General features: G+C 40.9%; 8 protein-coding genes across 21 annotated transcripts in view; 1 reads left to right on the top strand and 7 right to left on the bottom strand.

Moving 5' to 3' along the window:
- Positions 1-4,939: 4,939 nt before the first annotated feature.
- On the bottom strand, positions 4,940-12,821 carry LOC109203773 (uncharacterized). 2 transcript variants are annotated; one of them, XR_003222038.1, is made up of 2 exons: positions 5,137-12,821; positions 4,940-5,039 (listed from the first exon to the last, which is right to left on the bottom strand). XR_003222038.1 is itself a non-coding variant. In XM_025911111.1 (2 exons), exon 2 carries the CDS (start codon positions 11,589-11,591, stop codon positions 5,556-5,558), a length of 6,036 nt encoding a protein of 2,011 aa, XP_025766896.1. In that variant the 5' UTR covers positions 11,592-12,466; positions 12,564-12,821; the 3' UTR covers positions 4,940-5,555. The 2 variants fall into 2 exon arrangements, 1 of the variants encoding a protein (XP_025766896.1); XM_025911111.1 differs by having other exon boundaries at positions 4,940-12,466; positions 12,564-12,821.
- Positions 12,822-17,235: 4,414 nt separating this feature from the next.
- zgc:153990 (nuclear apoptosis-inducing factor 1) lies at positions 17,236-20,439 on the bottom strand. Of its 4 annotated transcripts, none has more exons than XM_005454578.4 (5): positions 20,295-20,439; positions 19,244-19,461; positions 18,560-18,988; positions 18,359-18,412; positions 17,236-18,284 (listed from the first exon to the last, which is right to left on the bottom strand). In XM_005454578.4, exons 2-5 carry the CDS (start codon positions 19,368-19,370, stop codon positions 17,842-17,844), a joined length of 1,053 nt encoding a protein of 350 aa, XP_005454635.1. In that variant the 5' UTR covers positions 19,371-19,461; positions 20,295-20,439; the 3' UTR covers positions 17,236-17,841. The 4 variants fall into 4 exon arrangements, with proteins under 4 accessions (XP_005454635.1, XP_003449874.1, XP_005454634.1 ...); XM_003449826.5 differs by lacking the exon at positions 20,295-20,439 and adding an exon at positions 20,104-20,232; XM_005454577.4 differs by lacking the exon at positions 20,295-20,439 and adding an exon at positions 20,052-20,211.
- A 5,259-nt stretch (positions 20,440-25,698) lies between these two features.
- On the bottom strand, positions 25,699-35,302 carry capns1a (calpain, small subunit 1 a). The gene is made up of 11 exons (XM_003449799.5): positions 35,147-35,302; positions 34,417-34,473; positions 34,286-34,322; positions 34,096-34,188; positions 31,008-31,065; positions 30,794-30,858; positions 29,657-29,725; positions 29,127-29,205; positions 28,012-28,128; positions 27,856-27,914; positions 25,699-27,744 (listed from the first exon to the last, which is right to left on the bottom strand). Exons 2-11 carry the CDS (start codon positions 34,461-34,463, stop codon positions 27,718-27,720), a joined length of 651 nt encoding a protein of 216 aa, XP_003449847.1. The 5' UTR covers positions 34,464-34,473; positions 35,147-35,302; the 3' UTR covers positions 25,699-27,717.
- An 11,496-nt stretch (positions 35,303-46,798) lies between these two features.
- Positions 46,799-74,074, bottom strand: nova1 (NOVA alternative splicing regulator 1). Of its 2 annotated transcripts, none has more exons than XM_003449825.5 (4): positions 73,282-74,074; positions 66,261-66,404; positions 55,040-55,206; positions 46,799-54,667 (listed from the first exon to the last, which is right to left on the bottom strand). In XM_003449825.5, the coding sequence occupies exons 1-4, from the start codon at positions 73,460-73,462 to the stop codon at positions 53,648-53,650; spliced, it is 1,512 nt and encodes a 503-aa protein (XP_003449873.1). In that variant the 5' UTR covers positions 73,463-74,074; the 3' UTR covers positions 46,799-53,647. The 2 variants fall into 2 exon arrangements, with proteins under 2 accessions (XP_003449873.1, XP_005454633.1); XM_005454576.4 differs by lacking the exon at positions 73,282-74,074 and adding an exon at positions 68,826-69,312.
- Positions 74,075-81,764: 7,690 nt separating this feature from the next.
- kptn (kaptin (actin binding protein)) lies at positions 81,765-92,344 on the bottom strand. Of its 2 annotated transcripts, none has more exons than XM_005454575.4 (12): positions 91,848-92,344; positions 89,518-89,600; positions 89,346-89,430; positions 89,216-89,270; positions 87,752-87,830; positions 86,719-86,792; positions 84,946-85,052; positions 83,755-83,838; positions 83,594-83,657; positions 83,365-83,500; positions 82,518-82,667; positions 81,765-82,175 (listed from the first exon to the last, which is right to left on the bottom strand). In XM_005454575.4, exons 1-12 carry the CDS (start codon positions 92,047-92,049, stop codon positions 82,011-82,013), a joined length of 1,284 nt encoding a protein of 427 aa, XP_005454632.1. In that variant the 5' UTR covers positions 92,050-92,344; the 3' UTR covers positions 81,765-82,010. The 2 variants fall into 2 exon arrangements, with proteins under 2 accessions (XP_005454632.1, XP_003449872.1); XM_003449824.5 differs by having other exon boundaries at positions 82,518-82,691; positions 91,848-92,342.
- A 9,793-nt stretch (positions 92,345-102,137) lies between these two features.
- crx (cone-rod homeobox) lies at positions 102,138-105,528 on the top strand. Its single transcript, XM_003449797.4, has 3 exons — positions 102,138-102,629; positions 103,408-103,559; positions 103,761-105,528. The coding sequence occupies exons 1-3, from the start codon at positions 102,533-102,535 to the stop codon at positions 104,397-104,399; spliced, it is 888 nt and encodes a 295-aa protein (XP_003449845.1). The 5' UTR covers positions 102,138-102,532; the 3' UTR covers positions 104,400-105,528.
- Positions 105,529-107,771: 2,243 nt separating this feature from the next.
- On the bottom strand, positions 107,772-111,359 carry h3f3c (H3 histone, family 3C). Its single transcript, XM_003449796.5, has 4 exons — positions 111,204-111,359; positions 109,938-110,081; positions 109,583-109,736; positions 107,772-109,135 (listed from the first exon to the last, which is right to left on the bottom strand). The coding sequence occupies exons 2-4, from the start codon at positions 110,063-110,065 to the stop codon at positions 109,007-109,009; spliced, it is 411 nt and encodes a 136-aa protein (XP_003449844.1). The 5' UTR covers positions 110,066-110,081; positions 111,204-111,359; the 3' UTR covers positions 107,772-109,006.
- Positions 111,360-113,490: 2,131 nt separating this feature from the next.
- The window catches only part of arhgap32b (Rho GTPase activating protein 32b), a 124,086-nt gene continuing 94,281 nt past the window's right edge, over positions 113,491-143,295 (bottom strand). For 4 of the 8 annotated variants that reach the window (XM_019363962.2, XM_019363963.2, XM_019363961.2 and 1 more), the window contains 15 exons: positions 140,249-140,330; positions 137,822-137,872; positions 134,432-134,506; positions 124,424-124,573; positions 122,187-122,289; positions 121,633-121,777; positions 121,061-121,143; positions 120,641-120,748; positions 120,114-120,259; positions 119,829-120,030; positions 119,531-119,676; positions 119,335-119,409; positions 118,413-119,243; positions 117,508-118,166; positions 113,491-117,146 (listed from right to left, as the gene is read on the bottom strand). In XM_019363962.2, coding sequence (XP_019219507.1) covers positions 114,978-117,146; positions 117,508-118,166; positions 118,413-119,243; positions 119,335-119,409; positions 119,531-119,676; positions 119,829-120,030; positions 120,114-120,259; positions 120,641-120,748; positions 121,061-121,143; positions 121,633-121,777; positions 122,187-122,289; positions 124,424-124,573; positions 134,432-134,506; positions 137,822-137,872; positions 140,249-140,330 — 5,025 coding nt within the window. In that variant the 3' untranslated portion in view covers positions 113,491-114,977. Of the gene's footprint in view, positions 117,147-117,507; positions 118,167-118,412; positions 119,244-119,334; positions 119,410-119,530; positions 119,677-119,828; positions 120,031-120,113; positions 120,260-120,640; positions 120,749-121,060; positions 121,144-121,632; positions 121,778-122,186; positions 122,290-124,423; positions 124,574-129,823; positions 130,034-134,431; positions 134,507-137,821; positions 137,873-140,248; positions 140,331-143,295 lie in introns of those variants that run through there. The other 4 variants (XM_019363966.2, XM_019363965.2, XM_019363964.2 and 1 more) reach the window with 3 other exon arrangements.

Genomic DNA, 143,295 nt, shown 5'->3' on the forward strand with positions numbered 1-143,295 from the left:
TTTATTGATGATCGTTGAAGCGTGTTTGGAGTTAGTTTCAAATCAGAACGTTTTTTTTCACTGAAAGGATTTTTTTCTTCTGTATTTAGAGTTTTGTTGCAGTTTTAATCAAACGCACTCCAAAGCATTCAAGACCTCCCGCATGAATCATGACCGTGGGCTCTTCGCCATTTTCCTAGCTGTATATCATTGTTTAGAAAGTGTTTTATACATACACTAAAGATCAGAAGGGAGCAAAGAATAGTATTCAACCTTCTAATTGCTGTGGCGCGTGTGAGGTGACAAAGAGTGGGCAGGTTCCGGATAAGCGCGCATTGTGTGTGTAGCGGTCATTCAGACTTCTGTTGTGTCACAAGAAAGAAGGCGTGTGTGTGTGTGTGTGTGTGTGTGTGTGTGTGTGTGTGTGTGTGTGTGTGTGTGTGTGTGCACGCATAACCAGGGAGTCGTTGAGACTCTCTGTTGCCTTTGTCTGAACCTCATGCGAACAGCTGTATGATAATCAGCGGCACATGATCCGCCTTGGGGGGTTCCAAACCCGGCACGGATGGCTATTGTCTCCTCAAAGCGTCTTCTCCCACTGCGCGGGCGCGCACAAACCACTAACCCCTTATTGATTTAAGAAAAAACTCCGGTCTGTTGCCGAGGCCCGCACCTGTCGCAGGAGAGTAAACACACCTAAACTGTCAGCTTTAGACCAGCACTGATCCTGCCATTGCCACCGACCTTTATTGTTATCCATTTTAGTAGCGTTAGTAGTGTTAATGCTATCGAAGCTGTAGAGAAGCTCAAAATAAAAATGTGGCAGCTTGACTGTTTATTAATATAAATACTTGTTTGGAGGTGATTTAACCACTTCTTCACCCCACTGCTTCAGTTCCAAAATCACTGCAGTGGATTGATGCCAAGAGTTACTGCTGAGCAAATTAATAATAATAAAATAAATCTGACGCAAGATTCCACCATGGTAACCCAAAGACATTTCAGCTACGTTCATTATTTTTTCATTTTACAGACATGTCAGTTGGTATATGTGTGCTGTGACGGGGGGCTGGACGACGGGTGGATACCTATTGATATTAAAATGAGAAAGGGGAACGCGTGCCTGAAGTGGCCCCCTGAATATCCTGGCACGCTTCTCTGCAGATAAAAACGAGCACAATACGGAGAGGAAACATCTACCTTGTGTTTTGTCGGATTTTTGAGTAGCTTGTCAGTTCTTCAAACTTTTAAATAACAAAGCCCAGAACAGCGATTCTAAAAGCGCAACAAAGATCCTCCTTTAAAATATCGACGGCCTTGGATAAAAGGACGATTTAGAGATAGTTTGATTGGGTAGTTGTAAACTCGTAACCGTATGCCTTTAGGTCAAATAAATCCTGCTTGGACAGCTAATTTGGGAGTTGTTGTGTCTTCTTTAACTTTCTTGTCTGTTTAAATTGTTATCTGTTGCATCCATCCATTAACTTAAACTATCTCAGTTGTATGGGGAAAAAAATCTCGTATCAGGTGGGGAGTTCACATGAGGAGGAGGTTTGTAGGTTTATCGTTTTTGTAATCTGTGGTGTTTTAACAGTTGGCATTATGTGCTCTGCCGACTTGGCCCTGATTGCAAGATATCGCCTCATTACAAACTTTTCAGCTGTTTGTTTTGTTTTGTTTCTAACATAAAAAATAAACACTTTTATGGTGAGAATATCAACGTCTTTATGATAATCATGATATTTAAACATTTTGTATCTGGTAAATATTTCACATGTGATAATATCTTAACTCAGAGGTGACAAACTCAGTCAATTTATACAAGAAATATAATGCATCATGTTTACAGTGCAACTCACAACAAACTGTCTAACAAGCCCAAATTTGAAAGTTTAAATGTTGGTTTGGGACATATTTCTACCAGTTTTATGCAGGATGATTTACAGGCTTTAACATCACAACTCAATAGTTGCTTGAGAAAAACATCATGTAGGTACATGATGTCTGCTCGTCTGCACATTTCCTGTTTCCTGTCTGCACATAAAAATGCCTTTTCAGCCCCATCACTTTGAGATCAGACTCAGTGTAATGCAATCACCTGTATGTCATATATATTTTACTGATCGATGAAAAGTACAAATCCATATATATCCTTGGTTCTGTACACTTTTGCTACCTAAATCTATGGGCAGTTTAGAATCATCGGGACCAAACACTCATGTTTGAGGACTGTGGGTAGAGACTAGATTTGACCTGCGGGTGTTGATTTTGACTCGTGCTGTTAATAATTTTGTAATTGTTCTTTTTGTATAAAGTTTTATTTTAGGTTGAATTCATTTGTCCAAAAAGGCGAGACAGTAAAGTTTGAAATCAGTTTAACTTCTTGATACTTTCAAAAACATCCCCATTGATATAACAATTATTTTGATACTGGGATTTTTATTTTTTTTTACCATGATGATCACAAAGTGAGAATACAACACGGCAGAGAAAGTGATCAAATATCTGTGCCTCACTCCTCCAAAAAGTTGCTATGATATTCCTTCTGGTTGGAAAAAAAAATAGCCATCCTTCTGCTGATGTGTGTTAGAAGTTAGAGCCCATAAATAATGCAAAACATCAGAGCTGCAGTTGTTTGTTTTTGTGCACGTATCAGATGCTCTGTGTGGTTTTATGTCATGAAGCAAAGCATGTGTGGAACACCTGTTCCTGTACATCAGATCATATGTCCATCCTACAACCTTCGTGTCACACAGACATGATCATTACCTTACCTGTTGTTCCTCTGGGTGAGACAGCCATGTTGTTTAATGTGTGCACTCTGAGCATATACAGTATCTGCATCCTCCTGCAGATGCTGCAGGAGGATGCCTGTGTCTTTGTGTGGGGAGCAGATGGACAGTGCACCCTCACTGCTGTTGTCATCTGTATTACTTGCGAGGGTGTGACATGAACGTGCCACAGGGCATGGGAACCAAAGAAGAGTTATGTCAGCCCCCACCCCGGCCGCCGCGGACCTCCCATTAGTTTGAGTGGTCGGCATCTGCTTCGTCTATGGCCCCGCAGCAGCTTGGAGATCCTTCTCCCTAAGGACTCTTGAAGGGAGGGAGCTGCTGCAAATCTGACTCGCGCAGGCTCTCAGGGGAGAAGTCAGCCGGTTGTGGCCACTTCTGGAGTCCCGTCCTGTTGTCTGACTGCACAACAATGGGAGGTACGGGATGGATGTGTACTGGGTTGTGATGTTCTGTTTGTGTGTGCGCCCATATGCAGGCAGCCTCTAATTTTATGCATGCCATGTGACTTATTGGTTTATCTCATTAAGATGCTGGATGCACTGCTGGGTACCAGAAGAGCCTTGCCACCTCCCCACTGAATACATTTATGAGTTGTAGTCAAAGAGGTGTGAGATAGCTGGAAGTGTATTATGAGGCAAGTCACTGGCTAAAACTAACAAATATACTGTATCTTCTCATCTTTACAGCCTCCAGCCACAGGTCATGAAATGAGCGTTTCAAAGTTTTTTAGGAAATGTTCTTCTTATTTGCAGGACATCTGTATCTGCTTACTTCCTCCAGGCTGTGTAGCTTGTAATCCTTCTTTGTTTGTCATCATTCCTCTAGATGCGCATTCAGAAGGTTACTCCTTTCATACCTGCCTCAACATTCAGTTATTTCCTTAATGTGCTGATCTACATTTCTTAATATCATTCCAAGCAAGTCATATTAAACAACAATTTATATTTATTTATTTATTTTTACAAAATACTTCATAATCATTTAGATGTTTAAAATAAAAAGGGCTGGCATAAGTTAAACTAATTCATACAGTTTGGTAATGAAAAACACTAGTTTGAATAGGTATTTGCAGTGCAAGCTCAGTTTAATTATTGGATTCACAGTAGTTTAGTTCTGCTTCTGCAGCAATCATGGTGACCATCCTGACTGAGGAGGACCCTGAGCAGGTGGGTCTATGCAGGTCAGACTTTGGGAAGTGCAGCTCATGTCTCCTTGAAACTAAAAGAGGTCGTTCATCAGCTCATGCAGCTTTAAAGCATAACCCTGCTTGAAAATTGCAAAACAAAAGAAAATAGGATATTCTGTCCTAGCTGTCCTAGTGTGTGGTGAGTTGATTGAGCCACTTCTGCACCCAGAAAAAAAATTCTCTCCTGATTTCTCCATGAGTATACTATGGTTTTTGGTTTTGGTTTATTTTCAGTTTTTTTGGTTTTCCTGAGTAGCACAGTGACTTGAGCTGAATGCCCTCCTGTCAAAGTTGGTTACTCATCCAGTTCATGTGGTCTGCTGTGGACCTTCATGTAATTACAAATAACAAAACAATCTACAAACAGCTGGAAGACAAATGGAAGACTCAATGAGTGCTTTTAAAAAATATATGTATGTCCAAAACTGAGAAAGATTCACTGAGAAAAGATTAAGACAAAGCATAAAGTATATTTAAATTATTACATTATAAAAAAATATACAATAAAAGACTTTGTGATTATCCATCAGCTGTAAATATTGTCTGTAAAAAGAAAAATACTTTATGTGGAGACTTTATCAAATATAGAACTAAAGAAGCACAAAATAGATGTAAAAGTACAAGAATAAGTTACCGTCTGTTATGAAGTTTATTAAATAGAAATATTGCAGTAAATTGTTGGTTAGGGTTTAATATGCTGATGATAAGTACCTTTGGCAATATCAGGAACAAAGTATGTTTATGCACGTTTTCATGTGTTAGAGCCTTCAGTTCAGGCTATGAGGTGAGGAGAAAAGGAGGGAGGAGACAGAGCAGCGGCAGATAAAGGAATAGACATAATCAGAAAGAGATTATGAACATAGTTTAACATTTGGTTAAACGTTGTACATTCATTCCACTCATTTATTTCTCAGAGATGCTAATCTGAAAGTGCAGTCCGTGTAGCTCTCTTCACGACAACACAGACACAGGTCGGTTCTTTGAAACGGGCGTTTATTACTTGAGCTTTCTCTCCTCAGCTTCACCATCACCAGTACGCCGATACGCCATTACGCCTTTACGCCTTCACGCCGTGAGAACTGGTCACGAGTAAACAGTACAAACCAATTAGCAACTTTACAACAGTACACATATTAAGTCAAAACACAAATAAAACATTTCTCAAATGACAAATACCTCGTTGGCTGCTTGTCCTGAAAAGAGGTCCTTAAGTCTTTGTGTTACCTTTCCTTTTAGTAAACCTTTAGCTTAAAATCGCTTCATGAGAGACATCTGCTCCCTCGCAGTCCATGAAAAGTCTCGTGCACTCTCGTTAAGGGGTAGTCTCACGAGACACTAGCTTTTACACCTTACACATGTACATTTCAAATAAAGACATTTTAACACAAACTATATATATATATTCATGAAACTATGTAACTTATTATAAATCAGTCATCTACATCATGAAATCTACACAGAGCGTTTTAACAGCATTTACACTCCCACCAAAATCACTCATTGACTTAAAAGGAGAGATTTTCCTCAATGAAAATTATAAGGAAGTGATGTGTGAGTGAACATTTAAGTGTAGGTCATTTAGCTTTACGTGTGTTTTAGGTGGCCTCAAGTAATGTAACTACTTTGTGAACAGGCCTCTCAAGGTAAACTGATTTAGTGATTGGTTTTCCCTTATCAAAGGTAGTGTCACTGAGCAGAAGCTTTAGCTTTCGCACCTTGCCATCTGTGCTGGGCAGGGCTTCCACAACCCTTGCAAGCTTCCACCGGTTTCTTGGTGCACTGTCATCCTTTAATATTACAATGTCATCTGCTTGCAAGTTTCGTGACGTCTTCTGCCATTTCTGCCGTTGTTGGAGGTTTAGCAGGTATTCTCGTTTCCATCGTTGCCAAAATTCATTGGCCAAAAACTGCACTCTTCTCCACCTTTTGTGCAGATAGAGGTCTTCTTTGCAGAATTGTCCAGGAGGTGGCAGAATTACAGATGACTTCATGGTTAGAATGTGGTTAGGAGTGAGGGGTTCAGGACCAGTAGGATCGTGAAGATGCTCGACACTTAGTGGCCTGCTGTTGATTATGGCCATTGTTTCATACAGAAACGTTCTTAGAGTTGTGGTGTCAAGTCTGCTGGCAGACTTGTCAAGCATAGTTATCAGGATGCTTCGGATTGTTCGAATCTGGCGCTCCCAAACTCCTCCCATATGACTAGCTGACGGGACATTCAGCACAAATTCACAACCAAGCGCCCTTGTACGGTCTTGATCCATTCCTTCAAGCAACTCAGAAAGCTCCTTTCTAGCACCAACAAAGTTTGTCCCTCTATCACATCTTAGCTGGCGCACGGGTCCTCGAATAGCTATGAATGATCGAAGTGCATTTATGAATGCGTCTGTTGTCAAATCGTCAAGGGTTTCTATGTGAACTGCTCTAGAACATAGGCAGGTGAATAACAATCCGTATCGTTTCAACTCTCTCCTTCCTTCCTTCACAATAAAGGGGCCAAAACAATCAAGCCCACAATAAGTAAAGGGGGGAGATGTCTCAATTCTCTCTTCTGGTAGATTTGCCATTTGTTGAACCTCAGTTGTTCTTCTGTATCGTCTACATTTTACACACTTGTAAATGTGTGAGGAGACCACACTTCCACATCCTAGGACCCATATTCCGTTTGCGCGCAACTCATTCATGGTCATGCCCCTTCCTTGATGGTGTATGCGCTCATGATGATGTTTGACCAGCAGAGCTGACGCGTGAGATTTTTTTGGAAGTATCGCAGGATGCTTTACATCATGGTGTAAGGCTGACTGAGACAGCCGTCCTCCCACCCTGAGAACATTGGTTTCGTCCAGGAAAGCATTCAGCTGGCGTAGCCTGTTGTGCCTGCTCAAAGTGTGTTCCTTCTTGCCTCTTATTTTCTTTATGTCTTCAGCAAACGCGTCTTCTTGTACGAGTTTGATGATGAAGATCTCTGCTTCTCTTCGTTCTTCAAGATTAGTCGACTCATTAGTTCTCGACTGAAATCCCTTAAACTCTCTGACAAATCTCTTGAGCCTGGCAATTGCTCTCACCACTCTGGACCAGTCAGAAAATTTAGTTAAACGGTTTACCATTGGATTCTGTTCTCTTGCTTTAACTGCATGAACATGTACTCTCCGAAGTTCAGGATCAGTAGCCTCAACTTCTCCCACCATTCCCACTTCATGTGGGAGATTTTGCTGCCAAAGGAAGTTGGGTCCTTTCAGCCAGTTAGATTCTTTAATTTGAACTGCAGTCAATCCTCTTGAGGCTCCATCAGCTGGGTTGTCTTCAGAGTTGACATATCGCCATTGTTCAGGTTTTGTGCTAGATCTTATTCGCTGGATGCGGTTGGCCACGAATGTTTGGAACCTTTTAGCATCATTGTTCACATAGCCAAGGACCACCTTTGAGTCAGTCCAGTAATACTCTTGCACATTTTCAATCTCCAGCTCGCCTCTGATGATATCACCAATGCGGACTGAGGTCACAGCTGATGATAACTCAAGCCTTGGGATGGTTGTTAGTTTGGTAGGGGCTACTCTTGCTTTCCCCAAGACAAGTGAACAACTTATTTGTCCTGTTTCACTCACCGCTCTAAGGTATGAGCATGCACCATACCCTTTGAAGCTTGCATCAGAAAAGTTGTGAAGCTCATATAGTGAGACTTCACCAAAGTTTGATGGAAGGTAGCTTCTTGGAATCCTTAGAGCTGCCAAATGAGGCAGATCTTTGAGCCATGACTCCCATTGTGGCTGGATGTGCTCGGGGAGAGGTTCGTCCCAGCTTACCTTGTCTCTACACAGCGTTTGAAGAATCTGTTTGCCGACAAGTAGGAATGGAGCCACGAAACCTAGTGGATCATAGACTGAGGCAACAGTTGAGAGAACCCCTCTCCTTGTCAGTGGGTTTTCTTTTACCACCACCCTGAACTGAAATTCATCCGCCTCAACACACCACTGAACTCCAAGTGCTCGCTCGATATGAAGTTCTCCTAGAGCCATGTTTAGATCTTTGGTCTGAGCACATTCTTGTGGTGGAATTGTTGCAATCACACCCTCATCGTTGGATACAAACTTATGTAGCCGTAGATTTCCTGTTTTGCACAGAGCTCTTGATTCCTTTACCAGGCGTATGGCTTCAGCAGTCGACCTTACACTTGTCAGGCCATCATCCACATAGAAGCTTCTTTGGATGAACTTGATGGCTTCTTTGCTGAACTTGCCTTGGCCTTGTGAAGCTAGGTATTTCAGTCCAAAGTTGGAGCAACCGGGGGATGAAGCTGCCCCAAAGAGGTGTACCTTCATCCTGTACACCGAGGGTTCAGAATCCAAATCACCTCCATCCCACCAGAGGAACCTGAGATAATCTTGATGTTCCCTTGCAACGTGGAACTGGTGAAACATTTTTTCGATGTCACACATTATGGCTATCGGACCCTTTCTAAATTGACACAACACACCAACTAATGTGTTAGTCAGGTCTGGACCTGTCAAGAGATGGTCATTTAGAGAGGTTTCTTGGTAGCGTGCCGAACAATCGAAAACCACACGGATCTTCCCGGGCTTGTGGGGATGGTAGACACCGTGGTGTGGTATGTACCATGCTGGCTGGTTGTCTAATTCAGACTGTGGCACCTTCTCAGCATCTCTTCTACTTATGATTTCATTCATGAAGTTGACATAGTCCATGTAATATTGTTCATTTCTCCTCAGTCGACGCTCTAATGAGCTGAGCCTGTGAACTGCACACTGTTTATTGTCTGGAAGATTAGGTTTGTCTGTCTTGAAAGGAAGCGGAAGTTCATAGTGGCCATCTTCCTTCTGTCTTATTCCAGCTTTTACTTTAGACAGAAAGAGGAGGTCCTCCTGAGAAACTGGATTATCATCTGCTGAGTGATCTGTGAAATCTGATTCAAGAGTCTTAATTATGTCAAGTGGGTTGATCTCTTTGACTTGAGTCCTGCACGCAAAGTGCACTTCCTTCTTTAGCTGAACTGATGGATGCACAGTCGGTGTCACTTGTCGTACTATGATTCTATGACTGAATCCTATTGGATCGCTGTCATCGCTTGTTGAATGTGAGCAACCAACAATGCTCCAGCCCAGATCAGTCCGCTGTGCATATGGATGATTTTCGTCACCAGACAGGATCTCTCTTGGGAGGAGGGCCCGTTGACAGTTGTAGCCTATAAGAAGGCCTACTTCGCAATCCAACTGTGGTGGAATCGTTTCTGACAGTTGCTCTAGATGTGGCCATTTTAGAGCTGTTTCAGAGGTTGGAATGTGCAGCCTGTTTACTGGGATAAACTCTCTTGTGAAAACAGGTGGTAGTGGGATCCTTTTCTCTGAGTTGTATCCTCTCACTTGTAGACCTGTCAGTTTCTGACATGGAATAACTGTCGACTTGGCAGACATTGTGGACAGTCGCAGACTGACATTCTCTTTGTTTGTGTTCAGGCCTTGAGCTACTTCATCTAGTATGAAGGTGGTATCGCTCTGTGTGTCTAAGAGTGCATAAACTAGCAGTTCTTGATCTGGCTGCTTAATAGATGACACCCAGACTGGCAAGATAGAAGATGTTTGTGTGCTTAGACCCTCTTGGATAACTCTGTTGGAAGTGGCTGTTGCAGTCCTTTCTGTGGTGTCTGCCTTGTCCTTTGAAATTTCACCTCCATTTAGGTGGACTGGCCTTTGACGTTCCTTGAACTTATCGTCATGCAAACATGTCGGGTGTCTCTTTTGGCATTTCTCACACGTGCTTTTGTTATCACATTTTCTTGAGTGATGACCGGTCTTCAAACATCCAAAGCAAAGCTTCTCTGTGTGTACAAACTTAACACGATCCTGAACTGTCTTTTCTGTGAAACTTCGGCATTTGTCTAGGATGTGTCCTGTCCTTTTGCAGAAAACACATGATGTAATACTGCTCTGTGTTGTACTTGTGGTCAGAGTCTTTGCTTGAAGTATTTGGCTTCGTGGATGCCTTGGTTTCTCACTTTCAACACTCTTAAGTGCTTGTATTGAAGAAATTGGATCGCAAGCAAGATCTGCTTCCTTTGATAGGAAGTCAACAAACACCTTGAATGGTGGGTACTCAGCTTTCACTTGTCTGACTTCCATCACTTTGCGATTCCAGCTGGAAACCAACCAATCTGGCAATTTCAGCAGAATCCTCTGACTCTCAACGCAGTCATTCAAGACCTCCAGCATCTTGACATGAGACATGGCAGCCTCGCAGCTCTTGAGAAAGTCTGCAAATTCTCTTAGCTCGCAAGCATCCTTAGAACCTATCTTTGGCCATGCATGCAGCTTGTCTCTGAGTGACTTCCCAATTAGGAATGGGTCTCCAAAACGTTTCTCTAAAAGCTTCCAGGCTGACTCATATGCTGCTTCTGTGCCCAGTAGAAGAAATCCTTCCACGGCCTTCTTTGCTGTGCCACCTAAGTACTTTCTTAGGTAATACAGTTTTTCATTCTTTGGGATGTTCTTCCTTTCTATTAATGTTTCAAAGGACAATTGCCAGTCTTTGAACTTCAAGGGATCTCCTGTAAACACCGCAGGCTCTGGTGTTGGGAGCCGATTTGCACTCATAGCTTCTACTAGCACATTGACCAGATCTAAGCTATTCTGTTCTTGAGGCCTCAACACTGAGGCTGGAGGAGACTGAGGTAGCTGTTGTGGACAAGGAGCTTGACTTGTGACTGCTAGGGATTGAGGAATGAATGGGGGGCTTGATGCATTGAGAGAATGGGTTGTGACTGGAAGTGCTGTGGAGTCAGTGACTCTAAGCTCTGGCAGTACTTCACTACCATACAACAAATCAGTTGCTTCTATGTTTTCTTCAGCTTCATCATAGACCCTCACTCGAGCTCTAGCAGCATTCAGCTTCTTTACTTCTTCTAGGCGTGCAAGTTTTCTACGTTTATCTTGGATTGCTTGCTGTCTGGCTAAGTTCTCAGCCTCTAACATTTGAAGTTCTGTTTCTTCCCTTTCTTGCTCCTCCAACACTGCCAAGACTTCCTGAGTTGCAGCAGCTTCAGCTACAGCCTCTATTCTTTTGACAGAGTGGCTGCTAGAGTGGGTAGAACTACATCCTGATTGACGAGACAGTGGTCTAGAAACAGAACCTGTTGAGCCTAGAACAGATCCAACATCAGGCCAAGACTCTTCATCTTTATCTGCTTCATGGCCTTTAAGCTGTCTCTGTGCTCTTTGAATAATAAATTCTGAGAATGACATGCATGTATCAACCCTGCGCCGCAGGTCTGGTTCAGGGGTTTGCACTTGACGCAGCTCCTCATAAACTACCTTTACATCAGAACAGGTGCTTTTGATGTTCTCAATAAGATCAGTTAACTCATCCTTAGAAGAATCACCACTTAATAACTCTTTGCCTATTCGTGCATGACACCTCCACTTCTCATAGATGATTTTGTATTTGCGTTGAATTTGCTTCAGTCTCTCATCTTGGTATGCTCTCCCCCTTTCTGTTAGGGTACGCGCCCTCTCACTTCTTCGAAGCCCCTCTAGTTCTGCTGCAGATTCAGTGCCAGTAGCTTCAGCTTGAGCGGATTGCTCGGCATCCTTATGGCAGGTCTCTCTGCTTATGTCAGACATGTTGAGATTATAGCAGTGTGATTGTGCAGCTATTAAACTTCAACTAGATTTCTTCTGGACTATGTGTAAGTGAAAGTTACAATAGACTTAATTTGAATAGCCAGTAAGGTTCATAAATGTATGTATGAGTCTTCCAACACGCTGTTGACTTCAATACTGAACTTAAGTTTCAAACAGACAAGAACAAAATTACCTTATCACAAATATATGAGTAAACCCTCAGTAACAGTGTAAATATACTTAGAAATACCTTAAATCCTTATTTACATTACTAAAGGTTTTCAATTTTTCACATTAGTATAGTACCCCTTTAAAATTCACAGAAGGTGCCCTTTAAAACTCAGCAAATTTTGTAAAACTCAAAATTACTCATAACCTGTGAGCTTGTTAAATATTTACTTGTTTGTTCTTTAAACCTTGTGATGTACAACAACTATAAATGCAAACACATTGGATTAATCTCTACATTAAGCAAGCAAGAATAACAGATGAGTCCCTTAGTTGCAATTTCCACATTTAACCACTTCTCACACCACCTTAACTTCACTTTTGTGGTAGAGCTTCTCCTGATTTTAGACGTGAAAATTAGCGCTTTAACTCAGTCTAACCACCGTTGCTTGTTAACGCTGTGCCGATATGCGTTATGCACTCTGCTTATCTGACGTGATGCACCGGATCCGCGTCGTTTCGTCATCCGCGGCGATCCTGTCCTCTCCTACCCGTGTTGAGCAGGCGAGTTCTCACTGTAGCTCTCTTCACGACAACACAGACACAGGTCGGTTCTTTGAAACGGGCGTTTATTACTTGAGCTTTCTCTCCTCAGCTTCACCATCACCAGTACGCCGATACGCCATTACGCCTTTACGCCGTGAGAACTGGTCACGAGTAAACAGTACAAACCAATTAGCAACTTTACAACAGTACACATATTAAGTCAAAACACAAATAAAACATTTCTCAAATGACAAATACCTCGTTGGCTGCTTGTCCTGAAAAGAGGTCCTTAAGTCTTTGTGTTACCTTTCCTTTTAGTAAACCTTTAGCTTAAAATCGCTTCATGAGAGACATCTGCTCCCTCGCAGTCCATGAAAAGTCTCGTGCACTCTCGTTAAGGGGTAGTCTCACGAGACACTAGCTTTTACACCTTACACATGTACATTTCAAATAAAGACATTTTAACACAAACTATATATATATATTCATGAAACTATGTAACTTATTATAAATCAGTCATCTACATCATGAAATCTACACAGAGCGTTTTAACAGCATTTACAGTCCGAGTGTGCACTGGTTCATCTTGCCTGTTTCATGAAAGTGCACGTGGCAGGAGCTGACCTTCACGGTCCATCACCAAGGTTTTCTTTGCTAACGTGCTAAAGCAGTTACTAAGAATTTCCTCACACTGCACTCTAGATCAAACATGTTGCCCAATATGGTTAGCAAGAGAAAACTTTTCTACTTAATAATGCTAGCTCTGTTTTCACAAACGAGCAACTGTTAATCTCAGAGCAGGGAAATTAGAGCCAGCAGCAGCTTGTCCAGCACACTGATCTCCCATCAGTCTCCCGTCAAGGACCTGAAGTTTATCCACAATGAGCATGCACAAACCCGAAACAAAGCTGCTGCTTTCTCAGCCTGACAAGCTTGAGCCTTTTCTAATAGGGCACATGAAATTGAGAATTGAGTGGAATTAAAGGCGAGCCTGTTTCCTCTGATAATGCCTAATTTCCAAAGGATCAAAGTAATATAAAGAATAGATGGGAAGAATTATGACAGAATGGTTTCACTTTGGTCTAACTGATATCAGCTTGTCCTCACAAAATGACCACTGATTGAGGCTTACGGCCATACTACCCTGATCACACCCAATCACATCTAATCTCAGAAGCCAAGCAGGGTCAGCCCTGGTTAGTACTTGGATGGGAGTACCAGGTGCTATTGGAGATGGGTGTGGCTCAAGAGGTACAGCAGGTACCTCAGCTAAAGGTGAGTAATGAATGTCTTTCATTGGGAGTGACTACAACGGACAGGATAGACATATCAGAGGAACAGCTCGGGATGAGAGGTTTGGAGGCTAAGAAGCAAGTTTAGGTGGTTTCTACATGTACAGAGAAGTTAAAGTTCATATACTGGACAAAGGATGTTGAATATGGAGCTGCCAAGCAGGAAGAAAAGAGAAAGAACACAGAGTGGGTTTATGGATGTAATAAAAGAGGATATGCAGATGGTTGGTGTGACAGAGGAGAATGCTAGGGACCTGGGTGAAACTGCAACCTCTGCAACTGCAATGGTAAAACCAAACCCTCCACCCATAAAACGGAGTTACTACTAGGTGATTTAATTTGGAATAATTTGATACTGAAGTAATATCACACAGGAGTAGACTCTCTTCTCTTATATTCTATAATTTCTCCCTGATCATTTATTTTATCCTCCTACTTTTTATTAATTACATCTTATTCATATTCATCTTTCTAACACTTTCACAATTCCACAGAGTACAACTGCAATGTACCGCAGCTGCTAGCATTTACTGACACTTGTTCCCTCCTCTGCAGGTTGTGTGTCCATGGTAGTGTTCATAATGCTGGTAAATTAAGTCCTGGGGACACGCAGGTTAAGCAGGTTATTACGAGGGTGAATGTCTTCAAAGTTCTTCTAGAAATAAATCTGCCCACTCTGTGAGAAAAATGAAAAGAGTTTGATCAAAAAAAGGAAGCACATAAAAAACAGCCAAGCTGCCCAAGTTCCTTTTAGTGTGTGCAACCTGTTATTTTCTTTGTATAACTTCACAGACCCAGTTTATGACTATAAACCTTTTATATGGTTTTAAAGGAAAATTAAGAAATTGCTTTAATATATGTAAGGAAGAAATCTGTGTCCCACATCAAGTCCCAAATCCTTCCCAAAACAACAGCCGCAATGAAGTAAATACAAGTGAACTCTTTGGCTTAGCAGCAGATGCATAATTATGCTTTTGTTAGGGCACAAAAGAAATCATGATAATTATCTAATCCCGTCCAAGCTGAGCAGCAGCTCTGGCTTCCTCCAGTCCTACCTTTCCACACTCAGCCCTGCAGCAGCCTCAGTGGCAGATGGGAGATGAAAGGGGGAGCTGGATGAACGAGGGAATGAAAACAGGTGTTGGTGAAAACTGAAGAAAAGGAAAGGCCAAGGGGTCAACTGGGGCATTAGAAAGGGGGAGGAAACTTACATATAGACTTGCAGAGGGACAGATCGATGGATAGATTTTCTTTTCTTTTTACCCTTTTCAATGTGCCTCTTGAAATCTGTCGTCTTGCCAAATGGCGAGCAGCTCTGCAGAAATGTGAACATTTTCACTATACCTAGAAAAAGAGTGTGTTTGACTAACTACTTTAACTAAAGACTGTTACATTGTTTCAGCAGCTATACTGTTCAAAGCAAGAAGTTCTGATATTCTAAAATATAAAGTCTAATATATTATTTGATCTAACCTTGTTTCTTTTAATCTACTTTTTTTTTTATTATCTGGGTCACAGCGTTTTTTGCCTTTGACATTCATTCTTCTGACCACAATGCACCATGTCGTGTGGAATAGTACAGAGAAATCCAGCCTATGAAGGTATTTAACAACTGAATGGAATCGTGTGTAGATTTAGTGTACCCTCCAATAAGTCATACTTTATTCTCAAAGGAGAAGAGGGGGGCTGGAATCTGGCAGAATACAGTTTTATAGGCACTCAAAGTGAATAAGGTCTTTTCAGAAAGGCTTAAGTCTCCGTTTTAAGGGCTCCGTTTGGAACTGAAGGTGAAAGACCCGCTCATCAAGTGAATACAGCTGCCTATTCAGGACCCCAGCCCCCCAGCCAGACACAATAATGCTGCCCCCTACCACTCAGCAATGGAGGAAACGGCATCAGATTGTTGAACTCCTGCTGGATCCTGCCCTCCTCCCCTCCCTGCTGCGGCACGCCGGCCCAGCCCTGGCAGCTGTTTAACCAACTGAGGCAGAAGGGCTGCAGGAGAACAATGCAGTTTGACTTAACCATTCCTCTTTCTGTGTGTGTGTGTGTGTGTGTGTGTGTGTGTGTGTGTGTGTGTGTGTCAGTATCTGTCACTGCATTTAATTAGGAGAAGCTCTCTATAAATGAGGTTACCAACACCCCAACATCTGACAATGCTAGGCTGCATATTTATGACAAAAGACAGAAACTTCAGTACGCTCATTAAATCTGTCAGCGGAGAGATGGAAATTCCTGTTTTAGTCTACAGTAAACAACAGAGCAGAGGACAGTTCATTTCTGTAAATCCCAAAAGAGAGTTTGGAGCAGAGCCACAACAATGCAGTACATGTGTACTGACTTATAAACACAAGATCATTTTACCAGCAGTAATACTGCATCCTCTTCACCACTAACACTTTTAGACATTTATGCCCTTAACTGTTTTGTTTTTTTAAAGTAAGGTCTTCTCCGAGATCTGTGTGAGTGTGTAATGTTTTCACTGTGCGTTCTGAAATGTAGCTGTTAGCGAAAGGTTCAAGTAAATGCATGATTTTTGCTACTTACATGCGTCCTGAATCTAGACTGATGGGAAACGTAAGCGATGACGGTGCAGATTACAGATACAATTCAAAGTTGATTTGGGTTTTTCTGTCAGGGCACCCATTCTTTCAGATTCAGAATAAGTTTTACTGGCCAAGTATGTGTACACACAACGACAACATGCATAGCATATTTCTACTTCTATGTGGAATGGTGCAAATATTTCTGAATAAATTATGGATTAAATAAAGGATGATAACTTGTTACTATTGTAACTGTTATATCATGATCACTTTTAGCCATTTTTATTGGTTTTTTTTGCTTTTAATGCACTTCTTTATGTTTTTTTTTATCCCTCACTAGTTTATTCCACTATTGTTTCACCTTTATGTCTGCTTCAGTGTTTTATTGCTGTTTGTTGTCTTGTTTAAAGATTTCAAGAGGTGCCATGTAAAGTTAAAATTCTTTTTATTGTTGTTGTTGGAATGAGCCGCAAACTAACTAAATATTCTGATAGCTTCACACAGTTGTTTCCATATAAGATGCATTTGCACATTGCTGTAGAGAATACTTATATAATAAAGCAAACTGTCAGCATCTCAGCACAGACCATCCTGGACAATCAGTGCAGCAGAGCCCCCTGCTGCCACATCTGTACTCCTGCAACACTCGCTGGGTGTTTCTGTTGACACCGCTGGTCTGCACTGTCAAGATTTAGTGAGAGCTATTTAAAGATAACACAATCTTGGGTGATAAAATATTACACATAACTGATACATCTTTAAATGTATTTCTAAGATATTTAAGCTACTATGTGCAACAGCACTACTGTAATCTCCTGAGGGAAGAACATTCAGTAGAAATGACCCATATTCACTAGATGTGCCTCTGACTTCAACTTCTTCCTCAAAGTCAAACACAATATGAAGTTTCCAGTTTGACAGACTGCAAGAGATCAACCAAGCATCTCAGATGTGCAAGTGATCAGAATAGGCCTTTCAGGGTGTAATTTAAATATGGTAGCAGCACTGGAAGCACTAAGTTCCTGCCCAAAAGGACACTTGAAAATTGTAGTGTTTGCATGTTATAGATCACAGCTCAGAGGCTGGCTTATGTTCTGTTTAAATACACCAGTTTATTATATTTTTAAAAGAACTTAGTGAAATTTTCATATTCAAGTGTTCATGTTCGCAATGTAAAAAAACCAAAATCAATCACAAATAATATACTTACTTGTATTTTAAAAGTATCTAACACACACCACAGTTAGCGCTCAGACATAAAGACCATATAATGGTCAAGTGCAGACATCCACTCACCATTACAGTACACGTGATAATCTCCAGACATAAAGTAAGGGAAACGTACAACATAAGGACACACAAAACTGAGAACTTTTCAGAGGCTTTAAACAAGTTGTTTTCTCAGTAAAAAATGTGGTGGAGTCTCACTGTCAGTAGCAAAACGAAAAACTCTCCATGTTCTTTCTTTATGGCTAATATTGGTTGTTTTTGCAAACCACTTTCATATAACCACACAAACAGTAATTCCAACGATACAATGAGTCTACCAATTGTTTTAAAATATAACCACAGAAAATCTGCTGATTAAAAAAATATGAACCACAGGTGAAGTCCAAAAGAACCGAGAAGTTCCTGCACCTGAAGGTCACATATGAAGTCAGTGAGATAACAGATCCTCATCTTCACGTGTCACTGCTGTTATAACGCCGGCCGTCCATTCAGTTTGTCATGCATGAGTGCGATGGCTCCACCTGTGAAGTCTCTGAGCACCTGCACCGTCTCCCGCTGGAGCTGCAGCGACTCACGCACAAACTCCTGCTGAGTCTCTGCCAGCTGCTGCACTGACTCCGACAGAAGCTCCAGGGAGCGCGACACAGTCTCCAGCAGGATGTTGGTGGCGTGCTGCTCCTGAAGGCTCAGCGACGCATTGTGCAGCATGCTGTCTCTCGTGCTCTGCGAGGGCTGACCGGGCACCGGAAATGCAGCCGCAGATGCCGGTGGTCCAGTAGACATCTGAGGTTGCGCTTGTTTCTGGGTGCTGTTGTTAACTTGGTGATCGTCTTTTGACTTTGCTGTCTGAGTTGAAGGAAGCATATCGTCTCTTTGTTCATCGTCTGAGTCTCCAAATGCATTTTCAGTATCTGAGAAAAACAAGACTCATCAGCGTTTTTTAAGTACTAATATAAGTCAGAAAAGCAATTTCTTGACAGCTCACCTTCTGCTGGAGGCACCTCATATTGCACATCAAAAGAGGGCTGTGACGAGTCCCCTGCAACATTAACAGTTCATATAAAACTAAGTGCAGGAATGTGAAAAAAGACGCTGCATGCAATAACTTATAGGACGTGTGTGTGTGTGTGCACAGTGCACTCATATTTAGACTGAAATGAGGTCAATATGTGACCCCCTTTGCTACCTGACTGTCCTATGTTGTAGGAAGAAGGTGGAGGCATAGGTGTCATGTCCAACCCGCCATTGGGAGAGCTCTGCATTCCAATCATATCGTCCTCTTCCAACTCTTCTTCCTCCTCCGGCACATCGTCGTCTTCCCCCAGCGGGCCGAAGTCACCGGAGCTCTGCTCCTCATCGTCCATCTCCAGTATCTGGAGGACTATTTTCTCTGTCTGGTTAAGATCCCGGGAAAGGCGTGAGTTGAGGCCTCTGTTGGGCACTGTCCCCGACCGCATAGCAGCCACTTTCCGTTTTGTGTCACACTTTAGGTCAGACCACTTCTTGATGACTTCTATGACCTCACGTTGGCACTCTCCGATCTCATTGACCCGTGCAGTAATCTCTGCCCATGTGCGCTTTTTCATGTCTGTTGGCACACCACGATTGAATTTGCCTTTGGGAATGAAAAAAAAGAAATACTGTCACTGTTAGTGATTGCACAAGATTAAAGTTATTATAATTCAGAAATTCGCACTCAGTTCTTGCATAATTTGCACATTTAAATGTTTCAATTCCTCTGCTGGTAAAGGTTTTCATGACCAGCCACTTCACACTCATTTATTCATTCTCCAGACACAATCTCTACAGAAAGAGCTGAATTTTAAAAAAAATCCTAAAAGCTGTAAGCGACTGATAAGCTAATACATACCCACAACAACCATACGGTGCTTCCTAACTTCATCCAGCAATATGTGGACTTCACTGAAAGAGAAACGAGCCTTTCTTTTCTTGAAGCGTGTCACACTGTCTTGATTGTAGTACATGGGTGAAGACATTCTTCACACACTGTGTCGGTAGGTATCAAGCTGCTCTGAGGTCTCTGCTGTGCTTCAGCTCCTCCAGGTGTCTGACAGGAGGCTCAACAGTCTGATTAACAACAAAGTGTGGACGGTAAATCGTGTCTTGTCTCTCTGATGTGAGTTTAATGTTAGATTAAGGGCTATACAAAAACAAGCGACATGATGAAAGGTCAGGTCAGCAGTATTTATAATCTGTTATTCTCCTGCAGGTTTAAAAGAGCCACGGACACCTCTGGAGCTCGAGTTAGTCGATAACTTAAACTGATAATAAATGAATATAATTAAAGTTTAAGTTGTAACATACACAGCTTTCAAGGTTAAGCAGGGAAATAGCTCAGGCACAGCTTTACACTATCAGCTCTGGAAGAGTGAATGAACAATGGAGGATGCTGTGGTCACTTCACACATGCGATAGCATAGTTAGCTTGTTACATTTAGAAGCCACTCGGAGCTACTTGCTAAGGATACCTTTACATATCGCTTGCTATTCTATCGAGTGATGGCTCTGTCATCTCCCATTACAGTACGGTGAACACTTAGCTAGCCTAAAGTAAAATTACAAAATATCCACGATGCTAGCTATATGCAGCAAGGCAACGTTAGCTAACGCTACGCTTAGTAATGGCTAACAAACACGTTATTAAAACACAACCTCACCTCAAGAGGTACATGCCGATAGCAGAAATATCTAATGAGATTATGAACATACCCCCGAGTTAAATAAATTGGGATTTAGTCCGGAAACGTGAAGATAAACTTCCTTATCGCCAAGATAGCAATTGTCAAGTTACCCGCTGTGACGCCATCACGTCACAATTTATGTCCGGTTAATATTAACTACATAGCTAAGTAAAGCTTGCTGACGAAAACAGAAGGATTACAGTGGCAATTCAATCTTACCTATTAGTGTTTGGTTCACATCTTACATATAGCGACGACAATCATTCATCTGGTGATTTAACTGTTGAGTTTTAAAATGTATTTTAGAGCCGTGAGACTTTTATTTTGAAGGCTCTAGCCGAATTTCGGTATCGTTTGCTAGCTTGACTGAAATATAAACACGGTGGAAAAAGGGATATGTGTCCCAAAGCAACGTGATCTCAGTAGAGGTGGCAAAAGTACACACATTCTGTACTTAAGTAGAAGTACAGATACTTGTGTTAAAAAATACTCCAGCAATACTTCTTTACTCAAGTGAAAGTGAAAAAGCACAATCTGTGAAATGTACTTAAATTCCGAAAGTAAAAAGTAGCTCCTTGAAAGACAATTATACCATCTATTTTTATGGACAAGTAACTGGACCTTCTGCTCTATTAATGTCATACAAATACAATATTAGAATAGAATAGAATAGAATAGCCCTTTATTATCATAATATATATGGACAATAAAATTGTGGGTGCTCCACACCAACTGTGTCGGAATAAAATATTAATTATTCAGACATACTAATTCTAATGAATGTGCTTAGCTTGAATGTATTATTTAGGACACAAGAGGGTGACTTTGCCTCCACACATAAAAAGAAAAATAAGTACAGTTAGTGGTTACAGTGGGAGCTGTCTTCCATTGCTACACCAACAGTATACTGTATGTTGTCTTTATACTAGATGGTATAAAGTTGGTATAACAATTGAATTCGGTGAATGGATCTCAGAATCATCAGCTTAAATGTAAATTAATCACGCTTCTGAAAATCGAAGTAGTTGAAAGTACAGATATTTGTGTTAAAATGTAGAGAGCAAAAGTAAAAAGTTGTCAGAAAAATAAATACTCAAGTAAAGTACACATACCTGCAAATTGTACTTAAGTACAGCAAGAAAGAATTTGCACTTTGTTACTTCCCACCTCTGTTTCTCAATCATATATTTGTGACTCCTTAAAGAAGGCGGCATTGTGCAAGTGTTTATTCTGAGCTTTGCAGAATCATTAATTCATTTTAATTTTAATAAGGTTTGCACAAAACTTCAAGGAAATATTTGACAAGTCTCAGTTTCACCAGTTTGTTTTTGCCATGACAACCTTGTGGATCTAGAGAAAGCATATGATAGGGTGCCAAGAAAGGAAATGTGGTACTACATAAGTCAGCAGTGGCAGGGTAGTAGTAACAGACATGTGTGAAGTCAGTGAGACAGTGTTGAGGTGTGCATTATGAGCTGGGATCAAGATGGGGTTTGGGATTTCATCAGGGATCTGCTCTGAGCCCCGCCTTGTTTACAATGGTGATTGACCTCTTTAACTAGTGAGGTCAGGTAGGAATCTCCATGGACTCTGATGCTTCCAGACAATATTGTTATGAGCACAGTAAGCAGGTGGAAGAGAATCTGAAGAGGCAGAGGTATGCCCTGGAAAGAAGAAGAGTGAAAGTCAGTAGAAGCAAGACAGAATACTTGTGGGAACGAGAGGTATACAGCTGGAAATGTGAACATGCAAGGAGTAGAGGTAGTGAAGGCAGATGAGTTTAAATACCTGGAGTCAACTATCCAAAGCAACAGACAGTGCACAACTGAGGTGAAAAATCGACTACAGGCAGGAGGGAGTTGGTGGAGATGATTGTGACAGGATCAGGTGCAAGAGTAAAAAGGAAGGTTTATAAGATGGTGCTGAGAAGGTGGAGAAGGAGGCTGAGCAGTAGGCGGCAGAGATGAATATGTAAAGGTTTTCACTGGGAGTGACTAGGACGAACAAGATTAGACACTGGCAGGGATAGCTCAGTAGGTAGAGTGTCTGCCCCATGATCGGAAGGTCGGGGGTTCGACCCCACTGAACGGCTACCCTGAGGTACCCCTGAGCAAGGTACCGTCCCTACACACTGCTCCCCGGGCGCTGCACTGGTGGCTGCCCACTGCTTCACTGGGTGAATGGGTTAAATGCAGAGGAGTAATTTCCCTTCGGGGACTAACACAACACACTTTACACTTTACACTTTACGAGTACTTTACATCAGAGGTACAGCTCAAGTTGCGTACTTTGGAGACAAAGTTAGACAGGCAAAGCTGAGATGGGTTAAACACGTGCAGAGGGAGAGTGGAGATAGTGAACAAAAGATGTTGAATATAGAGCTGCAATCCAGGAGGAAAAAGTAAGATCTCAGAGGTTTATAGATGAATGAATGCAGTAAAGTACAGCATGCAGAGGGTCGGTGTGACAGAAGAGGATGTTGGAGACAGGGTGAGATGGAGTCAGATTGTATGCTATAGCAACATCCAAAGGGAGCTACATAAAGAAGAAGATTTTTGCCATGCTAACATTTCAGCCTTGTGGCCTGTATCCAAACCAAACATTAGAATGTGGAAGAAAGGTGCTGTAAGTGACTGTCAATGTTAGTGCCAAACAGGCTGGTCTGAGTATTTTAGAAACTGCTGATCTACAGAGATTTTTCCACACAGCCATTTCTAGAATTTACAGTGTGGTTCAAGGTTATAGCAAGGGAACAGTAACTCAAATAATCACTTGATACAAGAATGGTATGCAAAGGAGCATCTCTGATCCCACAGCATATTGAACCTTGAACCAAATGAGCTACAGTAGCAGAAGACCACACCAGGTGGCACTCTTGTCAGCTAAGAACAGGAAACTCAGGCTACAATTCACACAGCCTCATTGGACAATATATGGCTGGAAAAACGTCAGATCTAATGAGTCTCAATTACGAGAGGGTCAGAATTTGGCATAAATGACTGCATGGATCCATCCTGCCTCGTGTTCCCTCAATGACCACGACGTGCTCATCTTCTGATCGCTGTCAGCAGGATACTGGTCCATGCTTTAACATGACAATGATTTCACTATTTTCTAATTGCCTCTGCAGACACCAGATCTCAAACCACTTTGGGATGTGGTGGAATGTGTGATGCTGTCAAATCAATATAAAGCAAAATCTCTCAGAAATGTTCCCAGCAGTATTGAAAATGAAGCCAAAAGGTGGTCCAAGCCAGTAATAGAGACTGAATATGAGTAAATAGCATAACTATACGCTTTAGAATACCTTCAACTGCTTCTGTCCTCTGTCACGTTACCAAGAAGTGCTAATGAAGTCATCCACGTTCATGGGTTACTCTGTATCCACTCTAATGCTGATACATATTTTAGCTTCATGGTTTCAAAAAATACAGTTCTAGAACAGGTTTGTCTTTTTTTTAGTTTGTTCAAATTCATCTTCGTTTTCTTTTATGCAGATGGATGGTGTGCAGCTTGTTAGTCTTTTGCCTTTGTGGCAGGCTTGAAATAAGTGAATGGTGTTAAAGGGCCGATTTACTTAAGGATCCTGCAATCACCCACCACACTTGTCTTTGAGGATGTCAGTGTTTTGTTTTATATTGCCAAAAACCATTGTTGGTCTCCCCATAATATCCTAAACCACTGATGTGACCCCTCCAAATAATCATGCTCTATCTGATTAAATAGTTTTGATTTTGCAGCTTAAGGAATGGCCTCTTTTAAAGAGCTCCTTTGACCACATATTGTGGATTCACACAAAACAGCTTTCAAATTCCCCTTGTGTGTTTTATTCAGTGGCACGTTAATTACTTAAATGTTAAAAAAAAAAAAAATCCATTTGGGATGGATCTGACTAAGCAGGCCTCTGGCTTCTCAAATCTGTTTTTTTGTGTGTGTGAGGAGGGGTGCCAAACAGAAGGCCCAGGAGCCAGAAATGGCCCAGCAAAGACTTCAATCCAGCCCAATAGAAGGCTTTGGAAAATAACTAGCACATCAATTTTTGGACTTTCAACTGTATTTGTAGAAGTTTTACAAGCTTTGGGGCTGATAAAGACCTCCCACATAGCCACAAATCTCTAAATTGGAATCTTGTCTATCAGCAATTAAGGGCTGGTTATCGGATAATTTCCTGTGCTTAAATACTGATAAAACAGAGTTGATGGTCATTGGACCGCCTAAATTTCAGCACTCGTCCCAAAATTTTACCCTGAGAATTGATGATAGGGTCATAACTTGTAGAGACAAAGTAAAAAATTTGGGCGTGTGGTTTGACACGGTGCTCTCTTTTGAGTCTCATATAAAAGAAATAACAAAAACCGCCTTTTATCACTTGAGGAACATAGCTAGAATTAGACAAGTTTTGTCAAACGATACTGCAGAGATTCTTGTTCATGCATTTGTGTCCTCACGCATTGATTACTGTAATGCTCTTTTCTCAGGGCTACCAAAGAAAAGTTTTAAAGGTCTACAGATGGTGCAAAACGCAGCTGCTCGTATTTTAACAAGAACTGGAAAATTCGAACATATTAGCCCTGTTTTATACTCTCTTCATTGGCTACCTTGTCCGGTTCGAGCTGATTTTAAAGTCCTGTTGCTCACTTACAAGGCTTTAAATGGATTAGCACCTTCGTATCTCTCTGACCTTTTACACCGGTATATTCCATCCCGTGCTCTCCGATCTCAGGACTCTGGTCTTTTAAAAGTTCCTAAAGCCAGGAAAAAGAAAATTGGAGAGCGTGCTTTTTCTTTTCGTGCCCCGGTTTTATGGAATAACCTCCCTCAAGATATTAGGCAGGCATGCTCTGTCGAGGTTTTTAAAGCTAAGCTGAAGACACACTTGTTTACCTTATCCTACATGTCTTAACTCTATGGCTTTTAGGTTTTAAATGTTTTCTTCTTTTTATTTTGTTCTTAATTTCTCTTTTTTCTCTGTTCTTAACTTGTACTGTGTCTCCTATCTGTAGTGCTATGTATTACTTTTAAACCTTTTTTTCAAACAGTTGTACAGCACTTTGCTTGAAGGTGCTTTATAAATAAAGTTATTATTATTATATTATTATTATTATTATCATTATTATTATTCATACAATACCAAAGTAGTATTAGATAAACAATGAAATGACAGAAAAGCTCCTGTTTTTTCACTATCTAATAGAAATTGATTAAAAAAGAAAAAATATTTTTATCAACCAATAAAAACTACAGGAAGGTCCGTGCAATGACTTACCAGAACGTTTTCTATAATTTTAGGCATTCATCATGCAGAAAGCTGAGACATTAAGATCAAAGTGAGTGAGTCTGACAGCCCTGCCTTAGAGTAAAGGCATTTTAAACACTTTTCCAAACAAGAAGTGTCTTTGTTCAAATACAAGCATGAAAACCAGAAGATGATGTGCCACATACAGTAGACAGAAGGATAGGTTTTTACAGAACTGTGTTTCTACTTTCAGAGTCTAAGATCATATTGAAGCTATTTACAAAACATCCATCACTGATTATCTTCTGCTTTAAACTGACCAAGCCGTCACTCTTTAATAACCCACACAGAGTATTTGTCAGCAGTACACCAATAATAAGACTGACATATTTAACATGATGTTTTTATTCCAAATGCAGTACAGGTCATTTATCAAGCAAATCCAATAACAGTTTAATGGCTGTGGCATAAAGAGCTACAGGATTAAAACCCCTTAATAATGGCATTTCACTTTGGGCTTCATGCATTAGTGGCATACAGCATCAGCTCACACACTATGCTGGCATCATCTAATGGAGGCATAAGTGATCAGAAAGCTGAGACACAGAAAGCTATGGCAGACTTTCACTTCAAACAGAAAACATGGCACATTAGCCTTTCGAGCAAAACTCACACCTTTCACACTTTAATGTACATTACTACTATAGATAGAAAATAAAGTCAGCTATGCTGGGTCGTTGCATTAACTTACCATTAAGAGCAGGACCCAGAGAGTACAGGATTTAGATATTTAGAAACCAATTAGCCATCTAGTGGCTGTAAAAGGCATTCTGATAGTGATAAGATGCAATAACAGTCTATGATGCAAAAGAATGGAGTGTAGAAATAATTAAACCATGCTGTGTTCCTACAGTGCTATAACTCATATAATTGCCTACAACATAACCAGCAAACAAAAATCTATGAGCCAGTACAGTCTCAGTGAGCACAAATCTACAGTCAGAGGAGCTGGGGCTGGTTTCACAAACGCCGAATATAACCCGAGGTTGAAAAGTTTAACATCAGCGGTCTCTTCCATGGCAGAGCCTCAGCAAGGATACGGTGCACATACCTGTTTTACAAAATTAAACCTTTTTCTCTGAGCTGCATGGGCGTGCACAGACTGACAGCCCGTTTATCCTGTTGCTCCTGCTTGTTTAGACACACTCATGACTTTTAGAGCTGCAAGGGATGTGGCCACATGTTACTTTGAATGGGCTTGCTCTCTCTTCAGCCATTATACCTGAAAACACCTCTTGGTTTAGCTGCATGAGTGACAGCCAAGACAAGAGCATGTCAATGGAAAGGTGTTTATTTGTTAATAATAATAATGTCTCTACATAATTTCTTCTAGAAGGAATATTCAGAGTGACACATCATTCAGTTAGGTGTGAGCTGCCTTTGGGTTTTTTTTGCTGCAGCTATGCTTTGTCCTCTGCTCAGGATGAAACTGGCTGGAACTACTGAGAATTTATGAAATTCTAAGGACATACATGTTTACTAATGAAATAGGCTACCTGCCCCAACAGGTGTAACGGAATTATCAGCAGCCACAAAGAGTTGTCAACACAGCAGTGCACACACACCCACACAATTCCTAGAAGGATCTAATCTAGTAGAACGGGTGGAAAGAGTTGTGCGGTGCCTAGTCTACCAACATTACAGTTGGCCTGTGCTCAGAGAACAGAACTCACATCTTCAATAAAGTGACACCTGAAGAAGGTTCGTGTGTCTTTTCTAACACTTGTGCAGCCCACAGGTGGGTTCCCAGCAAAGTTTGGAGTTAAACGGCAGAAAAAGAAGGAAAAAAAGCCACCTGACACTCAGCTTTTAGGATGAAAACAACCGACGAGCAAAAACATGTTTCTACCAATTCTCTAAGATATGGTGATTGTCAAATCATCCCCAGACAAAGAGCAATACTAGTTTCACATTAGATTTTCATTACAAATCCCAGGGCGTCAGAAGCAGGATCGTCTTGTGCCATTTAGAATTCCGGGGTGTGAGGAAGATCAAAAGCAAATGCCAAAAAATGGGAGAAATTCAACATACTATCACTTTTACACAATCATGTGGTTTTATAGCTGTCCAAAGCATTCAGTAGCATTTACCTTTGATTATCCTCAGCTATGGGCAGCATTCTGCATGCAGCTTTGCTAACAGTGTTTTCCAATCTTTCGTGTAAGTTTTAAGAGCTGTGAAGAATGCCACCACACGATTCCATTAACATGCAATCATGAAAATAAACCTGCACGCACAAGGGATTTGCTAACACAGGAAGTTATTGTGATGATGATTAAAATATCTCGAATTGTGTATATAAACAAAGTGGTTCCATGAAACGAGCCGGAGAAACATGATCTGGACTTAAGAGTACATGGTGAGCTGGAGCCACTGAAAAGACACAAAGAAGAGCAAAGAACAAAACAACCAGTCAAATACTTTAAAACGGTCTGAACTGAAGTCAAAACCCACTGATACAAACAACAACTTCGATTACTTTACCTCTTGAATATTAACTTTGATGGTCCCGTTGTTATCCTTATCCAAGGTTTTGAAGGCACCTGATTCAGAACAGGTATTAAACTTCAGAGTCAATCATTCCTATCACACTAAACTATAAGAATTAATTTAATGATTGGTCTTTAAAATGAAACTTACGGCACATTGCATCCAGCCTTACGAGACAGCCAATGTAGTTGTCAAAATCCATGTTTCCACTTTCATCGCTGTATCTGCGAATGATCATCTGGTACAGCTGGCCACTGAGAGGGAAGCCTAACGAATAGGGACGCACAACTGTGTGTTACAATTAACAGGTACATGCGCATTATGTCTAGATAAGGCTGTGCTGCCTATATCTCGACACAAGTGGCCTGATACTCATTACTCACAGTGCAACCCCAATTCCAAAAAAGTTGTTAAATGTAAATAAAACTGAATGTAATGACTTGCAGAGCTCTGAAACCCCTTTATTATTCACAACAGAACATAGAAGACATATCAAATGTTTAAACTCAAATGTACCATTTTCAGAAAAATATACCCGTGTGTGCATGGGTACAAATCAATACTGGATGTCCATGATTTAAATAAAAAACCAGCCATGATGGCAAAGGCTCAGGAACACCTCCAGAAATCACTGCCTGTGAATACAGTTTGCTGTCCCATCTACAAATGCAGCTTGGCTCCTCTCTGAGCCAAAGCTTTAAGATTCTTAAAGGAACTCCCCACATCCTCTGGACTAAAGAGCAGAGACCACCCGGATTATTATCAGCGATCGGTTCAAAAGTCTGCATCTCTGATGGTATGGGGAACATTCGTGCCTATGGAACTGGCAGCTTGCACATTTGGAGAGGCACCATCGGTGCTGAAGGTAAACACAGGTTTTATTTACTCCCATCCAGTCGTCTTCAACTTTAAGGCAGGCCTTGCAATTGAAACAATGTGAATCTACATACTGTAGACATTCCACTGACAATTTCAATCTTCTATTGTGAAAACGCTGTATTCTGTTTTTCATTACATTTTATACAGTGTCCTAAATTTTTCAGATCTGGGGTTGTAAATGACTAATTATTAAACAAAGCCTCAAAATGTTTCTGGCTTATTAAACTAAACACGAACCTTAACACCATATACATACAACAGTTATTGTATACATATGAATTGTTTTTCCAGTGCCTCTTCTTAGAGGCTTAAGTAAATCTTTTCCCTTCATTCTTGAAGTGCTGTGGGACCGTTTGAACAATGCAGCAGAACAGAAAAATCCTCACCAGCAGCTTTGAAAGCATTAGGCAGCTCATCTGCCCCAATGAGACCGGAGTGATCAGAATCGTAGGTCTTGTACACTCCCTAAACAGGAACAATAGAAGCATTTAAAACATTTGTGGCAACCCAGTTTCCTGGTAAGTTCACTGACAACCTAGAAAGGGTAAAAGAAAAAAATGAAAACAGCTGCTTTCACAACTCCCAAGCCATAAAGGTTTCAATTCAATCACCACCATATACAAGTTACAACTTGTATCTCCTTCAGCTAAAAGAAAAAAAAAAATCATACAGATCACATTTATGTGTTGTAAAAACCTGGTGGCTAACCAAATTAGGAAGAAGTTTGGCACACTGTGTATTCAAATCAGCCCGCCTGATGCTGTATAATCTTTAAGCCACTAATTCTTCTGTGACCCCCCCCCCCTCCCCTCCCCCTCCCTCCTCCGCTGTAAATGGTTAAGCCTGACCACAGTAATGCCTTAAACTGTGCAACAGCGAAACAGATGTGCAGGATAAATAAAATGAAACTACTTGCCTGCCATCTTTTTATATTGTCCCAGAGGTGTTTGAATTCATGAAAGCCAAGTTTTCCGGTGCTGTCAGACTGAAAAAGTGTTAAGGCCAAAAGACAACAGCTTCTCCAGTTAAGCAAACAGTTGCGAGTTTACTTGCACAGTATTTGCACAATGGGCTTTCACATGCCTTTTCAGTAGGGAATCTACCACATATTACAAAGATCTCATTTAGCTGTTCTTTTCATAAACATGCAAATAAGAATGTCAGCTGAAACTTTGTGGTCCTCTCAGTGTTCAACTTCCCAAACATTTTTACATCATTAATCCTCCCCATCCACTGCTACAATATTATGCTGGTTCAACAGAAAAAAAGTCTTTAAGTTTGAGTACGTCAGATGTTTTTTTAAATCCACAACTTAGCAATACATGAAGGGATAGCTAAAGCTTTTTGTTATTGTTCAATTAGGACAATGAACAGAATTACAGAATATATACCCCTGTCAAACAGCCAACTGTGGACAGCAGAGATGAGCAGTCATTCCTGTTATACTACAACACCCCAGTGAACTATAACATGCCTATAAGTGTGTCACCTATAGTGCTATGTGCGGTGCTATATTACCAGACCACTTTGAACTGTTAAAAATGAAATAAAATGAACAGTTTCGTTGCCTTTCAATAGGCCATTCAATCAGATTTTAACTAACACACTTCTGTATATGTAATATAACAGTACTCAAGTCGTTTTCAAAAGACATATTTAGACATCTTCAAAGCAACATCCATTTCTGCATTTTGTAAAGTTGCTGTTTTAAATTGTATAATTGCTTAGTGTTATTTTTTTACTTTTACCCAGATATGAACTGTGTGGTGGGAGGGGCCTAGAACAGAGAGGGGAAAAGAAAATATGTATGAAGGCTTCAAATTTTGGGGGTTTTCTCTGGATTTCAGTCCACTGCAGCTTTAAGGTTTTATTTGCTCCATAGTCTTAGTAAGCCATGAGTATGACATGGACCTGTTGAGCCAACATATCCCCACTTTAGTTGTCCGTTTCTATTTGTTCTGCATCATTTTTTAAAATTTTGCTGTGAGTGACAGTTCAATACTGTCACCCAGATTATATAAAACACACAGAGTACTAATGAAGGAAAAGATACATCCATGACTGCTACCATGCTCCTGCAAGACTCAATGCTGAAACCGTCTGTCTTCAGATCATGATCTAAAACACAACATCAAAATCTATTAGTAAAAAAAAAGAAAGAAAGAAAACAAAGAAAAGAAAAAAAGACCCTAACATGTACATGTATTCTGAAGAATTGAATCATAAGCATAATGAAAATAAATATGACAAATGCAGACATATCTTACGCTTTGCAATGATTCTGTTCAGGATGTTCATCAGCTCGTTTGGGCTCACTTCCATATCCTACATGATAAATATGGAATATCATTAAAAACATAAAGAAACCTGCAGAGACACAGCTGTATGGTTTAGCTAAATGATCAAAACAACATCCATATTACTGCTTGGTCTTACACCTGATGTATAGGTTGGATTTTTTATTTTTATTTTAATGAGATGAGTTTTTCAAAAATAGCATAACATGGCATACTCTTTTAACCATTGGGAAGGGCTCTGGTGCTACATTCAGCAACAGTATAAGAGATGTTCCAAAACAACCCATGACTGAGGGAGGAGCTTGTCAACTGTAAACAGTTAACAGGTTAACAGGCATTGTGGGTGGAGCTCAAGCAGCTCTTCCACAATGACAGACGGGTTTACTGTGAACACAGTCAGGCTTTTTTTGCCTTAGCTGGCCCAGCAAAACCCAAAACTCCAGATGGGCATTGAATTTAATTAAATTTAAAGTCTGTCTCCTCACATACAAAGTCTTGAATAATCACACCCCATCATATCTTAAAGAGGTTGTAGTACCATATTGTCCCAACGCAGCACTTCACTCTCAGACTACTTGTGGTTCCTAGAGTTTAAAAGTACAGGGTGGGCCATTTATATGGATACACCGTAATAACATGGGAATGGTTGGTGATATTAAAGTCCTGTTTGTGGCACATTAGTATATGTGAGGGGGCAAACTCCCCAAGATGGGTGGTGACCATGGTGGCCAATTAGAAGTCGGCCATCTTGGATACAACTTTTGTTTTTTCAATAGGAAGAGCCATGTGACACATCAAACTTATTGGTAATGTCACAAGAAAAACAATGGCGTGCTTGGTTTCAACGTAACTTTATTCTTTCATGAGTTATTTACAAGTTTCTCTTTGTTCACAGCTATTGACATGTCGAAGAAGTTAACATGTGAGGAGTGGATCGAAATCATCTTGATATCTGGTGAACGCAGTAACTGGGTCATTGCAGCAGATTTCAATGCAAGACACCCTACGAGACCACCCATCTCCCATGCTACAGTTAGCAAACTGCTTGCTAAGTTTCGTGAAACTGGTTCAGTGTTGGATTTGCCAAAATGTGGACGCAAGAAAACTAATGAAGAAACATCAGTGGCTGTCCTAGCTTCATTCAGCAAGAGCCCACAGCGTAGCACTCGCCGCATGTCACTGGAGAGTGCCATTAGTCGAACATCCCTTCAGCGGATATTAGCTACTCACAAATGGCACCCTTACAAACTCCAGCTACTGCAGCATCTCAACGAGGATGACCCAGATCGGCGCACAGAATTTGCAGAATGGGCAAAACAAAAATTGGAACAGGACCCTCAGTTCATGCAGAAGATTTTGTTCAGTGATGAGGCAAACTTTTATGTGAATGGTGAAGTTAACAAACAAAACCACCGCTATTGGTCTGACACTAACCCACATTGGATGGATCCCTCCAAGACTGTTGGAACAACAAAAGTGAAGGTTTGGTGTGGTATATGGGGTACAACGATAGTGGGTCCATTCTTCATCAATGGAAACCTCAAGGCCACTGGATATTTGAAATTGCTACATGATGATGTGTTTCCCTCTTTATGCACTGAAGCTGGCACGTTCCCTGAGTTTTTCCAGCAAGATGGTGCACCACCACATTATGGGTGCCAGGTCCGAGCATTCCTAGATGAACAGTTTCCTGGAAAGTGGATTGGTCGTCGTGGGCCAGTTGAATGGCCCCCAAGGTCTCCCGATCTGACCCCCTTAGACTTTTATCTTTGGGGTCATCTGAAGGCAATTGTCTATGGTGTGAAGATACGAGATGTGCAGCACCTGAAACTACGGATACTGGATGCCTGTGCTGGCATTTCTCCTGCGGTGTTGCTATCAGTGTGTGAAGAGTGGGAGAAGAGGGTTGCATTGACAATCCAACGCAATGGGCAGTATACTGAACACATATTACAAGTGGTCAGAAACTTGTAAATAACTCATGAAAGAATAAAGTTACGTTGAAACCAAGCACACCATTGTTTTTCTTGTGACATTACCAATAAGTTTGATGTGTCACATGGCCCTCTTCCTATTGAAAAAACAAAAGTTGTATCCAAGATGGCCGACTTCTAATTGGCCACCATGGTCACCATCCATCTTGGAGAGTTTGCCCCCTCACATATGCCACAAACAGGACTTTAATATCACTAACCATTCCCATGTTATTACGGTGTATCCATATAAATGGCCCACCCTGTAGAATGGGAGGGAGAGCCTTCAGCTTTAAGGCCTGCAGTGCCAGCTGCCCATTAGAGCGCTGCAACTTAAAAATGTTTAAATGTATCCAATTTAATTAGCCTGTTGGATAGTGACCTAAAGAGTTATCTTTATTATGTCAGTTGATCAAAGTGAAATTAATTTTTCTAACTGAACAAGTATTCTTGGTGTGTGTTCTTAGCAGCAGATTAGAGTCACATATAAAAACATTTATATATTTTTCTGCATCAGAGTAATATATTTACATTCCTGTGGCAATAAAAATGCAGTTTGGGCTTCATTCACAGGTTTCAGTAAGACACAGCTGAACAATAAAACATTTTCCCTCAGCAGAGAATGACCAGGTTATGTGTTTGGCATGAGTTACTACAGTGATTTATCCAGGTAACTAGAGCGCCACAGGGACGCAGAAAACTCTTTAAGCTCAACTCATTTTGCAAAGCCATAAATTTTGCTTCATAGTACACCCGTCAGAAGAGGAAAAGGTAATAATTCTGTCAATAAAAAATAAATAAATAAAACAGGTGTGAAAAAATGTGATATTCTAAGTTCAAACTGAGTTTTTTTTAAGCTGCAATTGACAGTTCTGCTAGAAACATTAACATTAATGTCAACAAAAAGTAAACAGAGAATCCCAGAAATTAGAAAAACCAAACCAAAACACCATAATACAATCTTTTGGCCATACCTCTTAGCACTAAATTACAATTAAATGTTTTCACATTAAAAATGAACCAGATTACTGCAAAAAAAAAAAGCAACAGATTTTAAGAGAATCATAACTAGGCATTGCACTTACATCTCCAGCAATCTGCTGGAAAACTCTGCGGAACTGCTTTTCTTCTTCACTCTCATTGTGTGCTGCATGCGTAACTGGCATGCGTGGTGGAGGCTGTGGGACATATGCGCGAGAAAATATTAGAAATTCTATCATCATCCACTATTAGAAATTAGAAGTAATGGGCAGTGATGAAACGATGTAAACTCACGGGTTGAGAAGGCACAAATTGGTTTGGGTCGATGTTGCTACAAAGGCAGGAGCAGAGATCAAAAGCAGATGTTAGACCAACAGACCAAATTTTTGCCTACCTGGTACTTGGTACTTTGTTCATAATCTCACCCGGCAGCATCAATGATGCCTCCAATAATCGCTTTGACAAAATTCATCTTCTGTCAACTGTGAATGCAAAATGCAAATATTTATTTGACTAAGTCCAATGGTTTTGTCTTGAATAAATATATAAACACACGGTACAGTGAATGACACCCTTCACAAACACTGTAATTTTTAACACTTCGTTTGTTTTCTTCATATACTCATTAATTAACGACACACCCAGAAGACCCTGTTAAAATGTTTCCTGATATGGAAGAAAATCCATGACGCACCCAGACTAAAACGGATGAGATTTGAAAAGTTATCCTTGTTCTTCGCAAATCTATAATGACACCTCTGAACACAAATGAAGGGTATAGTCAGTAAAACGTCCCCCTCTAAACAGCACTGCTAGATTGTGTGGTTAGGTAACGACGCAAACTGAATATAACCGCATGCTATGTAGCGTTATGCTTCAAAACTAGCACTGTGTCAGGTCAGCCCGTTATCCGCCCTGCAGCTGCTCAGTGGCGTTAAAATACCGTGTAAACCGTAACACCTCCAAACTCCGCAGCACGCACTTAAACTAACGATATACTGGACAGCAGCTGATTTACTCTTGCTATCCTAGCTCTGAGCTAATTCGGCTACACGAGTAAACACAGCCGTCATATTCAGTAAAACTTGACACTTAACTAAACCTGGACTGTTTTTCATTTGTTCTATTAAATCGCTACGTTTAATGTATATTTACCTGTAAGGCAGCAAGCTTTGTAAAGTTGACCGCAGGATATTTGGGCAGGCTTGCGTGACTTCCACTAACTCAGCTGGTAGGAGGTGCTCTTCAACACGCCCCAACTGACGATCACAGATCGGAGGAAGGAGGAGGGCTCGCGGTTTATTTCCGCCTTTGCTCCGAGCTGCGATCTTTACCAAATTCAGTATGATGAAATACAAATGATTTCTCTTTTTATACTACTTGGTGATACTAACAGCGTTTTATGAAGTATCTTCAAATCTTCTTCTTATCTTGTGTTTGTTATCAGTCACGTACAATGTCATAACTAAGCATGAAAATACCAATTCCCTTGTATTAGCTACTAAACGAATTGTATTTACATAGAAACACATTTTTCCATGAATTAGCTCTGTTTGTATACTGTTGTTGATGGACTTTAGATCTCAGTCAAAAATAATTCAAGACATTGAGCATCAACGCTAAGACAGATAAACTATGATACATTAAAGCCAGGATTTTTTTTGCTGCAAAGCCTTAACTGTAAAATCACATGATCAACATTGGCGCTTCTCATTTGTGAAGTGGGTGGGGCAGGAATCGAAAAAGGTTTACCTTGAAAAGGCGGAGGAAGTTTTTTTTTTTTTAATAAGGTCTAAAGATTTCCAACAGATTGTTGTAATTATTGTTGTGTGGTTCCCAAACTGCAGTTTGGAGGACTGGTATTGGCCAGTGACCTTCTAAACCCATGCACCTAGAGCTCCTGCACATGAAACTGGTACACTTACTTGGTTGTAATGGTTGTAGTAATGTTGTAATGTAGTAATCTACTTCCCATTCTGAGTCATGATATGGCACATATAGTACACCTAACAAAGGTGTGTACTGCGAAAACACAGTGATAGTAGCCATGCCATGTTCACCTACTTTACCAGTAAGGGAACTGGTGAGGCAGTGAGGGAAGGCAGCTTTTGAGGTCTGGGCCCTGGTAATTGTATTGGTTCTTTTAAAAATAAAACATTAAAACTTGGCACAAATAATTATCTGACAATCTCGATGGCATTTACTTTGAAAAGACTACAGGATTTCTACAAGGTTATGGCTAGACCTACAGTGCCCCTTACTGGATTGTGTTTGGGGGAATATGTTGACGCATTACTCAGAATTGATAAATGGTTGGTTTAGGTACCAGGACTGAATCAGATATACAGTAGGGTCAGGGCCATCGAGTAAGTTTTATTTATTTTAAGTGAAGGGATAATTCTGTATTTTGTTATTTTTGTTTTATTTCAAACCCAGCTATGGCACGGAAAGAGACTCTAAATCTAAAATCTATGACTGGAAAAGTGAGCGAGCTGGCTGATATGATGGACAGAACAAAGGTAGATCTACTGTGTGTGCAGGACACCGGGTGAAAGTGAAGCAAGACCAGGAGCATTGGAGCTGGATTCAAAATGTTCTACCATGGTGTAGACAGGAAGGAAAATGGAACTAATGAAGAAAGAGTATGGGAATAGTATTGTGGAGGTCGGGAGATTGTCAGATAGGATGGAAATGGTTGCGGTGAACACATAAGTATTGCATAAATCATGCAAACACATATTAGGCAACCTTAGTAAATGCAACATGCAGTTTTTTTATTGATCTGAAACATTTAATTGGAAAAGGCAAAGGGAATGATTAAATGGTGGAAGTTGAAGAAGGAAGAATGTTTCACTGAGTTCTAGGATGAGATGCCAAGGGTCGGGTAACTTGTTAATTGTGAGTGCACAGCACTTAAAAAGTACTTAAAAAATACTTAAAGCTTGATTTTTCTGAGTGAGCAATTGTAATAATCCTATAATTAGTTCAACTGATATAAACATTTTAAGTGAAATTAAAATACATAATTTGTGGTAACAAACTCATTTTAATTTAGTTTGAGAGAAATTAATTGCAATTTAATCAGCACATAATTTTTTCCATGCAATAACAGCTTAATTTATCAATATGAACAAAGTCTGATTAAAACTCATTTAAAACACTAATTTAACTACATTCCAACTTATATTTTCAAATCCAAAACAGTACTATAGCCAACACGTGATACTGGACAGTTCTGCAGAATGATAAACAAATATACTGACACTATTGTAGTTGAAGTTATTTAAGAATTATTATTTATTCTCAAACCTAAAATTATATTTGCTTGTTATGCAATTTAGAGCTTTAATAACCTTACAATAAAACACAGTAACAGTAAATAACAGTCTCGGATTTAATATTCATTTTGAAAGTTTAACCTTCCCATAACTTTGTAACACTAGTTACATTACTGAAAAAGCAACATGAAATGTATTTATTGTTCAGTCTCAAGTGCAGAAATCTGCTTTCAATTCAAAGTATGAAGCACTAAAACAAACAACAAATTTTCCTTGCATTCAATCACAGAACACAAAGCTTGTTGTGGAGGGTTTTGCTTCCTAATCCAAGCATTGCTCCCTGGATGAACCAGAGTGAATGAAATGAAAGCGTTTTGGGGTTTTTTTTAAAAGGACTCTTCCTAGTGTTCATACAGCACTTCGCTCTCAGACTGTGGGCTTACCTGTGGTTCCTAGGATATTTAAAAGTAGAATGGGAGACAGAGACAGACACCCTTTCTACAGTTCAGATTATGCTTAAGACTTTCCTTTTTGACAAAAATTACAGTTAGGGCTGGTCAGGTGACCCTGAATCCACCCTTATTATGCTGCAATAGACTTGGACTACTTACGATGCCCTCAGCATTTCTCCTTCTCTCACCCCTTTTCACTCACTATGTGTTTATAAACCACTCGGTATTTAATTATTAATCTCTGGTTCTCTTCCACAGCATGTCTTTTGTATGTCTTCCTCCCTGAGCCTGGTTCTGCTGGAAGTTTGTTCCTGTTAAAAGGGAGTTTTTCCTTCTCACTGTTGCCAAAGTGCTTGCTCATAGGTGGTTGTCTGATTATTGGAGTTTCTCTGTATTATTGTAGGGTCTTCACCTTACAATATTAAGTGCCTTGAGGCAACTCATATTGTGATTTTGGGCTATATAAAAAAAAATGCGGAGGAGTAGCAGCTTTAGTCTAAGTCCCTCCCGGATGGGTGAGCTCCTCACCCCATCTCTATGGGAAACGTCAGCCACCCTTAAGAGGAAGCTCATTTCCAGTGCTTATATCCGTGATCTCATTTTTCAAATCTTGTTTGAGTTTGAGAGATCGACCAAAGAAGAATGAGCTGAGATTGTCAGGACATATGTGACAGATTTGTTGAAAATAACGACCGACGACAGGCTGATATCCAGCAAAAGGGATACATAATTTTTAGGATAAGGGGGGATCATAATTTTGAACCTTGTTTTTGTTTTTTCTGAAAAATGTTTGTTTCTGTGTGCAAATTAAAATATGTACTTTAAAAATTTAAATTTTCATAGGTGGCTGATATTTCTGTTCATTGTAAATGAGCAGGTCAGAAAGGAGCAGACATGATGAGGGTGTGTTTTGGGACACTGGAAACATGTTTTCTTTAAAGACACTTTCAGAAAAGTTAGAATATTGAATTAGATGGGTGTCAGTATTAGATATTGTACTATTCAGATTCAGATCGATGTAACATAAATCAGATAATCTGAGTTTTATTGATAGCTATAATTTGACCAACATTTGAGTCTTGATGTGCCTGACCCAAAAGCTTTTTGCACCATGCTCACCTGCACCAGTCCCTCTCTCATTCAAAATAAGTGAGCACTCCTAGTGGCAATTATAGCAACTACACTGGATAAAATAAGAAATTACCTTCACAGCATTACTTTCAGCACAGTATCAGTAGCCATGTTTGCCCTCTCATTTGCCCTAATGTGCTCAAATATTTACAAATGCTAACCGGGTTGTTGTGACAGATATCACATATTGCTTTGACAACTTCAACTGCCATCCAAGAACTGTGCCTAGCAATACAGAAAAAGTGTAGCAATTATTTTAAAATTGAGATGAAATGCATACTGGCGGGCTACTTGAACCATGTTCAAGGACAAACACAAACTATTGTCTAATTATAGTAACAGGACTGTATAGCCTACATATAGTCATTTCTTCATGTTCACGAGTGAAATACTGCAAGATCATTAGTTTTACAAGATGTAGTCTGTCCCATTATATTATCATCTATTATCGTTTTATTATTATCTATAGTACTATCCATTATAATATTATATAATTATTAACTAAATGTAGTATTTCTTGGGTAAACTAATTGTTAGTCAAGTAATTGTGGATGTCAATGGCTATAGTGACTTATACCACCAGATAACAACAAGCTGATATTCTTTAGTACATGTATGGCAAGTCTAGGTAATGCTATTTGTCAGAACTGAAGGTATTAAGCCAATCAAAGGCTCCTGTTGTCATCTATTATTTCCTGTTATTCATGGCGTGCTATTTTTCTCCTCTGCCTTTTGTTTTGTGGCGAATCAACATGTGCATCTGTCCATTAACATGGACTGGCCTTCATGGTCATGTACAGTTAACTGTTGGGCTTAAAAACTACTCTGATTGTTATTGCTTAGGTTACATTATCCTATTCAGTATTCATAAGATTCACTCTGGTGCAGCTTTAAGCATTCACATTTGGTCATTTAATAGACAAAGAATGAATAAGCAATGTTTAATGATTAAGGTCTGCAGTGCACTTAATGGTGTATAGATGGATAGATAGAAGGATAGACAGATAGATATTCCTTGCCATAAATCCTTTCACTTTACTTTGTTATATGTATAAATAAATGATTTTATAGAAATTTATGACAGTTTCAAAGAGGAACTGGAGCACTGTTTAAAGCTCTTAACAATTCCTCTGAAGATTTGCCAATGGACTTCAGGCGTGTTTGAAAATGGCAGCACACCACATTGAATAATTAAACAGAGCTTAATGATAGTGGAGAGAAAATTGTGTCTTCGTTTATTTTAACAAAATCCTATTCTCTGATAATTGGATTGTATAAGCAGTGATTAGTCTTTACTCATAATAAATACCATTTTTTTGTTCTCTTCTGTATATGTATAACTTCTGCAAGCAAGTTAGAAGCTACTATTCCTCCACTGGCCTGGAGATGCTGACCATGAAGCAAAATACACCTGCTACTTATATAAATTACTTATGGAAAGGTTAAACATAAATCATTTGAATAACGGTACAAAGATCAAAGATCATCACTGGCTTTAATTAAGCGTTTCCTGTCACGGCTGTACACAGGCCAAGCTGGAGGACAACAGAACAGCATCCTCCTTAGGTTCAATTAGCTCCACATGGGATGCCAGTTTATGTTTATCTGCCACCTGAAAAGTAGCAACCCGTCACATTATGACTGTGGAGCCTTTTGGTGTGAGGACTAATATAACAGTGTGTGTATGTGTGTGCCTGTAAATGCAGAATAAAACCACTAAGTGGAGTCAAAGAGCACTTGACTGAGGTGAATGACAGCAAACACACAACTGTATTTTCTGCATTTACCACAGAAATATCCCAGGTACAAGCCATTTACCCAAATGTAGCTCAGTCATGAATCATCTAAATATGGACACTTTTTCATGGCTGAGATCACAGTTTTCTTTCACTATTGTTTATCTCTCTGTTTGCATTGCTACCTATCAACTAGGCTGGTAAAGCTTTGTACAAAGTATAGAGCTTAGGGGTAAAATTGCCTTTTTATATCTACAAGGTTTGTGAGGGATTTCTTGAAATGAAATAAGAAGTTAACAACCAGCTTTCCTGGTACAATGCTAACGGTTCTTTACTTCTTGACTTAATACTTCTTTGTAACTGTCACATTTTATATTTCCTTCATTATTAAATGAAAGAACTATGGACACAGAAAACATTTTCATGCATTTTAATGAATTTATCCTAGATAAGTGTTATAGCTCCATGACATGTTGACACTTGCACCTCCTGCGTCTTTACTTCAAGAAACCGAGTTTGTCTCTGAGCTGCTGTGTTTTTATCATGGCTGCATCTCCTCTTAATCCCTCATGCCCAGCGCTATCATGGTTGCCTTGACAGTGCAGACAGTTCACTCACGTTCTCTGCAGCTACTTTGTCTCAGCTCTACTATCCTCTATTCCCACAGCACAAAGAAACAGCAACGTGTCCATGAAAAAGTGTTTCAGAAGTGTTAACAACTGCTGCTACCAGCAGTAACGTACAATATCCCTCCTGTTTGTGTTCCTCACAAACTCATGGAGTACAAAAATGATTTGTTAGTATCGATGATGTCATCATTATTATTATTATTTTTCTTCCTGAAATCAACTCTGTATTTTTTTCTCTTGCTGGAATATCATCTGTAAAACCACAAGCTTGACTATGACACCTGCTGTTTACTATAGTTCAATAAAATAAATAGAGCGCGGTCACATATTGCATCAGTAACACCTGCCTGCATTCTGTGAATATACTTTTAATGCCGCAAACAACACATCCCATATGTCAGTAGTTCTCTATGGAGCGTATGCATGCAGTACAAAGTGTATACATTTCCAGAACTTTCTGAGTGCATGACCTGCAGTGCATATGTTCTTTAACTTTCTATTTAAGATGTGATAATATCTGATATTTAGTGCAGGAACAGTGTTATGTATCCTTCAGATCCCACTCCAGCTAAAATTACTCCATCCATGAAATAGAGGTATCCATGGTTACTTCAGGAGCCATGTTATAGGGTGCTGAGTGTATCTCTGCTCTCTGCACAGTTTCCACCTTTTTCTCTCATTCATCATTTGAAAGAAATCATTGTGCCACCTCAAGGTTTCCGACAGTTACAATTTGGTTTTGCAAATGGGATTTGCAGTGACTAATCTCAATAATATTGATGAAGATAAACTGACTATTAAATGTCTCTGAATTATGAATGCGAGGCATATTACATCTGCAGTTAACCTGCTTGACTCTAAGGGAGGGGAACGCATAGCTTGTGTAGTTCAGTGCTACAGAGGCTGCAGCCTGAAATATTGTATGGGAGCATCCCCAGTACGACATATTTGCAGTCTTCAGAACAACCTGTTACCTTGACAACGCAATTTTATCATTCAAGCCCATTGCTACCTTCTCTTACAGCAGGAATCAAATGTGCCTTAAACGTATAGTGCTGCAGGGTTTTACACCTCAATTCAAGGTAGAAATGAAAAATTAAATGGGTTAAGATGTGCAGAAAATTTGGAATTATGATTTCACTCCATCACTGCACCGGGTGCAATATCAGATTGCCATTTCTTAAATTTACAGGATTTGAAAGATGGTTTATTCTATAGGGCTTAACAGAAAGCAGGTAAGGCAGACAGTGGAAGATAAGGTTATAAGGACTTGAAATGATTTTGTTCTTCATGAAATACTACATGAAATATTTTAAGCTTTTGGGGTATGTGCTATACATGGCACTATGATAACTACAGGGGGATTGGACAGATGAGTTCATCAGTTCAAAGTAGCAACATGTAAGTTCCCAAAATACTAGTGACCTCATGATGTTTACCATTTCACCTGACTTATTCATGCAGTTATACGTCTAATTGTCAGGCCATATTCGCAAGTCAGTAATTCTGATAATTCTTATGTAAGCTCCACGAGAGCTTTTCACAAGGCGAGCCCATCTGCTGTCGTCTCTTTTTCACAGAATTCCACAAGCATTCAGGAAGATTTCCCAAAGGCATCTAAATCAAATTAGCAATAAACATTTACCATTTTTATCATATGAGAAAAGAGAAGAAATGCACATTTTTAGCAGGACTGGATCTATATGAATACTGGTTGATATGACAGATATATAATCTTATTGCAGTTTTAGAAAAATGAATTACTTACCAGTGCATTTTTTAACCTATCGCTGCACAAACTGGTGTGAGGTGAATGACTTTCAAGAGCTGATGAAATGGCATGCTTGAAGATTGCTTATTATTTATTTATGGCGTTTGAAATTCTTGAAAATAACTGAAAAAAGAAGAAGTGCCAAGCCTAAAACAAAAACTATCTATAGCAGATGGACAGTATCTGACAGTCATGTCCTTAAGCTGGTCTTTCAGTTTACTGAAGCCTCACCACAAGAGTGGAAGGGTGGCTACCAAGCAGACATTTTTAATAAAGATGAAAGAACTAGACAGTAAATCAGTGGCAACAGTTAAAATGGTGTGATGAATCAAAATCTGAACTTTCTGGTTCAAATTCTCAATATGTATGGAGGCGGTCAGGAGGAGAGAGGCGCAACAGTGAGTGGCTAAAGCTATTTGTAAAATACAGTGGAGGTTATCGTGGTTTGGGGCTGCATTTAAACCAGTGCTGTTGGGAAGCTTGTCAAAGTTGGTGTGATTAGGATCAACCATGCATCATCATCTGGAAAGCATTTGATTGGCAACAGTTTACGTTTTCAGTGTGATAATTCTAAACACACTGACAATATAGTAAAAGTATACGTAGGCAGATAAACACAGAATGGAACACAAATATGGCCTCCACAGAGCCTGGACCTCAATGCTTTTGAAGCACTTGTAATTGTATAAACTCTGTTAGCACCTTATATACTGTATTTACATGTACAGTATTTTTGCAACTATTTTCCATTTTCCTAATAAAATATAAAGAAACAAGGGCTATATCAGGACTTTTGCATAGTACCCTACATGATCGTTGGATCGTTTGACTAATAATAGATACTTTAGTTAAAAATAGTAAGGCATTATACACTGCTCAAGAAAATTAAAGGAACACTTGTTAATCAGAGTATAGCATCAAGTCAGTTCAACCTCTGGGGTTATGATCTGGCTAGTTAGGTAGCAGAGTTAATCAGTTTCAGCTGCTTTGGTGTTAATTAAATTAGCAACAGGTGCACAAGAGGGGAAACAATGAGACAAATCTAAAAATAATCATGGTTTTATAGGTGGAGGCCAATGACATTTTTTTTCCTTCCTCATCTTTTTTGACTGCTTTGTCACTAGTTTCATTAGGCCAGTCCACTATTAAGCCACCCTTGGTATAACTTTGTGCTTTTACTAGAATGAGGCAATACCTGGATTCTACAGAGGTTGCACAGGTAGTCCAACTCCTTCATTATGGCATATCATTGCCAGGTTTACTGTGCCCCTTGCATGGAAGAGATTCCAGGAAACAGCCAGTTACTGTCGGAGAGCTGGACAAGGCCGTAGAAGGTCCTTAACCTTTAGCAGGAATGGTATTTGCTCCTTTGTGCAAGGAGGACCTGACTTCCTCTTCCAAATGAAGTAGTTGATAACACTGGCCCCCAAAATCACCTGACCCAAATCCAATAGAACACCTCTGGGACATTATGTTTTTGTCCATCCAACACCACCAGATTGCACCTTTGAATGTCCATGAGCTCATTGATGCCTTTTCTCCAGGTCTAGGATGAGATCCCCCAGGAAACTATGTTGTCTCATTATGAGCATGCCCAGACGTTGTCAGGCATGCCTAAAAGCACTTGGGGGCCATACAAACTACTGATACCATTTTGAGTTGCTACAATAACATTTCAGTAAAATGGACTAGTCTGCCACATGATTTTTTTGTTCACTTGTTCGTGATTTTCTGAGTGTTTTGGAATTCAGTGCTCTGAAGGGTGATCATTTTTCCTTTTTTCATCTTTTCATTCCTAACAGATTACCCAGTCCATGTCGGTATATAGATACCCATTGAGATCAGATATATTTTTAAAGTGTTCCTTAAATTTTGTTGAGCAGTGTAGCAGTGACAATGATGTAATGTATTAGTTTTAGACTGTGTTTGTAAGCCTTAGCATTTTATTTTGGCATTCATGCTAGTTCATCAAGCCAAAGTCATTGTTAAATTTTAATAAGAGGTTGACATGCTGAGTAATCAGCCAACAGTAGCAAACATTTTTAGAAAGCTGTAGATGTTCATCAGATAAACAAACATACTAAACAGTGCTAGGTTACATGCTAATAAAATACTAGCACTGTACTCACCAAAACTGAAGGACAACCTTCTTGGAAAGGCTGCATCAACAGCAAGCTAGCATTTGCCACATGGTACCACTAAAAAAGGTAGCAACACCATAAAAAAAGGTGGAGAGCTCCAGTTCAGTGAAAGTATACAAGGTGAGACCCAGCTTGTTAAGTTGTTTAATTTGTTAATGTCCAATAAGAAATTATAAAGTGTAGAAGCTAAACTTTTTCCAGCTACAGCATGAAGTGAACAAGCTAAAAAACCATCTGAGAACCATTGTTCTACTTTGTAAACCAAACACCATTAGCTAGCTAGCCAGACAGTTAGTAGCTGCTAATGATTTTTTATTTATCAAATGATAATATAAAAACCACAGACATTATAAAACACTGGTGTAAATTCTGATTCTGAGAAATGAAGCCATTACAGAATCCATCGTTTTATCTGAAGGCCCCCAGATGGCAAAAACTGTGATTACAAAAAGATTACAGGTCCTAAAGAAGTCTATGGGAAAATGACTTTCTGACCTGATCTTAATAAACATGTTCCTGATGGGTTTATTGCCCCAGGATGCATTTTGTGTCATACTAAATAAAAGATTAAGTCTGTTTTGTAAATAATGGTCACGCTGCATTTTAATAAGTGGGGTTATCTGTGGCATGTTCACTGTCTAACGGTTTGTGATCAGCAAGTCATTTGCCAAGTCAGAGTCACGTCCATTCATCGATAGAGCCTGGTCAGAGCGTATTTACTGACTCACAAATACACAAAACAGTGGCAGTAGTTTAAAATGCTTACAGTTTTACTACAGTTTATGTTTAGTGCCACTATCTTGGATTGTTAACTTGCAGTTGCAGTGGCTGCTCCAATTTTCCAAGTGAAAAATCCAAGTTGAGGGGACATTCCATATTCAAATTACAACTTACTCAAGAAAGCACCATCAGGATTGGGGACTTTAACAGTGCACTTGTCCTCCCTCACCAATGATTACTGAGTACATTTTGATTAAAATTAGTATAACTAGTGCAGGATGCCCATCTTCACACTGTGTCACGCCTACATTCACTTACCAAGGTGTTTTCACTTCAGTTATTTTTGTATAGTGTATCATCCTGACAGGTCAGTCAGTATAGTTATTGGTCAGGTCATCGTAGCATAGATTCATCCATTTTTATCAACCCAATAGGTAAAAGAAAAATACCAGGGTAAAAACTGTGGACTGGCCTCCACCTATAAAATCCCCCGTTTTGTGTGAATAGACTGTGATCACAGAAAAGGCAAACATTTCAATGTTTCCCTTGAATGCTTAACTAAATGAAACAAAATGTTCATATTTGTATATGAGGTCTGATCAAAGTCATTCAATGCAAGGCAACAGAACACGCCAAGCAACATAATGATGTAAATATAGTATCGACTGTCTAAAACTCTTTCTTCAGTAAATAAACCCAGCTATTAGATATAGCCATGGTGTGAAATTGATGCTGCTTTCCCTCACATAACTAGTCCGATTCATCATGTGAGCACTGCGTCCATGTAAACATACTCGCTGTTCACGTTTAGTCCGTGCTCAGATTCGGCTCTTCAGAAATCGATCTATTCATAGAACGTGTTGGTTGCAATTATGTAAACACTCAACCTTTCACTCAAGTGAGACAGAGCAGAGGGACGGGGTGGAGAATAAAAGCAACGGAAGACAAGTGATGTTAAAATGAACATTTATAATGACTCTTTGTTGCCGTCGCAAAAATAATCTTTAAAAAACAATTCAATTATTAACACTGAAATGCTGACTTCACTGGTAGTCCACGAGTCATAAAACACAACTCACTGAATTTTCTTTTACAAACACAGTACTACAGTTACATTAAATAGTCATTACCGTTAAATCTATTAATGAATAATGTTCAAATTAACTAAATAATAAAATCAATGACACTTTTAAAATCCTCTCATTCCCTCACCATAGTAGCTGTTTTCTTTTTATTAACGGTGTATCATTTAGAAAATATACTGCTTCTGAGATGTTCCTTTAACAAAAGCAGAAAACAGACTGGCAGCATAACAATAATGGTACATGAGCTCAAACATTGTACAATTAGGGTGATGTTTTTCAAGGGGAGTGGAAATGGGACGGAACCATTCCAGTGATCTCACATTTAGAATGTAGGCTGGCTGCCTTTTGGCTCAGTATGGAATTATTTGGCACTCTTGCTGACAAACATTTGCCATAAAAAGCTTTCGCACTTTTTCTAAAATGGCACAAGAAGGCATTTTCCTTTCTGAATATATTCAGAGGACTTTAAATGCTGTCCTAGAAAGCCCTTTAAGTAGGTAACACTGTGGACTTTCACAGATTCTCCGCGCTCGTCACAGATGAAAGACAGAACCGTCGTCGCTAATATCAAAGAGAACCCAATCAACAAAACATCACTTTGCTTAGGTTGGAATATTTGATCTTATGCTGTCAGTCCATTTTTTTTCTTCTGAGATGTAAAGAACAGAGGTTAAACAACATTAAAACCGAACCCCAGAAAGAAAATTTACAATGGCATGAAAATGTTTGCAAGGTACGGCATGCTTTACACTTAAGCAAGCAGTCAACCCTGCAGAGTAGTCCAAATAACTGGAAAATGAAAGAACAGTCTGGCAGAGTTTGACAGTTAAAGTGGCGTAAAATATCCAACACATATATGAGTTCTCGAGGATGGAAAAGGTCAACAAAGTTCATGGGAGGTTCAGAGGGTCAAACACAATAATGGCCTCATGTGTGGTTGGCAAAGAATCCTGTATTTTCCTCAGACGAAAGGGCTCAGAAATACCTAAAAACCATTTAAAGGGTGGACACGGTAGCAGGTGCTCCGTGTAATGAAACAAATTGAGATATTGTGTTGGCTGAGAGTGTGAGACTCAGGTAGAAGAGGTTTAAAGAGAGGAGCGACCAGCCTTAGCCAGTTTGTAACATTTAAAACCAGTCCTAGCCTTCTTTGTGAAAGGGCTCCGTGGGGCTGGATGGATGTCCCGAATACATTTGGACTGAAAATCAAAAACAAACATCACAGCTTTTGGAATGATACCGCAGCTCGGATAGCACTCGGATGGGAAGCAGTCAATGCAACAACAGGGGATTTGCAACACAGAATGAGACAGAAACATCACTCGTGTAACTAGACCTTAACCGTTCGAACGTTTCCTCTGATTTTCATTATGTTGAGGTGGCAGAGGCAATCTTCGTGTTTGCTGGTGCCGATTAAGTCTCTCAGACCCGGCCTTTGTGTCGGCCGGACCTCGAGCTTGCATCCTTCAGTCCAGTGTTTCGATGCCAGTGTGCTGGATACGTTAAAACCGCTTTCAAAATTTGGAATTTCAAAGCAAAAGAGGGATAAAAAGGCATACAGATCCTTTGTGGTTTCACATTCTAGTGCAAAACAATGCACACAGTGATTGACACAGACCTCTGCTGAAGGGAATGTGAAGGAGAAGCCTTCGCGTGAGGAAACAGATGCTACTTTTCGATTTCGTCTGAGACTCCAGCCCTTTCCATCATTCATGAGACCCGACAGGATCAGGGAATAAATAAAGTCACATCATAGCAACAGCAAAGAATGGCAACCAAATCAAATCGACTAAACTGGTTTGCTTCATTTCACACCCAGTATGACCCACTGATCAGTAAAGTGCATTTATGCAACACCAAACAAACAAGATAATGTTGACAGCGAATCGGAAGTTGTGTTAAAACATATCTGATTCATGACTATGGCCATGTTAGGCCTACCTGACTGTAGCTGAAATCTGTTATTGACATAGATATTCTCTACATGTATTTGACATTCCTGCCCTGAATTTACATTAAAGACCATTTGACAGAACGTAAAATAAAAGAAACAGGAAATGGTTACATTCATAGATTAGATCTGGGCTTTCAAGCTGTGACATAAAGAGATTATGGGACGTGAGGTTCAACCTGTTTGTAAAAGAAATGAATGCCTGATATCCTATAAACACAAGGAGCCAATGCACTGAGTAACATTTTCACGTTTGCTTGTTTCACATTTGTAATACTCCTCACTGTACCTAAAAATCTAACGATGCGTTCAAAGACGACTGACGAGGAATTTTGATCTCAGATGTGTATTCGTGTGTGTGGTTTTTTTTGTTTTGTTTTTTCGGGCCAACATGACAATAATGAGCTCCCTCCCAACTCACAACATAAAATAAAAAAAACAACTTTCTTTTTTTTTTTTCTAAACATGAGGCGAGTAAAACTGAAGTGCTTTACATTTGACTGCATGCAGCGTTATGTCTTTGAACGTTTGCGAGACACCTCGCAAACTTTTGTACGTTTTTTTTTCCTCCATAATTTACTTTGATACCATGCAATAGAAGACGTGCAAAAAGATAACACCTAACTCCACAAACACATTTTTGATTGTTAATGGCTATGTTATGAATGCTTATAACATGTTATGCTTAGTCCATGCTGGCCTATAGAGACATTTGTGAGAAAACAGCAGTACTTAAGCCACAGGTCAAACAAACACACAAGGGATGCATGGAGTGTAAAACAACATGGATCCATAAAAATCACAATCTTTAACTCTTACTCTATGTACCTATGGGATAAAACAACGCACAAAAAGTTCTTTGTCCTTTGTTTTCTTAAGTCATGTATTTGATTATCTTTTCTTAACTTAAAAGACAGTGTTTGATTGGCACTTGATCAGCACTTCTAAACAAGTTATTGATATCTAACATTTGATCGCACATCTACAATTTCAGAAGCTGCAGAGGTCTAGTTTGGCACAGGTTGTACTATGGAGTCTATTATTACTTTTGCTATCTTACCAATACTGTATAGTATTCTATACACCTCGTTTTATGCTCCAGCCTTTAAGAGCATGTTTCTAATCAACAGACCAGACATCTTTTCAACTAAAATATTTTGTATAGTTTACTTATCAAATAGCAGCATTTTCATAACTTACAAAAAGTACATGTAAACCTATTCATTCAAAATCTTAGTAATTTCAAAGGTTCATACAACAGACATAAAACACAAAACAGGACAACATGCTACTATATTGCTTCCAATATTCTTTACATTTTCTTACTGTCAAACTAAATCATCAATGACAGAAATATGGACACCACCGGTCGATGATGAGTCATCGTAATGCACAAACAAATCGCGAAGCTAATCTTAATCAGGCTTAGTTGGCACTCTCATCATCCACACAAATATAACATAGTTTCACATTGTATCGACAACGCTGGACTGCATTTGGACTACAAACTAGAATAGCTACAATAAAGTACATATAGATCATATGACATGACATATTGTATTCCACAGAAATGAATTCTAGTCATTTTCAGATAAGAGGATATGCATAAAGGATGTCATTGTTTCGGCTTGAGGTCACAAACGAGTTCCCACCTTATTCTCGCTAACCTATGCGCTCTGTCCGTACTATGCTTTGTTTCGGAGGCTGTAACTTGAGCTCAGCCAGTGTATGAATATTTATTCGACCTTGACTCGCTTTCTTTTGGGAAAAAACAACGCTTCCTCTTCCCTTGAAAGGCCATGGTTCACTGTCTAAACCTGTCTACTTGTTCTTCTTAGAGAGGAAATCTGATACTTTGAGCTGACGCTGCTGGTTGGTCTTGGTGGGTGTCACAGTTTTTGGAGGCAGGTGTTTTCTATGCATGTTAGCCTTGTGAACTTCGCGGCCTGCAGAAATATTTTCATACCCTCATGACCTACAGTGCATAACTTGCCCACCAGCAGCACATCCAACACACCACCCATGAGAAGACAAGACAGGAGGAAGGAGAAAGAGGGGGAGAGCACAGTGTAGAAAGAAGCACGGACAGGGAGTAGGACACAGGAGGAATCTCAGAACAGTGAGAAACGACAGCATGCAGGGGAATAAAATGTTGAGAGAAAGAGGAAAGCTAATGAGGGGCAGAGAGAAATAGCGTTTGGCACGATGTATCGATCAGAGAGCCGTCGAAGGACAGCTCTCTGCAGTCAAGCAGTCCAGTTGCATTGATAGAACATATCCTTGTTTTGTGCTTGTATCTTATTACATGCTAAAATTTTGGGCAGTAAAAGGTTAGCCTATGCTGTGAATTCACTGGTGGCCAGATTGGATTAATGGATGACTGCGAAGCCCTCCAGACACATAGTGAAAGGAAAGATTTAAGAAGGCTCACAGCTGTTGCAGTTGTCACGCACAATGTTCAGACACAAAGAGTTATTTCGAACGCTTTCATAGCCATTTGACTTTCAAACATGATTTGTGAAAATGAAAAGGCTCTTCATTAAATTTTTCCAAAACATGGGTGTGGTTCTGGTTTTCTTGGACATAACTCAGCACCAACCCTCACAGCTGTGTATTCAGGAAGCTGATCATAGAGCTTGGGTTGATGGGGACAACAATTGAAAGATGCCTTTAGAGCTGGGTGGTGGGGGGTGTGGACATAACAGGACTGTGCAGGAAAATGCAATGGGAATAATTTGTCGTTGGGAAAAAATGTCTGCTAATTTAAGTGCAGTGCATTGGTAAACAGAAACGTCACAAGATGCTTGAGTATAAATGCTCTTGTGGCAATATCCCTTCTGTCAGTATTGGTAGTTTTTGTGTATGTGACATACATGTGCACATTAAAATATACTTATGTCCCAAGCAGGGATAGACACACCTTACATTGTGTTCTTAATGTCTCACAGTGCAGTCTTCAGAGACCCAGTGTACTCAGGATGAACACTATGGATAGCAGCACAGAAGGAAGCCAAGGTAATCTTCGAGTGCTTGGAAATACTCAAGACAATTAGCCTGCCTGCCTCAGACAAACAATTGCCCATAAAAGACAACAATGCCAAAACATTTTATGTTGTAATATGTGCTTCACTTGAGGTTAGTGAGCGTTAACATGTTTTGGGAACAATAAAAGGCTGCCTGGATGAACTGCAGAATCATCCTTTTTTCCCTTTTTTGTCTTAATGCAAATTGGCAAGGACGGCTCACAGAAAAAGTGAATCCAAGCCTCTTTTTTTTTTTTATTTCAAGTGTCGTTTTACTTCCCTTTCATTAGTGTATGTCTCTTGACTATTTGGTACCCTTAATGTAAAGGCAATAGTTTCTTTGTTCACAGACATTGGTTCATACAGCTTTACTTATCAAAATGCTTTTGTAGTGCTTTGTTCCTTTTGCGAACTGAACTGGTTAGACACACTGCTTGAAGGTAGTCTGAGCTTTCAGTTAAATCTTGGGAGTTATAAATGTCTAAGGTAGAACAAAAGATTTGCATTGAATGGATTTAATTATTAAGACTGGATTGCTTTCTTCATCTTTGATCCTGAAATCGATCATTTGTCATTACGTGAGAGGCTGCGTCAGTCCAATGGGCTACTAATGGCTGGACGAGACAGCAGCTCTTTTTAAAATAAGTCGCAAGGTTAGTCGCCACAGAGAGATTTTGATTCCATGGTAAAGGAGATATCAACCTAATTCTATAGCACCAAAAATGGGTTAAACGACATATTTCTGCATGTTTTGTGACTGAATATGCAACTATGTTTCAGTGTTTGTGCGTTTGTGGGAGCATCGTCTATGTGTGTTCGTGTAAAATATATTTATACATTCCTGTGTGTCTCCTCTATCCTCTCACATTGATTATTTAACCCCTGAACTATACTTGCAAACAGCAACAGTGAAGTTCAGACTGGGTTTGAGTTATACATTTCTTTCACTGCAACACAATATTTGATCCCTGTAAATAAAAAATAGCAATAGTCTAATAATGTTTTTACATTCAGATCAACCTGCAGTCACAGGTTTAAATAATCTATTTGTGTTTGAATGAGACCATGTCAATAAATAAAGGATGAAAATATAAAATACCCAGATTTAGAAACTTCAATTATGATATGAGCCAGAATTGAACATATGTCAACAAAGATGTTTTTTTGGTTTTTTTTAGAAATTATTCTCAGATTGCTTCCCCATAAACTGAGATGACCTCAGGTGCGTGTCATAAAACCACACCCCTGTTCACAATGCCTTCTGCATTGTATACAACAAGCAAGGTTTGTAAAACAGCTCTATTAGCTGGCTGGAACTTCATCTGATACACTCAACTCACCGGGAGCCGAGGTTTGCAATGAAATTAAAACCAACAAAACCAAACACAAGAAATAAAATAAAAGCTATGAGGTTTTGGAGGAGGGTGAAACCCTTTGGCCTCACCCTTGAATCTGCAGCTTGGCAGTGGACCAGTTCAGCTTACTCTGATCACCATCATCAAAAGGACTCGACACAAACTTTTAAAAAACATCAGGACGTCAGTCCTAAAAACACATTCACATATCACACACACTTATCTTGGTTGTCTCCCCCACCTCCTCCTTTGTGATTCTCTCATTTGATACTGAAATATTGAACAGATATTTGGACGTTTCTTTTCTTCCTTATCCATTATGACTCTCTCTCAATTCCCTTCTATCTGTCTTCATCCTTTCCTTCTTTCCTCTTCTTTTTCCTTTTAGCCCACTTTTTGTGGGTTGGTAGCGCGCACGCCCTGCTCGTAGGTGATCCGCTGGCTGATCAGATACTGTGCTGCTTGCGTAGCGGCTGGCGACCCTGTTATGGTAACTTTACGGTTCCGAGTACCAGGAATGAACTCTCCTTTTTTGGAGATCTGGATGCGGGCTCCTGTTAGCTCCTGGTACTCTACCAGCGTTTTCCCTCCTTTCCCTAAAATGGCACCCACCAGATTCTCGGGCACAGCAATCTCAACCACGTCCTTGGCACCATCTGCCAGCTTCTCTGTTGCCAATAGGGAGGAGGCCATCAGTGGGGATGAAGCATTTAGGTAACCGTTGGAAGCCCCAGTAGCAGCTGCTAGAGACCCCAAGGAAAACCCACCGAGACCTGTAGCAGGGTGGCCCGCACTGCTGGAGGCATCGCTAGCATAGGAGGCCAGAAGGTTAGCTGCAGCAGCAGCAGCCGGGTTAGCACTAGCTGCTACTGCAGCAAGGACCCCTGAAGCAGCTGCTGGGTTGAGGCCCAGGCCGAGGGTGTTAGTGTTGTAGCCGTAGCTGGCCAGTGTGTTGAGAGCTGAGGTGATGGCCAGCAGATCATTACCGGATAAGCTGGACATGGCGGCAGGGAAGGCGCCCATTCCTGTCAATCCGGCCTGACCCAGAAGGCTAGAGGCAGTGGCAGCCGCTGCAGCTGCATTGGGCAGCACCTCGCCTGTATTAGCATAGGGGGAGCCAGTGGGGTTGGAATTGGCAACTGGGCCTGAAACATTGGAGTAACTTATGTTGAGGCAGCTGCTGCTCTGAGGGTCCTCCTGAATTTTCTGCACTATGATTTCCACGGCCTTTCGGTTCTGTTCGGGCTCCCCGCTGATGGTTACTACTCGCTCCTGCAGGTTGATGCCTTCTGGTTTCTGTGAGAGCTGCACCCAAGCCCCTGACTGCTCCATCACCGCTTTCACTGTGGCTCCACCCTTGCCAATGATCAGCCCAGCTGTGCTATTGGGCACAATCAATTTAGCCTGTAGAGAAACAGAAACACTTTGGTAGCAATAAAAGATAACATGAGGAATATACCATGCCTCAAATGGCTGACAGAAAGAGGGATGTCTCTCAGTGAGTCAGAGTACTATACCAGCCCCCGCTTTACTCAGCGATTTGTTAATCCCAGGGGTTTAAGCTGCAGCTGCCACACGGCTCTGTCTAGCTATGAAAGACTGGAGGTAAAAATAACCATATACCCTCACATTTTCCTGACCCTACCAGACTGTGGGTCATGGCCCAGAGCACAACTATTACTCACAACTAATAAACGAGGTGTTCTAGAAATGAACTGTTACTATCACACAGTGAACGCACACCCTAATGACCCCAGTAACTGCCTAGGATCTCACCTGTTTGACTCGGTCAGGGTTGACTGTGGTCTGTGGCTGCAGTATGCTGACTGGTTCTGGTTTCTGGGCGCTCTGGGGCATCTCGCGAACTTTCTCCGCAATGAAGTTGTGGACACCATTGAGGGCTTCGACCGTACCCTGTATCAGACAGACTCGTTCTGTTGTTCCTGTTACGAGAGAGCAGGATAGGACAAACACAGCAGAATGGTTACTCTAACATGCTCTGAGCGGGTACTTGGCAAGCAGATTTAAGGGATTTGGACTAGACTAAAATCTACATTTATGTTAAGATGTCTTGGCAATTGAGACTGCTCTTTGACATATCACAAAGACACCCAATTACTAAGCTATTGCTCGCTTCCACCATTTATCCAATCAATAGAGAAACAGCTGAAAGACGGAGCCATGCTTGGTTAGCAAGCCATGGGGGGGAGAAGGATTCCTCTTGAATGATGTAATACTTTCAGTGCTGTAACACTCAGCTTGTCCTTGCCTTGCAGCTCTAATAGACTAAACACACAGTTGTTCTTCCTCTGGACTTTTTTCTACACCCACATTGATGACCCAACCGGCATTCTGTTGCCATGGTAAAGGGGCTGAGCCATGGAAACAGGTGATGCAACAGTGAGTCCTTTATACTCGCTTGCACGACTTTTAAAACACTCTTCCTTTTGTATCGAGCTTCCTGCTCTGCTTTTCTGTTTTCTGGCTGAAATTGAAATGTCTCTCAATTTCCTTTGCCGACCTGACATACGGATTACATTTGAGTAAACAATGAAAGCAACATGACCCACTACCAAATGATAAGAACAGCTGAAGAGCCTTATTCCTCCTCATGGTTGGCATTTCCATCTTTAATTAAATTTCAATATTTCAATATTTCTCACATATATCTGCATCTGTCCGCAAGCAATTTAGGAAATAGTCAATTCAGTCAAAAGTCTCACATGTTATCAGCTTCATGCCACAGACATGTCAAATAATGTATTTAGACAGTCAATAGGTCAGTCCAAGCATATTAAGAAAGTCTAATTGGGTAAAAGTTCACCTGTACTGCACTAGACTTTATTTCCTTTGTTTCTTTTTGGGTTCCTGATAACAGACATTCAGTATTGTGTCATGTAAGCAGAACATTAAATAATAATAATAATAATAATAATGGATTGGATTTATATAGAATAAAACTGAATAAAACTCCTTTTACATTTTATTAGGTGTGTATACATCGATCAACCACCTATATCACCCCGCCTCACATCAGAGTTAATTTACGTCTCAGAATCGACTGGATTGTTGATATCCTCTCATCCAACTAAATTCTTATTGGTCAGACAACTGACAGTGTTATTCTCATCAGGAGAAAAGCAATCACTTAACCCATTCAGAGACTGACTGAAATTTTACTCTTGAGTGAGCTCCAAACTAACTGACACCATGTCAATGAAATCACACGTGTGTCTGGATTTTGACAGAGGTCCAAAAGGCAGATAAACTGTGCAGCAGTTTCCATATCACAGCTCATCAACCAACAAGTCATATCTGAAAACATTTAGTTACCATGTCTGTCAAATGAGGCGACTGTTGCTCAGAAGGTAGAGCAGGTCGTCTGCTAATCAGAAGATTGGTGATTTGATCCTTGGATCCTCCAGTCTGCACGTCAAAGTACACTTGGGCAACATATTGAACTCCGAGTTTCCCCCAACACGTCTATCAGATCATGAATGTGTGCTTGACAATTAGGCAAAGCACTTAAGCATAGAATAAAAGTACTCTGTTACTGAGGGGGGGAAGTGGTAAAGTAAGAATTGGAGTAGAAAAGCACTGTGCAAGTACCACTCCATTTATCATATCCCACCGAATTTAATCTTCCAAGCTTTAAGCTTCCATTCTGAACATTTGAAAACTAGTATATTTAAACATTTTGGGTTGAATAAAAGTTTTATAACAAGCAGATGCTTTTTACAACTTCACTGCCATCAGCATCTGTCAGCAGCAGCAGCTAAACCTAAAACAAGCCTGCTCACTCATCTAAGTGGAGAAACATCAGAATCTGTTACACTTTCTGTTTAAAACAGCAAGATTCCATGAATTTAATCTGCTTCTAATCTTTTCTTATCTCTATTTAGAATTAAGCTCAAAATGCTAATAAGTACAGTGTTAACCTAGCGGTAACGCACACACTCATCAAATCAATTGCACCCTGCAGCCCTACTTATGTCTAATGAAGATTTTTGTTGTTTTTGTTCTCCACACACAAAAACAGGAATAAGCTAAATTTCACAATCATTGTACTCTTACTCTTTTAACTCCCACAATACTTTTTCACACAGTTATAGTATATTAGCACCAGTGGCAACAAAAGCTCATTTGGCATCTCTTAGTGTTTTGCTGCACCTGCCTGTGCTTCATGAAATAACAAAGTGACAGACTGCAGCTTGTGCGCGCAAGTGCTTCGCTGGCTGCAGACTCTTATGTCAGCACATGTATCACAGAACACTATTAGCAATATTTCATAATGATAATGGATATCATTCATTATATAAAACACACAATACTTTCTAGATATATGCTGCATTGGGGAAATCTAAAAACCCCAGCCATTAGAAAATGAATCTGTGCCTGAACAGTGGGTGTTATTCCCTATTAAGCCTAATTGCTTCCATTTCTCTATCACGTTTATTAATAGCAAGTATGCTGGAGGAAATGGTAAAAAGATTAATTCTTGTGTATGAATTGAACTTTCATATGCAGTCAGGATACAAACAACAAGGACAAAATCCCAGGAACCAGTATGTGTGCAAAATTGAATCACACCCACACAGAACTGCGACTTCAATAAATTCACCTTAGCCTGACTTATTATAATTTTTTAGACTGAGCAACCTCATTCCTTGAAAAAAAACCCATAAACTAGGGCATCTTAAGTGATGTAACGCATCCTTAGAAGATACGTTGCCCCGAGTCTTTGTTGTTTCTGCATTAAATGCTGAAGAGGTCCTTCTGCTTTGCTTGCTACAGTACTTATCAGTTAAACGTCTCTGCTTCTGCAAAGGTTTTCACAGACTGACAATTCTGCTCCCGTATCAATACGATTGTTTTTGCTAAGAGCACATCTCGTGATGTGTTACTATAACTTTTGTCACTAATGAGTCACTATACAGAGGATGTGAAACTATCTGAATTTTTTTTCTCCACCCTTTTCACATCCTCGATTGTGTGCATCAGACGACAGTGTTGTAAGAAAGGCTCTACTCTTGAGTCACAGAGTAAGACTGGCTGCCTATTGGCAGCAACAGAGATAAATGTGTCAGTGCCCCAGAGATCAAACATCTCAGTCTTCAGCTTTCCCCACGAGACCAGTGACTTAGGTCTTCTATCTCGATCCTAAAGTAAGAAAGTTTCAAAGTTCCTCTCTAGTTGACAGAAAATACACATCTGCATTAGCTGGTCCAAATCGTTTGCCTGATTTATTTAGACTCTTAGCCTGCCACACATAAAATATCACCCATAATTACTGTCATCACATCAGCAGATTTTCCAAGTAATTATTCACACTACAAATTGAGCCGAAAAATTCTTTGTTGGAAAGCTCCATTCTGAATATATTCATGCCATGTTGTTGCAACATGGCATGCCTCTCCAAAATGTAAACACTGATTTTAAATGCGGGGATCTTTTTGTAATCCGCTATTGATATCCACAAATATTCCGTTTTAGCCTGACCAAAAGTTTCAGCCAATCCCACTGTCAGTCTTTTAAAAAACACAGTAAACACATCCAGCACAACGAAATAAGCCACTAAATTAGACACCAATTAGCTTTATGCACCGGGTTCTAGGACACTATGAGACAAGTAGTCCTTCTTTCTCACTGTTGGCACTAATGGGATTTCTGTAAGAAAAAGATTCTGTGTGATTTCATGAAGAGCAGCTATTCCAAATATGGTCATATCAGCACTTGCTGTGAGAACAGGAACCCCACACACCTGCTGCCCCACCCTTTTGTTTGCAATGGGAAGCTAATCAGGAGAAAGCTGGCTTAAAGCAGTGGCATTTTTTTAAACACCCAACACTGAAAATGTCTTCTCAATTATTTAAAAAGGATGCAAGTTGTCTTTTACTTAAATTGAACTTAGTGGATAACAACAGAAAACTCTTGTTCCCCAAACAGATCACATTCATTTGCCTTAGTTTTACTGCATATCTCCAGCAGTTCCCCACCAAACCAGTGGTGCCTACACTGTTTAAGAACCACTAGCTTAAAGGGAGAGTTTAATGTTTTTTATGTTTTTTTTTCAAACTGTAAATTATGCAAACTATTCTACTAGAATCCAAGCTGAAAATTAGAATAATAGTTTTATGCTAGTTAAACATGCATTCCAAATACACTGTGTACATAAACAATCCAATGGTAAAAGGGTTTGAGGAGCAAAGGCAGCCAAAAGTACACGTGAAGCAAAAAGCACCAAGTCACATGACTCAAAAAATAAAAGTACAAAAGTTAATAAAGTAAGGTATTTGCAGGTAGTAGAACCACAGATGGAGATTCAAAAAGAAATTACCTTTCAGTCAAGTGCTGTCAACTAAATAAGGCCACTAACAAGTAACTAGACCAACTGCTAATGTAGCACAAAAGGTAGTGTGTTACAGCCAAGTCGAGGTCTAACAATGCCTGACCTTACAATATAACAAGATCCTTCAGTTGTACCAGTGTCCAGTCTAAGACCAGTTCCACATACTTCCACCAGGGAAAAAAAAGACTGGTGCCAAAAAACCTGGAGGGCCCAAGCTTCAAAGCAGTGACTAGTTGGCTTGGGAGGGGCTACAACAAAAAAGAATTCTGCAATGATTGACAAAGAGAGGCAGATTTTATGCATCCATTACCTTAACTGCTGCTTGTAGTGCTACATAATGTTTGATTGTTAAACCCCTGCTGTAATGTAGGGTGTTAACTCAAAAGACACCAGCACTGCAATGACTGACATTGATTAAAAATGTCTTTTTCGTTGGGTTTAATACTTTAGTTAAACATTAAGTTATAATGTTTAGTATTAGTTTTGCACCGGGCATTTCACAGCTTTCATGGTGTAACATTGTATTTACTTTGCTCTTCATTCCAAAACCGACCTTTCAGTTTGAGGCTTGCACAGAAGTCCTGTGAAGGAAGACGTCATTTGTAAATCTGTGTGCAGACTGCAACTCTGTGCATGGAAATTTCTATTCACGGTTTATTAAGCCATGTGTGCAAATTTACACACAGCTCTTTTTCCCTTGACAAAACCCAACAGGGGGTGGGGGCTCTGTAGTAAACTGACCTCTGAGTGTAAAACTGGTGTCCTTTTAATCAACTGACCTTTGTCAATCACCAAGAACAGTAGTGATTGTGTGTGTTTTTTTTATGCAATGATACATCCTGTATTGTACTTGCAGCTCAGGTCATCTTGCTCTCTGCATCATATTAGCACCAGAAAGTAGAACAGCACAGACACAATAGCACACGATTATGAGTCACTGGAGGCACAGCCATAAATCTGGGAAAAGTTCCAGTTTTAATCAGTTTGAAATCCTCACCTATAGTGACACTGTCCATATGGGTGCATGAGTATGTGATGCACATAGCTGGTAAAACACAAAGTTTACTTTAATGCAGTTTCTTTGTCTGCTCTTCTTTGAAGAAAAGAGTTCATCTTATACTCTGTGGAATAGTGGTGGTTTCCAGCATGAGGTCATGATATTTTATGATTAGACAATGAAAAACATACTTCAGCGACGTCACGACAACCTTATCTGTTCTGTGCTGTACAAATTAAGATGCTGGCTGAAGGCCAACTGCACAAAGTAAAGGGTTGAAATTTGGCTCTAAGTTTATGTTCAAATCCAAAACTCCCACAGATCTCTTTGCAGCTGCTTATGTGTGTGTCTGTGTGTGCGTGTGTGTGTGTCTGTGTGTGTCTGTGTGTGTGTAAGAAGGTGCAAGTAGAGATGTATATGTGCTGAATGCATAGTGTACAGCATTTATACAGGCTTCAGTAATACAATCAAGGAACATCTCAGATGAGGCTGATGCAGGTCATTAAAGAGTCAGCATTCACGTGTTAAAAAGTGAGCAAGCAAACTAAGTTTAGCTAAAGAATTATGTCATGTTATCTGGCCCGAACTCTCCTGACTACCAGGAACCAAATCTGAGCAAAACAGTGTGTGGAGAGGAGGGAAGGGGAAACTTGGCGTGTGCTGGAGAAGCTCGGGTGCAGCTGGGAGGGGTCAAGTCCACAGAGAGAGATTGAAACAGGCTATTTCTGGGCCTGCCCTGCTGTCCCCACGCTCACATACAATCATGCATCATCCACACCCTTCACTATCTCCGGTCATCCATCACAGTCGGCCACAGCAGGGCCCGGTTGTACAGATCCCCATCAAGACCACTGAATTCACGGTTTGAAGTTGTCCACTGATGGGTGGGTGATGTGGGGAGGGTGAGAACCACTACAGAGAAGACTGCAGAAGAAAATGGCTGCACTGGTTGTTGTCACTCGATTTCTTTAGGATGCAATTTTGAGCGTTGTGAGCGAGCTCAGTCTGCTGGTGGGTGAGCAACGATGGTGTGAACTGTGTGCAATGGCATTAGCATGCTACGCTAACCCAAAATGCAGCAGATGCATCACTGAAGGTCACACAGATATGGCCCGTAAGTTTAGGAATCCAGAAGACTTAAATCAGCATCGTTTAGTCTCCACTGGCTACTTCGAAAAGCAGCGCTCTCAACTGTTGTACAGTAGCAGTCCTAATTTGACTTGTGTGGGCCAGAACAACCACCCAATCAAATTCTTGCCAGCACCCTCTCCCTGAACTCTTCTTCTCACTCAACACGATAATGAGTAGGGGGATGGGCAGAGCAGGTGGTGGCCTATGAGCACATCCAGAGTCCAAGCGGGAAATAAGGATATACATATCACTCCTTTCATTTGTTCCAGTGCTAGAGTAGTAGCTGTAATCCATTCCCTCAAAATGGCTGGCCTCCTTTGTTGAGAATTGCAAGCCATGCCCTCCAAACATGTATCCTCTCACCGTGGTTAACAGAAACACGGTGGAAGAATATTTCCCAACACATCCTCCTTCTCCTCTCCCCCAGCGTTCAGTAATTCTTTGCCGCAGTCCAGTACGTCCAATATATCACATCCTGGTCCCAAAGGAACAGGCCACATTCAAATGTAGTTAAATTAAAGGAAGGATATACCTTGTGATGATCCTGCTGTCACCAAGCAAAAAACCTAATACAAAGTGTTCAGTGTTCAAAACTTCAGAAAAATCGCCCTACTGCCACGCTTTTTGTTATTTCTGTGAAATATATACGTAACACAGTACTTTTTTTTCCCTTCTCCTTTAAAATACACGATGCTGTATCGAGATGAGCTTGACAACATGGCCACAACAAGTTATAAATAGATAAATTTCAAATAAAATTAATTAATTAAAGGAAGAGAAATATTTATGTCTTTTACAAATGATACTTTAAAGGTCACTGGACACTCCTTACAGTACCTGTTATAATGCAAAGTAACATCTTGTGCCAATGCTAATTTTTTGAGGATAGCATGTAGTAGCTGCTAAAAGCTATTTGAGAACTGTCTGTAAGTCCAATGTGAACACATCTGGAGACTTTCTCACAAATCTACACACCTACATTTCCCATCAAAAGAGGTCATTTGCTCTTCAATACATCTAAACTAAAAGTACACTCCTACACAGGGATTATTTGCTTGCATCAGATATCACAGAAAACATCTGGACATAATGAGCAGCAAGACGCTAAGCACCTGTTATTTTTCAGCAGGTTGAAGTGTCCTCTGAGGCATGAAGGACAAACAGCCAGACTCCTCTACAACTCAGCCGTTTTGTGTTTGGAGGATAAGATGGTTCAGCTTTGACCTCCGTATGATAGGGGTCAGTGAGCTGCACGGACATCCGTCTCCTGATCTGAGTGACACCCTCCAACACAGCTAATGCTTTGGATGCATCTCCTCTGCAGCACAGCATTTGCTCTTGCATTTCAGAGGAGGCGAACAAGATGGCAGCCCTGCATAATTTTTCCAGAAGTGTGAGACAGTTGATGTATTGCAATGATATAAATACATATCACAAATAAATGCGCAACCTGCTAGCTATGTAACTGCGCTGAATACGAGAAAGCTTGGCATCTCTTGATCCTGGTTCACCTCCCAGAAACGTGACTTTTGTTCCCTGCAATAATAGAGCTGGGCGAGATATCGATATTTTAAAAAGGTTCAATGTCATGAGAATGAGTTTTTATGGTGTTATAAGATTTCTGAAGTCTAAAATCATCTAATGTCAGGATTCGTCTGGGACCCTGGCAACAAACCACCTTCCAGTGTTACAAGCCAATAATAATCTTCTCTTTTTTTCTATAAAAAGATTAAGTAACCAATAGCAGCTGAGCTACAATTCGTTCATAGTCCTGCCCACTCACTCTTTACTTTTTCTGGGGTCAGTAAAAGTGGAGTCACATAGCCTGCTGCTAACAGGGATTGGCTAGATATACAACAAAGCTTATTTTAACAACAAAGATCACTATCAGTTTAACTGTAAGGTGTACTTAAAGTGTTTTGGGGGCTTATATTTTTGTTATACTCGGACCTGAAGCCATTCTAGCTGGTTAAAGCAACCAGATGCCGCCGAAAGCAAAATTTTCCTTACGTAGCACAAACCCAAAGGCCCTACATGCAATACTGTCCGTGTTTATATGAAAAGATTTCTGATACATTTTTAAGTATAGCCTGAGATAAGCCACAGAGTCTGATCATGTGTAGCATCTGGGGCTTGACCCCCAGATTTAAGGATCTGTGACAGCAAATAAAGTAATGAAAATTAAACTAGCCAATAAGCTGACACTTTCATGTTTTCCCATCACCTGAATACCTGTCTCCACAGGAACAGGACATTCCCGCTGTTGATTCGTGGGTCTAATGTGGCTTGCGTGTTTGATGTAATTATTAGCTTTGGCTGTATGCACACAGGTTATCGCTCTAGGGAAAATGAAATGATGAAGGAAGACCCTGAACTGTACAAAGTTTAAGGAACAATTTACAACAAATAGTGAACTAGTGAGTGTGTGTTACTATCTGTGATGGTGCTTTATGTGCGTCAGCATGGTTAAACTCTGCTGTTTGCTTCTCTCTACTCTTGATCCTTACTTATACTGAATTTTAATACAACTGAACTCACAAAAAGTCTACTTTCATGGCCATATTTTTTTTCTTAACTACTATGAAATATTGAATCAAATGTGGCCTGGAACCTAACACACTCAACACACAGACATGCTGCTCTGCACTGCAAAAATGTGGATTTTTGTAACTGTAAAACTATCTGACAAACTACTTATTCACATACAAGAAAAAGACTGCACTAAGAATTCAGTTGTATTTACATGTTAAGTTATCATTCAGAGAGAAAGAAGCCGTGGACTGTTTATATTCAGGATTGTATCGGCAGCCATGTCATCTACTAACCGACTGCACTGCTCCTATTGTCTGCTCCTCTCTGTCATTCACAGACATCTTCCTGAAAGGGACAGGTGCAGCAGCTGTTCCAGTACAATTTGAGTCTACAGAAACCGAAACAGCTATTTAAAAAACAAAAAAAACCGACCATCTGTGTAGTATGTTGGGCTGAAATTTGAATTTTATTCTGGGGACACCCGAGACTTTTAAAATCTGCCTGCATGGGACAATATTAGAGATTTTATGTTGCATTACATAAAACATTTTCTACAGTAAAGCTCTCGTCTCACTGCGCTCTTCAGTATCTCTCTGTGCTTTAACTTCACTGACAAAGTTCTCTTGTAGCAATCAGGGAGACACAGCGCTGCTCCGACAATAAGAAATAACTCAAAGTTTTGTGCCATGGGTTAATGTGAACAAAAACAAGAAGCTAGTAGCCAGCAGACATCACTGAAGAATAAATAACTATTCTAACCTCACAGAAAACAGGGGCTGCTGGTGTGACTTGTGTTTTTTATGCATTTGGATACAAACTAACCGTTTAAAACACCAAAGTCAGACAAGGTGAGACAACAGCAAACAATCAACTCCCATGTTTTATGAATCTAACCTTAACCTCTTCATGGAAAGCAGCTGACAGTAGGTACAACTGTGAAGCTTTTCTAGATATACACTGAAACTGTTATTGATTCTATTAATAGACTAAAGCCAAAATACGTATGGCTGTATCTTTAGCAAAGATTTAGCTCCTGTTCTAGTCCATGCCCCTGCCATCAACACTCTAACTGTGCACCAGAATCTGATACAGCCCCACTTAAAAGAAACAGAGCTATCCCTGACTGAGTGAAAACAGTTTCGACTATTAAAAATATATCCTCTAAACATCCATTAAGTCACCTGCAATCAAGCTAGGGTTATGTTTGATTTGTGTTCTTGCCACATGCTAAATAAGCACATATTCCGATATTTGCAGATGTTAACAAAGGTTTTTTGTTAAAATCTTTTTCCTCTTGGGTGTTCAAATAAGCAGATAATCTATAGAAAAGAGTCAGCATTCAACAAACCCTAATCGCATGAGCTGCTGGTGACCTGGTAGATTTTAAATATCAAGAAGAAATATGGAAAATGATTTTACAAAACGGTTTCTTCAAAATTGCAGCAGCTTCTGGTGGAAAAACAAAAGTATTAAAATGACTTTTACAATTTCTTTTTTGTTGTTGTTAACAGAGCACGCATACTTGCACTTGTACCATATATCAAACGCATATCATGTATCCCCATTCAGTCCTAAAAATATCGAGATGTATTTTTTCCCCCCGTATCGCTCAGCCCTGTATCATAGCCCCGACACTGCCAGCACACATTTCTTGTTTTTATTTCCAACATCGCTGTCAGCAGGAAAATGTGAAAAAGTAATTTTATAAATTCAAAGAAAGTCTGGAATTGTCTGCAACTGTCTACCGCTGTAACATCTCCATACATGTTTAGTCTCTCAAGGACAAAAGGATAATTAAGTTCAAAGAGTTCATGATTACTGCATGATTAAAATGTAGTGCAATTATTCCTGGGAAGCCAAATGAAGAGGAAATATCAAAATCAGTCTTCCACTAAGACGACGCTCCTTTGGCCGGGTGATGAGTCAGACGACTCGTGTATATGAGCCTTTGTGATCATCAATCTTAATTACCGAGTGTTCATTCTTACCTGGGTAGAAGTCTTTGGATTTGGACAGCTTAATGGTGGCACCCGTCTCTTTCTGCAGTTGTACGATGGTCTGGCCGCCCTTGCCAATTATAGAGCCGGCTGCATAGCTGGGGATCAGCACCTTCAGGAAGTACTCACCCTCCTCTGGGGAAAGAGACACAAAACGGGAAAGGGTCACATCTTATAAAGCAGCTCTGCAATTTTTATATACACCAAACTGTTACCATTAAAAAAAAAGATTATAGTAAGAAAAAATAGCTTCCACATAAAAATTATAACCAAGTTCCTGTATTCCTCTGGTGAAGGAAAGATCTAGAAGTAGGTTTTGTCTTTTGAGTCTTTATAGCCTTCAGTACATTCACATTCTATCAGAGATCGGTGACATGTTCTGTGTCCTGTCCCAGATTTCTTGTAGAGTAAATGATGACCTCCTTTCCAGTTTGCAGAGGTCTAAATTTATCTATTTTCAAGGAGTTTTTGCAACCTCTGACTGAATTTAAAGCCAAACCCAGTGTTACTAATCATTTCTCACACATGAACAACAGGAAAGTAGAAGGAGCAGTTCAGTCTGAATCTGAAAATGTATCTTGTAAAAAACACAAACTCATTATCCATACAGTTCATGGATGCCAATACAGAGTGAGCCTTTGTAATTAGCAGACGCGTGGAGAACATATGGGAACCAATCCCACAGATTTGCTCAAAGGGTAGACTGCCAAGATGGTCTAAATCTCCTCCATTTTGGAAGGGGCTTCTGTGGCTTACATTGGCTTGTAGCAGTCAGTGAGTGACAGAACGTCAGTTTGAAGAATTTCGAACTCGCGTTTCCCTTTTAGCTTGGGAAGTTCATTTTCCTACAGTGGCAATTAAGAATTAATCAACCCCAAAGTGGGCAAAGTGTCCGTCCAAGAAAGCCCCGATCATATTGAGTGCGTAATCTAGTAAAAAGCAAATCAGCCACATATTGAGCCGGGGCCCAAATGTAATAAAAGAACCTGCCAACAATGCATCAAATATGCTGTATTTATAGATGCGTGACAGCTGGGTTTACCCACTGAATTACTGATATTATACTAATGACGTCATAGTAAACATTTGATACAGGTGCGTACTTAGTATACCAAAGCACTGATACATAATCTGCCTTGCATGCTGATTTGGATGCAATGACGTCATGTTCGATCCTTTTTCAGCTGCCTCAAGGGTGACGTCACTGGAGCGGGCAGAGATGTAAAAAAGCACTGTCCATGTTTGTCTGAAGAGATTTCTGATGCATTTTCAAGCACAGAGACGAGATAGCGTTTTGACGGCAAAGCCACGACGTCTGTCACCACATTGCTGTGTCCCGTGTCAAGCCGAGGGTATCGAATGTGGGAGCTTGACCGGCACGGTGGATGGATGGATTGAGGTGGACCAACCTGTTGCCTTAGTTATGCCCTCATTAGAATCAGATGTGAATGAACATGGCACTGTGACATGAAGGGATTTCACAGCCTACACGTTACTTCTTCTTATTGCATTAATATGCCCCTCATGTTTCATTCAGACACAGGCTTGTTGTGGTGCACGTCACCCATAACCAACAGCTCTGACAAATGCACATGATTGCCATGCCATGATTGTTAATTTCACCTAATTGTCCATACTCGTGTGAGATGTCCAAATTCCCAGGACTGCTACATTAATATGAAATGACACATATGAACGTGATGAACAGCTCGTGGTGCTGGTCAATACGTTGGACTTCTGAGAACAAAAGGACGCTTTGCAAAACTCACTCTAATCACCTCTGCTTCTCTCACAATGAGCAACAATAAAATGACCTTGGAGAACAAATAAGCATGATCCATGACTGACATGGTCACTGTAAAGCTTTTCAGCCCTCCATCACCCTATCACGAATACTGGCTACCGTAGCCACACAAAGAAATTCATTTGAATGATGCTGATTGCAGGATCTAAACATCCAATGACCTGTTGTTGACAGACAAGCCCAAACCCACTGCGTAACTTTCTGCTCATCTTCAGCCAGAGTAAACCCAGCAGGGGAGGAAGCCACTAAGATTCCCTCCATTGCCCTTACAGCCACGTTTGCTGTCATTAGTCAATAATTAATTCTGTCCTAGTGTCTGAGATCACAGTAACAGGTTTTAATGGCGTCATGTGGTAGAGTAAACATGGCAATCTGTTGCTGCAATCCGCCAGGGAACGGGAGCAGTGGGGCACATTGGGAAGCTGAGCCAGTGGGGTGTTAGTTCAGACCCCTGCTTCCAGTGCTGGAAGGATAGCTTGGAGACGTGGACTTTGAGCCAAATGTGTTTAGTTAAGTCACTCGAGGGGGGTGGGTCAGAAGGAAATGCCTTGTGACCGTCCTCCCTCCTTCTCACTACCCCTCCAAGTACCCATTCTGCATTTCAATGGACTAACCTGCTCCTGACAGCCAGCAAGGACGACGAAACTCAAATGAGCAATAATGAACAAATGAGCTCTCGGTGTGTAAAATTGCATGTAGTCTAGCACGATGGATCAATTCAACAAGTCAGACAAAAAGAGTTTGAGGCTTACCCATTCTGAGATCTGCTGCTTCTCAAGTCCTCTGTCAGATCGCCATCAATGCCGGGACACAATCTCTAAATGGGATCTTAACATTAGCCTAGGCATAGGTGCAATGGTAGTGTTGAGGAATGCGGCCAGTCGACCTTTTTCACCGAGGTCTAATTCATCAGTAGGTGCAGAAAAAGAGATTTCACCGCAGCATCCGAGCCATGCCTGCAGCTGGCCAGAGCCTCAATTGTCCAAGAAAATGCTAATGCAGGCTCTCGGTGTTTTCAGTGAAAGACGGCACGCATTGTTCAAGCCTGCATCGGTTTGAAGGGGGGGGTCTTCCCTGCCGCATCACCCTTTTCACTGCTCTCATCCATATTCATCGAGTGGCCTGTCTGTCTGCAGCAGCACGCAGGACTGACGCCTCGCTCGGCCAATGGGTAGCCTGCTTCCTCCAGCACGTCATATCCCCACCCCCTGATGCCGGTCCCAAAAAATTGAATTTTCTCCCCTACTCCGCCTCTTTTGACGCAGCACTATAAAGTATGGCAGTCCATTCACTCACTTTTTTTAGTGGAAAGTGACAAAGGTGAAGTGGCGGGGGGAGCGGGTTTCAGCGCTGAGCACAGAATCATGTGGAGTGACCTTCAATAGTGGCTGAAGAGGTGTATGGAGAACATAAGCAGATGATGAAGGAGGTGGAGGAGGAGTGATCTGAGACGGCGTGCCTTACGCCACCCACCCTCCTCCTCTCCTTTTCCCCACCCCCAATCCCTTAGACGGCCATGTTTGAGAGGGCGGAGGGGCTCATCAACCATTGCAAATGGCAGTGCCGCAGAATGGTGGAGGGGGGTGATGAAGCCAATCACTACGACTATAAATCTTACACCGAGAGGTATCTCAAGTGAGCGTAAACGTGTGTAAAAACTGCAGCGTGAGCATGTCAGTGTCTGTGTGGACCTGAGGGTGGCAGGTTCATTTTATGGTGATTTCCAGGGAAACTGTTAAAAAAGCAGCCTTTTTCCTGGCTTTTTGATGACTTTCATCCACAAATCAAACCTGAGCATCGTGGCCCATTTGGCTTTGGAGCGAATGCCTTCCAGAAAATTCTAGCAGTCTCATTCACTGAGAGATGCTCTGGTATATAGACACAGTTCCCCTGTAGACTCCACTCCCTCCTAATGGTCTATCTCTCTCTGCTTTTCTCTGTCTTCATTTCTATCGCTCTCTCTCATTCTCTCTTTAACTGCCACCTGGCAAATTCACAGTCCGCTCACGTCACATCGCTCTGCAAGGGCACCTGTGTCCTTCCCACCAAAAAATTAAAAAAAGAAAAACTGCTCACATTCCACTGCCAACCTTTCCATTAGCAACATTACGAGATCATACCTAATCCCTGAGCCACACAACCTTTTTGGAAGGCACATGCTTGGCAGCAACATGGGCTCAGAGTGTGGGTAATTAGAAAGAGGAACGAATAAAAGATGTTCACTTTAAGGACAGAAGAGCAACGCTGATAAAAGAGGAGCAATTTTTTTCCTCGTTCAGTGTCCACAACTCTTAATGCACAACCAGGGGATCGGCTTTGAAAGAGCACGGGCTTCCTTCTCTTTGTTGTAACTGCCAGTCATGTTAATGATTGGTTGGGTAGGAATAGCATGATCAATATCAGACGTAGTCAAGGGCTTGGTGATTACAAGCATGATTGAAGATTATCAGGCTGTCTAGCCCTACTGCTAACAGAAAGGCTGGGGGTTTGCATTGTTACATGCGATGCGTGCAGATCATATGAGATGAAACAGGAGGTGATATAAAAAAATGTTACATAAAGCAGAGGGGGGGATATTTATGAAACAGCTGTTTTGTTTAGGTCATTACAAACCTCTGAATGTGCATTTCAGGTAACCAAGGATACGTCACTATGTTTCAGTAAGACTGTCAAACTCTGCCTTATTGCTTTGGATGCTTTGTTTATTATAAAATGCAGTATATACGTTTGCTGGGATTTCAGTATAAAGGCAGTATATGCTGTGAGGCGGCCATATAGAGGTGCTGCTTGACTATACTCAGGTTAGCTATACATTAACTAAACTGCAAATGTTACTACACTGGTTGTAAACTGAATTATCCCAAGTTACCAGGGGCTTTTTAGTATGCATAGCAGCGCAACCTTTAGATTTTAAAAGGAAGCACCATTTCATAGCTGAGCACAGACCAAACATGCATCTTTTCTTCAAAGCCCTACACAACTAAACTGTTATGCCAAGTAATTTCATAAAGTTCTTCAATCTTCACATTTATTTATGCACACTCGTTATAATTTTCTATGTGAATTACCTGTCCACCTTTTTTTTTTTTTAAATAAGAGGAAGTTTGGGGATGAGACGCTAATGATTACAAATGGGATTTTCACTTTGTTTTCCTTGATTAAGCAATCAGGTATTCTCCACACTGATACAATCTCTTTCAGGAAGTCATCTGAATCACCCCTGAGACAACAAGACAGCCTCTTCAGAGTTAGACGTTCATCAGCACACGATTAATTGTGCGGCTGCGCTTTCTGAAAATACGATGGAGGCGTGATGCAGAAATGAACACAGAGTGGGGCTGGTAAAACGCTGTCTGATGCCATCATAGAAAACCCAGCACTAAAAAACCTGAGCTGTCTGTGTAGTGAATTAGATATATTTCTTTAGAATCTACCCAAATGTTCAAAATTTCAATTCACACCACCAGGATGGGAACAATGCGGCAATGTCTCCGTGCCGCAGCTAAATGGTGAAAACTCTCCTAGAAGCAGGAACGCCGCGTGACTTCTCTTTTCTACAGTGGTTTTAGGGGTGCTAATGGACGACATATGGGGGTTGGATGTGTTCTAAAATACTGTCTGGTAGCTCGATAGTCCTTGCGTATCTTGCTGAAATTACATTTCTGGGGTTCAGTGAAGTGCAGCAAAGATGCACTCGTACTGTTAGAAATGGGATATAATGCTTCCATCACTGAGTGTTGGGCTGTCAGGGACACAAAGACAAAAAAAAATTTCAGTGACATATGGCGAAGAAACTGCTTGTTCTCTGCAGACGTCTAATTAACAACAAGTTCTTGAATAAGTGGTCCCTGTGAGTTGCAGACCAGAACAATCACGAGCTGGAATAAGATGTACAGGAGCTGGAATCAACCATCCTCACTGCTGCACTCCAGCATCTTACTGACAAATAATAAAGCATGAGCGCTCCACACTCCTCCACAAAAACAAATCAGGATCAATTTGTTCAAATGGCACTGCAGTGTTTCTGTAGTCCCCCTCTCCTGCACCTCACCATTCCCCCATTGAAAATGATGTTTGCCTTCAATTTAATGCATAGATTCTCATGCACGATTCTGGACTACAGCACCCAGCTCTGCTTCTCAAGCACTTACATGCTTTCAATTAGTGTTCTAGTGTTTTACAGTTGTTCTCTCATCATTATACAGAGGCAAGCTAGAAGATGGCATGTCAGACATCATGAGGCTAAAACAATTCCAAACAGATGCTGAGTTCTGGCTCAGCGCACACCCTATAAATAACCTGGGTTTACTAGGAATTGGGCCTGCAAGTGCTGATGAGCGCAAACCCTACAGGGTGGTATGAGTTTCATCTGTTGGCTTTTTTGCTCATTTCACCTTAAAAGGACAAAAAAGAAAAAAAAATCAGAAAATTCAAACTCAGCATAAATCAGGATTATGATGCTCCAATCTCACAAATCACAAACACAATAATACGCTCTGTTGTTTCTCCACTTGTTGTCAGTGCCCACAAATCAACACTAAAGTGTCCAAGATCAACGAGCAGCTTCCTTTAAGACTGAACAGTGCACTGCTAAAAGTTTGGCTCACATACTTGTCATATTTGTACTGGTCAAAGGCAAAGGTGAGTGCTTTACATATTCTATGATTCAGGGCCCAGGCATCAGTACTGATTCACATTCTGGGTAACGTTTGAAGACTGTGATGACATTTCTGTCACTCCTCCTCAGATTTGTGTAGTCTCTGCCTCTGCAAAAGAAACCCGTGCCTAATCTTCCAACAGACACAAACTCTGATGAACAGAGACTTCGGAGAACTTTTATGTTAAATAAGGTGCACACAAGTCATCAGCTGTCCAGTGAATGACAGACTTCCCCGTACAAGCTCCAGATGTGGAATAGAAAGGTTGCCGAGTTCAAATTCTGAGCTGACCTAAGATGAGGAGGCCGCTCACTCAGTCGGGCTGCTCGAGCATGCAGCGTATGAAGTAACAGCCATAAACACACTCAGTGTCTCAAAGTGCCAAGTGCACAGGTGCTGCATGTTAAAGCCAACATGCCGCCCAGAACTGCTCATATGGGGCTTCGGAATCACACTGAAGGCTGTGCTTTGCCGTTGCGCACAACAAAGGCTCAGAGTTAATGTGGAGAAGAAGAGGTGGATGGGCTGCTGCTTAATGCTTTTCTCTTACCTCCAGTGTTGGTGCGTTTGGTACAGCCGGCCTCCTCAGCCGGAGTTTCCAGCGGCCGTTTGCGGGAGTCTGGGTTATCGGCGTCCATATGGGTCTGCTGCAGGCTGTGGAGATTTGGATTTGTGTATATCCCGTTGTGGTCAACGGCTGCTCCGCCACCACCACCACCGGCCATCATCATCTTTCCTCCCCGGAGCTGTAGATAAAATTGCGCTATTCCCCCGTCTTTCTCACACACTCACAGCGCCCTCATCACCACATAGCCGTGCACCGTGATATGAACGACAAGTTTTGGGGGCTCGAAGAACGATAAACACCAGGATCAGGGTTTCCTCTTTCCTCTGCTCGTCTGGCTGGTCCCTCACGAAGCTAAATATAAGAATTCCATTGAGTGAAATGCGCTCTTTTAATGCGCTCTCCGTCGCTCCAACAGCATGCTTCTTATTGTTGACGCGCAAAACAACCCGCGCCTTAAAATAAAAAAAGCAACCACACACTCCGAGAGAAGACAAGTGCAACAGCTTCGCAGAGGTGGAAAACGTCTTTCTTAACTTCTCTTAACGCCATACTTCTGTTTTAAGTCCAGTGCGATGAGTGCAGCTGTTGTTATTGTTGCCTTTGTAGTGCAAGAGGGGAGAAATATAGTTTGAGGGCTCCAGAGAGGACTACAGTGCCACAGACCGGCCAAAAGACACGGGACCAGATCGGATAAGACTGATGTGAATTTGCTGCATTTCTTTTTTTTTTCTTTCACCATCTGTGTGAACACTGAAGTTATTTATTATAGTCCATGTTTCTTACGGTCAGTTTGCCAGTTTTGTTTTTGGTTTGTTTGGTTTTCTTTTGAGTGAAGCTTAAGCCAATTTGGAGATCTATCTTTGCAAGAAGACATTCATACAAAGTGAAAAATAAAAAAAATAGGGAGAAATAAACATGGAAATGAACGTAACTTTTGAAAGGATTGTTTCCAGGATGTTTTAAATGAAAGAGTTCATGAAAAAATGGAAACATATCAGAATGAAATACTTACACTAAACCATTTTTGTTTGATTTTGCTCATTCTTTTTAAATTAAACAAGTTTAAATTAATGATTTGAGGACAGACTTCCTCAGTTCTGTAGCCAAAAGTGGCCATATTTGGGTGAGAGGGTGGATATGCTAAGTTAAGCCTAATGCAAGTTTAGTTAACAAGCTACTACCATAAAACCCAAATATTAGCATAATAAGCTGACTCATAAAATCCTACTTTTTCCTACTAATCTGACCAAAAACCTGTCTACCACACAGTATCACTCTAAAGGTAATTCCAATTCAATTCAGTGTTTTTTATACAGCGCCAAATCACAACAACAGTCGCCTCAAGGCGCTTTATATATATAAGGTAGACCCTACAATAATACATACAGAGAAAAACCCAACAATTATATGGCCCCATATGAGCAAGCACTTTGGCAACAGTGGGAAGGAAAAACCTCCTTTTAACAGGAAGAAACCTCTCAGGTTTCAAACCAGCTCAGGGAGGGGCTGCAATCTGCCCTGACGGGAGGAAGACGAAACAAAAGACATGTGGAAGAAATTCCATCAGAAATGCTCCAAAAGGTACCAACACTGACTCCAGCTGACTGAGTTGCAGCCTGGCTAACAAACAATGTTTAGGACATCTGTCACTCAAAACAGTGACACCTCTAACTCCAGTGTCCAGTTCAATAAGGAGAGGTCACTTGGAAAAGGTGATCATTGTTTATTGAGATATAGAAGTTAATGTATTTGGCAATTAGACTCTGATGATCCATCATGGCAAAATGGAATCCCACCGGTGATAGGATTTAGGACAGGACCCCCGGAGTCCAGATGCTGGTAGTGGTGAAGATGAAAACTGAGGCACGACTGGAGCTCTGACTGAGGTGTCTGTGAGGTGAAGATGAGGAGGAGGTGGCTTCCACAAATGAGAGTCTGAAAGGGAGGAGAGCACAGATTTAAACCACACAATGTGGAGGCTGATTGGCTCAAAGAAGACGGGTAAGAAGATGATTGGACTAAAGCAATAATGACACTATTGATATTTACAGTGCGGGAAAGTGGTGGTGATGTAAAGAACAGGAAGCAAAAACCCAGAAAAGCCGGCAGATGAATGATTACAGATATTCCTTATTGAACTTATGTATAAGCTTCATTTAGAAAACAAACAATCCCCAAAATCATGTAAAGAGAAACTACCCATAAAGACCAAATTGTACTAGGCTGAATATATGGCATTTTTTCTTTTCCGTTCTAGAAATGGCACTTTAACACAGGACTCTGTCAGGTTTGACTGACTGTTGGAGCCACTGTTAAGTGGTTATAGAGGGAAGGACAGTTTTGGGCTTAATATTTAGCCCCCAGACACATTGATTGGCAGCTATTGCCATAAATTTAAAATCCCATTCTTACATACTGCTTTGCTCTGTTTTACATCATTGTTGGCAGAATATTGTATCCATCAATTTTGGTTTTTAGTGTCAGACAAAGATAATCATGGCAGATGAAACAAAACTGAAAATGTTAATTTTAGAAATACAAATTTGTATATCTTTATTTAATTAGTTCTTTGTGGCTAGATTACAAATATTCAAAGTTAACTTGCTGCTGGATCGAGATTTAATTGATTTTTATCCTATTTGAATATGATATATATCACTACTCTTTGTCGATACTGAATTTTGCCCAACCTCTTGGTGCAGAGAACGGTAGTGAGTTTCATTTTTTTTTATTAGTGATAAGGGGCTCTTCCCTGTGTGTTCTGGGACAGGATGTTTAATGTGGTGAAGGAAGTACTTCAGCATCTACACTGACAACAGACTAAAGTGGAAGACCAACAGAGACGCTGTATACAAAAAGAGAGTGAGCAGGTTCTAATTCTTCAAAACACTATTCTAGTCTGCTGTGGCAAACGTGCAGTGTTTTTTTGCTGCAGGAGCAACATCAGAGCTGGTGACACCAACAGACTAACTAAACTGATGAGGAAGACAGGCTCTGTGACAAACTGGAGACTTTTAAAGCTATGTTGGACAGAAGTCACTGAACAAACTGTTGTGGATCTTGGGTACTTCTAACCACCCTCTGTGTCACTTACTGGACAAGCAGCAGAAAACTTCCTCTAAGAGACGGATTCATCTCCACGACCACAAGGAAAGCTACAGCAAATCTTTCCTCACTCAGTTTGTTCTTCAGTCTAGGAGACCCATCAAAATCACAGTTACAAAGCTCCACTCACTTCTAGTATTCTCTTCACAGCACAAGTGCTAAAAAGGCCCTTTAAATTGGACATTTTAAAAAAAACTTTATAGTGGATAAATCCTTGTTTCCCTGGAACAGAAAACATTTAAGTTCAATAAAAATCATCAAGAAACTCATATACCCCTGTTGCTATACTACAGCCTTGCACACACACACACACACATCAGGTGTTGCTATCCTAGTGGGGACATCTCATTGACATAATGCTTTCCCTAGCCTTTCCCCCTAACCCTAACCATCAAAAATGAATGCCTAACCCTTACCCTAAACTTAACCATAACCCAATTGTAATCATGACACTAAAACCATTTTGAGTGTGAAAAATGCCTTCAACCCCGTGGGGACCTGGATTTTGGTCCCCACCAGTATAGTAAATTTCAGATTTTGGTCCCCACCAGTATAGTAAGAACTGGAACACGCATACACACAGACACACACACACCAAGGTCTTTAAGGTCAGCTTAATGATTTGTTGGTTGAAAATTGACCTTATAACATAGAAACTAAGATTCTTGTGTGTGGTGTGTATATGTTGACAATACACACCACACCACATTTAAAACTACTACCATTGTTTCTACTAACAATCTATTGGCATATGGGGAATTATATATGGCAGTTTTAAATATCACATTATTTTATTATTTATTATTATTTTATTATTTTACTTTGTTTTGTACAATACTGTAACATTACAGTGAAATCCATTTAAAACATATCAGCTTCAATTTATGTACAAAGTTCCTGAATAAGTATTATAGTTTTTTTTTTCACTGTGGTTAAAGTGTGCCAGTCTCAGAAATGGCTTTATAACCCTTTTTACACTAAAAGACCTCAATGATGTTGTTTCTCAGCTGTTTGTGAGTTTGTTTAGGTCATATATCAACACATCATGTGGTGCTTTTTGAGATGTTTGGGCCGACTTCACTTTGCCAGACAAGATTTTATTTATGTGTTTTCTCATTTCAACAGGTTTGACAGTAACCAGGCTTTGGTGATGCTAGTGAACTTGGCTTGACCACTAAATGTGGTTAATCACAGTTAATTCATTATTACATCATTTCCACGTACATCCATGTTTGGATAGCTTTTTTCCTGTAATAAATTTAACTATTTAAAAACTGCATTTTGTATTTACTTAGGTTAATTTTTGTCTAACATTAAAATTTATCTGATGATCTGAAACAAGTAAGTGTGACAAATATACAAGAAAGGAAGGGGGAAATAAATCCAATGAACAGTGCAGGAGTGAGTTTTAAAGCTGAGGGGCTACTCAAGAGATTAGAGAATTGTCAGTATATAGAGATGAAATTATTGCAAGTATATGGTTAACAGCCCAGTGTCAGCCCTTGTGCCTTGTATTTAGTTTTACTTCCCCGTCTCATTAGTTTGATTCAGTTCACCTGCTCCTTGTTTTCCCCAGCTCTGTTGTCTCTCTCTAATTGCCTCTTATGTAGATTTAAGCCCTCAGTTTGCCTCAGGTCTTTGTTGTGTCATACTGTTGTTTCCCATCCTGCATGTTGCTCATATGGTTCCTGCTTGGATTTATAGCTTTTGTTTTTATTGGACTGAAATTGTTCAGATGATTGTTAGTGAGGTGAGAGTAAAAAAAAAAGAAGAAGGTACATTTGTAACTGGACAAGAATTATTTAAGTTGAAAGAGTTTGCCATGGGTTTCTTAAGAACTGGAATTATCCCAGCTGTTTTGAGATGTAGATTAGAGAAGACGATATAATGACAATTATTAAAGTAGAAGGACAGGAGAAACGGAATTTAACCACATGAACTGAAGCAGGTAAAAATGATAGATAGGTTTAATTTTCTTAGCAAATCCAGATATTTCCTCAAAAGTCAGGAGTTTGGTGCTAGAAAGAATAGAGGGCCTCAAGTGGTTAAAGAGTGGTGTTTTTACAGCAGCAGAAAGAGCCCTAGTATTCAGCACACCTGTTTAGTGTTACATAATATTCAGATTTAGCTGTAGACAGAGCATCCTTAAAGTGCATATTCTTAAGAACAACAAGACAGGTGTTTGTATGGAGGTGTTCCAAGCGCCAGCCTTTAACTTTAAGCTGAGGCAATTTCGGGGTAAAGCAGGGAGCGGACTGGATGAAAAAAACAGTTCAAAATTTCAAAAGTATCTAGGAGACCATGTTAAAGGATACCAGTTCATCAGAAGTGGATAAATTAATCATGTTTTTAATGTTGCAATATGAAATAGAGTGAAAAGAGTTTGATTTAGATAATAACATTATCTTATGGGCAGATATAGAGGTCAGATGTTCCACAGTTCTGAGTAATAACACCAGAACAACAGATAAGGTAAAGAGTGCGTCGGCAAACTGTGGATTAGTGGATCAGCAAACTCAGAAAATTCATTTAAGAAGTCCTTTTTCAACTTGGGTAGACAATAGACTTATCAAGTATAGCAGGAGAGGGCACATTGATTTGTCAAACAATGGACTCAAATGCAGCATAGTTTCCAGAGTATCAAGAGACCAGCACCATGACCACGCACACACATACTCCCCTGCCCAAGGAGAAAAACAACAGGTGACTACTGTGGAGAAGATGAAACCATAGAACATGTTTTATTACACTGTCAGAAATGAGGGTGAGAGAAGTATAGAAGTTTAAGTGGTTGTAATCATATATTTTAAACTCCTACCATTAATCAATGCTTTGCTAACGTTAAATATTATAAACCTATCTCTATTAAAAGACTATGTACCACAGTCCTTCAAACTGGAAGTAATTAACCCATTACTTAAAAAGCCATCAGCTGACACAGAGTTTTTTGAGGACCTTCAGTCAGGTTTAAGAGCTCATCACAATAGAGAAACAGCTTTAGTGAAGGTTACAAATGATTTTCTTATGGCCCCTGACAGTGGACTCATGTCTGTGCTTGTCTTGCTAGACCTTTACAATATTTTATTACAGCAAATAGAGTATGCTGTAGGTACTAAAGGCACTGCTTTCTTCACACACTGAGGTTAATTATGGTGTTCCACAGGGTTCAGTGCTAGGACCAATTCTGTTTACATTATACATGCTTCCCTTAGGCAGTATCATCAGAAGACATAGGCAGGATAATAATGAAGACCTGGGTGGCCTCAAATTTTCTGCTTATAAACTCAGATGAAACTGAGGTTATTGTTCTCGGCCCTGAAAATCTTAGAAATATGGTGTCTAACCAGATTCTTACTCTGGATGTCATTACCTTGGCCTCCAGTAACACTGAAGAATTTTTGACCAGAATATGTCCTTCAGTATGCAGGACTGCTTATTTACATGTGTGCAATATCTCTAGAATTAGAAATAATAATTTGAAATAATATATGTTGCAGAGTGATGATAGAAACCTAGTTCATTCATTTATTACTTCCGGGTGGAATTCCTTAACAGGATGTCCTAAAAAAGTCCCTGAAAAGCCTTCAGTTAATGCAAAATGCTGCAACAAGAGTCCTGACAGGGACTAGAAAGAGAGCGGATATTTCTCCTGAACGGGCTTCCCTTTATTAGTTCTCTGTTCAATCCAGAATTGAATTTTAAAAAATCCTTATTGTCACATACAAGGTCCTGAATATTCAGGCCCCATCATATCTTAAAGACCTTATAGTACCATATCACCTCAGTAGAGTACTTCACTCTCAGACCTCTGGTTTACTTGTGGTTCCTAGAGTATTTAAAAGTAGAATGGGAGGCAGAGCCTTAAGCTTCCAGGCCCCTCTTCTGTGCAACTAGCTCCCAGTTCTGATTTGGGAGACGCTCTCTCTACTTTTAAGATTAGGCTTTAAATTTTTGATAAAGCATATAGTTAGAGTTAGATCAGGTTATCCAGAATCCTCCCTTAGTTATACTGCAATCGGTCTAGGCTGCAGGGGTTTCTCATGATGCACTGTTTCTTCTTTACTCACCTTTTTCACTCACTGTGTTTTTACACCACTCTGCATTTAATCATTACTTATTAATCTCTCAGCATGTCTTGTCCTGTCCTTCCTGTCAAAAAGGGGTTTTTCCTTCCCGCTCCCCCAAAGCACTTGCTCATAGGGGGTCATCAGATTTCCGGGGTTTTCTCTGTATTATTGAAGAGTCTCTACCTTGCATTAAAAGTACCTTGAGGCAACTGTTGTTGTGATGTTGTTGCGCTATATAAATAAAATTGAACTTAGTAGCTGTATTCCATTTTCTAAGAGACTAAGCTGTTAGAGATAATTTGAGTTCTTTTTTTCTCTTTGAGGCCAGGTGGTGCTAGAGTTTTGTAGTTTGATTTTTTTACATGTGTGACTATCAAGCAAAATCTCCCTGGTTTGCGCTATGAAGGGGACATATATGCCTTCTGGGTTGTGTCAGCAAATGCATTCAGTGTGTTTAAAAAAAACAATACATGAATAAAAACTGTAAAAATCCTTTGTGAATAAAAAAAAGTGGCTTCAAGTGTCTTTTAACATTCTGGTCCAGTTTCCACACTGGCAGTAATTCATCATGGTGGTCCCAGTCCCAGTAGTGTGAAATCTGGGGCATATCTGGGCCCCAAACCATGGGTTCTGGTTGGCCACTCTGCTTAATCTGGGCCTCATGCTCTACGTTTCACACTGGTATTGCCGCTCACAGTCTGCTGTGGTTTGTGTGGGTTGGGTTTGCCCACCTTGTCACCATTTGGGCCCCAAAGGAGCATGTTTGCTGGGGTATACGTTTGCAATGTTTATATTGTTAAAGAATAATTTTGAAAGAGTGGTATCTTGTCAGAGTGAAGCCATTACTACTTATGCCTAAAGGAATACAAAGCTCAACAAATCAAAGCCAGATAAAGGTCATCTATATTGGTAGAAAAGAATTTTTTGTCCAGCTTGCACATTTTCTGCATTTTTGAATGATATGTGATGTTGTTGTGTTGTTTTCATCTTGAGGAGCCAGAGTAACCAGTGTTATGAGCAGTAAAGCTGTAGCATTACTAATAAAAATAATCACCTTCTGTTGGTAACTGTTCTGCATTGAGCTAGGCTTTAAGTGTAAGCAGCATACTTAAGATGGAAACTTGTGCCATGCTACTTCTTACAGGAAATCCATCAGAAGTAACAATCTGTTTTATTATAAATAAAATATCAGAAAATGTTTAACTTTATCACTCTACTGAATCTGCTAAGCCATAAAAACAAACAAACCAATCAGCTAACCTTGACACAGGGAAAGATCAAATCACACAAAAACAGGATATAAATATGTCATTTATTACCTGTAAATAACTGTACACTGTCATCATGTCAGAATTCAGCCTTTTTTACAACTATACCATGAAGCAGAACCGAGCAGTTACGTATGACTTTCGAAACCAGTGTCTCTCATCAGCCTCCAGGAAGATGAACCCCTGAGAAAAATCTTCACGTTGCACCTTTAAGACATTTCATTCTGAACCACTGAGATTTACACGTGGGGAGAAAAATGCAATACATTTGTTAATCTAAGGGTGTCTGCAATGTACACTCCAGTTTCTGAGCCGGAGCCTCATTGTCTTCAGTGTGTTGTGCTCTCGCTGACTCCACCTCAGAGCTGGCCATTAGCGCTGACACCCTCTGTGTGAGCCGCTCAAGGACCAAATCAGCAGTGCTGGTGAGACTGTGCTGCAAATACAAAGGGGAGTGAAATAATGAGTGTGTGCGGGGGTGACAACGCTAACGTGTGGATTAAGATATTTATTTTTCCACAAGCAGATCATGGTGACTCTTTTTCTTTGGAGCTTAACAGGAATGCTTTCTAATTCCAGCTGCTCATTCTGAAGGCGAAATCCCACTAAAATCATGAATGAAGTCATAAACGTGGGCTAAAAACCATATGAAATCATTTTCCTTCTGCAAGTTCTGCAGCTGGCAACTCGATGTCAGCTCAAATACTTCTTCTTAGCTTGAGTGACCATGAGGACGCTACACCATACCATGACTGTCAGTCAGGTTTCAGCTACAAACCTGTAAGATGTGCAGTCCCTTCAGTGTGAGAACAGCCAGCTCTTGCAAACCATCTGCAGTTAAATCCAAGTATATGAGTGACAGCAAAGGACTCTTGAAGCTCCGTCTCCACTGCAGCTGAAACTGTCCATTTTGTCCACTTCCCATGGGCTGGAATTTATAACACAGTAATTCCTGCATTATAGAAAAGGAGGATTTATATATAAATCTATCATTTTAAATCAAAAAACAAAACCTAAAATCTTTCCCTTTCAATCATACTCACTTCCTCTGTACCTACTTTGCCACTTTATTCATGAGCAGATCTGTTGCTCTTCTATATTCTTACAATCAGAAAATCCCATGAAGACAGAAAGCTGTTAGTGTATCCTGCTAACGATACTGTGCCTATGTTTCATTTATTCCTCTGAGCCAGCGAGGTCCATTTATATTCAAAAACTATTAAAAACAGATCAAGAAGTCACAACAATGCACCGGCTCATATCTCCCTTCTTTGCTATGAACAAACAGTGCAGCTTGTTTTGAGTCAGTCCCACACATCCACAGCATCCTGCTGGTGAAACTAATCACCAGAGTAGAAAGAATTTTTCTATAGCTACAAGTAGTTCAATAAATACACTCCTTTTTTTCCCAGTTAAGAACTACAATAAGTAGCATTTCCATGAAATGACTGAGCCTTTATCTTAAGTGACAAGCAGTGAAAAAGATTTGTGTTCAATGGCAACCATCAATCATGGAGCTACAGGCTTCAGGCTAAGGGTTTAAGTATTAAGAGATGGATAAATACACTGACTTTTATTAAAAAAGTCAAAACACATGACTATCCATTAATAAAGGAGGCTCTTACCTGTCCATATGTGCCCAACAGCACCTCCTTCTGCCCATCAAAATCCAGATCGATGACCAGAGCACAAACTACTGCATCCCACTGGTCACTTTCCAAGAGGCATGTGGACTGGGACAAACCGTGCTTTTGGACATCTCTGCAATAAAAGACACGCAACAACAAAAAACTACAATTTCTTCATCTTCAGAGCGAAAACAAAACTGCACAAAACCGTTCATTTGTCTCTGACCTGTACACAACTGCCATCTCTATGGTACTGGTCACTAGTAGGTTATAGCTTTCCATTTCCACACCTGGAAAAGAAAAAGAAACGGACAATCTTGAGGTGCACTGCAGATTCACAAAAGGCAAAGTGAAGCAGAGATCAGATGTAACAGAGCAGTATCGTACCGGCCTCTGTTTGGAAGCTCAGAGGGAACAGCAGCACGGTAGAGATTGGACTATCAAACTGGACCCGCCAGCTCTGCAAAACCTCTGACATAAACACACAAAGACACAATACTAAAAACACAAATATAGAAACACACTTGGAGTAATCAATGATAAAGCCAAAATGATGGATAGACACACCCATAAACTTAATATTGCATTGACGTAATTAGGATTTGGCTTCTTTTAACATACTTCAACAAACCTTTAATAGAACTAGACAACTTTTTATTGTAGTGAGTACTGTATAGTGGAATGTAACCTATGTTATGGTACTTGTGGGAAAGAATGTAATTTAACATTTTAAAGATTTAGAGTCAAGAACTCTCACTCTGGTCTTGATGCCAAGTGTCATGTCTGGGGAAAACCAGACACCTCTCACCACCTTGCCAATACCATCCCTACAGTGAAGCATGGTGGTGGCTGCATCACGCTGTGCAGCAGGAACTGGGAGACTAGTCGAGGGAAAGATGAATGTATCAACATACAGAGCCATTCCTGATGATAACCAGAGTGGTCTGGACCTCAGACTGAGGAGTAGATTCATCTTCCAGCAGGACAACAACCCTAAACACATAGCCTCCATAACAAAGGAGTAGCTTTGGGTGAGTGGCCCAGCCAGAGCCCAGACTTTAATCCGACTGAAAGTGAATGGAGAGATTTGAAAATAGCAGTGAACCGACACTCCAACCTGATGGAGCTTGAGAGATTGTGTAAGAAGAATGGTCCTTTGACCTTCTCAGAAATAGGTGTGCTAGCTTGTAGCATCATACTGAAAAAGACTTGAGACTGCAATTGCTGCCAAAGGTGCTTCAACAAAGTACTGAACAAAGGCTGTGAATACTTACATGTACATCCATGTTATATTTTTGGTTTTTTCACCTTGTGATTATGGAGTATTATGTGCACAATTTTGAGGTGAAAAATGAATTTCATTTATTTTTGGAGAAAGGCTGTAATGTAACAAAATGTGTAACAAGTGAAGTTGTGAATACTTTCTGGATCCTCTGTATGTTCACCATTCCTGTAGAGAAGCCGGGAGTTCAGTTTGGCTAAGTCAGTGGTGGTTGACAGCATGAAAAGGAATCATGAGACAGTCGTGTGATGGAGCGACTCTAAGAGGAACGTTCAAGTACGTTCCACTCGCCTCACCTAGCTCAGTCTGGCTGACCACAGCTAGTCCAACACAGCCATTCTGACAGCCAAACACTGAGAGCCGCCGGCCTCCAGCTATGCTCAGTATATCCATCCATAACACACTGCACAGAGAGAAGGAAACGAAGACATGTGGTAACAGATCATACGTGTGTTTTTTTCTCGTATCAATAACTAAACAATGAAAGTATTTAGCCAACTATCATAGTTTGCTTCCAAGAAGCCAAACGTTCTTGTCATTGTTAAATAGAAACACTTGTTCAGGCTTTCTGGAAGTCATTCAAACTTTTTCTTTGGACACTGGCTACTTTTTCCCTTTTGTTTGTTAAGCCGTTATTATTGTGCTGAATAAACAACATTTTGATTAAAAAAGACACCTAACTCAAGGGATGAATCTTTGCTTTCAACACATAATAGACAACTTAGTAAAGGACTCATTTTAACTTGTGTCATTAGACAGTTCGTTACTAGCAGACCATCACAGAAAATACCAATTGCTCTTAGTTCATTAGTATAATCTTTGGAAAATTTCCAAAGATTAAACAGTTTGAAAGGCATAAAATTGTATTTTTGTGCCAACGAGGTGATTCCCAAAGAGCTACAGTACCATGAATAAGTATTTGGCATCTTCCTGATTACTTAGCTTTGCGTAAATCTATCACACTTAAATGTTTAAAATCATCAAAGGAATTTTAATATTCTAAAATAACCGGAGAAAATGCAAAAATCAGTTTATTAAATTATGAATTTAATTTATTTTATGATGAAAAAAACTACTCAAGCCTACCTGACCTGTTGGAAAAAATAAAAGAGAATGTCTGGCACTCTTGGAGTAATTTTGGTTAGGAAAGTTCCGGCTATTCCAACAAGTTTTTTCTATTTGTTGATAATGGCTCTCACTGTGGTTTGCTGAAGTCCCACATCTTTGGAAATTTCTTTTTTACACTTCCCAGACTGACAGATATCAATGACTTTGTTTCTCATCTGTTCCTGAGTTTCTTTAGGTCCTGACATGATGTGCTGCTTTTTCTTTCACAGCTCTTTTTCACAGTAAATCTGTTCATTTCATTTTGTTGTCTGGTGTATAACAATGATCACTTTCATGAGTTTCAGTATTATCTGTATTTACTTGTTTCTCGTTAAATCATTATTGTATGGGAGGTGTCAGGCACCAGAAGTTCAGGTATTACACTACAAATCCAACATTTTTTGAAGGCACTGAGCAAAGAACAAGACCAAAACTGAAGACTTTCCCCATCCTGAGGGTGTGAACGGTTGTCTGTCTCCCTGTGTTAGCCCTGCTGCAGGTTGGCAACCAGTCTAGTGTGTAGCCACATCTTGCCCTATGGGAGCTACCTCAAGCCTTAATTGGATAAGTGGAAAAAGAATGGATGATAGATCTGAAACATGTGGGCCTTGTCTCTGTCTCATTGTCTCATCGTCCCACTCTCAGTGTTGCTGACTGTTATTATACGCACCATCCTCTTCGTTACTTTCTTGTTCCTATCTTAAAACATTCTTTCCACATTTCCATCCTTCCTTCATTACTCAAACTTTAGTAAATGACCCAATAATGACATTATCGTTCTTGTGTATAGTGATAGACCTGCTGAGTACAAACAAACTGTACAAACAGTGATCAGAACAGTAAGCTGGATAATGTGGGAAATCATGAATCTGATTAACAGAGAAACACATATTGCTCATCCCTCATCAAACCCAATCAGCCCAGCGGCCACATCCAGAGACATGACAGCTGAAGGGACTCACTTGCTGGGAAGCTGCTGTAGTTCGGGGAAGAGTCTCTCCACTGGCTGCTCTTCAAACTGATGCAAGGAGGCGTTCTGTTAGACACAAGAGAGTCGGGCTGAATACAACGCTGATGTTTGCATGATCACAGTAAACATCTTCAGATATACAAAATTACAACAGATTACAATCATATTTTATCTCCAATGCTTCCTGTAGTATTAGTTCTGATATATACAGTATAACCACAGCATGCATCTATATGGTTTCATTTTAAATTATGGAAGACGATTAGGATTTTTTTTTTCACAGTTTTGGAACAAAAATCAGAATTCTGACTTTTTTTCATAAAATTCTTTTAAAAAGAAATTCCAAAAGACTACCGATTTTTTTTTAATGATTTTTCCTGTCTGATTATATTCAGGTTCCTACATGAACACTAAAGCAGGGTTTACTTGCTGTGATCTTTCCTCCTGTTCATGCTAGCCATAACAAAATCCCTTTATTATGTGCTTCCAGTGGAGGTGACGAGGAAGAACAAAGTACAGTTCTTGTTTTCTGCTAGTATGAGGCTTCAGAAGTGTGACTGAGACAAATCCAATGGCTGTTTGGTCCAACACTCCCTCTGGAATTTCCAGGGATGGTGTCCCTGCTGAGCTGCAGTGGAGCTTAGACAACACATAGAGTGGGTTTCACAGTAAAAAGGCTCTCACTGTGGAAGACATTCTTTTTTTTTTTGGCTCTTCTGAAAGGCTGAAGCCAGATTTTACTTTATGTTCAACAATGTTTTTAAAGAAAGATGTTTGAAGATTTTTTCCCCACAGCTTCCACTGGGAACACAAAGAGAAGCCATCCAACCGTGTATTTTCTGATGGTTAGACATGAGAGGTGATTCCCACCTCTAATGTCTGCAATCCCCTGCTTAGTCTGCTGCTACCGTGATTCGACATAATGGATAAAGGGACTTACTAGAGAATACATTGATACACAGATGAGAAGGAGACAAATATTTTAAGTTGTCATTAGAATGCACTGATCTGGTATCGTCTCTGACCTCCTTGTAAAGGTGGATCCTCTGGTCATGACCGCTTAGCAGAAACACCGTCTCACTCCCTCCTTCAGCACACTGCACTCTGACAGACAGAGGAGGAGAAGCTCACTCACATGGTAAATGGTAAATGGACTGATACTTATATACATTATACTGCTACCTCTATATATTTCTACTTAATTTGAGCACTATAAGTGCTTTTTACTTCGAGTCTCACTCACCCAATCACACGTTCATATAGTGCCTCTATCTATACCTAAGCACTTTAATTGTACTGGTACTTTAACACATAGGAAGAAGGAGCCAGGAGTCAAGCTACCAACATCCTGACTGGTAGACGACCTGCTCTACCTGAGAAATACATTACATTTAGTATCCAGACACACATACACACACACACAGTCTGTACTTAAACTGCTCAGTGACTGAGCACAGCCATAAAGACACTAAAGCCCATTCATGAATATTCGTGTACCAGCTCATGAAAAATGATGGATTCCAGCTGAGAAACTGAGTCAGTCTGCAGAAACACGATGATTCAGCGCAGCAATAGGATATAAAATGTGGTAACAATAGATTAATCAGTACTAGAGAAAAACATGAAATATTTAACAGCACTGAAATCTCAATTGTCAAGTAGCTAAAGTTGTAATGCTACCAGCCTGGAGTTGTGTTTTTGTATTTTGCAATAATTAATAATCATATAAATGGACCACAGTTCTGCAGAATAATTATTGTGCATGTATTTTTTATTTACTTATAATTGTTTTCCATGTATTCTTGTTTTAAAATGTCTACAAAATGTGTGATTTTTAGCAATTTTCTGAGCTATTTTTAAGCTAAACTGTCCAACATGAATCTAATACACTTAGACAGCAGAGGAATAACACACATACATCCTGGCTCACATTCAGGAGGTGAGCTGATGTCCTGCCCGTTTCTATGATAACAGCAGGGGAAGCACACAGCACACAAACAAGCTTCTGCTCCCTCAACTAAAGTGGATTTTCTTCCTCGCTGGAATCCCAAACACAGGTGCCAGCATCACATTGATCAGCGTGTCATTTCATGCTGCTTGGACACTGTCAGAGTTTTGGCCATTAGAACAGCCAACTCTGAACTCTTTCACTATGTAAGCAAAAACAGCATGAGCAAAGACGTCACGAATATCTTTTATATGAGTCATCTTTCAAGTTGAACTGCCAAAAATCACATTTTCCATATCCAGCTTCAGTGTGAAGCCCTTACAGCCACCGCTTATATTGTGCCTATTTGTCTCTTAGTCATTTCTGATTGACGCTACAGCCCAAAAGGAGATCGTCATAACCTGCAGCAGGAGATCAGGAAGAGCTCGGTTTTTTCTTTTAATTCTTGGTTAAAACTATGTAGCAAAATCTGCAAGGTTAGTTACCATGGTGACTATAGTCAGCAAGAACTATCTTTGTGGCTCTACAGCAGCAAACTTACTCTGTGTGGTAAAGCTGGAAGGGCGTGAACTGCAGCTCCAGATTCAGGCAGCTCTCTGTTCAGAGAAACATGACATGATCAGGACATATCAGAGAGAGCACAACACATACGCAGACAATGCATCGCTCACGTGCAATAGACTCCAGGTTGAACTCTGAGCCAGGTTCATAGTCACAGTAGATATTTAGGAATGGAGTGGCTTTGTCCCCAGAGTCCTGTGAGGAGATCAGCCACGAATCAGTATGCTTCTACCATGGCACAGTTCATACTTCACACATGCTCTGATTTTAAAGCTAAAATACCTTAATGAAGGTGATGCCCACCACCAGACCTCTCTTGGGTGGAGACTTGATGAAAGCATCGATTGATACGATCTCTGCATCAACTAGATAAGAAAACAGAGTCAAACCTTTTCAGCACTGAGCGACTACAAACAACAACATGCATCATAACAGAATTAACATACGACTGTAAACCGACAGCTTTATCATTTATTTCAGACTTACAGAATGATAATGCTTTATCTTGTTTGTTTTTTCTGAAATAACAGGATAAATATTCAGAGAAAATGTTTCATTATAAGACAGAAAATCTGTTTTGTTGCTCTGAGCTAATGAGAGAAGCTCTCCTTCATGAAGTAAGATCTATATTGTTAACCTCCACCAATATCATCTACAGCTCATTACTCAGACCCTTTATGTTGATTTGAAAACTTTTAAAAAAAATACAAAATATATTCAGCAAATACACAGTGATGTCATTTAAAACAAAAACAAAAATGTACGCCCTACTCTAGAGTAGAAGAAGAAATATAAAACGTATATTAAAGCAGTAAATATTCAACATCACCATTAAAATAAAGAACACATTCATGTATCAGTTCTGAAGAGTTCTTCACCACCCTTCACATCATTTATATGAAACACAGCAACACTTTCTCTTCTGTTGTGAAAGTATTTTATTGCTTATTAAGCTGGCTTATTAAGCTCCCTGTACCATTGTATTTAGATGTTTACTCACTATGACCACTGATTATTTTTTTATTTTGCTTTTTTCTATTTTGTTTGTTTTTCTGTTATTTTTACCTTTTAGTGCTGTCACATTGTATTTATTCATACTGTATCCCAGCGGTCCCCAACCTTTTTTGCACCACGGACCGGTTTATGTCAGACAATACTTTCACAGACCGGCCTTTAAGGTGTCGCAGAAAAATACAACAAAATAAAACCAAAAAAAAAGATTTATTAATAACACACCGGAACAGACCCAGAGAAACTAAGTTTACGATAAAAACGATAAAAACCCTGAAAACCATAAATTTCACACCCGAGCCTCAACTCTCGTGGCCTGGTACCTAATGACCACGGACTGGACCAGTACTGGTCTGTGGCCCAGGGTCTGGGGACCGCTGCTTTATGCGGAGCTATTCTCCTTTATTTAAGCTGTTTTGTTGAAGGCTGGCTTTAAAGTTTTGGCTTCTGTGACACAATAAATTCCAGTCTTCGGCATAAATCAACAATCTATTAATTTTATAATAATATAGAAGGGATGCACTGATTGGGCGAAGGAAACAAAAAATCTTCATTACAATAACTGTTTCAAGTCTTCATCCTACTATCTGTGACATTTTGTCAGCCTAAATCAAATGTCTCAACAGAAAACTACGGGGAGCAACAGTAATAAACGTAACACGAGTCAAAAAGACCAATATCAGACCATATTTGTGCATTCCTATAGGTCATTCTGAAATATGCCAGTCTGTACGACTGTTTAGTTGTTGCTTGAAGTGTTAAACTTCTGTAATTTTACTTGAGTAAAATATTTAGTGCATGCGGTTTACGTTGAAACAGAGTCTTTCTATTGTGTTGTGCAGCTTCTTTTACTTAAGGACAAGCTCTGTAGCAACATCTATGTGCACATTTCTGAGTATTTGAGCAACAAAGGAGTAAAACAAGAGTTCTTTCCAGTCCCCACTCACTGGGGCCCCTTGAGAGAGTTCTATAGCTTCATTTCAAGTTGTCTATTGGTTGTTAAGGGGGGAGGGGATAAAGTCTGTCAGACCTCAGAGACCCCAAAAACCGGGGGCCCCAATCATTGAACCTGTCTGTTTCTATGTGGCTTTTTTGTCATGCAAATTACTTTTTAGCCATTTAGTTCCATTCACTCTTACTCCACAAGGACCATCTCATCACATGCTGGAGCCCTGACTTAACTGCAGCAGACTTCTGTACTTTGAACAGGTCAGCTGTTTATTGCACAGTATTGCCTGGATTGTCTCTTACGGTTCAGAACCAGTGGGTGACAGCAGTTACACCAGTCTATTTTCAAAACCCAGGGATCAGTCCATAAGAAAAAGACTGTTAACATAGAGATTAACATACAGTCAGGACTCTTCAAAGAGTCACACAAATGTAAGGAGTTTATAGACGACAGGAGAAGGTCCGATCCAAAAATCTACTTTGACGGATGCTATCTTCTATAACTGCTTTTAAGATTTTTTTTATTTTTATTTTATTTGATAGAAGATACGGGAAACGGGAAAGGAGGTCTAATGTTTAATACATAGGAAATAGTAGAAATAAGCATGTAATTTCTTCAGTACTGAAACTTGACCCGTCTTTCCTCTGTGTACCTGGGATGTAAGTGAACTGAACCTCCTTGGCCACCGGTCGGATCTTCTGCTGCAGCTCCTGGTATCTGAAACACACCACCTTCCCTTTGAGAGTGGCCGCTAACAGCTCCTGCTCCCCGGCCTGACACAGCCCGTAAATGTTGCTCTGCGACGGGAAGCGGCTGAAACTGTCCTCCACGAAGGGATACGACTCTCGGAGCATCTTGCAGGATACAAGCACAAGCAATGGTTTATATTAAGATATTAAGATTTATATTAAATATTTAGACTTTTCCCTGTTCATGCTTGTTTAGTGGCTGCAGAGTCCTCAAACTCCACAACAATGATTTGGATTAAAAATGTTCCCGCTCATTCATTTCAAAATTCAGCTAACACGCTCCACAAATTTCATATCAACGCTAAAATAACTCAGTTAATTATTCTGACATCACACATCCTCTAACGAGTGTCTCTAAGACATATAAACAACTTAGTATGCATGAAGAAAAACATCCGGGTTTGACCCGAGCTGCGTTCACGTTTATTGGAAATATTGGATTTAATATCTATAAGGGAGTCAGGGGAGAGAAAAACCGGGCCATTGTGGACAAATCCGCTATCGGAATAATTGAAAATATTGCTATATTTTAGAAAGTAATTTTAAGGTAGATTTGTTGTTGTTCCCGTGAACAATTTCTTCATTCTGTCATCAAAACACAGCTGCCAGCTGACATTTTACGTGCATTTAAAATGTCACACATCCTTTGCAGAGTAAAGTCAGTCATTCTTTTTAAGCTTAAAAAACCCTTAAATTGCTTGTAATTTAATATAAGACTTCTGGCACTTTGGTTTAATTCCCCCACTTTACTACGCCATGAAAGGCAGCACATGGCTTTTCTTCTTCGTGTCGTAAACGGGTGACAGATTCGGTGCATCACTTGTATCGTGCTGCCATCTAGTGGCACTAAATGCCTCCTTTTTAAACAAGAAAGCATGTGTTAAAGTATTTTATCTGGGATTTTAATTTTTTGGTTGCATTTATTTCCTTTCTAAAAATTAATTTTTTCACGTACACCTTTGACAATTCCTGACTCAGTATTATATGCATGTGTGTTTAATTAATGCATGCTGCAAAAAAACAGCTAGTTGCATGAATACAGTGATGGTCAGCCACCAGAGGTCAGAGCTAACTCACTCATGCAGATGAAGAAATTCCAGAGATGTGTAGTGCGGTGGTTAGCACTGGCCTCTGCTGAAATCCAGGCTATGGGTTCTGCTTCCTCCTACAGTCCAAAAACACGCGTGGGTTTACGTTAACTTGTGATTCTGAATTGGCTGTGGGCGTGAATGGTTGTCTGTGTGTTATCCAGGCGTGAGGCTTGGGTCTGTCCCGCGGGGTACACAACGAAGGAACAACTTTGTCTGTTAAAACAGGCTTTCTGTTCATTTCTAAGGCGGAGGTGAACATTAGAGCTCTAAACATTTCAGGTTATTGTCTCACAGCATAATAAATGAGATGTGGGAACCGCTATAGTTTACCTGCAGATCAAAGTGAAAATGATTTTGGATGATGATTGATGGACAGAACATGTATTTTCAGTGTGTGTCCTGTGCTCTATGAGCTGCAGTTCAAGCAGTCTAAAATATACTCAACAGCAGATTAGACTCATGTCGATATTTGGTGCATCACCGAATGCACAATCCAGCACTCCACGCAGTCAAGTCAGACAGGTACAGCTATACAACTTGTGCATATAACTCGTATTCCCCATCAGAGACTCTATAATGCACCTAAAATATGCTGTAAATAACAGAATAAGTGAAAAGGGGGCTTCCATCCGACTTTAAACCCTAACTCGGAACACAGCCTGCTCCAGACCAGGTTTTGTGTTCAGTAAAGGTAAGCACAATGATGAAAGAAGAAGAAGAAGAAGAAGAGGGGGTAGCTGTCTATCATCCTCCTCCCGATCACCTTTCTCCCGAGGAATGTAGAGAAGACTAAACGGCAGGTCAAAGTCTCCTGAGTTTATGTTATTTAAAGTAAAATTGTTATTTGTTCAAACCATATAAAGTCCTCCAACCAGCATTGTACTTTTCTAATGTAGTAATTTTAACAAACCAGCCCAGGTAGGTCAAAGCATTTCACTGAGAATTGAGTGGAAGAAGGAGCCTGTGTATATAGTAGACACACATGAGAATTATTAATCAATAATTCATTTATTAATTATTATTTAATTAATTATTTAATTATTTTGTTAGTTTAGATTTCAGTTCAGTTTGGCGTTAGCTTTTTTTCACAGTGAATTTGTTCATTTTGTTGTTTGGTGCTTAGCAATGATCCGTTTCATGAGTTTCAGTGTTTTTTGTATTTATTTGTTTCTATGGGAGGAGTCGGCGGCCAGAAGTTCGGAAAAGGTATTACACCACAAATTCAATATTTTATGAAGGAAATGTATCGCGGATTGTTGTGCTCACCAACTTTACTTCACTGACGTGAACAAAAACTGAAAACACACCCTGCAGATTTTAAATCAAGATGATTTCAGCTACCTAAAAGCTTTTTATGCCTTGTTTTATTAAATTTTTTTATTCATTAATTTTCCATTAAATACAAGACCTTGCAAATCCTAATATCCCACATCATGTAAAGAAAAAAAGTTCAAACTCATAAGACAAACAAGGTTCTAAAAACACGTGACCCTACTTCTGTTTTGTGACCAGTGACAGTTCAGTACTGATTCTTTACACATTTATTCTTTTGCTAATGAATTTAAAATGAGGAAGACATAAAATACTTTATTGTTTTTTAGTTGGATTTCCTCTGTAGTGGTCACTTAATCTTCCTGCCATCACATGTGCTTTGTTTTTGTTTTAATTCATGTAATGCTTGCACAATATAAATACAAAGGGTTACCTGGGGATGCCTTGTTGTAACATTTGAAATCCCTTTGAAAGTCTTCTTATCATTACAACGATGAACAATATTCAACCTTCCCAAGCATTTTTAATTCCTAAGTGCTTGTGATCCATATTAGAAAGTAATAGTTCATAACAGCGCTATATCTGTGGGTAATTGACATCACTACTTTGGACCGTCCCTGTTTAAAGGTCATATGGGAGAGTAGAATCACTGCATCTGTAGATGAATGCTTTACTGACTTATATTGGTTTTATTTCAGTTCTAAGTTTGGTTGCTCGGTTTGATTTCAATCTAAATGGAGAAACCCGGAAAAAAGAATCCTCAGTGACCTTTGTCTTTGTTGTCAGATCCTTGGACAGTGTGTGTTACAGTGTCCTGTGCATGTTGTGTTGAGGTGAAGCAGATGGAGGTGAGGTCCCTCATGCTGCTGCTCTATCTTGTGATGGTTCAGAGGTGGCAATGTGCTACACCCCCACTTCTCCTAATGCCACCTGCTAATCCACCTGCAGGATTACTGTCCACTGTAATCACTCATCCTTCACTGTGACACACCTCACCTCACACTGCAACTCTTGAGTCATTACACACACACACACACACACACACACACACAGAGGGAGACGTGTACCTTGCATAAGATGTTTATTATGGCTGTAGTTTTATATGGAATGTAAAACGTGTTAATCAGGTTTACCATCACTGTGTGATTTATCACTTATTGGATTTGGTTATAATAGTGACTTTCGTGCACAGTACCTGGTCTCAAACTATTAATAAGCATCACCAATATAAATATAAATTAACAAACCATTTGCTTTAGATATACAGTCATAGCAAAAACCAGAAGACATTAACAATAAAAACATGAAGGAACAAGAAGCACTCAGAGCGCAAACCTCTCCAAGGCAGCTCACTCTATGGGCAGTACGTACTTTTAAGGGGACAGTATTGTGTTTTGTATATATTCATTTTGTTTACTTTGTTCTTTTTAAACATACTTTAAGAAGTTTGTAGTGCAGTAAAACTCGTGACAGATGTTACTTTGATTCCATCAACATTATGTGGGATTTCAAGATTCTTTATTTGTCACATGCATAGTCATACAAGTACACAACACACAGTGAAATGTGTCCCGAACTGCTCCTTGACTGTGCAAAACATTATAAACAATAAGACAATTTAAATGAAAAATTGGAAATAAAAAACTGAAAATGTACAGTGAATGTTAAATTGCTTTGTGCCATATTAGCACAGCAATGTACTGACTGAGCTTAAACTAAATGACCAAAGTAATGTAAACAGAGTAATTGAACAGAGTGACCAGAGCAGGTGATGGATAGTAGGTGTGGATGTGTAAACAACTGGACATGAATAACTTGAGCTTATTATATAATTTTATACTACAGTATAACATAGAATATGTGTATCCAGTATATTCACATTCAAGGTTTTCTGACGATTCACAATCTTTATATATATGTTTGTTTAAAACACAAGTAAACTGATAATGTGCAGCAGTCAAAGAGTACAGTTTCTCCAAGGAGAATGAAAACGTCAGAAAACATCAGGTAAGCAAAATATCAAAAAACTGTCTACGTTCCAAACAGCTGCAGATGCACTTGATGGAGACAGGAACAAAAGCATCAGTACAGACCAAGAAAACAAATAAACAGTGAATTAATGTTCAAAAAGTCTTGTCAGAACCCATTTTACAGGGAAAAAATCACATAAAGATCAACTTGAACATCCCAGAATGACCAGTGTAGTTCTGGGAGTCTGTTTTAGACAATTCCAGCAGTCAGACACAATTTATCCTGTTCTCACTGTGTTTTACTGTTAGAGCCTAGATTTGACCTTGCAGCTGATACTGTGAAATGCCAGAGCTCTTTGAAGAAGAATGTGATGCTCTCACTGTGTAAACAGTAGCTTGGTAATAACCGACCTTTCTGTGGAGGCTATAATCCCAAACATACGCCCGGGTCAACCCAAGGAGCAAATCAATCCAATCCAGGAACAGTTTGAGGGGTTGTTTCAGTCTCTAGATGTCAATCCCCTTAAAAGGTATTTGGTGGGATTTGAGGAAACAAAATATTACTGGGATGGAAACTTTACTAAATGATGAATGGGCTGAGACTGCAAAATAATCTTTTAGAATAGAGTTTGATATTTAGTGATCGCATCATTAAGATTACTAATTATACTACCGATCTTATCATTATGCCAACACCTGATTATCATGTTACCTGTCTTACCTTAAACCAAGTGTGCAGTGAATAATATGAAACATAACATATATGATAATAACTAATTAGTCCAGTAACATGATGTACAGTTAGAAACCTTTTGTCTGAGGTGTATTTTTGATTTTCTAATCATGTTTTGCTCCTACCACAGCTTTGTCCAGTATGCTGACTTTGCTGTGCTCGATTCTTCAGGCTGGGATTTTACTTCATTTGAAGTATTTGTGCATTATTTCATTTGAAATTTTAGCTGGTTAAATGACCTTGCACTGCAGTTTCCTGTTTCAGAGAGTGAGTATTCCTCAGTTTAGGTGTAGAAAAGGAGAAAGAAACAGCGACTAAAGTTTAAGCTGTTGTAACTGAATGTAAGGAGAGAGCTCTCACTGATATATGAATATGTTAGAATTCTCTCTCTTTTTCTGTTTTTATCTCCACACCAGCAATAGTTCAGTCCATTACAGGAATTTCTACAAATCTGACTTGAATCATAACTTCATCTCAGAGATGAACTGATTAGATGTCAGTGTTGATAGTCAGAGGCCTCAAGTTTATTCTTATTACTGTAAAAGATCAGGTCAGAAATTACACATTTAATTAAAAAAAATAAATAAATTTGTGCAGCCATTTATTTATTTTCCATATCTGTAAACATGTCTGTTGTCATGGTAAAAAAAATAAACAAAAACAACAAAAATAAACTGATAACATCTACTTAAATTCCTTCAGAGTCTTCAATAAATATATTAATCTATAGAAATGTGGATGCAAACTTCAGCTTGACAGGATGACAGACATACAAGATGATTTTCTCAAGAAGCATGGGACTGCATGTCAGCCGTGTTTTATGAGTTAAACACATTTAACTTTGACAGTGTTTCCAAATTGGACAAACAGTGACTGTGGACGTAGCGTTTTCAGTGGGAGAAACGTTTGGTCACTCATCCAGGTGACTTCTTCAGTCTCAGCTAACTGCAGGCTATCTTATAAACAGTACATTTGCATGATGACTGAAACTAGCTCAACTCAGTGGACCAACACCTCAAATTCACCAGGGGGAATATGAAAAGTGGCAGGTAGGCTTCCTTAGACTGTGAGATTTCCAGCAGAAATTTGGGACATTTAAAAATTGATGTGCACCGTAAACCTACGCATACGGATCAATATTTAAGGTTTGACTCTCATCATCCACTGGAGCACAAACTGGGTGTCATCAGGACGCTACAACACAGAGCGAACACCATCCACACAGACACCGCGGCCAGAGAAGCAGAAGAACATCACATCAAGAAGGCCCTGAGTAAATGTGGTTATCCCAGCTGGACATTTGTCAAAGCTGGGAAAGCGCCTAAAGAAAGCTCCAGCCGATCCAGGAGAGAAGGACAAACGCTGCCTAAGTGAAAACCTGTAGTGATCCTGTACGTGTCAGGAGTATCGGAACAGTTGAGACACATTTTTTTCTAAACACCACATCTCTGTGGCTTTCAAACCCCAAAACACGCAACAGAGTAACATAGTGTACGCTGTTAAGTGCCAGGAGAATTGCCATGATTTATACATCGGGGAAACCAAACAACCTCTGGCTGAGCGGATGGCACAACACAGAAGAGCCACCTGATCAGGCCAGGACTCTGCAGTCTATTTACACCTACAGGCCAGTGGACACTCTTTCAACGACGAGGATGTACACACCCTGGACAGGGAGGAACGCTGGTTTGAGCGCAGAGTCAAGGAGGCCATTTACGTGAAAAGGGAAAGACCATCTCTGAATCGAGGAGGGGGCCTAAGGGTACATCTGTCACCATCTTAAAATGCTGTAATTCAGGCATTCCCAACTCTCTGTGAATGGTACTCATGACCATTGATCAATGGACCTTCAGATCAGTGGTTGTTGATCATTGATGATGACAATTTGCATATTACTCATCAAGGAACTGACCTCCCAGCCCATTGTTCCTTCAGTGGGCTGGTTTTAGTCATTGTGCAAATGTACTGTTTATAAGATTGGGGAAACCTGCAGTCAGCTGAGACTGAAGAAGTCACTTGGATGAGTGACGAAACGTTTCTCCCACTGAAAACGCTGCGTCCAGATGAACACAATCAACCTTTTGGGATTTATAGTACTGGTCTGATTCAGCTAAACTGGACATGAATTGCATATGAATGGCCTGTTGGCCTGTTTTAGGTCATGCCGAAGCATCTCATCACCGTTTTAAACCCCAAAATAGCATATATTATTAAATCAGAATCATTTGGAACCAACAGTCTTTCTGCAGTTTCCCTACAATCTAATATCCCTCCCCTATATAAGGAAGCATGTTTACATCTAGGTAACCATGCTGTAAGAGACAGGCCTGAACCTTTAAGGCAAAAAATAAGGACAAAGTCTGACTGCAGAAAATTAAATAATAGTTTCTGAGGTCGTCAGAAGAAGCCATAAGAGGCACAGCTTTCCAAAGTGTTCCCATGATAGTCATTTAAAAATAAATAGAAAAAATAAAAAACAACACTCACTGTGGCTCAAGTAAAAAAAAAATCAAAGTTGATATGAAAAAGAGTAACAGATGACAAAAGAGGGAAACAGCTGGAAGTCAAGAGCCATGTGATCTGTCAGTAAGAAACTCCCTGTAAAGAAAATAAATCCATTTTCTTCAACATCTATGGGACAGTGCCAATAAATTATAATATAAGTGACAACATCTAATAATGACAGAAGGTTTTTTTTGTTGAATTATTAGCACAGTTAAGATATGATATGATGAGATAAGGGATAGTGCTTTAATATAAATGAAAAAGGTTAAAGCTCACACCGTTACATTTAGTATTTATTTATTTAATTCAAATTTTAGTTAATTGTAAGTCTTAGCAGTTAGTTTTGGAGTTCCACAGGGTTCTGTGCTGGGACCAACATCTTTCTTATTGTACATGTTTCTCTTAGTCAGTAGAATGTTTTATAATTAGAACACACAGAAGACATTTCCTCTGGTATGCAGATGATACGGAGTTATACTTATCTATGAAGCCAGATGGCACAATCAGTTAAACCATATTCATGGTAGCGCATTCAAATTCACTCACTTGTAGTCATTCCTAGTACTCACTTGTGCCTCTCCTTCCTCTTGGGCACGAGTAGCCTTGCCTAAAACCCCCATCTTTGTAAACTACCATCTCTGACTACTTTCTGTTGCGTCGTGTCACCACATCCTATAGGGACACATCTCTTATTAATAAAATCAGAGAAATTTGACCTTAATCTCATCATTCTGCATTTTTGAGTCCACCTGTTCTTGTTGAGTTTAAAACACATCCCATGTCAGGATGTTGATTTCTTACTTCCTATCCTATTATCAGGATGTCTTACTATATTATTAAAATGAAACAGAATTAAATTAATGTGCAACCATGAAAGAACTGGGTGAGACAAATGTCTCTGACAGTACAGTGCTCCAACGGGTGTGAGTCCCAACCTGGCTGGTAGTTGGGGGCGGGGGCTGGTGGGCTGTTTAATGGCGTTCTGTGTGGAGCTGCTGGTGGCACCTGGTTTGCACAGAGGAGATTACTACAATGTGTGTGTGTGTGCAGGGTGAGTGATTGGTCCTGACAGCAGTCTCTGTATTGCTGGCTGGCCTGCAGATTTAGCCGACCTGTTTTAGACACTCTAATCTGGATTAACTGCAGCAGTGTGTCAGTTGGGACGAGGACCGGAGCCTCCCCCACCCCTGCCCCTTCACCTGCTTTTCCTCTCACTTCCCCTCCATCCATCCACCCATCCATCTGTATGTGGGTCTTTTCTCCCTGCCTTCCATCCACCTGGTTACCTGGTCTCTGTCTTCTTTACCATCTTTCTGAGATTTAAGGCCTGGTTCAGCACACAAATCACAAAATATTCAGTTGCAAATATAAATGCTGGTTCACTTGATTCACTGTGCAAATGTCTCTATAAGTCCTGCTTTTGGGGGAAGGGTAGGGATTAAACCAGCTCAGTCCTCTTCCCTATTTCCCTATTTGTTATTGCAGCCGTAGGAAGAGCTGTCCCACTGATGAACAGAGAGCACATTGCAATCATCAAGTGTGCAGTGTTTGTACACCATGTATGATCGTTTGTTTTTAAACAAACATAAATCAGTCAGAAAAGATTAGCAGTGTTTAATAAAGAGAACATCACTGTTCAACAACACCAACGCCCTAAATGAAAATAAAACAGAACAATTAAATAGCTTATAGTAAAACATTACTCTTTGATGAGGCATAATTTAACAGTCTAATAAAACAACAACAAAGCTCGTCGAAGCCAGAACCCTATATAAACCTGTAAAGGTGCCTGTCAGTCACGCATGTACAGTATGATACACTCACTCCTGAGGTTGATTCTCTCATCACTGGCAACAACCTGCTCCACAAGAACAGTTTGGGACTAAAGCGACCCCAACTGTGTGTTTTTAATCCATTCCCATGTAAACCCGAGGTGTCTCCTTCAGGTGCAGCAGCTCTGAGTTCTCTGTTGTGCGCTCTCTCCTCTCCTTCCAGCGCATCTTCTTGTCTTACTTTTTTGGTTCAGTTTACCTGCTGACCCATCCAATTCACACCCCTGCAGTGCTGCTGCTGTTGTTCCATCCCGCACTGCCACTGAACGGATTGCTCTGTCTTTCCTCTCTTTATCTGGAGATAAGATACTTACTTTTGAGATAAAGCATATTATGATAAATCAAATGAGCTTTATCGCTTTTGTGCATCTGGGTGTTTGTGTGTGTGTGTGTGTGTGGGGGGGGGGGGGGGGGGGGGGGTGTTAATACAGCTGCTTTGCAGATAGATATAATCTGTGAATCTATGAAGTGTTGCAGATGTGCAGCAGGTTCACTGATCATCAGGGCAAAATGACTGAACATGACCTGTGGGAACTAACTTTTTGTAGGCATTGTAGTTTTCATACTAGAAATTATTTTTTATTTTGATTAACTACACAGGTTAGGGTTGTGGACTGTATGTTTAAAATATACAATCAGACGGAAAATGATATATTTAATATGTTTGGGGGGGATATCTATATTATTAGAATAAATTGTTCAGGCAAAGTATTGCGCGTGCCTGCCTCTGTGTGTATGTGTGTGTGCGTGTGTGTGTGTGTGTGTGTGGGAGGGGTTTGTTGGAGACACTTGCTCCCTCTAATTAGCAGTGTGCGCCGGTAAAGAAACTCAGTGGAGCGACCTCACCAAGGCGCAAAGGCATCCGAAGGCCACTTCACCTGTGTGATGACTTTGACTGTGTGAAGTTGGACAGAGAGTCGGTCCGGATGCTCGCTGCTCTGCGGTGAGCTGCCCAGCTTAGCTGACAGTCGATTACAGCTGAAAGAGCAGTTTAAGAAAGAAGGAAAGAGAAAGAAGCACTTTGACGCTTGTTTTGTGAACTCCTGCGCGCCCCGCTTGTCCGTTCAGCGCCTGGCCTCGGACACACCGACTTGTTGCCCCGGCTGAGCTCTGAGGGGGCCACGGCTGCTGTGTTGCGTGTCCGACCTACAAGTCAGCGACAGGACTTAAAAGGCTGCTGTAAGGATGATGTCCTACATAAAGCAACCCCATTACACCATGAACGGGTTAAACGTGCCTGCCCCTGGAATGGATGTGCTTCACACAACCGTCGCTTATCCACGTAAGTTTGAACTTTTACAGGAAAAAACAAAAAATACGCATTTCTGTCATCACAGTTTCTAGTATCAGGTTTGTCAGAATGGTGCGTAAAACGCGCAGGTTTCAATGCTTTAGCAAACGAAAACATACTTTTTCTGTCAGTGACTGATGCTGAATATAGTCTCTAATTATTACGCTGGACTGAGTAAAATTGAATATTTCGGAAGAACTGTCGTAGTAAGAGATATTTTGACCGTCAGTCTTTAAACTTCCACATGCAACTCTGTGGATATTTATACGTGATTTTTTAATCAAATGGAAAACTATTAGTTCTGAATTCCGATCAACATAGATTGTTGTTGTTGGCGTTTTGTTAACTTTTCTTGGCGGCTTCATTAACGCTCAGATTGGTATTTTATATATTAGAAATTCTAATATATGAAGTGCTTGAAATAATTCTTGTTCTTCTGCAAATACACCCAGGCAGTTGGCTCTATGCACCATGAAGGGTAGACTCACAGGACTTTTAATGGAAATCCTAGTTTATGAAATAAAAAGTCGCCGTTTCTGCTTCTCACAGTAAAGTAAACATATTAACAACTGGCATACTGAGATATTTGTATTGATATTTGTATTTGTTGTCATCCACGCACAAACAAAACTCTCCAAAGAATCACTTGAGCACTTGCTGTGTTCTTTTTCTACAAAGATTATTCAAATCACTCACACACAGGCTCATAATTCATGCCGCCCCTCCGTTGATGTTAGCACGATAATCCCCTCTCTGTCATTTGTTTCAGCCACTCCCCGGAAGCAGCGCAGGGAGCGCACCACCTTCACCCGCACACAGCTGGACATCCTGGAGGCGCTCTTCTCAAAGACCCGCTACCCAGACATCTTCATGAGAGAGGAAGTGGCCCTCAAGATCAACCTGCCTGAGTCACGTGTCCAGGTACTGCAGAAGTAGGCTACTGCCAAGATGGAGGCTACTGGGTTCAGGCCTTGTGGGTTCCTCATAGTGAGCCGTGTTATGAACTTCTGCATAGAAGTCTATGTCTATGCCTCTGTAACCCAAACCTCTGATTATTAATAAGTTATGACATGTCTACATGACTGGTAACATGCTGAATCTATTTTGTTTTGGTGATCTCAGGTTTGGTTTAAAAACCGCCGTGCCAAGTGCCGCCAGCAGCAGCAGCAGAGCAGCGGCCAGTCCAAGCCCCGGCCTCCCAAAAAGAAGGCCTCGCCAGCGCAGGAGCCTAGCATTCCTGATCCCGTTCCTAACCCATCTGGCTCATTCAGCCCCTCCTCAGCCCAGTCGGGCCCCAGCCTGGCCCCGAGCTCCAGCACTGGAAACACTGCTGTGTCCATCTGGAGCCCAGCCATCTCACCCCTGCCAGACCCCTTGGCCTCCTCCTCGGCACCCTGCATGCAGCGGCCCTCACCTTACCCTATGAGCTATGGCCAGCCGTCAGCCTACACCCAGGGCTATGCCAGCACAACCTCCTACTTCACTGGCCTGGACTGCAGCGCCTATCTGTCCCCCATGCATTCACAGTTGTCAGGCACCGGAGGTGCTCTCAGCCCCATTGCTGTGCCCTCTATGGGGGGCTCCCTAAGCCAGTCCCCAGCATCTCTGTCTTCACAGGGCTACAGCACTGCCTCTTCCCTGGGCTTCACCTCTGTCGACTGCCTGGACTACAAGGACCAGCAGGCCTGGAAGCTGGGCTTCACCACAATGGATTGCCTGGATCACAAGGACCAAAACTCCTGGAAGTTCCAGGTTCTCTAGAAAGGGTGTCAACATGCCACGTGCATCAGTGAATCCCATGTAAGATAGGGCAAAGCAGTTCTCAGTTTGTCATTTGTAAGATTATCTGTAGGAAATGCATTTGATTTAAAAGGTTTGGAGATGAACAAATGAATGACTGTCATCGATGCTGCCTGACTGCAAATCATGTCTGTTTTCTTCTTCATGTTATCTTAAATAAGAGAACAAACGCCTTTAAACAGTTTGAAGGAAAAGACTGGAGAAACAACACAAGCTATCTCTTTCTCTCGCGCACACACACACAGACACACACACACACACACACACACACACACACTTTTTTGTGTTCCGTTTGCATAGAGTGAAAGGAGAGCTTTTTGTCCTGGAGGAGCTCCTGTAGGTCCTCCTTCAGGGTTACTTTATTTTGAGCTATTTATTATTATTAATATTATTATTTGAAGTTCCATTTGAATATCTAATTTGACTGCATTTAGATCTTTTTTAGCTTTCGTGTTAAGTATTATAGTGTTCACCTTTAGTGTCATCATCTTGATCTGTTTGATGGAGAAAAAAATAGATTTTCTGTTTTAAATGTGACACATTAAAGTGATCTATTCTTTACATGTTTGTGCACTGATGATCAATGGGATGAATTCCAGTTTGAAAGTGTAGCTTTAGAGGATTTGGAAGACCCAGTTAGGGGTCAGTGTGAAGTGGAGTTTGGATGTAAAGTGGCCATGTTGTAGCAGTGGGCTCTGGAGCTGCCATGTTTGTCATAAGGCCTGCATGGCTCTCACTGTTCCATCTTGGTTATTTTAGCTTATCTGATTCTGGGAGTGTTCCAATCCTCTTAGAATCCCTTCAGCAATGCCCTAAGTGAATTAGTTAGGATTATTGCCCTCCCTCCCTCTGTCTGTCACCTACCTCAGCCTCTTCTTCCACTTCCATTCCCCTCTTTTTCCTGTTTCCCTCCATCTTTTCTGTCTATTCTCTCCCATCAGCTTTGCAGTATTACGTTTTCCTCCACCTCTGGCTGTTTTCTCTCTTAAAGCCTTTTCAGTTTAGGTGTATCTCTGTTGTCATGCACATCTCCCCAAAACAGCTGTCTCACTGACACCAGTGCAGTTTAATAAAGTGCTTTTTGCTTACAGTTGTTTTATTAATTGTGTTAGCTCACTATCAGCTGAGCGATTCCACTTCTTTTACCCTCATCACTCCTCCACCGCTCCTCTGACAGTCCCAACATGCCCTGATTACTGCAACACTAACTTACCCCTGACATCACATAGCTCCAGTTTGTGTTTTGCAGTAGGTTTGGTCAAATTTTTTAATAAATTCCATGTTTTTACCCAAAATGGAACAGTTTGCCATCTAAGCTGAGTATCACAAAAACCCTTCATGTCAACCACACTAGTGTAAAAGGTTTGATGACACATTTCTGATGCCATTCTGATATTTACAGTAATACCAGTTTTTGTTGCCAAGCAAATGATCTGATCACAGCCCTTGACTATGAAAATGTAGCGCAGCGAGAGTAGTGAGCGGGTAGCAACGGACATTTCAAAGCATTTTCCTGCACTCGACACTGACCTAATCCCACTCTGTGCTCCGTTTAATCCCTCTGCCCTCCCTCTCTGTGGTGCAATTGGTTAATCCCTGCATCTGCATGCCCTGATTGGTTAACCTCTCTTGGACGGTGCAGTGCACTTGTAATCTCCCCCCTCAGCACAGAGTGTTTCAGACAGACATTTGCGCTGTAATCCCACAGAGGAGCAGATGTGATGGGGGATGGACGGCACTGAGCAGACCTTGAGGAAGGTGAATACGGGAAAGCTAAAACACCACAGACAGTCTGCGAAGGAAGAAGAAAGAAATTTAATCAAGAAGTTCAAGTGTTATAACGAGTAAACGTTACAGGTTAAAAACATAACACAAACTAAATGTTAACTATCTAGAGCCTAGAGGTCAGCTGATGTAGCTTAATTTCCAGTTGGTGCACGGACTAAACTAGGCTAAACTCAGTTGTTTTAATAGAGTGGAGAAAATACAATACAGCTAAAAGTTAGAAAAAAGATGATGATTATTAATATTATTATTATTTTATATCCAACATTTTTTAACTTCAAAACAGAGTTCAGATTTAAAAACATCTCCCAGGTTTTATCAGTCTGCTTGGTGTCTTTGGTCCATGAACCAAGTTGACTGTAGGCAGAGATGATATAAGAAACTGTACTGATAACCAACACATCAGATTTGTTTTCAGGGAAGTTTATAAAATGTTGGCATCACTCAAGAATTTAAGATAATCGATGTTACTGGGCTTTTGGATAGCAGTGAGGACTCTAACGGTGTCAATTCCATAGCATTGGTGGGGAACACTATCAAAGATCTGGCTGAGTAGCAGCATCTCACTGAAAATAAAAGCAAACTGAGCCCCGAGGAACGCCACAAAAAACAGACAACAAGGACGCAAGTGTCGTCTCTGTCTGCAGAAAAGGTAGCCATTAGCTTAGCCAGGGATCTTCTAATTCAAACCCAGATTTCGAGATGATCCAGAGAGTATATTGGACAACGTTTGGGACAGAGTTGCTCTGTTTTAGTGCTTTTAGACGTGGTTTCTCTGTTAAAGCATAATTTTAATATAAAATACATGAACTAAAATGAAACTGAAATCTCTTTCTCCAGTACCTTAGATAAATATGTTCACTTCCAAATTTTTCTAGAACTTTTCAGTAACTGAGGATCTAGTTTTTCTATATCTATAGATTTTGGGGTGGTATTAAATTTACTTTAATTCCACCTCTTTTTAGATTAATTTACTATAATAAACCAATCATTTTTATGTTCAGTAATTTTTTAAAAATAGTTCACAGGCAGATTCAGACCTTAACATGCTAAATGCCAAACTGTGACCTGCAGTTTTGTATGTCCAAAAATAACATTTCTTTCACACCTCTCACCTGTATTAATTTGCCACACATGGTGCTTTTTCCCCACTTATCTTTCCAGGATTTGTTCACCTTATTTGACTCATGAGTGATGTCAGTGGTGAAAATACTTTTATGTAAATAGATCATTTTTTACTACACAAAATTCAGTTACTAAATGTTTTGCCTGTGAAAAAAAACCTGTCCCCATTAGAGGCTCTGTACGATGTGCTGGCAGCGTTTCTTCTACTTTCTTTTTCTTTGAACATGCGTGATACGGGGGTCACGCCTTACTTATCTTTATGGACTGTTTTATTGACGAGTTTGCTGGCCGTTAAATCCTTATTTGTTTAAGGTCTCCCCCATGTGGACGTTTGGTTTCTCTGCACTGATAAACAGCACGGCTTTCTGTTCAGGTTGAACTGCAGCATACGTAACGCAAACATGACACACAAACTCCCATCCATGTGTTTTAACATCTATTTATTACCACCATAATATGAGAAATTTGGAAAATACAAAGATCAGCTTATTTATACGTCTGAAAATCTCAAGGAATAAGAAAAATATAAAAGAAAAAAGTATGAGGTTATACTGTGCATCCCAAATTTTAATAAGGGACAGATTATATGCTCAGGTGTAGAGAAGCTGCAGGAGACACACAGACCCTAAACATGCAGAGGTTCACTATGTCAATTCATACTGGTGTGACAAGTATAATGCTAATCTGTGGTGACAGAGAGAGATGGAGGCTGAATGTGTGACGACTAATCTACAGTGAACAGAAGAGGAGACGGTGAGACCCCGCCCCCTCGTGGCTGCCATTAGAATTGAAGTTTCCTTGGAAAATGGAGAAGCCCTTCCTGATTTTCTAAGACAAATCACTGCAAACAAAAAGACCCTAACTGATAATGTTGATACTATTAATTGCTTTTTTCCTCCTATTTTGATAATGGTATAAGTGGTAAAGGAGGAGATGCTCCTCTATGAATTAGATGTGTAAAAAAAATAGACACCATATCCACAACAATAATATTCTTAAGAAACCAAGAGATTTTTGTTTGAGCACAGCTGGTTTGGAAGATCAGTTTTCACAGGAGCACACAAACAAACAAGAGCAGGTTTCACAGGTGACGGAGGTGCAGTGAAAAGCTACAGCTGCAGAGCAACAGGAGAGTCGAGGTGCAGAGGGACGCACTGAGCAGGAGGATGTTCAGAGGGGGCGGAGGCCTCGGGACTAGTTTTAATAGCACCCTGCTGTGGAAGTTGCAGCTCCCCTTAAGCAGACTAACCCCTCGGCCTTGTCCCTCTGCTTTGGCTCTGTTTGCCACAAAAACTGCACCTGCTCATCTCCAGGTGAGCTCACTGTGGGGCTTCCAGATTTGAAGTAGACCCCAAACCCAGGGATGCATGTTTGCCTATGTGTGCACATGTGCACCTGATCTGCAAAACCTTTACATGCACGAAGAAGGTACCCTAAAACATTTGGTGAAGACAAAAAAAATTACAAATTGATCAGACTTCAACATATTTCTATCTCTTCATAATCAAGATTACTCTAAAGTCTACCGAGAAGCTGGGTAGGCTGGGGAGAGAATGGAATAGGGACGGGTGGAGGTGGGTGGATGGAGTAAAATGAACGAGTAAAGGCAGGGATGGGTAAAGAAAAATAGGACAGAGATGAAACATCAGGGAGGCCGTCTAAGCGCGCTCTCCACGGATACGGCGTGCCAGCTGGATGTCTTTGGGCATAATAGTGACACGCTTGGCATGGATGGCACACAGGTTAGTGTCCTCAAACAGACCCACCAGGTACGCCTCACTAGCCTCCTGTAGGGGACAAACACAAACAACATTAGCAGTACATATTAATGATGTTTTAATATAAGAGAAACTTTGACCTGCTACATGGTTAACGTGTAGTCCTTAAATATCGATAGCTGAAAGCACGAAATTCTCTAACAGCCTCTTAAAAGTCATAACAAAGGACTATTTAAGACAGACTTGCATTTAATATGCTGATACCCTTCAGAGTTCACATTACAAGTTAAACTCATGGACCGAACATTTGGAAACCTCTTCACAGAGACACATTGATAAGTCAAAAATTAGTGCAGCTAATCGTACTAAGTGCTAAAAAACAGTTTTGGAAAAAAAACCCCTAATCAACCAAAATCTAGAAGAATAAGGCAAGTGACAAAGCTTCTACTAGCAAAAAAACAAACTGTTAACAGCATGGACCTCCTGCCCACATCCAACATAGCAGTGTGGCTTCACCTGCAGAGCTCCAATGGCAGCGCTCTGGAAACGTAGGTCAGTCTTGAAGTCCTGAGCAATCTCCCTCACCAGGCGCTGGAAGGGCAGCTTACGGATCAGAAGCTCAGTGGACTTCTGGTATCGACGGATCTCTCTCAGAGCCACCGTACCAGGCCTAAAACGCATGACCTCAAGCTCAGTACAATCATTTATTCATTTATTTATTTATACACCTCTCAGTAATGTTGACAGTTAAGGCTGAGTCTCCCTAATTAAAATACTTTTTGTGGCTCCGTGCAGAATTTTCAGGTTAAGGATTGCTCATCAAACTTCATCCTGATAAGGATCAAGTGATGTGACTCAAAATGAATATTACCTGTAACGATGGGGCTTCTTGACACCACCTGTGGAAGGGGCGCTCTTGCGGGCAGCCTTGGTGGCCAGCTGCTTACGAGGAGCCTTTCCTCCAGTGGACTTACGAGCAGTCTGCTTGGTACGAGCCATTACGACAGAGTATCACCTGACGGAATACAAAACCCCCCCAAACAATGTATCTGTTTCTATTCACTTCATCATCACATTTAATCGTTGCACACTGGACAAATGATCCTTCTAAGCTAGTCGCCTTGAACTCAGATAAATAACTAAATTAATTAAAGTTTCCAATATTCAGTCCAGCAACTTCCCCCCTTTTACCAGTACGTTTTATTTGTTATCAAGTAATTCTGCATTTTGAGTTTTTAATATTTTTGTATCAATTATTAATGGATTAATCATTAAATATGTTATAAATACTTGGTTCCATTAAGTAAAACGTCACCTCGTTAAGTCTCTGTTTTAACTCTGTGTATCTTTATTTCTTTAGAAATGTAATTACTACAAATAACATTTAACCCCACGGTTTGGTGAAACCTACGTTTACATAAGGTGCTACAGAATTTTGCTCTATAACAGTGTAAAGCATAACCTACAGAGTAGTTTTCTTTTCGGGCTCTTCGTAAGTCATTTTGGACCTCCTGATAAAACTTTTCCCCCGGGCTTGGCCGCTGCACAAACACTAAGACTTTAGCCAATCTAGAGACTGTGGGATCCCAATTACACCAATCACAACCTTCAACAGGCCGTCACTCGGAATCCCACCAATCAGCTGTGGCTCCACTGTACACCCACACCAATGATGTTTCAGCCAGGAGCATTTTAGGGCGGGACAAGTATTGTTAACTCCGCCTCATACCGCAAGATTATGGCCGCAGACCGAAACGAACCTACCAATACACAGGCAACGAGCGGGACGTAAACTTTGACATTTTCCCACCAAAACAGAAAGTGTGTGCTCACAAGAGCATTAACAAAACGTAGGAGACAAGTGAGTGTATCGAAAAACAGTCAAAGACGGATGAAGTAGAGGTATTTTAAAGCGAAAAAGCGAGGTAGAAATCGCCGCTGAAAGTGGACTAGATATTTCGGCAGTGGAAGTACTGAGCCGTTTTTCTCTGCCTGGGGAAGCTGCTTTCTCTTTTCACAACACCATCGAAAAAAACACGATATTAAAGCAAAAAAATAAGTTTATCTACTCTATTTTCTCCACCAAATGGTTACTATTGTTCTTAGTTAAGAAATAATTAAGGAATTTTTTACTTACCGGGGGTGAATTTTGTCTCTTTTCTTCGCAAGGATACAAGTGTGTTCTGGTTGTCTGGCAGTGTCAGATATTTACTATCTCTCACACAATGGAAGCAGAGCGAGCAGGAGCAAAATGGCGCCCGTGTCAATCATCTGTCTCCCACAATGCAATGGTAACATTTGTAAACAATCTAACTTCATTTCCTCAAGTTTCCTCCTTTAAACTCCAACGATGTAGAAAACACTAGATCAAGAAAATCATAAAATAATTACGTTTTCGACTTTTTTTTTTTTTAACACTTTCCCTCAAAATCGTGTGTTAAGAAATGTAAAACGCAAAACCAATGAGATAATATGATAAATATCAGGGAACAAGGCACAATTTCACTTCGACGAACAGTAGGGAAATGAGAAGGAAATGGATAACACTGAACATTTTTTAGAACAAACCAAATATTTGTTATTCGCAAAATAAATTAGTCCAGATTAATTAAAAAATACATTCAAGTCTAAAGGAAAAATATTTCTCTTTATCATACTAAAAATATAATGTGAGTGTGCTAACCGAAATGAAAAAGTATTACTTGCCTCTTTTAGTAATTATGGATCTTCGTTATAAATTCAAACGGGAAACTGAATATTGACGATAAACATGACAGCTATGTCATATCAATCCTACTGTAATTGTTTTGTTTTTTTTAAATTTTACATCAGGTTTCTGATCAGTATATGAAACAGGAGGGAAAACAAAGTACAAGCACAGTTCTAAACTCTGCAGTTCTCTTGCCAAACCTGAGAGGTTTTGTTCTTGTGGTGGTGGTATGATTTCAACACAATCTCCTTCATGTAGGTCACTTTTAAGCATTAGATATTATACCAAAGTTGGGAGAAGACAATTACATTTAATTTTTAAAAAGCTGATTTATTATATATGCTTCATGTTTTCAAAAATGTTTCTTTGGAAAGGAATTAATATTCTTATGCATTTTAGATCCCCCTGTTGGTCAAATTGAGAAAGCCATGAGGTTTGTGGAGCTGTCATTTTAAAATACATAGGGCATTCTGGTCATCTTACATCATCGCAGCTGAACCAGGGATTACGTTGCATTCTCTTGATTCTCCTGCAGCAAGCATTTCCTTTTCAAATAACAGCTTACCCCAGAGATTTGTTCTTCATCCACAGGAGGGGGAAATGGACCAAATAATAATGCCTCTGAATCTTCAGTTGTTTTCAGTCCCGTTGCACCATGTGTATAAAACAAAAGAACCTGTCCATGCATTCTGGCTTCATAAACATTTGAGATCGAATGAGTCGTTCTAAAGCACCGAATGTAATTTGAGCATGGTCCTGCAATAAGATGCTACTGTTCCAAAAAGTTCCTTGGGAGATATTCCACCATCAGTTGTAACTGGTGTTTTTGCAAAGTTAAGAAACCACAGCAACTCGGCCACAAAGTCCAGACCATGTAAAGTTACAGAGCCAGGTCTCCCACTGCAGAGGTGCATAAAGCCACCAACACTCTGTTATTCATGAAGTCATGTGTTGCTCTGGAAAGAAGTCTATCAGAAGGCATTTACATCAAAATTATTATAGTTCAGTTTAGTTTCATTGGGTTTGTTTGTTTTGGTTTAATTTGTTAGAAAATTTTTGAAAATGTTGTTGTTAAATTTAAAGAGGTATATTAATAATATTTTTCCAAGACATAAGTTCAGAATAAGTGTACAGATTTGACTCAAAGTCATGTAGACATCCCACCTGTCCATCAAAGCCTCATCAGGTGAGCTGTGAGTGTAAATGTAGCTGAACCAATAAAGACTAAATTACATTTAATTATAGGGAACATAATATTGTTTTATTTTTGTCAAAAGTATAGTTTATTTTTATTTCAGCTAACTGCAATGTTTTGTCACGCCTACTTTTTACTGTAATAACTTATTTCAATCATGTAGTAAATAATTGGATACATGGAAAAAACAGTCACGTTTCTTGCAATGGCCTGTCAGCAGGTTTGGAATAGGTGTTCAACATCCTGAGCAAAGCAAACTGTAGGAGAGACAGGAGTCTCTTCTAACACTTGATTAGACTACATTACAAGATGCTGCTGCGATGCTATAAATGTGGTGCGTCACGAACATTTTCAGTTATTTTTTTCAGAGAGACAGGGAAAAGGTTGACTCACACGACTACATGTGGACTTTGAAGATACCACCTGTACTCATCAGCATATCATGCTGGAGTCTTTAAAATTTGTCGTGTGATTCCTTCGGTTTTCAAGAAACATTCAGATCCACACAAAAGCCATGGATTCTATCTCTTCCTGAACAGTTTTATTTATTTCATATCTGACTGTAGATAACTTCTATTTTGAGACGAGTGTTTTCACATTCAAGTACATAATGCCTTACATCAACGCCCCATCTGAAAAGGTAGAGGCTTTACATAAGGCAAGAGGAGCAGAATCTGCAAGCGATATAGAAGTCAAACAGTTACAGAGTACAACCTGGATTTGGACGTAGTTGAAACATATTGTAATCCATCCATTATGCTTACCCAGAAGGGCTTATAGTATAATACCAAATGAATGTACTATACATTGATTTCCAGCCTGAAAAGAAAATTGTCCCACATATCCTTAGAAGAAAAAAAAAAGAAGTAAAACCATCGAGGTGATACGAAACTAAATAACCCACAAAAATCAAAATAATCCTTCAGCCTTGACATATCGAGAATCATCATGCATTTATGTATTATGACAGGAAAAATAAAATGTATGGATCGCAGGATCGCAAAATTTAAGGCTCATCCAAGTTTTTCCCCAACAAAGCAGCAACAATGTGTTCTTCCCCACATTGTTCAGAAGGACATTGTTTCCAGCTTTATTCAGTTAGCCCAGAAAGTACCATGAATCTGATTGGGGGGGAAAAAAAACAGGAAAAATAACCCCTTACAGTTCTGGTGCTACAACAGGCATTCATCCACGTTCCCATCTTTATCCCATATGTGCAATAACTGTGCCGAGTCATTTGGTCCCTCTTCTAATGAAGAACACGAGTACCAAAACATTCCATTAGAAGTCATTGTAATCAGTTTATAACAAAGTTACGTAAAAATGGCACAGTCAGAGAAAATAAAGACATTGACAAGCACTACATTAACTCAAAGTACCCCGCTGCAGGTCCTCATCTAACCTCCTGCTCAGATTCTTCAAAACAAACATGGACACGCTGCTTCTGTATGTATTAGCAGGAGGCCGCTGCGTTGACCTACATGTATCCTCCTCCTGAAACGACTTGTGCTGTGACATCCAGAGAGAACGCAATGGATAGAGAAGTACACAGAACTGTTCTGTAAGAGATAGAGTGCATGCATTTCTAAAATGCAAACCTTAGTCCCAGTTGATGCTCATACCCAGCAACACACCATATAAAAAAAACAAAAACCAAACTAAAATCCCTTTTTATGAGTGTTTCTATTTGTATATATAGTATATATAATTTACATTTTTGTGGTTCCTATTAAAAGTACCTCACGTCTTTCATATCATTATACATTTATGACCGGCTACTGTCTCAATCAATCACAACAACAAGACCTCATGGACAATAATTTCAGGTATACATTCAGGACTTTCTGTAAAAAGTCTTACAATATTCTTTACAATTCTTTAAAAATACAGAGAAGCAAAAATATTGGTGATACATCAGTCCACTGTCCTGCAGAGGCTGCTCAACCGTAGCTCAGAGTCTTTCTTCTACACAGCTTAAGATTATTTTACACCTCCCGCTAAATGCTTCACTCTGTATGAATCTCTGTCTCGGGCCTCTGCATGGCCAGGCTAGTCTGGATATAGGCCCCCTGGCCTAGTGCTGTGGAGTAAGCTCTGTTGTTGTGGCTCACTGGAAATCCTGGGGCTGGGTAGGAGCTGGACGCTCCATGTTTTTGAACAGGGGCATGAGGCTGAGGTACTGGGTGGTAATCGTCCAAGTTGTCATAGTGGGACTGCACTGCTTTCGTGCTGTGTTTCTGACACGAGTAGTCTCTGTCGAGGTCTGCTTTGGCCTGGCTGTAGTGCTGCTCTCGGACGCTGTGCGATCGCTCGGGTTTGGAGCGGCCGATTTGTTCCCTGGGGGCTGATGACTGATCGTCTGTGCTGTGGAAGCCGCTTGATGTTTTCACTTTACTCTGGTGGTGGTCAGAATCTGGACACTCGTAACGCGCCTGAAAGTTCCTCTTGTGTTTAGACCTGCTGCCGTCATCTCCGGGCTCATACTTGGCCTCGTGCCGACCGCTCTCCTGCTGATGAGAAAGACTGTGGCTCAGAGCAGAGGGGAGGGAGTGAGAGGACTGGCATTTCTTGGAGCTGCTTTGCTTGGAAAGTGCATCAGGCTTGTCACCCACTCCGCTGCCCTGGACATGCTTGTCAGTCTCCATGTACATGAGGGCTTCAGGGTCCGACACCATTTGTCTGGGCAGGTAGCGGCCGTCTTTGCTCTCAGACGGTATCAGCACAGCTTTGCCTGGGTCAGATTTACTGCGCAGGTGCAGGGTTTCATAGCCTGATATATCTGCTGGTGTGAACAAGCCCACGTTGTCATATTGAGAGAGGACGGGGCCTTTAATCTTAAGCCTGGCCCTGCTCTCCCTGCGGATAGAATGCATACGCAACCTTTCGGACTCCTCTGGGTCCCAGGATAAGTAAGCAGCAACTTCTTTGCTCCCATGCCCGGGGGGCATGTCCCTGCTCACAAAGCTGTGCTCCTTCCCAGGAGGGAGAATGTGGCGAGCGAGGTAGTGGTACCCAGTTGCCTTTCCACTAGGACGCCCAGGAAGTGTTCCTGCATCTCGGCCGCTGTAGGAGTGAAGGTGCCTGACTCTGATAGTGCCGTATGGGTCAATGTCATAGAAAGGCGCCTCCAATGGGCCTGAACCAGAATACGGACTGTAGCGGTACTGGACTCGTCCATTCTCGAAGTAAGGCTGCAGCTGGGTAACATGGTAGTCTGCTTGTGAGGACTGCTGCGGGGGCTGCTGGTGGGCTTTGCACTGGTACACCGGTCGGTGGTAGAAGAACATGTCATCATCTGGAGGAACTTCAGTCCTCTGGATGGGCACTGAGCGAATGGTGGAAGGAACGTGGAGCGAGTGCACTCTGCGGATGGTGGGATAGCCGTGGGTTCTGTCATGACTGTAGCCCTGGTGCCCGGGCCCTGGGGCTAGGTAAACACTCCTGGGGTTTCCTCTGGACTTGATGGAGTGATGGTAGGACCTGGGGCCTAAAGTGCTGTATCTGTTATCTATTCGGGCACTGTAGGGTATCTGAGGCTCAGACTTTGACACATAGGTGTGTGGAGGGACACTGTCTGGTTGGTAGTGGTGTGGTATAGACTGCGGGCCCAGAGTTACAGGCCTCTGGTGGTAGTATGCAGCTCCTGGAGGATCAATTAGGACGGGTTCTCCTTTAGCGTGGTACAGGTAGGCTGGCTGGTGTGTGGAAGATTTACGAGGAGAAAGAGGATGGTGAGGGAGAGCATCCTCCATATGGCCAGGTGGAGGACCTTCACCAAGGATATGGTAGGAGGTTTCACTCTGGCTGAGTGCTGCTGTGGCCAGTTTGCTTTCTATAGTGCGAACAGGAGGGGCAGGAGGAGTGGGTCCATAGGAGTCGTGATACTTTCCAGACTCTGCACAGGGCTGCACTGGCTTTATGGCCTCCCAAGGTTTCTCCACAGGCTCAGCAGAGGTGGGCGCGACTCTTGCGCTAGCCTTTGAGAGATGAGGCTGGGTTTGGACTAATGTCTGGGAATGTGTGTGAGGCTGTGTCTGAGCTGGAGGTTGTATTTGGGCTTGGCTCTGCTGCTGAGTTTGGGTTTGGGGTGGTGGGACTGATTTTTTCAGCTTCTGAGCTGGCTGTTCTGGTGGTTTTGGAAGAACTGGGGGTGGTGCCTTCTCCTCTGGCTTGATCTGAGAAAAAGAGGCCAACAAAGGATAAGTCATTATTTATATCAGGTTTAGGAAAAAACAAAGAAAGAAAAGAAAAATAAGAGTTGTACAGTTTTTTATATTAGTACAAGACTTTTCCAATATGAACTGTAAGTATCTAAAGTATCAGAGTGGGGGTATTTGAATGCAGAGTAGTAGTGGTATACAGTCAATTATTTAAAAAATACCTATATACATACATACATACAGGTAGAGACTTGCAGCCTACACTGAGGATAACTTCTGTCAAAAATAGGTGGTGGTGCTGAAAACATTCTCAATCCCAAAACAGTGAGTTTTCACTGCTAGGACCCCTTGGGACCAGCCAACATAATATCCTTACCTCAGGACCAGGCTGTGGTAAGATTCCACTCTCTTTGCTGTTGCCACTGGGGGTTGTGGCTGCAGTGGAACTGGATGAGCTACTATGAAGTGGGACCGGTCCTGTCACAGGCTGCTGTCTTTCTGGACTTTTCCTGGTTGGAGAAGTCCGGCTGGGCGATGTTGAGAGTGGGGCACAATTGTAAAGTGGATTGTCTGGTGGGGAGTCCACTTCTGGCTGCGATGCAGGTATAGAGGACTTGGCACTGTCTGATGGCTTAGTGATCACGCTGGTTAACTCTGGTGGCTGGTGTTTGTTTGAAGGACTGGAAGTGGAGGGATGAGATGAAACTGTGATCACATTTGTAGCAGCATTGTTAGGTGGGGGAGTACTTCCTCGTCCAGCTCCGTCTTCTGAGGCAGTCTGGAATTGTAGGACAAAAGGATGTGGGGAGTCCTGGAAGCTGGAGGCCTCATGTGGCTGCAGAGAGGACAGCGGTGTTGAGGGCTCAGAAGACCGCAATTGAGACTGAGTGGACACCTGCTGAGCAGACTCAGCCAGGGCCAGGGCCAACATGCGGGCAGCATTTTTAGGAGGTGGAGGAGGAGGGGCAGAAGAGGGTGCTGTAGAGCTGAAGGAACAAGGGGTTGGGTCCTTTGAAGAGTCCAGAGTTGTGACTCCTAGTGGGAACACAAAAAACACAAGGGAACTATAGCTGAAGCATCAATAAGCAAAAGAGCTCTAGGTGATTGTGGAACAGGCGGGAAGGTTTTAAGGTGCTTTAAGAGTGGGAAAAGGCGGGGAGTAAGATTTAACATTTAAGATGAAATCCTTGCAAAGCTAAACCTGGCAAAAAATACATTCAAAAAACCTTACTTTTATTTTCATCTAAAGAACAGGTTGAAAATATGCATTCGCTGCCCTACCTTGGTGCTCTTGGCTATTAGCAACTGGTCCCTGCTGCACGCCGTCCTCTCCCTTTACCTCTCGGCTGTCCACACTGTCAAAGGCTGCCAGCTTAGAATTCAGCTCCATTTGAAAAGCTTCACTTAGCGATGGCTCAGCTACTTTCAGCAATACACTGCCCATCAATGGAGGAGAGTCCTTGCATATCGAAGGAGAAGATAAAGACTGTGGAAAGACAGCCTGTCCAGCTGTAATCTTCCCACGTGTCTCTGTGGACAAAGTGTCTGAAGTGACAAAAGGTGTCAAACTGGCGGCTTTTCCACATTTAATAGGTGACACGGCCTGTGTGGGTTTATCAGTGTACGAGTAAGACACAGTCAGCTTCTTGTTCTCTGCCTTTTCCCCTGTAGCCACGCTGGTATCTGTGGATAGCGGGGAAGTCAAGCTGCTGATGAAGGAGGCAGAGATGAGATCAGAGCCATTGGTCTTGCCACAGATGTTGCCCTGGTTCCTCTTTAAAGTGGAGCCCTCAGCCCTGACCGGTGAATCATCCAGGGGGAAGGCATAGGAGGTGTCAGGGAGACTGCACTGGAATGACATGGGGTCGAAGTCCAAGGAGGCCATCCCGATGTCTGGAGGGCTGAGGTCCACGTCTTCACCTGCTGAGCGTGGAGGCGAGATAAGAGCAGGCACACAGATGGGTCCGTCGTCTCCGTCGCTGTCTTCTGTGCCGTCCAGGTTATCGTATGAGTTGCAGTGCTGCCGGCTGTCCAGCAGCTCGCCATTAAAGGAGGCTGACAGAGCATCGCTGCTGGAGCGCGGTCGCCGAGGACGGTACACCTTGGACTCGCCTGATGGAAGAACACAAACACACGATAAAGATAACGACTGATTAAGCTTTTTATTCCAAGTTTAAGTGAAGTGAAGGTCATAAATAATTACCTTCAACATTATGCAGGGAACTCAGTGACTCTTCACTTTTGGCTGACCTTAATGTTGCAGTGTCTCCTCTTCCTCCTGAAACACAACCATCAACATTCACTGGTGTCACTTTGGTGTGTTTTGTTAAGCTCTTGTTGCTGCACAACGCTCATTAGCTCCAGACAGTTTTTACTGTAGATGCGGCGTGAGCACTCACCAGCGAGAGCCATAGCCTTTAGCTCATTAGGCTCACTGGGATTGCGGTGCAACTTCCGCTTGGACATAGAGGAAGACTTGCCCAGGTTAAAGAAAGAACGCCAACTACCTACAGGAGACTTCTTTGACTTGTTAGGCGGTCTCTTCCTATAATAGAAAATGATGATGGACAAGAAAGGCAGCTGGTTTCAATAACTTCCAAAAGTCTTGCAGTCTCACCAAAAAACCAGCAGGAGGAGCACCATGCAAGGTTTTTTCATTATAATAATAGACATTAATAAAACAGGAAAACAGCTGACCTCTCTGTGGGAAACTCAATGACGGTGTGGAATTTGCCCTGCAGAGCAGCTGGACCTTCACCCACTTCAATGTACTTGCTGTCTTCAGTGACTGGAGAGTTGATCTGAGCCTGGGTCCTGGCCTGGGCCTCCTCTAGACTTAGAAGTTTTGTTGAGGGTGATGAAACCAGCAGGGACTTCGGCCGTGACAAAGAGTTGTGACCTGACAATGTAGCAGAAAAGCGATCAGTGGCAAATTATTTGAATTTAGCTTAATGCGTGCATGCTACTGGGATGTCTATGTACCTGCTCCCTCTCTTATTAGTGAGCTGAGTTTAGTGCTGAAAAGCACATCAACATGGTTCAAGATGAACTCCACCACTACAGACTGGATTCGAACTTCCATGAAGGCTGCTGTGCCGCTGAAGCAGGCGGATTCAATCTGTTTTGACCTGAGACAACAAGAGAAAACAGGAAAACAGAAGTTAAATTTTCTTTAACTCGGTTAAAGAAAATTGGAATTTGAGTAAAACCATTTTGAGATGAATTTCCAACATGCGATGGCTGCTTAAATCCTTCAATTCAGGCAGAACGACTCATTTTAAAAATCAGACAGAGCGTACTTTCTGCAGCAAACATTAGAAATTAGCCCAGTCTAAGAACCGACAGTGTGTGGCACCAAAAAGAACGGCAACTTTTATTTCATATACATGAAATTAAAAAGCTCATTAGAGGCATCTTGAAGTCTCCAGCCAGTTGAGCAAACATACAGATGAAGATTTACAATTTATTCAACACAATGAAAGAAGATTCAAAGCACGATGAGCTCTCACCTCAGCAGGTTGGGCGCCCACACGATGGCAAGGTTCTTACTGTGCATGTTGGTTATGTAGCTAAATGCTGCCAGGCGGGAAAGGTGCCTCATGAGGAACTCCAAGGTCCTAGGAATCACATATTCAGATTAAACTGGCTCCATCAGTGATGTGCACGCTAACAGACATGACAAAACTATGTCTTTACAGCATCAGCGTTTGGCTTGGGTCGTCTAATCCCTATTGGAATGCCAGTTGCAAATTTCACACAGTCTGGGAAATTCAATTAATCCTAACACAGACAAAGATTCCACTCAATGCAACAGCATTAGAGAAAGCTCAGATTCTAACACCATCAGACAGACAACTGAATGCACAGCCAGTCTGTAACCCTGCAGTTCCTTATTTTGCCAATGGGGGGCAATGTGCCTCTACACTAACCTGTAATGCGGTGGCGGAAGCTGCTGGATGACGTCATGGATTTTGATGAGTCGTTCTTCGTCTGTCGCTGCTGATACAGCCTCCTTTGAGTGAAAGCAAAACAAGAGATTAGGAGACAGGGAGAGACGGATAGTAATGGGATTTGGCGCTATGTCCACATTAAGCTTATTCCATTGATATCCCAAGTTCATGCTGATATATAGGGCACAGATTCAACATCGGTCTGTAACTGCGAAGCCCCCCTCCTCAGTCTAGCTGCCATAGCAACCAGCAAGTATTTACTTCATCCTGAGGGATGCCTCTGGTGTGCTTGGAGAAAGTTTTTATTCCAAGTCACACACAGTGGTTTGCTGCATTTTTAATGACAGGGTGTGTCGAATGCGGTGCTATTATTTTAGGGGTGTCTATGGCCCATGACTGGAGGAGGAATTTCAAGAATTCCTATAAGATGAACCTGTTTTTATTTCTTTTCTATCGAGATCAAATTCGAAAAGTCAGCAGTCAGTCACGCCCAATCTGCAACAGCAGCCCTGTAGCCCACATGAGTGTAAGAAACTATGCTCTTTGCTTACAGAGAACTTCTCGTAGAGCTGGTAGGTGAGCAGTGGATTAGGCAGCTCTCTGAAGTAGAGTTTACAGAGCGAGCCAACACAGTGGATGTCCTGGATGTAAACATCTTTGGTCAAGTCAGGGATCTGCTCAGAGTCAAACTCATGCCTGATGGGAGAAACAAGGACAAAGCAACAAACTGCAGTCAACAAACTGACATGTGAGTGCGGAGACAGGCCATGAAACTGTTCTACTTTTGAGTCGTGTTTGCAAAGATCTTTTCCCAGAAACACATCAATCTTTTCTCCATATAATATTATACAATGTCAGTGTGTCACATGGGCTCAGGATTGGCAGAGCAGGTCATCTACTGATCTGAACGTTGGTCGTTCGATCCCAGGTTGTTCCAATCTGCATGCAAGATGCTGAACCCTGAGCTGCTCCTGATGCGTTCATCAAAGTGTGATCGTCAGAAAGCATCAACGTGTGTGTGAATGGGTGAGAGAGACATGTTGCATAAAGTACTTTGAGTGCTGAGTCCCAAGCATTGGATGTCGGTCAGTGTGTGCCTCCTTACCGCAATTTCTGGATATTTGAAGCAATTCCAGACAGGCGGTAAATGCCGTCCACCACGCCGTGCTTCTCAATGAATTCCGTGCAGCTCTTGAGGACCTGGGGCACTGTCAAACAAAAACAACGGCAATTCATCATTTTCAGTCTTTGCTGAGCAGCAGGACAGAAGAAGATGCCAGGATATTGAGGGTGGACCAACTTTTTTTGTGCTTTCTGATGGAAAAACATTCTTGGAGCTAGAGTGGACACAGATGTCTACTGAATCATGTATTTCTTTACCTGGTACTGTTAGGTTGCCTTAAACCTTGTTCTGTTTTGATGCAGGCAGTCTGTAAGGAAACTGTCAGCGTGTGAAGCAACCAATCACCGAGCCAGTGATTGTGCGGTATACGGCTAAAATTACGAAAAAGCTTAGAGTCTCTTCGTTCTCCTTCAGGAGCTATGCATAATACAGACATGTTATTTGTCTATGTGAGCGTGTCTATGGAAGATAAGGACAGTGTGTATATGTACGAGGAGGCCTCCCACAGCTCACACATCATTTCAGATTGACAGAGTGGGACACTTGCTGAAGCAGCTGTTCAAATTCCACATGTAGCCGGAGAGAAAATAAGGCCATTCATTCAATGTGAACAAACAAGCGGATATTCTACCGCACAGGAGAGGATCGAGTGGGAAGAACTTGTTACAAGTATCTCTTTTCACAAAGATGCACAGCATGTGTTTAAATGTGGAAATCACTAGAATGTTTCCTCATCTTTTAAAAGCACTTTAAACTGTTAAACTGGCCTGTGTTCAAACAGAAGTGAAAACTCTTTATCCCTTACTCATGGATGTATCACATGAGCTGGGTTTTGAAAGATGCCATACAAATTACAAGAAGGGCTACAATTAATCGTCCTACAGACGTCTGTACAATCATACTGTATTTTAGAACCAGAGGCGTCACAACATGATGACAGAAAGAATGCAGGTTTAAGGCACTTCCAAGGCAAGATAAGAACATCAAGCGGAATTCTTGTGCCTTTTACAGATGACGACAGAATTATTAGTCCCCCTATGAAAATGTTATTTTTTTTATTGTTTTAAGTATTTCCCAAGTGCTGTTAACAAGAGCAAGGATTTTTTAATACAGCTTTTCCAAACATTCCAGTTTTATTTTGGAACCTTCATAATATTTTTTCTTTGCACTCAGAAACAAAATGACTTCATAAAAACTAAAAAGTGTCAGAATCAAAATGTATCCATGCTGTTCTTTAAGGTATCCGTTCTCCATTAGTAGTTGTTCTGGGGTCTTCATCACAAGTAAACACCTTAACTCTCTGGCCGAGCACCATGTGACTGAGACCTCACCTCTCTCCTCACAAGGTAGGGCAGGATTTCCAGAGGTCAGTCATCGTCTCCTTCACCCACAAATGTGTGACAGAGCACCCACTGATAGGTGACTATACTATTACATGGTTTGAACTGTGATCGCTGTAAACAAATGTGCTGGCCAAATGAGAATCCTTCACGTCCACACATGCAATGTCATCCATTAACCTGAACAAATGGGCTTTTAAGCTGTTGTCAACATGAACTAAAATTAAGTTATTGACCAGTGCTCAACAACAGAGCAGTATTATTAAGCTGGTTGGAGCTGATGTTAGGGTGTAATTTTTATTATGACCATTATGGCCAGATACCAGGCTGCAGATGGACTTTCAATACAGCAAACGTCTTCAGCTACAAGCTCATATTTGCATGCCGTATGAGGCAGATGCCATTCAAACACAACTTTAAGATAACAGGTGAAGTGAATAATAATCTGGTTATGCTGCAGTGTTCTTCTGGGAAACCTCAGGACCTGGCATTCACGTGGATGTCACTTTCACAGCATCCACTCCTAAAAGCCAAGGACGCACACCATGGCTACAGCGGCCTTCTCCAGCAGGACAAAGTGTCTGCCAACTGGCAAAAAAAGGGCTCTGGAGCAACTTCAACAATGACAGCTAAGGCGACCCAGCCTCTAAAGTCTCCAAGCAAACAGGAGAAGTAGGATAGATGACAACAATGCTTACCAGTGCAGTAACCTGATCTAAAAAAATGAATGGTTTTACGTAGGCTGTCAGAGTAAGCTACATAACTGCTCAACCGAGCAACATGTAACCACTCTGTGCACAGACATTTGGACTTTAATTCCCATTAAACTTCCAACATTTGAGGAGCAAAAAAGCTTTTCAGTAATGCTTTATCACTCACCATCATGTCCTGAGTTGAGGAGGTGTTCTCCCAGGTCACAGCCAAACACCCTCTCCCGGAGGATGCCTCTCTGCTTCAGCTTCTGTTTGGTGGGCCTGGACTTCATGAAGGAGCGCAAGAAGGTGATCAGCTTCCCGTGCTTTTTAGACACTGAGGAATCAGGGAGGGAGGAAAGGAAGGACACATTTTAGATCCCTCACACAGCAATAAGTGAAGGCTCAGATTTCCCACAAGATGCATCCATGCACTACAGCTAAACCCCCAAGATCGCTTCAGGTTGTCCCATTGTGAATTTCAGCGTCATTGTAATGGAAACTGGTCTTTTATGCATGTGTAATTTTCTTAAGCTACGTCTTCATTCTAAAATACCGCCTTCCAGGCAATTACAAAGGAGTCCCTCACATCCAAAATGAGCATCCATTGAAGAGAAGATACCCCCCATATCAATCAGATAGCCTATCAGAGAAAATCCATAAGCTCCTTAAATTACACACCAGTTGTTTTCGCTACTGTGAAGAGACGTGGAAACGCTATCCAGTGACTAAGATAAGGTGCCTGTTTGGGAGGACAGAATTCTTGACTGCTAAGATGAATTGTTTTACACTCTGAGGTCACTTTACTTGACCCAGTTGTGTAGACTTGCTTCATGAAAGCTTCAAATTTCCTTTAAATGTGCATTTAGTTCACAACAATATGGAAAAAACACGCACAAAACTCCAACAAGACAGTATAGGCTATTTTGTGTCCTCTGCCTCATCTTCAGCAAAGATACAAAAAAGCTTGGCTTATTAAATCTTCTCACGTATGCTACATACTGGAGATCTGTGGTCTGCAAGTCATCAACTAAAGTGAGTTGGTCTGTACATACTTTACATGTCTGTACATTTCCGTCTGGACTTTTCCAGTGAAACAGAAGGGATAAAGGGCGCCGTTTGTTCAGGGAAGGAGAGAAGCCCCTAACTTCTCTCTAACAGTGTTAGTGAGCTCACAGTGTGTTTATGATTTCAGTTTTAGCACTAATTGTTGTTTTATAGTCTTATATTATAACTGGGTCAGAACCAACCCCAACGACACAAAGGTCATAATATTTGCCAGAGCCTTTTTTTAATTTAATGTAACATTTAAAAGGCACTCTTATGCATTTAAAACCTAAAACTGGGTCTGTGTCGACCCTAACACAGAGGATGGGTAATGCAGAAACAGCGCTGTGATTTCCTTACTGGGAGCATTTTTCATTTTCCCATTATATCGTCTAGCCGCGGATCACTTTAAAACTCTTAAAGCATTATCAGTTGCCCTTCTGTGTACCTCCACCACACTGAAAAGCTTCAGAGTTAAGCCTGAGTCATCACAGAGAATGAAACTATGTCTAATCTTTTGTGTGTCTGCCCTCACACTGACGTCAGCGGTCTGCTCTCAGCTTGTATCACCACTTCAGTCAAGCCATTCTTTACTTGGATATTGTTTTGTTTTTAAAGTTGCCTCTTTTTGATCATTATACCTTCCTACCCTTCACACTAACTACTTGTTTGACTTTTCTGTCACCCTGAAAGTTATTTTTTTTGTCTTTAACTTGGAGAACTGTTCATCCATGCTACTGAAATCTGACACAGACTGCGTTAATTTCCTTGCTTGAGAATAACAAACAGTAAGAAACAGTGAAAGTATGAGGAAATCATCTAATACCTATAGTATCTACTGATCACCGGCTTCTTGAAGTGAAAAGAACATCTGGAACTTATATATATATATATATATTCCAGCCGACTCTTGTCTGAGTGGAAAAACTGATGTGTCGCATCAGTTTTAAAAAAAATTTGTGTTCCAGGACACATTCCTTCAACCCGTTCTAAATGCAGTCACAATCACAGCCCTTGTACTTTTCATGTGTTTCACTGACTTATTATATTTATTTTACCTTCATATCAGATTTCTGTTATCTCCAGACTGGAAGAAATGTACGAGTTGCAAATTCCATTAAATAGATGCCTAATCTTTTAAAAGATGTGGCTTCTCTTTGCTGCCTGTTGCCAGACTGCGTTCTGCTACCGCTGCACTCCAACTGAAAGTAGGCCACTGCTTACCGATCTCAATCGCCAGAAACGAAACAGCCCGAGTGAAAGAGAGCCGCCTTTGGAAGATGATGTTAAGACAGTAACAATATCTGAGCAGCCGTTTGATTAACAGACATGGTGAAGACTTTAGGATGCCTTGATAGAGATGAACTCAAAGATGTGCTGTTCTGTACATCATTTAAAAAGAAGCAGCCACTAAGCGAGAGCCACTTGTCAAGAAACCATTAGGTGAAAATGAATTAGAAGCTGCCTCTTCTGCATATTAAAAACACACTATCGAGGCAAACTGCAAACTACGCTGACTTAATTGACGGTCCGCCGAGTACATTTAGAATGCAAACATCTAGCTGACAGTAAAAACTAACGAGCTGGTGGGAAAGGAAAGTTACTTTTGAGCTGAATGAATTTCATGGTGCACACAGGGGGACGCAAAGAGAAAGTGTTTCACTGGTACCGACTCTCAGTACCATCAGTCCAACTACTCCACAACATGCTGTCAATCCTGTCAATTTGTGTTCACTGAAGCTGAATCGTTGTCAGCTAAGGGGGTGGGGGTGGGGGGGTGGGGGCTTCCTACTCCAATTAGATAAACTGTGTGAAACAAAATGTTGAATTTTGTGTCTGTAGAGAAGCATTTTAATGAAGCAGCACAATCAGCTCTGAATTAAGAACTGATCGTTCCGTTTCAGGAGAAAGCAGAGCTACAGTTTACCCCTCAGGGAGAGATTCCTTCTGCTGCCGTGCCCACACACAAAACCGCTGAGACAGCACAGTTGACTTTCTGTTGAGGCATCAAAAAGGGCCTCAAATATGTTTTCGTTTGTTTGTTTGTTTGTAACTGTGCAGGTTTACAATGACACGTTCCTTTTTAAACAACTCCAACGTTGTGTAAGACCTGAGAAAGAGAAGTGCAAAAACAACCATGATTCTCTGGAGGATGGACAGAGACTCCCATCTGCTCACTGTCAAAGGAGATGACAGCCTGGGGGCTGAGCGCGCTCGGCACTGGAGCTGAAATCCAGCTGGTTAAAAGGCTTTTAGTTTAACGATAGTGGGACTGATGTAGGCTTTAAAAAAACTCTCTCTGACATTAATTACCAGATTTGTAGCTCGTGGCACCTAAGGGGGTAGACCAGCGATTGGGTGTACCAACGGGAACATTTTTAAAACCAAAGAAAAACTGAAGTTGCATTCACAATAAGTTTCTCACCACTCACAACATCAACTGTCAACATGGCAGCTTGCCTCAAATAAGCTGCCACCTTCAAACCATCAACATAAAAAAGGACATTAACATTTCATTACATGTTTCAGATAGCTTATACCTTATGCTAGCACCTTTGCTGCACCACAGTAACAACATCAGAGCATCTGCTTCTTGAGAAAGTGGCATGCACTTCCATTTCCTTTAGTGCTTCAGGCATAGGTGGATGTCCTGGATTTCTTATTTTTTGTTATTAGTTTCCATTCTCTTCTCTGACTGCGCTGCCTTGGCTTATTACACCAAGGTCTGGGGGTGGAGACTGAAGAGCCAGGCAGCAGACTCAAGCCTGAGACATTTAATACAACAACTCTGTGTATTATTGTACACTGGATACACAACCATTGACAAGTGTGGATACAGCTCATTGGGGCTTCAGGATGCTATCATCACATTAGCTAGGATCCCAGAGAGAGTGGAAGGGTGGGGAATTCAGACACTGGCCCCTCCTCTTTAGCACTCCGTGTACATCATCAGATTCAAACATCTACGTGCTCTGAGAATAAAGTTTCCAGCTGAAATTTGTTTCACAGATGTGCCAAAATTATATTGGTTTACATATTAGTGTATTCATCTTAAAGTCAAATCTTAACAGGCCACCAATAGTATCTGTAAATGTCTGCGAATTTCCAAGTTAGCACTGTGCATCAACTCGTCAAAGCAGCTCCAGAAAACAAACACACACACTGCTTTCATTGTGTGTCTTGAAAAGTTCAGATTATACTAGGACGAACTGACATAAAATTACATTAACTGTATGAAAAAGGGACATTTGTCCACTGAAAGGCAACTACTACACAGACAAAAGCATTACTTGTAAAACTAATACAACACAACAGTAGGAGATGCTGCGCAAACAGCTATTAACAAATCACATGTTGGTGTTTCTGCATGCCTGTTCACTGTACACAACAGAGCACTCTGTGCCTATTACAAGGCAATGGTGAGTGATAGTGACCCATTTGGACAGAAGAGCCCAAGTGTGCAATGGTATCAGGAGCAAAATGCCTCATTGTTTCATCTCATGGGGAGGGAAGAGGGAAGAGAGGGGTGGATTTAGCTGGGTTCTGTTTGGCCAAGCAATTATTTTTTCAACCCCAAAATAAATAAATAACATAAATAAGTAAATGCAATGTATTTATTTCCTAACATTTTGTGCAGTTTGTCCTTAATAATAATGTATATAGGCAAACATCTGATATTCTTACATGAATACATGCTGCTGTATGTTCTGAATGACAATGTGTTTTTATTCTATATCTGCAGGTGGTGATGCAGCTAGAGATTGTAATAAATGTCTGTATGTGGGCTCAGGGCTGCCGGAGTATTGTACCCAATCTTTAAGCCCACTTTCTTCACTGTTTTTTTTTTTTTAAATTATTAACTACTCCGATTTCTTCATATCTTTATAAAACGCTAATGTCAAACACGTTTATTTTTCTAATCCTGCTTTAGAATTATAAGCACAGTTTTCAGTATTATACAGCTCACTACACCACCAGTAAACATGTAAGCGATGAAAGTAACTGCACCTTTCCAACAATAGAATAATATCTGAAAGTGTCGCAGCTTTGAAAAACTGAATTTATGACAAAGCTGCATTGGTGGAGACTGGACACGTGTTCCTAATAAAGTGCTCGCTCAGTGTATATTCAAATTCCAGCGACAGAGGACTGAGCTGTCTTTGGTTCTGAGTAATCATCTGCCGCTAAATGTTTAACCAGATAACACGTCTACATCCTATAAACCACATATTTCAAACGTTGACGCAAAGCTTCCCTGAAGTGCAAGTTCAGAGCTATAAGCCGACATTACACGAACATTTACTATGTAATTATACGTAACTAGAACCTAACACACTTAACACAATTAAAGAGAGGAATTGGAAAAATACGGAGTCATACAGCACAAAATATTTCCCCTAATTTCTTTAAAACCCAGGATTAGCCTTCCGTCATCCAAATCTCTTAATCTATATAAAAAACAAGCGGAAACCCCGAAAGATTCGGAATAAAGGTTAGCTCCACAATGTGAACTCGAAACAAATCAAACGCATTTCCTTACCTCTGTTCCATATCACCGGACCTGCCTAGAAGCGTTATGACAGTTTTTTCCCAAAGTCCAAAGTACAACTTGGCTTTTTCTTTCGCTAAAGTCGCACCTGTACAAAACGACGATGAAAACTCCTCTAAAAGCACCGAGGTCTCGTCAACCAAGACACTAAAAGTTTCAAGTTTAAGGCAGGAGAGCAATGAAACACCGCACACTTTACTTTCTCCCTCTGTCAACCAGAGTCCGAATACAGCTGCAGCCTATCGGTTTACGACCACGCGCCTGATGCCTTCAAATGCTCCCGGACACATGGGCTTTCGTAGCTTCCAACGATTGTTTCGGACAAAACTAACGAATGTGCGAGTAATAGCGAAGTTAATATGACGGCGTTAGTCACAACAACGTTTAACTTATACATTAAACGCAAAGGTCTGTAGATTATCTATACTGATTACTGGGGGGGTCCATTTTAGCAAAATCAACACTGTCAATTTTAAACTTCGATTGAAGGTCAGCGACTGTTAATTTTGTTAACTTGGAACAAAAGATTAAGCTACTTTGACGACTGATTAGACGTCATGTCATGTAGATGTTTGTAGCCATCTCTACTGAAGCCTTAAAGTCAATTTCCCTTAAATACTGCCTTTGAACAACGCTAAATACCCAATACTTGTAACAGCATTGAAGGCAACACCGGCGTCAAAGCAGGCAAGAGGTGCTTACACAGTGGAAAATGCTACTTCATACGACACACTCCTAACAAGCAGCATCCCTACTTTTATTCTTTGTAATATTCAAGACCTTCAAAGGTAATAAAAAAAACCCCAATAACTCTGTAATTAGTTTTTGTTGTTGTTTTCTTTTTACTGAGGGTGGATTGGGTGCATTTGAGAGACTATGCTGGTACATACATTGTTGAGTTGAAGCAAATTCCAAAATGACTTCCTTCTCGTTCTTACCCCCTCCCTCTCCCACCAGGATCATTTCAGAGACCTTCCAGCCTGACACAATCAAACCAGACACACAAGACCAACTTGCCCTGTGCCTCTGGACGACTGACCTCAAGAAGACACTCAAACACTCCGAGTGTGGTTTAAAAAACCTGTATGTATTTAGCTTAGCCATGACGTTATGTCAGCTCTGCCCTCTAAAGACCCCCTGAAAGCATTATCTTGTTATTTCATTAACTAGCTCAGTCCCTCAGCAGACACTCGGAGTCAAAATAAAACTGTTTTTTTAACTAATTGTTGCTGACCCAGAATCACAAGACTCCAGGCAGCCTGTTTCACTGCACGTGACTGCTTTAAGCTGATGCATATTTAATGAATTACAGACATTTCCTTGGATAATTACAGTACGTTCACTCAAGTCCTGAACTGAAGTATACACTACTTCTTTGCAATGCATTCCCATTCATTTGTTTTTTCCCCTTATGAACACGTCTGCACACAACAGTTCAGAGGGACGTTACTCATCTGCTGAGCTTTAAAAAGATACAGTAGCTTCTAATTTCGTGTATCAGATGTTTGAGTTTTTCTGAGCAGCTCCAACAAAGTGTGCTCCCCTTTGAAGTTCCCAGTATCAGAAGCTGATAGCCCACACTGATTTTCTGACACTAAGAGAGAGCCAACACTACCTTACAGTAGGTAGGCATTTACCACTATTTTATGTTGTTAATCTACTTTAAATCATTCAAATTTAGTAGTGACATTCCTGTGTTATCATCCAACTTCTTGAATGACAAAAATAGAACATTATGAAACTTAGATCAACCTCAGACGAGCTTGTTCTGTGCAGCCCAATTTATACTGTTCATCTGTAACAATATTACAGACAAGAAATAACAAGATCTAAGGTAAAACTGCAACCTCTTATGTACAGAGGCCTTTACCACTTTCTTTCTGAACTTCCTACAAGAAGGACCTCTAATAGAAGCCATGGGGCTGAATAAACACATAGACACAGCGAGCATGGAGCTTTCTCTCCTCTGATTTATTTGTCCAATTTATGTATTCAATACTTTGGATATTTGTCATATGACGCCACTAAAATCAGATCACATGAATTATTTTTTTGGCGACACTGTTCGAGTGGTGGGAGGCAGTGTGACTCTCATTAACATGAAAGAGATAAAAACAGACAGGGTTGACCTTTAGGACGAAACACATGACAGAACACCTACAGAGCAGTAGCCACACATGCAGTGAGATTCAGAAAACACAGTTCATAGTTTTTAAAAAGGAAATTTGTAATACTTTTATTTTATCTGGTTTGGGACTGCTTCCACCTGAGTGCTATTAATATTTACACTGAAATCAATATACAAGTAAGGAGGGAAGAAAGTCTTGGTGTAGTCTTAGTAATAATTGGATGATACGGGAGGGTCTTCAACTAATGCAGCTCACCTGAACCTTCCAGGCTATTAAAAGCTGGCTCAAATGAGCTGTTCAGTTTGTGTCTTCCACTTCCAATTCACCTGGCACCAACATGTGTGTCTTTTTTTAGTAACTGTCTTGTTTGGACGCCCTTGTCACCTACTTTGAGCCAGTTTAAAAAGTATGAGTTTTAAAAGGCACCTTAATCACCAAACAGCTTAAAATGGGATGAGAAACTAAAAATATTTACATTACACATGAAGAGCTTTCACTTAATATGTACAACTCAACTGAGACTTTAGCTTATCTGTCTCCTCATAGATCTTACAGACAGGAAGTAGTAAATTCCTGCCCTGCTATCTTGTACCATATAACAGGATGAGAACTTTGTGCTACAGTAAGCATCACACAGCTGGTATTTTGCATGGACATGAATAATCCATTTGACTTCTGGAATGCCAGAAGTACAAGGATGCCAAGTTAACTGGACAGGAGAAGAACACCATGCTGTCTGAAACATAAACATGGTAGTAAATATTAATTCTCACTGGTTGGATACATGCCTCAATGTTTTTTAGTCGCACAGTTATCATGAGAAATGCGTTTGTTTAATGAGGCTTGTGTGTCAAAATAATGTTGCAGTGCACTGAAGTGTGAAAGAAGTCTAACAAGTAAGGATATCTATTAGCAAATGCTTTCTGTGTCACTGATGGAATGACCTCCCTTACACACACAGTCAGTTTACAACATAACCTGAATTGTTAGTACGTAATCCAAGGCACCACCCATACAAAGGTGCAGTTTACAACAACAGTGTCTCATTGACGCTGCAGATAAACACATTACACAGTCCTTGGACAGTCTCACAGTACCAGGAAATGATCTGAGATCCTTTGGAACAGGAGACAAATCTAACTCTGTCTCACACATTCTCTCCTCATTTCCCTCACATAAGCAGCTGTCTTGGCTCATGTATGCTCACAGCTGCCCAAATCACTGGTCCCCAGACATGATGAAGCCTGCACTGAGGAGGGGGATGGGGGGTGCATCTGGGTCAGTAACTGGTAGGTCTTATGGGTTGTCTGGGGAGGAAAGAAGTCTAACCTTCCTTGTTTATTGAAAGTTCACAACTCTTTTTTTTTTCCCCCTTACCATGAAGCTAGTACAGTTTGATCCCAGTTTCCACTGCAACACAGGGCGAGCACACGGTATGAGGGATTAATAGCTCCTAGCTTGTATGGTCTTTATTTTAACTGGAACAGCACAGCATGTTAACAATTTCCATCATTTTACTGGGAAGTGGCAAAGGTTAGTGGTGAACTGCGTTGATCTGGGCAGAGGAGGCATATTTTTCCAATGTTGTGTGGCTCCCTGCAGGAATGTGCTCTTTCAGTCACCATGGAGAGGGAGACAGATTCTTACTGTTGCAGGACAAAGCTTAAAGCTCAATGGATGGGTTTACAGGCCTTCACATTGTGAAAGGATTAAATAAATCAAGGCTGGCTGGGACCTAGCACCACGGTACCCCTGCCATGGCCTTACAGCTTTGACCAAACAGACGCACACAAACAGCTGGCCCTCATCCAGACAGGATATTCAGCAACAATGAGTAACCTGGCTCACCCCTAGACTGATTTACATACACCTAGAGAGGCCATGGCAGTGAAAAGAACAGGGGCTGAAGACTGTTCACTTTGAGATTACACCCCAAATCTATTTGGCGAACTTCAAATATATTAAGCAATGGTATTCTCTTTCACAGACAGATGATACAATGTGACATATTTAAACACACCCATAAAATATCCACATAGTAATAAGGACTTTGGAGTGAAAGAAAGAAGTGTAACAAATTTAAATGGAAACAGAGTTATTTGCATTTGACAGATGTTTTCAAAACAAAGATTATAATGTATGAGTCAAGTGAAGGAAAACTATAAACAAACACTGCAAAAACCTCCACACTATTGTGGCTTTACTGATAATATACAATCAGATGGTCCACCATCAGAGTGTGGAGAAAAGAGTGTGTTAAAGGTCAAAGAAAAGGTTTAAAAGAGCAACACCAAAAAAGTGCACAAGAAACAGCAAGTGTTAACCAGTGTACTGTCACAGGCACACAGACTCGTCCTAACAAGGCGACACAGTGCAAACACATCACTCAAGGGAGAAGAGTTAATTTTTGTTAGAAGGTGGTGGTGGTGCAACACACCAAGGGGTTTTTTGATTGCTTTTTTTTGTCTACCTGAACTTATGCTGTAGTGGTTTAGCGGGTCGGCCACCCATGCACTGTCCTGTATTACACTCTCCATCTCCAAGTCTGCATGCATCCCGATGGACAGATGGGCCAACAGACATTTGGATGGATGGATGGATGATGGAGACATGAGAGAATCAGCAAAGGGAGAGAAGCACTTCAAGTTAGAGAGCAGATCAACTGTGTACTTTGGAAAACTGAGGAAATGACACTTTAAAAGAGCAGGTAACAGAACACATAATTATAGTTGTAGTAATGAATTATACTGAATGAAAAAAAAGCTACATGAATTACAAAAGTGAAAGAAGTTCAGTTTAACTTTGAAGTTATAATCCTTAGGATTTTTATGAACTCACATCTTTTTGTTTTTTAAATTACATACCTACACATGAGGTAATGATTATACTGGCTTGCAGATGCACACACAAACAGCTATGAACAAGAAGTTGCTCCTTTAATTTCTTTTCAAATTTGCCTGAGAGAAGCATGCATACCCCTCACCACCTTATCACAGTGAAGGGGTCGGGTAGAATGTGGGTTGGTGAAGGTCAAGGGTGGGGGGCTGTGCAAACAGTCTCTCCAAGTGCAGCCCCCGTGAGGGGCTGGAGGGGAGTCTGTTCAGAATGGAGTTACCCTCGGTGAGCAGTACGTCCTGAATGTCGTCAGCAGTTATGGACTGAACAACAGTTCAGAGTACCCAGCCTACTTGGAGTTGCTGGGTGTGGTGCTGAAGCGTGTTCCACCTGATGACATTGTCCTACTAAGAGACATCAATGCTCACCTACACAATGACAGCGAGACCTGTAAGGGCATTAGGATGAATGGCCAGATTGAGTTGAACCCAAGTGGTGTTCAGTTATTGGACTTTTGTGCAATAACAAAGAACATGTCTGGGTGTTTCCACAACACATATAAGGATGTCCCTAAGAGACCACAGGTCACAGGATGAGGAGATTTCGTAATTGTATCATCAGATCTGTGGCCGTATGTTGCCAACTGATCACTACCCAGTGACGTGATGGAACAGGTGGTGGGAGAGAATGATAATTAGGTCTGGCACACCCAAACGTATGGTGAGGGTGTTCTGGGAGTGTCCCAGGCTCTCATCTCCATTTCCACCTCCAGTAGAACTTTGACATCATCCCCGTCATCCTCATGAGCTGGCTGTAGCTCAGGAGGTAGAGCAGGTCATCTGCTGATTGGAAGGTTGGTGGTTCGATCCCTGGCTCCCCCAGTCTGCATGCCAAATATCACTGGGCAAGATGCTGACCCTAAGTATGTGTTAGTTAGAAAGCACTTAAAAGCATAGAAAAAAGTGCTTGTGTGATCGGATGAATGTAGCATGTTGTATAAAGCTATAGAAGAATCAATCCATTAATCAGTCAGGCCATAATACATTAATGTTTCACACCTTCATGTGCCTTCAGGCACTGCAAGGTGCTTGGAGACTGTTGTGCTGTCCTATAAGCAGACTGTAGACAGTGGAGCCATCAACTTGAAGGCAGGCCGAGCAAAATGCGGTTTTGGCAGTAGCTGATCTAAAAACTCTTTTGTAGGAAAAGTTTGGTGAGCCCATTGAACAAGACTTTCCATCTGCCAAAACTGACTCAAGAAAGGCAAGGCAGTGCTCTACTCACACACTGTGTAGTACAGGGGCAACTCTCCTATCACTATCGACGAGCTCACAGAGGTAGTTAAACAACCTCTTGGTGGGTGAGCCCCTGGAGTGTAGATTCACCCTGTTCCTTAAGACCTTGGGTGTTACAGGGCCGAGGTTAGCCGACACACCACTGCAATATCAGGTGGAAATCTTGGGCAGTGCCTGTGGAAGACTGGAGTAGTGATCTTCATCTTTAAGAAGAGGAACTGGAGTGTGTGCTCCAACTACACAAGGATAACACTCCTCAGCCTCCCTAGGAAGCTCTATGCCAGAGTACTAGAGAGGACAGTCCATCTGTTAGCCAAACCTTGGAATCGGGAGGCTCAATGTGGTTTTTGTCCTGATCACGGAACTCTGGATCAAGGAAATTCAAGTGTGGATGGGAGTTTGGGAAGCCAGTGGAAGTGGGCTTTGTAGACTTTGAGAAGACATTCAACCATGTCCCTTGTGGGGATCCTGTGGGTATTGTTTCAGGAGTATAGGGTATGTGGCTAGTGGCTAAAAGCCATTTAGTCCCTGTACAACCACAGTGAGAACTTGATGTCCGAGTTGCTGGCAGCAAGTTGGATAGTTTGCAGTGGGTGATAGACATCACCACAGTTGCCCTTTTCAATGATTCTGTCAATAATTTTTATGGACAAAATTTCTAGGCCGAGCCAAGTAGTAGAAGGCTTACCGCCAAGTGGCCTCAGGATCTCATCTTTGCTTTTTGCAGATGTAGTTTGGTTGGCTTCATCACATGGTGGCCTTAGTGTGAAGTGGCAAGAACAGCTCAACACCTCAAAGTCTGAAGCCATGTTTTAAGACAGAAAAGTGTAGAGTAACCCACTCCATGCTGTTGCCTCAGGTGGAGGATGTCCAGTATTGGGTCTTGTTCACAAGTGAAGAGAGAGGGGAGCTGGACATTGGCAGACAGACTTTCTACACATATTTTAGCAGATCCATGTCTACACGCTGTAGCTGTATACTTTCACCAGAGGGCAACATCAAAAATATGGTTGCCCTTATTTCTGCTTCTGTTGGTCCTTTAGCTTAGTACCCATCACGAAGAAGACAAAGAATGTTTTTGTAGACAACTAACATAGAGTGACGAAAAAGCGATGATTGCCATGGGGTATGTGGCGTCAGCCTGCCAGTGTAAAGCGGACTTTATGGTTGAGCAGAGGCAGTGTGTTCACTGTTCGCTCCACTCCAGGGACTGCCCGTCAGCCTGCAGTGAGCTCTGCTGTCAGATGGAGGCAGTGTATAAAGCATGCGTTACAACCAGTCTGTGGGCCACTCTTGCTCGTGTTGTTGCTCCATCAACCAGGGGTGCCTTCAGAATGTTTTGATAGGGGTGGGCCACTGAAGGTATTGGGGTGGCACATTAAAAAACAAAGGAATGAAATGACTGCAGGTCAGCAAAAACAACTTTTGATTAGATGAATAATGGGGTGGTTTTTATTGAACTGGTTTCAGTGATGGAAGATAAATATGACAGCAATTTCTTTTGTTTATTGCCCGCAGAATTTGGGGAGCAAGTTTATGAAACACTGTTAGTGCCAATAAATCAAACAGGACTAAAATCTTAAGGATTATAACTTTAATTATGCTCATCAAATTTGTGATGTACAAAATAAAAAAAAAACAAGTGTAAATGTGAAAATACTTCTATATGTATGTGCACGAGAGGGTGGTGTGAGCAGACAGGCAGGTGGAGTGTGTATACCAACACGCACAGGGGGGAAAGAGACTCCAAGAAGCAGGCGGCAGGCCAGAGCAGGGGGAGGCTGAAGCAGAGGAGTCACAGTCAAATGCAACAAATCAAAACACATGCCAACACTACTGTACATCCATGTGCAATGAGACAGCAACAGCATTAATGATGTACTGAGACAGTGAAGAGCAAACGATGCACATTTTGAAACATGTACAAAGACATTCCACTTTTTAATCTGTGACTTATAATAATCCTGAGCCTGTAATACTACAGTTGGCCATCTGCACGGTTTCAGGAAACAAAGACTTTAGCTTAGGGCTGTGCGATATGACCAAAATCTCATATCCCGACATTTATCGTCCCGACAACGATATAAATCACAAAAATGTTACATTTTCTTAAATTCTGTGAATCTCGGGCAACTCGACTTGCGTGAAGTGTTTTCAGCTGGGCGTCGTGTACCTGGAGTCGAGTGTTTTGACCGATGCGTGAAACTATACATTTTTAGACATAAGTTGTAACGGCCGCCTTTTTCTTTGTATTTATTACACGGCGTGCTGCGGGGGAAAGCCTGTTCTAACATTTGAGTCTAAGGTTTATTTTGAGCACCTGACGGCTCTTTTTTGCTTCTCGTCAGTAAACTTTCTCAACACTCTTTCACGTGACTCTTGTGTAGGTGCTTGAAGAGGTTTGTCGTGTTTGAGTCTGAGGTGGGGACCGGTTTCAATTTGCAGTGTACAGTTTTCTGGTCCGTGTCAGACTTTTTATAACCAACCCATGTCCATGCTACAGAGGGAGCCCCTTGTTTAGAAAAAGGTCCTCGATTAGTTTTGACTGGTCCTTCTGTTTGTTATCATTTCAGTTTATTTTGAAAAATCTCAACAGGATCTTCAGCTTTATTGTGAAAGGTTTATGTGGAAAATAAACAAGCGGACGGCGGAGCCACACGCTGGGTTTACTGTCGTTGTTGCTAACGACAAACCATAAAAAACAGTCGCTTGTCCGCCCGTAGTGTGGTTATTTTAAATATAAGAGAAAGAGAGGACTTTAAGAAATTCATATAGCCGCTACAGTGACCATCAAAACGATACAAAATCTTGCTGTAAACAGTTTATGTTGCAACACCATGAAAAAACGATAGCGTGATATGAAATGATAGATGTTTTCATATCGTCATCCGATATATATCGTTATATCGAACAGCCCTACTTTAGCTCATACACTGAATAGAAACCCAGTCATTGAAGAGTGAATCAACAATAAGAGGAAAATCTGGTGTCCATTTCAAAATCACGTTCCTGACCACGTGCAGATATTCTGATATAAGAAATAGGGCTCATGCAAAAAACAACAACAACAAAAAACAGCAACAAGCGTTGAGACGTTACTTAAAAGCAAGGGAGTGGGACAGCAGGCACAGTCTAGCCTCGGACTGAATAGAGTGCTGTGTGTGCACTGCAACAAGATGCATTTGGTATTAGTCACAATCTGAAAGGATCAACAACATTATGCTTGATACTTGAGCTGCACATCAGATAACATGGGCATCCAAAAGCTTCAGAAAGCCCACAAGCAATAACCACCCTCTCTACTTTAACAGTACACTTTATTTTTCTTCATCTTTTTCTTTTGTCTTGTGTCCTCACTTAATAGAGACCCCAGAATGAGGCTTTGGTATGGTTTGGAAAAGCAGCTCCACTTGCCCAACCCAACGCCAGCGGGCTAGCTGTGACGCTGAGTCATAGTGGTTGAATCAATGTTTAAAATTGGAGCATGTGATGTGGATTTATTCAGGACATCTTACAGCAATAAGATCTGAGCAGCTATTTCTGATGACAATGTTTAGCTCAAGCCGCTGAAAACACTGTCGAGTGCTCTCTTTGATTCTGAGAGGGTTTGTGTTATACACTTGTCTTTGACACTCTCTGGAGTGTGCTAAAGAGCTTATCTGTTTGCTCTGGACAGCAATAGATTAGCAGTTATTTGCAGAGGATTTGCATATGGCTGAGTCAATAAATCATGATTAAAGGCCTCTTTCAGCTGATCATGTGTCAGAATTACAGGCTTCCTTTCACAGTAAAATCATAACCTGCTTATATATTAGAAGTCTGTAACAGAGTTCTTATTATTCCATTTCATTTTAGATTAAAAGTATCAACTACAATATATTAGCAACAAATGTTTTTCCTCTGCTGCACTGTAAAAGGATCAAATAATGTGAGAATATTCACTAAGGATCTATTGGTTTTAATACCCAAATCATTAAACTGAACCAAAGGGCCTGTTAGACCACTGCATGCACACTAATATATACCCAAAGTCAAATCACTCATCACAGATCTAACTCTTTCCTGAAACCTCAGCGATATCAGAGAGACATTAACTGCCATCAGATAACGCCCTTCTAACACATTTCCTGTTAATAGTTTAAGAGGAGAATAAGTACCTGGTTTTGGCACTGAGTTGGTCATGGACTGTGGCACTTTGTCATTTATGAGCTCCACACACTCACTGGGGAAGAAGCCAACCTGGAAAGAGTTACAGCACAGAGAGAGGCGGGAGGAAATACAATCACATTTTAGAAGACAATAATGGCACCCAAGGGTGTGGAGATGTTAAGGAGTGGTTGTCATATCAGTTATACGATTTATGTCTGATTTTTACCATTTTGTCATCACGTTACATAAACACTTCCCTTCTAAACTGAAGCAAAACTCAGATAAAATCATTACAGTGGGTCATTTAAGTTTGTAGCAGGTTTTACATGTGAATATGATCACATTAACTTTAATTAGCAAAAATAGACATTCGGGTTACCCAAGGATACAAAAAAAACAGTGCAAATAATGTTACCAGGTGAGACTACATGGCAGTCTGGAAAAAGTGGGATTCAAAAGGCTCTGTTTATGACTCAGACACACTCAGATTAAAAACAGGATGGCAAACAGCCTTGTTGGTTGATGACTGCACTGATTTTTTTCTGCATTTGCTGACCAGTTGGAAGCAGTTATGGGATTCAACAACGAAGGGTGTTGCATGCTCAGCCTCTGGGTGAATCCTTTCAATCACAAGGCAATTGCACACATCACCTGGTGGGTGACACTCTCTCCCCAAACAATGGCGGCCTAACTCGGACTTTATACATGCAGATAAACTGGGCAAAACTCATCTACACATGTCAGTGTTAAAAAGGAACTTGAACCAGCTGGTTTGCACCTGGATGCATTCTCACTGTATTCTTACTGAACATAAAAGCGAGGTTGCAGAGCACCTATAGTGTTTTGCAATTAAACCACCATCCTGGAACAACCACGTCACCATTTCCCCCAAATTTCCCAGGTGTGGGACTAATAAAGGATTATCTTATCTTATTCGCAGGAATTTCACTTTCAAATCTATTGAACCCATTCAATCCCAACCAGCGACCTGACAGTGCCCTCAGCCTCCTCGTATGTACACTAAGGTATCAATTTGAAACTCCTACATCACCTCGTTCAAGTTATCGACAATATCCCCCCATCAGCCTTTTACGGATGGGGGTAAAAGAAAAACGATACAATTGCAAGTTCATTGCACATCGACACTCCATTTGTACATAGTCACTGTGTTCCCAAGTGTGACTGTAGTTTACAGAGCTACAAAGCCTGTAAAGAGGAATGTGAAGCCACCCAGTGTCAGAGCAGGGAAGTTTCGAGGACTGAATGCCATGTCGAGAGAAACTGTCATTGAGGATTTTACTGTGGGCCAGCCCAGGTGGACCAGACTCTGGAAACCAGAGTTAAATGAGCGTCAGAACCCTGATAGCAGAGTTTTGGACATGTTGCAGTAGCCTATGTGGCACAGTAGCCTATTCTGAATAAGATTCCCTGACGGAAAGGAGAAGGAAGGCTGCTAATACACGGTCAATTCAGTGACAGGATAAAAAAGTAAGGCCAACAACCATGAGCTCTGTTTTGTTGCTCTTAAATCTGAAAGAATGCGGACAGTAAGAAACAAAGCTTGCAAGCTACTTAAAGCACACAACACCCTATACTGTGACATGCAAACTAACATGCCTCCCTCTCCTCACACTCTGCCTGCCCGCATCACTACCTGGTGTTTGAAATCCTCCAAGGGAGTTTTACTGTTCACTCGACATTTACTCTGCATATCATATTTGGGGGGAGTGCTGCAGCAGTACTGGTGGAAGTGCTGGTTATGGATTTTAACCTAAAGTTTACATTATACAATTAAACACAGGAGTATTAGTGGTACAAACAGGCCACTTCTAGCATCATCAACTGCCCCCTACTGGTGGTGCAGCTGGTGTACACTGTACTCCATCAGTTCTACCAAGACATCCTAGGTTTGAGTTTCACTTTGCTTTTACTGTTAACAAAGTTCCAATGTGACAAATTGAATGAACCTTTCGTTCATATAAAACATCTGTAAGTATAGACCAGCCTACATGTGTTCAAGTGTTCAGAAACTCTGTAATCCAGAGGAAGCTAGCTATTTGAAGCTAATTAAACATAAATGATCAGTAAACATCCTGCAAGGGCTGGACTTTTCACCAAAGTCACATAACCTTTAAAATATAGGTTCTCAAACTAAATGAGGAACATTTAGTTCCTCATCGCTGTAATCACAATAGGATCTGGTTATAGTCAGGAAGCAAAAACTGTACATGTGGGTATGAGGGGATAGTTTCAGATCCTTTCATAGACACAAACTATAACACTGCACCCACTGTTGCCTGGCGTGTTGCATTTATTTGGACGGAGCCAGTCAGGAGAAGCAGCGGGGGTGATAAAGTCGGGGGATCTGTCAAAAATAAAGACTTGTCAGGCAGAAGGCCAAGCTCGGCGTAAGGCAACATCTTCCAGCCAGGAAATGATGTGGCCTATTCAAAGACCTGGAAAAGCAACTGCTGTAAAATTAGTATTATAAACATCCACGGTTGGCTTTGGTGTCTTCTTTTAAGTGCATTAATTAATTAATTTCTAGATCATTTTCACTGTTTCACCAGTTAAACACCACCAACGCAGCCCCCTGTTTGGCTTTAATGCTGGCCTCCTTTACACCTGAACACCCACGTAGCAAATCTTGCCCACAGTGTTTTGTATACACTTGTCTGGGTAAAAGTTTCATGCAAACAAACACAGTGGACATACTGTTCTTCAAAATACAACTGCCGATTTAAGTGTTTTCTTAGACTCTGATAGGATTCATGTTAAATAGTGATTAAGCAAGTTTTTTGACTAACTTCATCAGTAGTGTGACTACTTTGACCGACAGGTATTTTAACTTGGGCAGCAGCAGCTGATTGGTACCTTACCTCTATTAACTGAACAGGACCTCCGCACTGCTTTTCATAGTGTTGGTGCCTCTTACAATATGGCCTGCTCCTTGGTATAGATTGTCCAACAGGTTTGTGCTTTCCGTGAGTGAAAACTAAGACATTTTGAATGTGCCAATGCCCCCTTTATAATGCCAGTTAGTTTAGTAGCCAAT

Source organism: Oreochromis niloticus, linkage group LG10, assembly GCF_001858045.2.
Source record: "Oreochromis niloticus isolate F11D_XX linkage group LG10, O_niloticus_UMD_NMBU, whole genome shotgun sequence".
Lineage (NCBI taxonomy): Eukaryota > Metazoa > Chordata > Actinopteri > Cichliformes > Cichlidae > Oreochromis > Oreochromis niloticus.

Bases quoted from the DNA above. Each gene is read 5' to 3' on its own strand.
- LOC109203773 (XM_025911111.1), bottom strand. From the start codon at position 11,591: ATGTCTGACATAAGCAGAGAGACCTGCCATAAGGATGCCGAGCAATCC.
- zgc:153990 (XM_005454578.4), bottom strand. From the start codon at position 19,370: ATGTCTTCACCCATGTACTACAATCAAGACAGTGTGACACGCTTCAAG. The intron at 18,989-19,243 runs GTATGTATTAGC...TCATTCCCAAAG, and splicing joins GCACCGTATGGTTGTTGTGG to GCAAATTCAATCGTGGTGTG. The intron at 18,413-18,559 runs GTAGCAAAGGGG...TTAATGTTGCAG, and splicing joins CTACAACATAGGACAGTCAG to GGGACTCGTCACAGCCCTCT.
- capns1a (XM_003449799.5), bottom strand. From the start codon at position 34,463: ATGAATTTTGTCAAAGCGATTATTGGAGGCATCATTGATGCTGCCGG. The intron at 30,859-31,007 runs GTAAGATATGTC...GTTGTGTTTTAG, and splicing joins GAACAGAATCATTGCAAAGC to ATCATGATCTGAAGACAGAC. The intron at 29,726-30,793 runs GTATCTTTTCCT...ACACTTTTTCAG, and splicing joins GCATGGTAGCAGTCATGGAT to TCTGACAGCACCGGAAAACT.
- nova1 (XM_003449825.5), bottom strand. From the start codon at position 73,462: ATGATGATGGCCGGTGGTGGTGGTGGCGGAGCAGCCGTTGACCACAAC. The intron at 55,207-66,260 runs GTAAGAATGAAC...CTCTCGTAACAG, and splicing joins ATCCAAAGACTTCTACCCAG to GAACAACAGAACGAGTCTGT. The intron at 54,668-55,039 runs GTGAGATCCTAG...GTTTCTCTACAG, and splicing joins ACCCTGACCGAGTCAAACAG to GCTAAATTGATTGTGCCCAA.
- kptn (XM_003449824.5), bottom strand. From the start codon at position 92,049: ATGCTCCGAGAGTCGTATCCCTTCGTGGAGGACAGTTTCAGCCGCTTC. The intron at 89,271-89,345 runs GTGAGCGATGCA...TTCTCTGAACAG, and splicing joins CAACCTGGAGTCTATTGCAC to AGAGCTGCCTGAATCTGGAG. The intron at 86,793-87,751 runs GTCAGAGACGAT...TGTGTCTAACAG, and splicing joins GGATCCACCTTTACAAGGAG to AACGCCTCCTTGCATCAGTT.
- crx (XM_003449797.4), top strand. From the start codon at position 102,533: ATGATGTCCTACATAAAGCAACCCCATTACACCATGAACGGGTTAAAC. The intron at 102,630-103,407 runs GTAAGTTTGAAC...CATTTGTTTCAG, and splicing joins CACAACCGTCGCTTATCCAC to CCACTCCCCGGAAGCAGCGC. The intron at 103,560-103,760 runs GTACTGCAGAAG...TGGTGATCTCAG, and splicing joins TGCCTGAGTCACGTGTCCAG to GTTTGGTTTAAAAACCGCCG.
- h3f3c (XM_003449796.5), bottom strand. From the start codon at position 110,065: ATGGCTCGTACCAAGCAGACTGCTCGTAAGTCCACTGGAGGAAAGGCT. The intron at 109,737-109,937 runs GTAATATTCATT...CATGCGTTTTAG, and splicing joins AAGAAGCCCCATCGTTACAG to GCCTGGTACGGTGGCTCTGA. The intron at 109,136-109,582 runs GTGAAGCCACAC...TGTCCCCTACAG, and splicing joins CTGCCATTGGAGCTCTGCAG to GAGGCTAGTGAGGCGTACCT.